This window comes from Vipera ursinii (assembly GCF_947247035.1).
Source record: "Vipera ursinii genome assembly, chromosome: Z".
Taxonomy (NCBI): Eukaryota; Metazoa; Chordata; class Lepidosauria; order Squamata; family Viperidae; genus Vipera; species Vipera ursinii.
In genome coordinates, this window is record NC_139517.1 from 57785565 (window position 1) to 57929743 (window position 144179).

The 144179-nt window shown below is 43.0% G+C and overlaps 1 protein-coding gene across 2 annotated transcripts; it reads left to right on the plus strand.

Annotated features, from left to right (window-relative positions):
- The first annotated feature begins 36186 nt into the window (after nucleotides 1-36186).
- ZPBP (zona pellucida binding protein) lies at nucleotides 36187-120462 on the plus strand. 2 transcript variants are annotated; one of them, XM_083377144.1, is made up of 9 exons: nucleotides 36187-36360; nucleotides 54320-54382; nucleotides 63483-63608; nucleotides 90447-90596; nucleotides 95302-95520; nucleotides 101308-101384; nucleotides 116566-116743; nucleotides 118282-118418; nucleotides 120309-120462. In XM_083377144.1, the coding sequence occupies exons 1-9, from the start codon at nucleotides 36255-36257 to the stop codon at nucleotides 120414-120416; spliced, it is 1164 nt and encodes a 387-aa protein (XP_083233270.1). In that variant the 5' UTR covers nucleotides 36187-36254; the 3' UTR covers nucleotides 120417-120462. The 2 variants fall into 2 exon arrangements, with proteins under 2 accessions (XP_083233270.1, XP_083233271.1); XM_083377145.1 differs by lacking the exon at nucleotides 118282-118418.
- Nucleotides 120463-144179: the final 23717 nt, after the last annotated feature.

Below are 144179 nucleotides of genomic sequence, written 5' to 3' on the forward strand. Positions count from 1 at the left end.
GAGAAAAACATAGATATGCCCAATTGAATGCAGAATTCCAGAGAATAGCTAGAAGAGATAAGAATGCCTTCTTAAATGAACAGTGCAAAGAAATAGAAGAAAACAATAGAATAGGGAGGACCAGAGATCTTTTCAAGAAAATTGGAGAGATGAAGGGAACATTCCATGCAAAAATGGGTATGATAAAGGACCAAAATGGCAGGGACCTAACAGAGGCAGAAGAGATTAAGAAGAGGTGGCAAAAGTACACAGAAGAACTATACAAGAATGAGCTTAACGTCCCAGATAATCACAATGAGGTGGTCACTGACCTCGAGCCAGACATCCTAGAATGTGAAGTGAAGTGGGCCTTAGAAAAGCTGAGCAACAACAAAGCTAGTGGACAGTATTCCAGCTGAGCTATTCAAAATCTTAAAAGACGATGCAGTAAAAATGCTATACTCAATTTGCCAGCAAATTTGGAAAAGTCAACAGTGGCCACAGGATTGGAAAAGATCAGTTTACATTCCAATTCCAAAGAAAGGCAGTGCCAAAGAATGTTCAAACTATTGCACCATTGCTCTCATTTCTCATGCTAGTAAAATTATGCTTAAAATCCTACAAGCTAGACTCCAGCAGTATGTGGATCGAGAACTACCAGAAGTACAGGCAGGATTTCGAAGAGGCAGAGGAACTAGAGATCAAATTGCCAACATACGCTGGATGATGGAGAAAGCTAGAGAGTTCCAGAAAAACATCTACTTCTGCTTCATTGACTATGCTAAAGCCTTTGATTGTGTGGATCATAACAAACTGTGGCAAGTCCTTAAAGAGATGGGAGTACCAGACCATCTTATTTGTCTCTTGAGAAACCTATATGCGGGCCAAGAAGCAACAGTGAGAACTGGACACAGAACCACTGATTGGTTCAAAATTGGGAAAGGAGTCCGGCAAGGCTGTATACTGTCGCCTTCCCTATTTAACTTATATGCAGAGCACATCATGAGAAAGGCAGGGCTAGATGAACCAAAAGTTGGAATTAAGATTGCTGGGAGAAATATCAACAACCTAAGATATGCAGATGATACCACTCTAATGGCAGAAAGTGAAGAGGAACTGAAGAGTCTCTTGTTGCGAGTGAAGAAGGAGAGTTCAAAAATTGGGTTGAAACTTAACATTAAGAAAACTGTTCTGAACCAGCCCTCTTCTCGCACCCCTAATCAAAGGAAGAGTCTGGAAAGCGTCCAAGATCAAAAGGCTTCTGCCAAGTTTTAATTACACTGTTACAAAAATACAAGAGCTTGACTTCTCAAAGAAAAAGATGCTTTCAGCAACTAGCCCCTCCCCAAACACTTCTTTTATAGAGAGCTCAGGGCGTGGTCTCCCTGTGCCTCCTCCCGAGGAGTCCCATAGCCTTCCTTTGTTTGTCCCTGCTCGTCTGCCTCCTGCGTCGGGCGTCCTTGAACAGGGCCAGCTGTGGGTCATCATCCTCCGCACTCTCGGGCTCACACAGCTGAGAAGAGGTTCCCGGCTGAGGACTCTGCAAAGTCTCCAAATCATCATCAGCCGGTTCGTTTCCCTCCTCCCCCACATCTGAGTCCTCCGATACATCGGACCCGGCTGTCGGGCCCACAGGCTGGCCCTGAGTCACAACACTATCCCGCACCGCAGGGCCCTTCCCCCGGGTCTGCCGATCCGGATGCGGTCGGGATGGGAACTGTTCGTGAAAAGCAGTCACCAACGCAGGGGCATGAACGGCGGTCGCGTCTTCCCATGTGAAGTCCTCCGGCCCGTACCCTTTCCACTCGATCAGGTACTGGAAGCGACCTTTCAGCCAGCGGGAATCCCTGATGCTGGCGACCTCGTACTCGGGGGTGCTGTCGCCATCACGAGGTCCTGATGGGGGAGGTTCCGCTTGGCGAAGTGGACAAGCCGGTTGTTCGGGGACCAACAAGGACCGATGGAAGACGGGGTGCACGCGCAGGGAACGTGGCAGAGTTAAACGATAGGCGACCGGGTTGATGACGGCCTCGACTGGGAACGGTCCAAGGTAACGGTGGTCCAGCTTCCTCGCCGGCCGAGTGGATGGTAGGTTCCTGGTGGACAGCCAGACCCGATCCCCCACCGATAATGGAGGCGTATCCCTTCTCGACCGATCGGCGAACCTCTTGTAGTCGGCCTTGGCCTTCTCCAGCTGCCGTCGCACCAACCGATGGATCGCCTGTAACTCCGCCATGAATTCGTTCGCTGCCGGCTCCGGTGAGTCCACGGGAGAAAGGGGGAAAAACCGAGGGTGATAACCCACATTGGCCAAGAACGGTGTCATCTGCGTGGAGGTGTGCTGCGAGTTGTTAAAGGCAAACTCGGCTATGGCCAAATAGTCCACCCAATTGTCCTGCTGCAGGTTAACGTAGCAGCGCAGATACTGCTCCAAAATGCCGATGACCTTCTCGGTACCCCCGTCGGTCTGAGGATGATGCGCGGACGAGAGGCAAACCTTAATGTCCAACGCCCGCATCAACTCCTGCCAGAAGCGGGCTGTAAACTGGGCCCCCCTATCGGAGACGACTCTATCGGGAAGGCCGTGCAGCCGGAACACCTGTTGGATGAACATGCGACTAGTGGCGCGAGCTGACGGTAAGCCGCGACAGGGGATGAAGTGCGCCATCTTGGTCAACATGTCCACCACCACAAACACTGTCGTGAAGCCGGAGGATGGGGGTAGATCCGTCAGAAAGTCCATGGACACAGCCCCCCAGGGTCTCTTGGGCGTTGGCAAAGGCTGCAGTAAACCAGGCGGGGCCCCTGTCGCTGACTTGGCCTGCCTGCATGGGACGCAGGAGGTGACATAAGACTGGACATCGTGTCGGACTCGGGGCCACCAGAATGTACGGGAGACCAGGTTCAGAGTCTTGAACAGGCCAAAATGCCCCGCAGCCGGGTTATCATGACATTGGCTGAGGACGAGTCCCCTGAGTGGCCCTCCTGGAACATAGAGCCGGTCACGATAATACAGGAGTCCATCCGTGACCGACCAAGGCGAATCTGGCCCCACCTCTTCCTTCCGCTGAGCCACCCACGCCTCCTGCTGCTGCGCCTCCCGGATCCGAGCCCGTATATCCACCGGCTCCCGCACCGCAGCAAAAGACTCGACGGGGATCACGGTCCTGGGCGGAAGCTTGTCTTCCACTCGGGTGTACTCGGGCTTCCTGGACAGAGCATCCGCTCTCTGGTTGTGCCCGCTTGGTATGTACCGCACCCGGAAGTCAAACCTCGCAAAGAAGAGGGACCACCGGATCTGGCGTTGGTTCAAATTCCGAGCGGTCTGCAGGCTTTCCAGATTCTTGTGGTCCGTCCGGACCTCGATTTGATGCCGCGCCCCCTCCAGATGATGCCTCCAAGCCTCGAACGCCGCCTTGATGGCCAGCAGCTCCTTCTCCCAGATGGTATAGTTGCGCTCCGAGGGATTCAATTTCCGTGAGTGATACGCGCAAGGGAAAAGGGTACCGTTGGGCGTCGCTGCCTGAAGTAACACGGCCCCAATGGCAATGTCGGAGGCGTCCGCCTCCACGACAAATGGCCGTTGCGGGTCAGGATGCTTCAAGATGGGCTCCTTCATGAAGGCGTCCTTCAGAGCTTGGAACGCCTGTTGTTCGGGGGCGTTCCACTGGAACCGAGTCTTCTTCTGCAGGAGCCGGGTGAGGGGGGCTGTCAAGGCAGCAAAGCCAGGGATGAATGTCCGATAGTAGTTGGCAAATCCAAGAAGTCGCTGAATATCCTTCACGCGACGCGGGGGTTGCCAACTCTGCAATGACTCAACTTTACTCGGTTCCATGGCGATGCCCTCAGGAGAAATGCGGTGACCCAAGAAATCAATGGTCACCTGGTAGAACTGGCACTTCTCCAACTTGGCAAACAGCCGATGATTCCGGAGGCGCTGCAGGACCTGACGGAGATGCTGATGATGCGCTTCACGCGACGGGGAGTAAATCAGGATGTCGTCCAGGTAAATCACAACAAACTGGTCCAACAGATCCCGAAAGACGTCATTCATAAAATGCTGAAACACAGCGGGGGCGTTGGTCAGGCCAAACGGCATCACCGTGTACTCGAAATGTCCATAGCGAGTACCAAACGCCGTCTTCCACTCATCACCCGGCCGAACCCTGACGAGGTTGTAAGCTCCACGCAGGTCCAGTTTCGTGAAGATCTTAGCCTCCCGGAGTCGGTCCAAGAGCTCGGGGATGAGGGGCAGCGGGTAGCGGTTACGCACCGTGATAGCGTTGAGTTTCCGGTAGTCACAGCAAAGCCGTAACTCGCCCGACTTCTTTTTGACGAAGAGCACGGGCGCAGACACTGGCGAGGACGAGGGCCGGATGAAACCACGAGCCAAGTTCTTCGTCAGGAAGTCCCGCAATGCAGCCAACTCGGGCTCCGACATGGAGTACAAACGCCCCACTGGGAGAGGCGCATCAGGGACTAGGTCAATGGAGCAGTCGTAGGGCCTGTGCGGGGGTAATTGGTCCGCCTCTGACTCGCTGAACACGTCAGCAAAGTCGGACAGTTCGGGAGGCAAGGAAACCCCTGAGGAACCCTCCACCTGGCCGGCACAGATATGGCGGGTGTGGTCCACGCACTGCAAACTTGGGAAGGTGACCAAGTTCTGAGACCAATAGATCTGTGGATCATGCGCCCGGAGCCACGCCAGTCCCAAGACCACGGGGAAGTGCAGATCCGAAGTGACGTAGAACTGAATGGCCTCCACATGGGTACTGATGGCCATACACACGGGTTGCGTGGCGGCCGTGATAGGCCCGGACAGGAGCACTCGACCATCGATGGTCTCCACAAGCATGGGCGGATCCACTGGACACTGGGGAACAGCCCATTTGGCCACAAAGGCCGAATCCATAAAGTTAGTGGTAGCCCCAGAGTCAATTAAGGCATGGACTGGAATCCCCTCTGACTTGCCAGGGAGGATCAGACGTGCCTCCAAAATCAAATGCCGTGGAGGTTCACAGGCACCGTCGGAACGGCGTCGCTCGGTGTGGATGTTGTGGGTCGCCCGATCTTTCACACCGTCTAGATCGGGCTCGGGCCGTTTCCCGATAACAAAGCAGGGGACTTTCTCAGGGCAGGCTTGGTCACTGACGCCCGCTGACGCTTCTTCGGGCAAGAAGCAGCCAAATGTCCAGGGTCCCCACAGTAAAAACACAACCCCTCCGATCGTCGTCTGTCCATTTCCGTCACCGATAGACGGGACCTGGCGGCACCCAGCTCCATTGGCTCCTCCCTCTGGACCGGGGGCTCACGCACAACAGGGGCGGCAGGGGTCTGTGGGGTGGCACGGCGACTCTTACGCTGCTGCAGCCGGGCATCGATCCGCAGACAAAGATGGATCAGCCCATTCAGGTCTGAGGGAATGTCCACGCGGGCCAGCTCATCCAACATCTCCTCTGACAAGCCATCCTGAAAGGCATCCACGAGCGCAGCCTCATTCCAGGCGGAATCCTGGCTAAGCAGCCGGAAATCGCTGATATAGGCCTGTAGAGGGCGCTGACCCTGCCTCAAAGCTTTCAGGCGTCGGGTGGCCGTCTGTGCCTTAATTGGGTCCTCGTACATGAGGCGCATATGGTCACAAAACCCCCCAAAGTTATCCAACAAAGGGCTAGGCTGTGCCAACAGAGGCGTGCCCCAACGAGCTGCATCTCCCGACAGAAGGCTCAACACGAATCCCACCTTATCTCGGTCAGTGGGGAAATCAGCTGCTCTCACGCTGATATAAAGCTGGCATTGTCCCAAGAAGGCAGGAAACAGTTCTGGATTACCAGCGAATTTATCCGGCATAGCTATCTGACATTTCCTCCTGGGTGGGGGGGCAGCATGTACCTGAGCCTGCAGTTGTGCCACCTGAGTGGCCAGCAAGGTGAGTTGCTGGTTGAGCTGGACATTCTCGGCAAGAAGCTGCTCCATCGTAGTATTAAGGGGTGGGTGGCTGAAAGCAAACTGTTCTGAACCAGCCCTCTTCTCGCACCCCTAATCAAAGGAAGAGTCTGGAAAGCGTCCAAGATCAAAAGGCTTCTGCCAAGTTTTAATTACACTGTTACAAAAATACAAGAGCTTGACTTCTCAAAGAAAAAGATGCTTTCAGCAACTAGCCCCTCCCCAAACACTTCTTTTATAGAGAGCTCAGGGCGTGGTCTCCCTGTGCCTCCTCCCGAGGAGTCCCATAGCCTTCCTTTGTTTGTCCCTGCTCGTCTGCCTCCTGCGTCGGGCGTCCTTGAACAGGGCCAGCTGTGGGTCATCATCCTCCGCACTCTCGGGCTCACACAGCTGAGAAGAGGTTCCCGGCTGAGGACTCTGCAAAGTCTCCAAATCATCATCAGCCGGTTCGTTTCCCTCCTCCCCCACATCTGAGTCCTCCGATACATCGGACCCGGCTGTCGGGCCCACAGGCTGGCCCTGAGTCACAACAAAAACCAAGATCATGGCATCTGGCCCTCTCAATTCCTGGCAAATAGATGGGGAAGAAATGGAGGTAGTGACAGATTTTGTTTTCCTGGGCTCCAGGATCACTGCAGATGGGGACTGTAGCCAAGAAATTAAAAGACGCTTGCTCCTGGGAAGGAAAGCCATGGCAAATCTAGACAGCACATTAAAAAGCAGAGACATCACCCTGTCAACAAAAGTGCGTATAGTCAAGGCTATGGTCTTCCCAGTTGCAATGTATGGCAGTGAAAGTTGGACCATAAGAAAGGCTGAGCGCCAAAGAATTGAGGCCTTTGAACTATGGTGCTGGAGAAGACTCGTGCGAGTCCCTTGGACTGCATGGCGATCAAACCAGTCAGTCCTAGAGGAGATCAATCCTGACTGCTCTTTAGAAGGCCAGATCCTGAAGCTAAAACTCAAATACTTTGGCCACCTAATGAGAAGGAAGGACTCACTGGAGAAGAGCCTAATGCTGGGAAAGATCGAGGGCAATAGAAGAAGGGGACGACAGAGAATGAGGTGGCTGGATGGAGTCACTGAAGCAGTAGGCATGAGCTTAAATGGACTCCAGAAGATGGTAGAAGACAGGAAGGCCTGGAGGAATGTTGTCCATAGGGTTGCGATGAGTCGGACACGACTTCGCAGCTAACAACAATACATAGAATGAAGGCTATTGCTAAGCACATTGTGCTTTAGATTGTAAGCTGCCCTGAGTCTTCGGAGAAGAGCGGGATATAAATGGGATAAAAAAAGGCATGCTACTGTTTATCCCTACCTTTTTTCTTTCCTTCCTTTCTTCCTTCCCGTCCTCCCTAAGTCTAAGGCTTGGGGGGGAGGGGCTGGTGAGGAGAGAGTGGAGAGAATCCACTGGACTCTGCCTCCAGCTGCAGCTTCTCCTCCAATTGGTCCCACTTTCCCTGCACAGACCAAACGGGAGATCCACTCCAGGTTTTCAAGCGAGGCACCTTTGCTTGCCAGCCCACCCGCCCGCCTGGTTCCTGAGTCAGATGCGTCCTTAGGGCTAAGGCAGGGATAAGCAACCTTGGCTCTTTTATGACTCATAGACTTCAACTCCCAGAATTCCTGAGCCAGGATAGCTGCTTAGGGGATACTCCAGCTGCTGCAATTGGACTGAGAGTTCTGACAAAACGTGATCCACTGGAGAAGGAAATGGCAACCCACTCCAGTATCTTTGCCATGAAAAACCTATGGACAGTACCAAAAGGCAAAACGATATGATGCTGGAAGATGAGCCCCTCAGGTCGGAAGGCGTCCAATATGCTACTGGGGAAGAGCAGAGGGCTAGTACTAGTAGCGCCAGAAAGAATGAAGCGACTGGGCCAAAGCCGAAAGGACGCTCAGCTGTGGATGTGTCTGGTGGTGAAAGGAAAGTCCGATGCTGTAAAGATTTTTTCTCCATAGGAACCTGGAACGTAAGATCCATGAATCAAGGAAAGCTGGACGTGGTCAAAAAAGAGATGACAAGACTGAACATCGACATCTTAGGTATCAGCGAACTAAAATGGACAGGAATGGGTGAATTTAATTCAGATGACCATCAGGTATACTACTGCCGGCAAGAATCCCTCAGAAGAAATGGAGTAGCCTTCATAGTCAATAAAAGAGTAGGAAAATCAATACAGGGATACAATCCTCAAAATGACAGAATGATCTCAGTTCGAATCCAAGGGAAACCATTCAATATCACAGTAGTCCAAGTCTATGCCCCAACCACCAGTGCTGAGGAGGATGAAATTGACCAGTTCTATGAAGCCCTACAGCACCTTATAGAAGTAACAACAAAAAATGATGTCCTTATCATCATGGGGGATTGGAATGCTAAAGTAGGAAGCCAAAAGATAACTGGAATAACAGGCAATTTTGGCCTTGGAGTACAAAATGAAGCAGGGCACAGGCTGATAGAATTTTATCAAGAGAATACGATGGTCATAGCAAACACTCTTTTCCAACAACCCAAGAGACGGCTCTACACATGGACATCACCAGACGGTCAACACAGAAATCAGATTGACTATATGCTCTGCAGCCAAAGATGGAGAAGCTCTATACAGTCGGTAAAAACAAGACCAGGAGCTGACTGTGGCTCAGACCATGAGCTTCTCCTTGCAAACTTTAGGCTTAAACTGAAGAAAGTAGGGAAAAGCACTAGGCCACTCAGGTATGAATTAAATCATATCCCTGTTGAATATACAGTAGAGGTGACAAATAGATTTAAGGAATTAGATCTGATAGACAGAGTGCCTGAAGAACTATGGACAGAGGTTCGCGACATTGTACAACAGGTAGCAACCAAAACCATCCCAAAGAAAAAGAAATGCAAGAAAGCAAAATGTCTGTCTGAGGAAGCTTTGCAAATAGCTGAGGAAAGGAGGGAAGCGAAAGGCAAGGGAGAAAAACATAGATATGCCCAATTGAATGCAGAATTCCAGAGAATAGCTAGAAGAGATAAGAATGCCTTCTTAAATGAACAGTGCAAAGAAATAGAAGAAAACAATAGAATAGGGAGGACCAGAGATCTTTTCAAGAAAATTGGAGAGATGAAGGGAACATTCCATGCAAAAATGGGTATGATAAAGGACCAAAATGGCAGGGACCTAACAGAGGCAGAAGAGATTAAGAAGAGGTGGCAAAAGTACACAGAAGAACTATACAAGAATGAGCTTAACGTCCCAGATAATCACAATGAGGTGGTCACTGACCTCGAGCCAGACATCCTAGAATGTGAAGTGAAGTGGGCCTTAGAAAAGCTGAGCAACAACAAAGCTAGTGGACAGTATTCCAGCTGAGCTATTCAAAATCTTAAAAGACGATGCAGTAAAAATGCTATACTCAATTTGCCAGCAAATTTGGAAAAGTCAACAGTGGCCACAGGATTGGAAAAGATCAGTTTACATTCCAATTCCAAAGAAAGGCAGTGCCAAAGAATGTTCAAACTATTGCACCATTGCTCTCATTTCTCATGCTAGTAAAGTTATGCTTAAAATCCTACAAGCTAGACTCCAGCAGTATGTGGATCGAGAACTACCAGAAGTACAGGCAGGATTTCGAAGAGGCAGAGGAACTAGAGATCAAATTGCCAACATACGCTGGATGATGGAGAAAGCTAGAGAGTTCCAGAAAAACATCTACTTCTGCTTCATTGACTATGCTAAAGCCTTTGATTGTGTGGATCATAACAAACTGTGGCAAGTCCTTAAAGAGATGGGAGTACCAGACCATCTTATTTGTCTCTTGAGAAACCTATATGCGGGCCAAGAAGCAACAGTGAGAACTGGACACAGAACCACTGATTGGTTCAAAATTGGGAAAGGAGTCCGGCAAGGCTGTATACTGTCGCCTTCCCTATTTAACTTATATGCAGAGCACATCATGAGAAAGGCAGGGCTAGATGAACCAAAAGTTGGAATTAAGATTGCTGGGAGAAATATCAACAACCTAAGATATGCAGATGATACCACTCTAATGGCAGAAAGTGAAGAGGAACTGAAGAGTCTCTTGTTGCGAGTGAAGAAGGAGAGTTCAAAAATTGGGTTGAAACTTAACATTAAGAAAACCAAGATCATGGCATCTGGCCCTCTCAATTCCTGGCAAATAGATGGGGAAGAAATGGAGGTAGTGACAGATTTTGTTTTCCTGGGCTCCAGGATCACTGCAGATGGGGACTGTAGCCAAGAAATTAAAAGACGCTTGCTCCTGGGAAGGAAAGCCATGGCAAATCTAGACAGCACATTAAAAAGCAGAGACATCACCCTGTCAACAAAAGTGCGTATAGTCAAGGCTATGGTCTTCCCAGTTGCAATGTATGGCAGTGAAAGTTGGACCATAAGAAAGGCTGAGCGCCAAAGAATTGAGGCCTTTGAACTATGGTGCTGGAGAAGACTCGTGCGAGTCCCTTGGACTGCATGGCGATCAAACCAGTCAGTCCTAGAGGAGATCAATCCTGACTGCTCTTTAGAAGGCCAGATCCTGAAGCTAAAACTCAAATACTTTGGCCACCTAATGAGAAGGAAGGACTCACTGGAGAAGAGCCTAATGCTGGGAAAGATCGAGGGCAATAGAAGAAGGGGACGACAGAGAATGAGGTGGCTGGATGGAGTCACTGAAGCAGTAGGCATGAGCTTAAATGGACTCCAGAAGATGGTAGAAGACAGGAAGGCCTGGAGGAATGTTGTCCATAGGGTTGCGATGAGTCGGACACGACTTCGCAGCTAACAACAATACATAGAATGAAGGCTATTGCTAAGCACATTGTGCTTTAGATTGTAAGCTGCCCTGAGTCTTCGGAGAAGAGCGGGATATAAATGGGATAAAAAAAGGCATGCTACTGTTTATCCCTACCTTTTTTCTTTCCTTCCTTTCTTCCTTCCCGTCCTCCCTAAGTCTAAGGCTTGGGGGGGAGGGGCTGGTGAGGAGAGAGTGGAGAGAATCCACTGGACTCTGCCTCCAGCTGCAGCTTCTCCTCCAATTGGTCCCACTTTCCCTGCACAGACCAAACGGGAGATCCACTCCAGGTTTTCAAGCGAGGCACCTTTGCTTGCCAGCCCACCCGCCCGCCTGGTTCCTGAGTCAGATGCGTCCTTAGGGCTAAGGCAGGGATAAGCAACCTTGGCTCTTTTATGACTCATAGACTTCAACTCCCAGAATTCCTGAGCCAGGATAGCTGCTCAGGGGATACTCCAGCTGCTGCAATTGGACAGCCCAAGCAGCAGAGAAAAGCCAGCAAGTGAAGGCAAGCATAGTCAGGGCGCTTCCCACAGCTGTGGGAAAAGACACCTCGGGGGAGGGGTGGGACAGCTTCCTTCCCCAGGAGGAACCGGCAGGCCAGGCGGTGGCTGCAGCAGGCATGGAGAGCTTTGTCTTTCCGGAGCTGGAAAGAAGGAAGCTGAGCTTGTTCCTGATCCTTGTGAGCCACAGTGGGGCAGTTCCACACAGGGCCAGCTCCTCCTTCCCGTGGCTCCCAGCATGTGCCTGGAGGATGCTGCATGCTCGCTCAGCCTTATCTATGCCCAGACAAGGACACAGGGAGAAGCGGAGAGAGAGGAGGAGAAGGGAAGGAAGGAGAGGAGGGTGCCAAAGCCACTCCTCCCTTGCCCGCCCGCCACCACAGCAGCCTCTGCCAGCTGGAAGCAGCACTGTACAGGAGCCTCCGCATCACAACCAGGTGGGAAGGCTGGCTTCCAGCCAGGTGACCGGGTAGGCGAAGAAGGACAGAGGAGCAACGTGCAGCCAGGTCCCTGGCTTGGAGACGTCTTGGCCAATCAGGCTTTTAGATCCCCCATTCCAGCCACCCGCTTTCAAGGGCAGCTACGGGTTCTTAATTAAAAAACATGGGGAACAGTAGCAAGCCACGGCAGCAGGCGCTGGGTCACATCTCCCGCTCAGCGAAGACAAAACACCTCAGCAGGTCTTAAGTGGAGCTACCAAATCTGGGCTGCTGATATCCAACAGGTGAGAGAAGTCCTCGTAAACAGGACAGCCACATATGGCAGAGGTGCTGCTCGGAGCTGGAGGGGAGGCCGGGCAGATTACAGGCACTGGTGGCAGTGCTGGCACGGAGGGTGCTCGCGCGTGTGATCACCCTCCAGCCCCAAGCAGCACCTCTGCCATGTGAATCTGTCCCATTTGTGTGTGTGTTCGCCCTCTGCGCCAGTGCCCACAATCTGCCAGGCCTCCCCTCCAGCCTCGAGCAGCGCCTCTGCCATGTGTGGCTGTCCTGTTCATGTGTGTGATCGCCCTCCAGCCCCAAGCAGCACCTCTACCGTGTGATCACCCTCTGGCCCCAAGCAGTGCCTCTACCATGCAATCACCCTCCATCCCAAGCAGTGCTTCTACCGTGCAATCACCCTCTGTCCCAAGCAGCACCTCTATTGTGCAATCGCCCTCCAGCTCCAAGCAGCACCTCTACCATGTGATCACCCTCCGCCCCAAGGAGCACCCACAATCTATCTGGCCTCCCCTCTGCCTGCTTTACACAACTCCTCCTGGGCCCACCACACCCGTTAACCCTCCTGCCACCATGCAGGGTAAGGTGACTGCCCCTGACCCCACCCAGATGCCCTCGCCTCCCCCAAGCATTTTTTTAATAACCTGTTTTCAGCTGCATTCTGTTTCTCCATTCCCTTCTCAGTCTTCCCTACATGTTTGTCTTCAGAATAGGTGCTTCATCACTGGAGGTTTTAACAAAAGACTGGACAATTAGCTGTCGGTAAAAGAGAAAAAAAGTTCCATGAGACTTTCTAACTTCTCGCGAGATCTCGTGAGAAGTTAGAAAGTCTCATGGAACTTTTTCTTTGTCCCACAAACACTAAAAGCTGAGAAGCAAATGGAGAAACAGAATGCAGCTGAAAGCAGGTTAGTAAAAAAATGCTTTTTTAGGACTTACAGGTGGCAAGGTGTCGCCGAAGACAGCCATTTCCAGGCTGTCCGCTCTGCGGCTTTGTAGAATCGCTGAAAACAGCGCCGTTCAGCTGTTTCGGCGGTTCGGAAGCCCCCTCCTTGGGAGAAGAGGAGGGGGTGAGTACCCAGGTAGGGGTAGAGCTCTCCAGGGCCGCCAGAATGTAAAGTTTTGGCGGCTGAAGGATTGAGCCCCCCCGAAGCCTGGGTTTGCTCCGGGCTGCGCGGCATTTCTGCTCCGTGCTTTTAGGAGCAGAACAAGGCGTTCGCAACCATCCCCGCCAGCAGGAAAGGATTTTGGAGAACGAGGATGCAGGCAGAGCGATACAGGAGATTAAGGTGAAAGTGGACTTTTGATCTTTAGCTCAATGGACTTTGCAGACTTTGAAAGTGAAAGTGCGTAGCAAGCTATAGTGGGGGGAAATGACGGCTAAATCTTCCAAAGTTCTTAGAAGTGCGGGGGCTTCCCCGGTGCAGCAGTCTTCATTGCAAGCTTTATTGCCCCCTGCACCTGCACCTACACCAGCCCTGACAGTTAAAGATTTGCAGAATGTGATGCAAGAAGCTTTGGAAAAGCAATTGCAGCAAATAGCTGAGATTATAGATGAAAAGCTGGATGAGAAGCTAACAGAAAAACTAGCTGAAGTTATGGATGAAAAGCTGGATGAGAAGTTAACAGAAATAAGGGCGGACATTTTGCTTGCATTTCAAGGCATGGCTATATGTATCGAGCGCTTGGATGAAAGAGTGGAAGATCTCAGCCAAAATAATATCAAATTAGATGCAAAAGTGTTAGAGACTGAGAATGTGGTGGATAAAATTGACAGTGACTTGACCTTGGTGCAGTATCACGAGATGGAGTTTGCTGTTAGAATCAGCAGAGAGAGAATCCTAAAGAAAATCTGAAGGAAATAGTCTCTGAGGCTCTGGAAGGGGTGCTGGGATGGCCAGCAGATGGAATTGTGGGAGATATAGATAAAATTTTTCGTGTCAATTCGTGGATTGCAAGACAAAGGAAATTACCCAGAGATGTGGTGGTTTATTTTACAAAGAGAGCAATCAGGAATGAAGTAATTCAAGCTTCTTACAATACTAAGCTTGTAATTGCTGAGCAAGAAGTCCTGGTTTTAAAAGAGATCCCTCCAAGAATTTTAAGGAGAAGAAAGGAGTTTGCTTTTTTAGCACAAAAGCTCAGGCGACGTGATATCAAGTTTAGATGTGAGATACCAGTGGGTATGGTGGTGATGCATGAAGGCACGAGACATCGTCTTATTACAGTGATGCAGGCACATGATTTTTATAGTAATGTTTTAAAAGCAACCCCCATACCACTTTTGGAATCTACAAAGAAGAATGGCGAGGGAGAGCCTCAAGGTGCTGAAGGAACAAAGCAGACAGATGAGAAAGCTACAGGAGTGGATCAAATTTCAGTATCATCGGAAGAAGCTAGAGACCAGAGGATGACGCGTGCTGCTTTGAGACGAATGAGACGAGAGCAATAACAAGACCAGCAGAAAGTTATGGAACCTCCAAAGTGTACCTATAGCGAAGCTGTGGGAGGGGCGCGACCTAAGAATGTAAAGGGGATTCTGGAAGAAGCGCTCCAAAAGCTTTGGGTCGCTAAGGATGGCGACTAAGTTTCTAACTTGGAATGTTAATGGCTTAAATTCACCACAGAAGAGAAAAAAATATTTCAATATTTAAAACAATTTAAGACTGATGTTATTTGCTTACAAGAAACACATATTAGAGTTACGGACCAAAAGTACTTATTAAATTCGAGACTGGGTACACAATTTATTGCTTCTGCAATGAATAAGAAGAATGGAGTGGTTGTTTATATCAAGAATACTATGACAGCGGAGTTAATTGAAGCAGATAAACAAGGAAGATATGTTATAATAGATTTGTTAATAGAAGGCAAAAAATGCTTTTGGTTGGATTATATGCTCCTAATCAACAACAAGCAGACTTTTATAGTTTATTACACAGCAAGATCACTCAGTTGGATTACAAATCTTTTATTTTTATGGGAAACTGGAATGGTGTCTTGGATGTACAAATGGACAAGAGTGGTTCTTTTAGAAGTACTCCAAGTCATGCTAAATTGCCTAAATCCTTTTTTGAGATGAAGGATGATTTGGAGCTGCGAGATATTTGGAGAGAAAGAAATTTACAAGAAAAGGATTATACTTTTTTTCTGATAGACATCAATCTTTTTCTCGGATTGACTTTATATTAATCACTAATTATTTCTTTTCTAGGATTAAGAAGATAAAGATTTGTCCATAGTCCAGTCTGGCTAGAGATTGATAAGGATAACAGAGACAGGCGTTACTGGCATCTAAATGAGAACCTGTTTAGAAATCAGGAAAATGTGGAAGAATGTAAAAAACAGATGAAGGATTTTTTTGAAACTAATATGAATAAGGGTACTTCTATGGAAATGGTTTGGGATGCTAGTAAGGCTTATATGACAGGTGTGTTAATATATATGAATAATAAATACAGACATAATTTGGAATTTAGGAGGAAAGAATTAGAGAATGAAATTAGGGAAAAAGAAAAGGCTTTAATTTTGAATCCATTGGATGTGAAGATTAAAGAGGTCATTAATTTATTAAGGGGACAGTTTGATAAGTTAATGGCTGATCAGGTGGCAACTAATCTACGGTTTGCTAGACATAATACTTTTTGTAATGCCAATAAACCAGGTAGATGGTTAGCTTATATGTTAAGGAAGAAGCAAAGGGCTTCTAATATAGACAAAATAGAACACAAGGGTAAGGTAGTGTATCAACAGAACCTTATTAAGGAAACTTTTGTTGATTTTTATTCTAAATTATATGCTAGAGATAAGATTAATGAAGCAGATATTGATGTATATTTGAGGAATGCTAGTATTCTGGTTCTTACACAAGAACAAAAGGAAGAGATGAATCAATTGATAACTGAGGAAGAAATTCTTTTAGCAATTAAACAATTGAAAGTGGGTAAAGTGCCAGGCACAGATGGATTGACTGCTGTGTATTATAAAAATTTACAGTCTGAGATGATAAAGCCATTAAGGGAATTGTTTCAGACAATTCAAATGGGAGGAGGGGTGCCTCCGTCTTGGAAAACTGCTTTCATTTCTTTGATTCCGAAGGAAGATCAGGATGTCACTCAAGCAAGAACTATAGACCAATATCACTTTTGAATACGGACTACAAGATATTTCCTAAGGTTTTAGCTAACAGATTAATGAGGGTACTGCAACAGGTAATTCATGGTGAGCAAACTGGGTTTATAAGTGGCAGACAAATGAAAAATAACGTGAGGCATATAGTTGATTTGTTGGAATTTCTGGAAAGAAACAACCAGATCCCTGCTGTGCTGATCTTTTTGGATGCTGAAAAAGCCTTTGATCAATTGGATTGGCAATTCTTGTTGAAAGTATTAGATAAAATGAATTTTGGGGATAAATTTCTACAACCAATCAGGGCATTATATCAAAAGCAAACAGCCCGCATAATAGTAAATAACAGTTTGACCGAAGCATGTAATATTGAAAAGGGCACAAGGCAGGGGTGTCCGTTATCACCTCTATTATTTGTTTTAACATTGGAGATATTATTGATTAAAATACAGGATTCGGAAAAAATTAAGGGAATTCAAATAAGAGATCAGGATTACAGATTGAGGGCGTTTGCAGATGATCTGGTTGTTACGGTGACCCAGCCAGAAAAGTCTGTTGTAGGACTGTTGGAGATAATAATGCAATATGGGAAAGTTTCTGGATTCAAGGTTAATATACAAAAAACTAAAATGCTGTCTAAGAATATGACAGTATCACAAAAGGCTGTTTTAGAAGGGTTAACTGGATTTAAAATTGTCAAAAGGGTTAAATATTTGGGGGTATATTTGTCACCCTCAAATGCAAAGTTATATAAAAATAATTATGAAAAGCTATGGGGAAAAGTTCAAAAAGAATTGGATAGCTGGAAAAAATTACAATTGTCTTTATTGGGAAGAATTGCAGCAGTGAAAATGAATGTCTTGCCGAAATTTCTATTTTTATTTCAAATGATACCTATTCTTAAAAAGGATTCAAACTTGGAGGAATGGCAAAAGGGTATTAATAAATTTGTTTGGGCAGGGAAAAGGCCACAAGTTAAATTTAAGATTATGCAGGACACGCGTGAAAGAGGTGGTCTCAAAATGCCCAACTTTAAATTATACTATGAAGCTGCTGCTTTGTCAGCAATAAGTGATTGGATTAATTTAACACAAGGAAGATTATTAAATCTTGAAGGTCATGATTTGTTATTTGGCTGGCATGCATATTTATTGTATAATAAGAAGGTGGATAATGTGTTTAAGATGCATATTATAAGACATGCTCTGTTGCGAGTTTGGAAAAAGTATAGACACAAGTTAAACTATAAGATACCTTTATGGGCAATACCGAAACACGCAATAGAAAACATAAATGTTGGGTTTAAACATGATGTGACTACATATAAGGAAATTTTAAGTTTGGAAAGGAATGTATGGCATTTGAAGCCGTATAACTTTTTACGAGGATAAAAGATTGTTCAAACCTGGTTTCAGTATGGGCAACTACAGGCCAGGTGGAAAGAAGATCAGAAAATTGGTTTTTCAATGACTGATGAAAATTTGGTAAAGCAAATTAGAAATCAGGGTCAAGCACATATCAAAAGGATATATCTTGCATTGATAGAAATTGATTCAGAGACAGAACTTGTTAAAGATTGCATGATAAAGTGGGCTCAGAATATTCAAGAAGTTATTACAATGGATACTTGGGAAAAGATTTGGGTGAGAAATGTAAAATTTACGCAAGCCCAAAATTTAAGAGAGAATTTTTATAAAATGTTTTATAGATGGCATTTAGATCCCAAAAAATTAGCAAGTATGTATCCGAACTACCAGCCTAAATGTTGGAGGTGTGGTGGTGAAGATGCAACGTATTTTCATATATGGTGGACCTGTAAAAAGGTTAAAGCTTTTTGGATTAAAATTTGGTGGAATATGCAAAAGATATTTAAGAGAAGGATAAAGTTTTCTCTGCAATTGTTCTTACTGGGTATTATTACTGATACTACTGTTGTGGACATTAAATTGATGTTGAATTTAATTACGGCAGCAAGACTTTTAGTAGGGCAATATTGGAAGAAGGAAGAACTGCCGACTATAGAAGAATTGACTTTAAAATTTTCCAACCTGGCGGAAATGGCAAAGATTTCGGCATATTTGAAGGACCATTCGCAATAGAGATATATTGTGGAGTGGAAAAAATGGATTGATTATATCCAGAATAAATATGGGACTAAAAAGTTTCATTTAGCATTTGAATAAGTATTGATGTGATATTTATATTGCTTGTAGTCATTTTATAAGAGCTAAAGTGCGGTAGACTTAATAGTTCATTGTTGTTAGCATATGGTAGTTTATGATTGTTTTTACTTTTATACCTTGTATTTAGCTCTGGGAAGTCGGGGAGGGGGGAATGGGAGGGTGGGGAGGGTTGGGTTGGGTTGGGAAGGGGTGGGTGGGTGGGGAGGGGTTGTTTTGTTAAAGATAAAATGTATTGAAAAACTTTTCAATAAAAAAAATGCTTTTTTAAACTTTTTTTCACAATTTTTTTTACGGTGCTGTTCAACTGGTCCTTTGCGTACCATCAGCCATGTGCTTGCGTTCCACTAGTGGCATGCGTACCACCAGTTGAAAACCCCTGCCCTATACTATTTCAAACAGCTAATTGTCCAGTCTTTTGTTAAAACCTCCAGTGATGAAGCACCTATTCTGAAGGCAAAGTGTTCCACTGGTTGTTCTCACTGTTAAGAAGTTTCTCCTTAATTCCAGGTTACTTCTCTCCTTGGTTAATTTCCATCCATTGTTTCTTGTGTTGCCTTCTGGTGTTTTGGAAAATAAGTTGACCCCCTTTTCTTTGTGGCAGCCCCTCAAATACTGGAATACTGCTATGAGATCACCCTTAGTGTTCCTTTTCTCTAGACTAGCTATACTCAATTCCTGCAACCATACAATGTTTTTGTCTCCAGACATTCAATCATTTTAGTTGCTCTCCTCTGCACTTATTCCAGTCTCAACATCTTGTTATGTGATGACTAAAACTGGCTGCAGTATTCCAGATATGATCTTACTAAGGATTTATAAAGCGGTACTAATACTTTACCCCTTCATGGATTACTGCCTTGTCGTGGCGAAGGGGCTTGTGTAATACAATGAAGCTATGAGCTATGCCGTGCAGGGCCACCCAAGACAGAAAGGTCATAGCAGAGAGTTCTGACAAAATGTGATCCACTGGAGAAGGAAATGGCAACCCACTCCAGTATCTTTGCCATGAAAACCCTATGGACAGTACCAAAATGAAAACCAAGATCATGGCATCCAGCCCTCTCAATTCCTGGCAAATAGATGGGGAAGAAATGGAGGTAGTGACAGATTTTATTTTCCTGGGCTCCAAGATCACTGCAGATGGGGACTGTAGCCAAGAAATTAAAAGATGCTTGCTCCTGGGGAGGAAAGCCATGGCAAATCTAGACAGCACACTAAAAAGCAGAGACATCACCCTGTCAACAAAAGTGCGTATAGTCCAGGCTATGGTCTTCCCGGTTGCAATGTATGGCAGTGAAAGTTGGACCATAAAAAAAGCTGAGCGCCAAAGAATTGAGGCTTTTGAACTCTGGTGCTGGAGAAGACTCCTGCGAGTCCCTTCGACTGCAAGGCGATCAAATCGGTCAGTCCTAGAGGAGATCAATCCTGACTGCTCTTTAGAAGGCCAGATCCTGAAGCTAAAACTCAAATACTTTGGCCACCTAATGAGAAGGAAGGACTCACTGGAGAAGAGCCTAATGCTGGGAAAGATTGAGGGCAATAGAAGAAGGGGACGACAGAGAATGAGGTGGCTGGATGGAGTCACTGAAGCAGTAGTCGTGAGCTTAAATGGAGTCCAGAAGATGGTAGAGGACAGGAAGGCCTGGAGGAACGTTGTCCATTGGGTCGCGATGGGTCGGACATGACTTCGCAACTAACAACACCACTAATACTTTAAATGATTTTGATCCTATCTCTCTGTTTATACAACCAAGGATTGTATTCATTTTTTGGGTGCTGTTGCACACTGCTGGCTCCTATTTCAGTGATTATCCATTAGAACTACAAGGTCCCTCTCACAATTACTGCTATTAAGCCAAGTTTCACCTAGTCTGTATCTGTACATTTAGTTTTTCTTGCCTAAATACAAAAGCTTGCTTTTCTCTACACTGAATTTCATTTTGCTAGATAGGGGCCAGTATCCCAGTCTATTGAGATCTTTCTGGATCTTGAATCTATCTTCTGGGGTGTTCACTATTCCTGCCAGCCTGGTGCCGTTGGGAAATTTAAAGTGTTCCCCTTCTATTCCCTCGCTTATGGAGATGTTGAAGAGTACTGGGCCTAAAACAGAACCTTGGGTTACCTGCTGCTTACGTCTTTCCATGCAAATTGAGGATTATACTTTGAGTGCGGTTTATCAGCCAGTAATAAATCCATATGGTGGTATGATGCTCTCTATCCAATATTTTTCTAGCTTATCAAAATGTAGGTTGTGGTCTACTTTGTCAAATGTTGTACTAAAATCCAAGTATACTATGAACACAACATTTCACTGGTCCATTAATTTAGTTACTTTGTCAAAGAATGAAACACGATTTGTTTGGCATGATCCGTTTTTGACAAACCCATGTTGGCTTCTGCTTGCTTGCTTGCTGCTAGATTTTTTGCAGATTTGTTACCTATCTTTTCCAGGATCTTCTCAGGAATTGAAACCAGGCTGATTAATCTAGTTTCCTGGATCTATCCCCCCCTCTTTTTTTTTTAAAGAATGGAATCATATCCTCTGGCAGTTCCTTCGTTCTCCTAGATCTTTGACAGATATGGTCCAATGGTTCTGAGCAGGGCTTTTTTCTCATAGAACGTTCAGAATAGCGTTCCGGCACCGTTTTTTTTGCAAAAAAAAAAAAATCAGCTCCGTTATTGGCTTTCCTAAGCCTATTGTAGGGCTAGGCAATCTTGGCTCTTTTTTATGACTCATGAACTTCAACTCCCAGAAATCCTGAGCCAGCCATGCTGAGGGGAAAAGGAGAGGTTTCCAAGCTGAGCCATGCTGGCTCAGGACTTCTGGGAGTTGAAGTCCACAAGTCATAAAAGAGCCAAGGTTGCCTACCCTGCACTAAAGGAGGACATTAAAATTATTTACAGGAACTAAACTTTAGAATCTAAAACAGCTAATTCAAAAAAGCCAACAGGAAAGAACCTCACATTTTTCATCTGCTTCTGTCTTTTGGAAGGTAAAATTAGATAACAAAATAATCTATTTCTTATGTTAACATCTTTGCAATGAAATCAAAGGTAACAGGAAAGAAATGAGAAACATTTTTCTCAGTGTAAAATGTCTAATTTAGCTGATTCTAGAAAAAAAAGTATCTTTCTTACACTCTTGAAAACTATTTTGAATCTATAACCATCTATTACAACTAAATCACTTTAAATTAAACAATTCTTAAGAATGAAATATTCTTAAATTGGACTTTACGTTTACTGTTTGGACTGTTGTGTGTTTTGAAAAATAGATTATTTAGAATCAAGTTATGTTGCACTTCAGTCTTTAAATAATTAACTTAGTATATACATAACAATATATAATGTTTTCCCTGGTGAGCTTGACATCAATAACAACATTTATTTAAAAAGCTAAAATAATTTCTGGTGGTATTATCTGTATAGTAAAATTTTGGACAAGCAGTGATCATGAATCCTAGCAAAAGATGTTACATATGTGCATAAGCGTAGTGAGTAGCATATGCCTTTTTAAAAATATCAAACATGCAAAGAAACAAAAACAAGTCCAAAATATCTGTATTACATCCAGAAATGCCAACTTTGCAACCAATATTTCTCAATCATAACTATGGCACCCTAAGGATACCTGCATACATGCAAATGCTTCTCTGGGATCAGTAACGCAGTAACGCAGCAGGGATTCCTTTTTCCTTCCAGTAACATATATCTAAAACCAGTTTATTGCATTTGGCAATTGTACTAAAAAAATATCTCATTGTCAACCAATATAATTCATTTAATTTGAAATCAAGTGAAAAATTGATTTAAATTATTTTATTAAAAGAAATTAATGGCAATTCTTTTATAAGAAGTTGCCTCAAACAAAATGAGTTTGACATGCGTGCTCTAGATAGTTGAATGCTCCAAAATAAATTCTAGACCAGGCCTGTACGTGCAGCCTACCAAGCACCCTTCGACAGAGCACAGACTTTTTTTTAAAAAAAGTAATAAAATCACCACCACTGCCCTGAAAGTCATGTTGCCTAGTGCCTCCATGGCTTACCATGACCACGAACTCCAATACTGTAGATGCTCCTCTAGTCACCAAATCATTGATTAGCCCACCAGCATTCCTTTGCAGACCACAAAGATTTTTAATTTATCAGTGGGGGCCTTTCACTTCTACAAGTTGCACAGATCTCTTCTAGATTTTCCTCTTGCCTTTCCGAGTTAACTCCTTGGTCTGTCATTGAGCAAGAATTGACTTTATAGGGAAGCATATTATCATTTGATGTATATTTAACATATGTTCCACCTTTATTTACCAATTATATAATATTTGTATGCAATCTACATGGTAAGGTTTGGGGCAACTTACAATAGAAAAAAATATATTTTTAAAATCATAAGATTAAAACACAAAAACAGGGCCTTTTTTCCTCATAGAACGCTCAGAATGGTGTTCTGGCACCCTTTTTTGCACACACAAAAAAGCTTTTGCACAAGCTATGCTACTCCCTCTATTGGCTTTCGAAAGCCAATGGGAATTGCTGCTGAGCATGCCAAAAGACTTGGCTGGCAAACGTTGCACCGGCAAGTTGTTTGCAGTGAAAGCGAGTAGGCAGGAACTTTGCATCCCTCCCTGCTGCCCAACTACACCATCTCAACTAGGTAAGTAAGAGAGGACAAGGAGTGGGAGGAGGGTTCTGCAGAGTCCATGTGCACTCCTTCTTTGTGCTCACCTGTGTCAGCCAGGCTGGTGGCCTACCTGGTGCTGGACCTGCACCACCGTCATCTCGCCCTGTGTGCCTAAGCTTCAACTGTGCATGCCTAAGATGGTTGCTCGCTGGCTTTTGAGTTTCTAATGTGGAGCGGTTTTCAGCTCTGCTGGGTGCCCATGGGGCTTTTTGTTATCGTTTTGGCCCCCATTCAGTTGGTGGAACTGCTGGCGGAGTGTTAGCACCCTCCCCCATCGGGATATGTCTCAGAATGGCTGAGGACGGGGGAGGAGAAGCTGGAGAAGCCGACTTACTGGTGAGAGGATGCTGGCGGCTGGGCGGGGCCAACTCGACTGTTTCCCTGCTCATCTAAGCCAAGCGGAGCTGTGACAAGTGATCTTTGTTGGAATTTTGGGCTCTGTTTGTGCCTGTTTGTTTTTACCGAGACCAGGGTTGTGGCAGGAGGAAGGGAGCCTCGATGTTGTTTCCCCCCTCCCCCTCTGCCACTCGGCGAGTTCGGTTCCGTGAGTGCAGTGGACCTGGTCCTGCTGGTGCTGTGGCTGCGGCTGTGGGGTCTGCTGTTGTTGTTGCTTTTCCTGCCGCTGCAGAGGCCGCTGCTGCCCTTGTTGCTCTGCTTGAATCTTGTTGTTTTGGGTCCGTCGCCATTGTCATCAGGCCGCCTCCCCCTTTTTTAGACTTGTCATCATCACCTGTTATGGCTCTTGCTGCTGCCGCCCTAGACTACTCCACTCTTACCACGATTATAGCTCTGAGACCTGCCACATGTCGACTGAATTTTCCATTGACTCCATCTGCTGGCACCCTTCATTGTCCGATGCTACTGCCTTCCTTTGTATGCCAGCGTATACTTTTAGAGAACTTTACTCGCTGTGAGATTCCCCCCTCTCGTAGGAACGCCCATCTGTCCTACAGAAGAACTTTCTTGATGATGGGTTGTGGGACCCTGTGACATGGCATGCTTCAAACAGGGGGCTGAGGGGATTTTTATTTTTTTTATATAAAATTTTAAGGGGACCCAGGAGTGGGGAGGCCTCGGGGATCCGGAATGAACTTGGGGAGTTCAACCCGGACAGCAGTCCAGACCATCGGACAGTCGCCGGGGGGGGGGAAATAGGGGTTTGGGGGCAGACTCAGCTCTGAGTGCAGAGGGTCTCCCTATCTTGACGGTGATTGGGAGGGGCAGAGAGTATGGGAGCAGAGGGCTTTATCGTTATTGTGGAACGGGCCACCGCTGTCTTCAAGCGGTTTCCTGTTCCCACCCTTGTTGCTCGTCTCACTTCCCCAGGGGCATAGAATTGCAGAACCCTGGGCTCAGGTTGGTTTATTTCAATGCCAGGTCTGTGGTGAACAAGGCTCCCCTCATACATGATCTTGTTAAGGAGGAGAACGTGCACCTGACTTGCATCACAGAGACCTGGCTGGGCCAAGAAGGAAGTGTCCCCCTCTCAGAATTATGCTCACCAGGCTTTCAGGTGCTTCACCAGCCATGGGCCCAGGGCAGGGATGGGGGGTGGCGGTTATTATTAGGGAGAGTCTTTGTCCGTGAGTGGCCACTGTCCCTCAGATAGGCAGGTGTGAATCTCTACTGTTGAAGTTGGGTCCTGGTGTTCAGTTGGGCCTATTGATTACGTACCTGTCTCCCAGCTGCATATCATCAGCCCTGCCCAAGCTTCTCAACGTCTTGCCCAGGTTGGCGATTGAGTTCCCCAGGCTTATAGTTCTGGGGGATTTCAATTTGCCTTCCGTGGGTGAGGCATCTGAGTTGGCTCGGGAGTTCATGGCTTCCATGACGGCCATGGACCTGACTCAAATAATTCAGGACCTGACTCATAATGGAGGTCACACACTTGACCTGGTTTTTATCTCTGGCCAGTGGATTAATGATCTGGGTAGGGGTGATTTAACCATCCATCCCCTGTCATGGTCTGATCATTTTCTTCTCCAACTAGGCTTTTAGTATGCCACCCCCCACTGCTGGGAGGCAAAACCTACCAGGTGGTTCCGCCCCAGGCACCTGATGGACCCTGAGAGGTTCCGGATGGAGCTTGGGACATTCCCTAGTGGCAGCCTGGGAGAGGGCAGCTGCTGGGGCCTTGGATTGAGTTGTGCCTTTGCGGCCTCTGACCCAGTGTGGATCCCAAGTGGCCCCCTGGTTTACCGAGGGACTCTGAGAGATGAAGCGCCGGAAAAGATGCCTAGAGAGTCATTGGAGGTCCAGCAGATCCGAATCTGACTGAACACAGTTGAGAACTTATCTTAAGTCTTACCTAGTGGTGATGGAAGCGGCAAAGCATGTTTACTTTTCCGCTCTCATCGTGTCCTCAGATAACCGCCCAGCCGCTCTGTTTAGAGTGACCCGCTCACTGCTTAATCAGCAACCGAGGGATGACCCCTTGCAGGGTAGGGCTGAGGAATTTGTACAGTATCTGCAGGACAAAATCGCTCAGATCCGGTCTGGTTTGGACTCCGACTGGGTGGAATCTGGCAGAATGGAAGAGGCAGGTCTTGGTTATACCATCTGGGATGAGTTTGACCCTGTATCTTTGGATGATGTGGACAGGATTATGCGCAGACTGAGTGCTACAACCTGTTTACTGGACCCATGTCCCTCTTGGCTAGTTTCGGCCCCCAGGGAGGTGACAGAAGACTGGCTCCAAGCAGTTGTCAACGCTTCCATTGACAGAGGGTGTCTTCCCCTCCAGGCAGTGGTGAGGCCCCTCCTCAAGAAGCCTGATTTGGACCTGGCCTCATTGAATAACTATCGTCCTGTCTCCAACCTTCGCTTTGTAGTGAAGGTTGTTGAGAGTGTTGTGGCGCGTCAGCTTCCGCAATTCCTGGATGAAGCGGACTATCTGAACCTGTACCAGTCCGGTTTCAGACCCGGTTACAGCACAGAAACGGCATTGGTTGCACTGGTAGATGATCTCTGGTGGGCCCAGGACAGGGGCTGTTCCTCTGTCCTGGTCCTACTTGACCTCTCAGCAGCTTTTGATACCATCGACCATGGTATCTTGCTGCGACGGCTCAAGGGTTTGGGAGTGGGAGGCACTGTTTTACGGTGGTTCTCCTCCTACATCTCGGGCCATTCGCAGTTTGTATTGGCAGGGGGGGCAGAGATCCACCCCAAGGCCTCTTTTTTGTGGGGTGCCTCAGGGGTTGGTTCTCTCCCCCCTCCTGTTTAACATCTATATGAAGCTGCTGGGTGAGATCATTCGTGGTTTTGGGGTGAGGTTTCACCAATATGCGGGTGATACCCAGTTGTTCATCTCCACCCGAAACCAACCCAGTGATGCCCTTCACGTGGTGTCCTGGTGCCTGGAGGCGGTACGGGTCTAGATGGGAAGGAACAGGTTCAGGCTCAACCCCTCCAAGACCGAGTGGCTGTGGATACCGGCATCTCGTATTGTCCAACATGTTCCATCTCTTTTGATGGGGGGAGGTATTGCCCCCCTCTGAAAGGGCTCGCAACCTGGGTGTCCTCCTGGATTCACGGCTTAATTTGGAAGAACATTTAACTGCTGTGACCAGGGGGGCCTTTGCACAGGTTCGCCTGGTTCCCCAGTTGTGCCCCTTTTTGGACCGAGATGCCATATGCACAGTCACCCATGCCCTTGTCACTTCTCGACTGGATTACTGTAACGGTCTCTACATGGGGTTGCCCTTGAAGTATACCCGGAGGCTTCAGCTGGTGCAAAATGCGGCCACACGGGTACTTATGGGAGTTCCTCGATACTCCCATGGTACTACACTCTTGCGTGAGCTTCATTGGCTTCCAGTTGTCCTCCGGGTGAGATTCAAGGTGCTGGTAATTACCTTTAAAGCCCTACATGGCTTAGGCCCGGGGTATTTGCGAGACCACCTGCTGCCATTGTCAACCTCCCATCACCCAGTTCGCTCCCACAGGGTCGGCCTACTCAGAGTTTCGTCAGTTAAGAAATACCGGCTGGCGACCCCTAGGGGTAGAGCCTTCTCTGTGGGCATGCCGACCTTCTGGAATGAGCTGCCTCTGGAGCTGCGGATGGCCCCTGACCTTAGGTCCTTTCGCCGTGACCTGAAGACGTGGATGTTTCAACAATCGGGCCTGGACTGACTATGGTTTTAAATTTGGTTTTATGGGGTTAAATTACTATGTATTGAACATATCTACTGTTTAATTCTTTTTTAAATTTCGTATTTTCATGTTCTTTTTCAGTTTTTATTGTTGTGAGCCCCCCTGAGTCCTTAGGGAGAAGGGCAGCATATAAATATAGTAAATCAAATCAAATCAAATCAAGTGGCTGCCCTGCATCACCTGGCACGCACCGCCTCCGCTGCCCACCCCGCACAGCCCCGCCATATAGAGTGGGTCCTGCTGCTCCCACAGCACCAGCCGTGCTGGCTCCGGCCCAGGGGGGGAGCCCGCCACCAACACCCCTCACACCCATGACTGCAGCAGCACCATTCCCCCCATCTCTTGCACCCACCAAGATGCGAGTTGAATGAATGAACCTTTATTGTCAAAGTACATCCATGTATACATTGAGATTAGCTGAGCCTCCCTTCGTGCTCCAACCCCCCCAACTCACAGTGACAACAAATCTCCATCTTATTGCACTAATTGCATCACACACTGGCCTCCCAAGTCAATTCTGCATAAAGTTTATAAAAATTATTTCATGTTCAAAAGCCTAACAGCCCATGGATAAAAGCTGTTTTTCAGCCTGTTGGTGCAGCTGGCTATACTCCTATATCTCCTACCAGATGGTAGGAGAGTAAAGAGATACCGTCTAGGGTGTGAGTCATCCCTGAGAATTTTCCTCAATCTTCCAAGGCAACGAACCCTGGAGATGTCATCCAGTGGCGTCAGGGGACAGCCCACAATGTCTTGTGCTGTACTCACCACCCTCTGTAATACTTTCCTATCCACGGTTGTCAGACCAGCATACCAAACCACAATACCATATGAGAGGACGCTCTCTATAGTAGACCGGTAAAAGAGGGTCATTAGCCGTTGTTCTACCCTGTTCTTCTGCAAGACCGTGAGAAAGTGAAGCCTCTGTTGGGCCTTTCTAGCCACCTGGGTTGTATTAACTTTCCAGGTCAGATCTTCACAGAGGTAGACTCCCAGAAATTTAAAGGAGGTGTCAGGACCCACTCCAAACCACATCTTAGGAAGACAAAACTCTTGGAGCCAAATCTAGTCCAAATCTATGACATGCTTGGTTGTAGGAATACAAGACAGGACTTAATATTGTTCCACGAACTAAACCCTTATAAAGAGTTCCCGGTTTAACCCCTCCCTTAACCCCATTTGGTCAGTCCCCCATCATTTACCTCGTATCATCCCTCTCGTGGGAAAAAGGAACATACGACCTTTTATGTTTATTGCTCTCTTCCGTGACACAAGCCAGATGCTAGCCCCCCCTTTTGTTTTCCCAGTTCAAAAGGCTTCTCTTTTCCTTTGAAATGCCTAATACCAGCTCAATACACATCCTTTCTCTCCTCTTCGGGAGAGGGCAGAATCCATGGAATAATGTTTTAAACATACATTTATGAATATGATACAAATGGATTCTGACAGTCCGCTCTCCTTAGAAAACAGATATGTCCATCTGTAGGGGAAGAAAAGAAAAGAAAAAGAGAAAAAAACATATATAAATGTTTACTCGGTTTGTTTGGATATTCTGTATGAAATCTCTTAAGCAGCTTTGGTGGTTTAACGTGGCATTTGCTGACCCATTTGTTTTCTGAGGAGGGGAGATGTTTCCAAGCCACTAAATATTGGGTCGTTCCATGATATTTCCTGGAATCCAGAATTTCTTTCACCTCAAAATGTTGTTCCCCTTCCACCATGATGGGAGGTGGTGGTGGTGGAATTTTTGTTCATAGGGGAGATTGTTGTTCTCTCTTTATTAGACTGCAGTGAAAGATTGGGTGTATTCATCTAAGATTTTTAGGTAGTCCTAATTCAACTGTAGGGACGTGGTGGCTCAGTGGATTTGGATGCTGAGTTTGTCGATCAGAAGGTCGGCAGTTTGGCGGGTTGAATCCCAAGTGCCACGTAGCAGAGTGAGCGCCTGTTACTCATCCCAGCTTCTGCCAATCTAGCAGTTCGAAAGCACGTAAAAAATGCAAGTAGAAAAATAGGGACCACTACGGTGGGAAGGTAACAGCATTCCGTGCGCCTTTGGCGTCTACAATCATGCCGGCCACAAGACCACGGAGACATCCTCGGACAAGCGCTGGCTCTTCGGCTTTGAAATGGAGATGAGCACCGGCCCCTAGAGTCGGAAACGACTAGCACATATGTGCGGGGGAACCTTTACCTTTAATTCAACTGTTACTGGGTTTATGATTCTTTTAATTGGAAAAGGTCCAATGTATTTTGGTCCTAGTTTTTTACAGGGTTGGAGAGACTTAAGGTATTTTTTAGACAGATATACCATCTCTCCCACCTTGATCGGTGTGAGATCAGCTCTTTTCCTGTCTGCCTGTGTCTTGTGTGCTAATCTAGCTGTTGTGATTCAGGGTCAGCCTGTGGGTTCAGCAGTTGGGTCGGACGATTCAGAGGAGGAGGAGGGGGGTGTTGGAGAGGTTGCTGAGGGTGTTGGAGAGCTTGCTGATGAGAGCACTCAGCCAAGCCCCTCCCACCTGGTTACAACGCAGACCCAGCTGTGTGAGCCTGACAGCGTGGATGAAGATGACCCACAGCTGGCCCTGTTCAAGGACGCCCGACGCAGGAGGCAGTCAATCAGGAGTAAACAGAGGAAGGCAATGGGGCACCTCGGAAGGAGGCAGAGAGAAGCCACGCCCTGAACTGTTTAAAAGGGGAATGCATGGGAGGGCTGGTTTGCTGAAGGCAACCGTTTCAATAGCTCCTGTTTCATGGTTCGTGTCTTGTTTTTGCTCTGTTTGCTTTTTTGTCCATAAATTTGGCAGGCTTAGTTCCAGCCTCTTGCCTTCTTGTAAAGGGGTTGTCCCTGCCTTATCTGCAGGGCCAGTAGTAGGCTGGTACAGAACACTAGCCTCTGTTAACGCTTTTCTGACAATAGGCCAGGTGTATTGTAACTGAGCAATCCATTCCTTTAGTTCTGGAATTACTGGTTGTTTTGGGGCTAGATCAGATATGGGGTTGAAGCTCTGGCCTGTAGCTACTTGAAAAGGAGTATAACCTGGGCTGGAGTGAACTGCATTGTTATATGCCACTTCTGTGAAAGGCAGTAGGTCCGCCCAGTCCGTCTGTTGGAAACTTATATAACATCTTAAATATTGCTCAAGTACTGCATTAGACCGTTCAGATTGCCCATTCCCTTGACTAGATGTCAGTCCTTGGGTAGTTCCTAACAGGGATAAAAATTCCTTCCAAAATGCTGAGGTAAATTGCACCCCCCTGTCAGATATAATGCGTTGTGGTGCCCCATGCAATCTGTAAATATGCTGTACAAAAAGCTTTGCTAATGCTTTTGCAGTTGGATTTTTTTGGCAAGGTATGAAATGGACTTGCTTAGAGAACAGATCAGTGACAGTCCAGACAATGGTGTTTCCGTTGCTTTCTGGTAGTTCTACGATAAAGTCCATGACTATTTCTTTCCATGGGACTGAGGGATTCACCACCGGTTGTAACAATCCTGGCAATTTCCCTTGTAACCTCTTGGCCATTGCACAAATTTGACAACTGCTCACATAGCTTTCTATGTCTTTTTTCATAGATGGCCACCAAAATTGCCTTTTAGTTAAGTGTAATGTTTTACAAACCGGAAATGTCCTGCTGATTTTGTATCATGGCACAGTTGCATGAAATTGGTCCTCTGGGTAGCAGGTATGTATAACTTCTCACCCACCCAAGGTAACCCATCTTTAATAGTGCACACATGCCTATTTTTCTGGAACCATTCGTCCCCTTCCAAGGACTTTCGGAATTCTATTCCGGTTTGGCTATCCACTTTTGGCTTCATTTTTACTTGTGCCCTGGTGGTGACTGGTGCTGCCAGTTGTTGTTCTGGTACGAGTGGTTTAAAGTCAGTTACCCGTGTGCTGTTATATTGGGGCATGCGAGATAATGCGTCTGCCAGGAAGTTCTTCCCCCCCTGGCAAGTGTTTGAGAGTGAAATTGAATCAGTGAAAGTGTTGGGACCAGCGGGCTTGCTTAGGAGTGAGTTTCCTGGGCATTTTTAGTGCGTCTAAATTTTTGTGGTCAGTCCAGACCTGGAAAGGTATTTTATTTCCTTCCAAAAATTGGTGCCATGTTAATAACGACCACCTTAATGAGAATGCTTCCTTCTCCCATATTGGCCATCGTTGTTCAGTTTCTGTAAGTTTCCTGGATGTATATGTGCAAGGTTGCAACGCCCCATCATTTTCCTGTAGTAATACGGCTCCGACTGCTACGTCGCTCGCATCTGCCTGTATTAGAAAAGGTTTGTTGGGATCTGGGTGTTTAAGTACAGGTTCAGCAGAAAAGAGTCTCTTTAGCCTCTCAAATGCTGCTTGACATTCCATTGACCATTTTGGAGGCTGGCTGGGTTTCTCGCGGGACCCTCCCTTCATTTTCAACAAATTTGTGAGGGGCATGGCTATTTGGCCAAATGCGGGGATGAATTGGCGGTAGAAATTTGCAAACCCCAGGAAACTTTGCAATTGCTTCCGTGTGTGTGTGGGGGGGGTGCCCACTCTAATACTGCCCTGACCTTCTCAGGGTCCATTTCGATGCCCTCTGGAGATATGCGATATCCTAGGTAGTCGATTTTTTCCTGATGGAATTCACACTTCGATAATTTAGCATATAAATGGGCAGCTCACAACTTTTTCAGGACTGCTCTGACTAGTTTGATATGTTCCTCTTTGGTTTCTGTGAAGATAAGAATGTCATCGAGGTAAACCAGGACCCCCTTATATAGGTGCTTTCTTAGCACATCATTAATTAATTGCATAAAGACTGTGGGGGCCCCTTGCAGTCCGAATGGCAATACTTTGAATTGGTAGCACCCCATTGGGCAGTTGAATGCAGTCTTCCATTCGTCTCCTTCCTTAATCCTAATATGGTAGTATGCTTCCCTCAGGTCTAGTTTGGTAAAAAATCCTTCCTTTCTATAGGTGGGATAGCATATCCTTCATTAGGGGAAGGGGGTACTGATTACATTCACTAATTGTATTCAGATTACGGTAATCCACACACAAGCGGAAAGAACAATCTTTCTTCTCCCTGAACAGAACCAGGGTGGCCACTTTGGGTTTGGCAGGCTCAATAAATCCTCTTTCTAAGTTTTTCTTTATGAATCTTTCCATTTCTGCCATTTCCCTTGGGCTCATGGCATACATCCTGGGTTTTGGGAGTTTTGCTCCGGGTTTGAATTCTATGGTGCAGTCTGTGGGGCGGTGGGGGGGAAATTCATCTGCCCTCTACTCACTGAAAACCTCAGCCAGGTCCCTGTATTCCTCTGATATCTCTGGTAACCCCTTCTCTTTCCCCACTGCTGCTGTCTCCTCCCTTTGGGTTGCGGGGGTGTTTGGGGGTTTTACTTTTTTCTGCTCCCCTTTTGGGAAGTTGAGTTCTGCTGTCCTCCAGTTTATCCCGGGGTTCCATTTCTTCAGCCATTCCAGTCCTAAAATCATTGGGCATTCCATGCCTGGGGCCACTATAAACATTATGTCTTCCTCATGAGACCCCAGGGACATGTGGATTGATAAAGTGGCTAGGGTAGCTGGTCCCCCCCTGCTATAGATCCATCTAATTGACTGAAGGAGATTGGTTGTTTTAGCCTCCTCACTGGGATGCTCAGTTTCTCCACCAGTGTTGGGCTGATGAGGCAGCGGATGCAGCCAGAGTCTATCAGAGCCTTTATTTCGATAGCTTTAGGTATAGAGGAAGCTAATATAGTCACTGTCTTAAGTATGGTTGGAAGAGGTCCACTTACCAATGATTCTCCCTCTGAGCTGTCTTTCGAGGTATCCACTGCTCCTGCGGTGTAGGCCAGAGTCCAATCCCAGGTTTTGGCAGGAATTGTGGACTCTACAGCCTCTGTCCCCTTCATGGAAGATTCTTTTGGGTTGCCTTGAGACTTCCCCAGCTTTTTGGAAGATGATGCCTCTGTTTTGTGTGGAGGAGCTTTCAAACGACATTCTGCAGCACGGTGGCCCTCTCTCCTGCAATTGAAACATCCCTTTGATTTTTTAGCCGTGGCCGGTGGGTTTTCCCCCTCACGTGTTTGCTTGAGTGGCAGGCCGCCCCATGGCTTTCCTCTGCGTTGTCTCTTCAATAGGTCTATTTCCACTTCCTCTGCCAGGACATACCAGTCATTGAGATGGTAGGGGTCTCCTCGAGGCAGGCAAGCCTCATACAGGTCGTAGTTTAGACCATCTTTGAAATGGCTGAGGAGGATGTCTTTTGGCCAGTTCAGCCTGCTGGCGATGGCTCGGAATTATTGGGTATATTCGTCCACTGTTCACCTGCCCTGCCTCACCGTTTTGATTCTCTCCCGGGCCTTCTGGTCAGCCAAAGGATCCTCGAATCGTCACCTCAAGGATGACATAAATCGGTTGAAGTCGTTGAGTTCTGGGGCATTGAAGTCATGCAGGTTCACCACCCAGTCTGCAGCCGTCCCGTCCAGGGCAGATTGCAGAATTCGGATGCGTGTTTTGTCACTGGGGATGTCCCGTCCGTACTCTTCCATGTAGCTGAGGTCTTGGGTTAGGAAAAATCCCAGTCGTGATGGCTCCCCCTTGAACTTTGCTTCCAGGGGCGGGAATCTTTGACTGGAGCATTGTTTGCGCTGCGGAGGGTATCGCTCCTCATCTCAATCCCCATCTGGGGGGGAGGTACCGCTGAGTCAGTGACTCTTGTTCCATTGGACGGCCCTGGGGTTTCAGGTGTTGGATCCCTTCCGTTACCCCTCCAGTTGCGACCCCAGGTGTTGCGTTGGTTGCGGTTTCCAGCTCTCTCCTCCCTTAGTGAGCTCAGGGTTGCTTTCATCAAGTCAATGGTTTTTTCCAGAATCCGCTCTTCCTCAATGGTGTTCAGGGAGTTCTCCATCTCTAGTTTCCATTCTGGTTGGTGGTCGCTCCGTCTCAGGGTCACTTCTCCCAAAGCTTTTTCCCACTCACTTTTCCTTCCAACGCCCATCGACCATCGGGGTTTCCATTCATGCTGCTCCGTTTCCTCCCAGGAGGAATATGACACTTCAGCTTCCCAATGTTTCTGGGAATTCAGCTGGGAGGAAGACTCCTTCTCCGTGGGGCTTCCCTCCTCTCTTGCTTCATTATCAGACATCATATTTATTTGCAAAGTCCCCCGGTAAGGTTTCTCCTTCCAGGTTGACTTCCAGTGCAAGTCCTGTCTAATGTCAGGACCCACCCCAAACCACGTCTTAGGAAGACAAAACTCTTGGAGCCAAATCTAGTCCAAAAAGAATCTTTACTATGATATGCTTGGTTGTAGGAATACAAGACAGGACTTAATATTGTTCCACGAACTAAACCTTTATAAAGAGTTCCAGGTTTAACCCCCCCCCCTTAACCCCATTTGGTCAGTCCCCCATCATTTACCTCATATCATCCCTCTCGTGGGAAAAAGGAACTTAGGACCTTTTATGTTTATTGCTCTCTTCCGTGACACAAGCCAGATGCTAGCCCCCCCTTTTGTTTCCCCAGTTCAAAAGGCTTCTCTTTTCCTTTGAAATGCCTAATACCAGCTCAATACACATCCGTTCTCTCCTCTTCGGGAGATGGCAGAATCCATGGAATAATGTTTTAAACATACATTTATGAATATGATATAAATGGATTCTGACAGTAGGAAACTCTCTTCACACAGTCTTCCCCGATGTAAAGTGGGGCAGGTTCCGGCACCTTTTTTTTTTTTTTTTTAGAAAAAAAGCACTGGTTCTGAGATCATAGCTACCAGCTCCTTCAGAACTCTGGGATGTAATCTATCATGACTTGGTGATTTGAATTTGTCTACAGTAGACAGGTGTTCTCTTACCATTTTATTCCCTAATTTAATTAGCATTCCTAGTCTTTTACAATTCTGTTTCTGGTAGGTTGGCTATTTTTTCTTCTTGGATGAAAACAGATGCAAAGAAAGAATTAACCAGCTCTTTCTCTTTGTTGTGAGTCACTTCCTTACCATTGTCGCCCATTAGTGTGGAACACTTGTTTCCTTGACTTTTTTCTTGTTTTTTAATATGTTAAAAGAAACTTTATTATTTTTGACATTTGCAAGTTCATTTGAGCTTTAACTTTCTGCACTTTATCTTTGCAAATTTGGGCTATATGCTGATATTCTCCCTGACTAATGTGTCCCTCTTTCCATTTTTTATCCTTTTTGTCTTTCAGTTTATCAGAGAGTTACCATACTGGTTTCTTTTTCAATGATATTAGCTGGACTGGGCTTTTATAATCATGTTGTTTAGAGTGGGTTTTCACCCATGGAATCCTTCCCAAACTCTGTTTATTGAAATCAGTTATTTTAAAGTCTAAGACACTGGTTTGATTATGTTCCATTTCTTGTGTCTACATTATATTGAATGACATGGTCATTCTCCCTTAAAGTTCCTGCAACTTCAACCCCCTCTATCATTTCTTCTGTTAGGAAGAATTAGGTCCAGTATAGCTGTCCCCTCTACCTTTCAGATAACAAAGTTGTCAGCAACTTTGTTTGTAAGGAACCATCCATCACTTGATGAAGGGTTTGTCTCCCAGTTGATTTCAAAGTCCCTCATGACTACGTGGTGTTTTCTACATATATTTGTTAACCAGCAAAAAGTTCACCTATCCATTCCAGACGTCTTCTTCAATTCATTTAAAGACACGGTACATTCTCCCACCCCCTCACCCCACCCCCACGATCTGCGCTATTGTGTCCTTTCTTGCTGAAAGTGACACTGATTCGTAGCTAAATTACAATTAGCAGAGGCAGAACTTCTTAACCTACACAAATGAATTGGGTAAGACATAGAGAACGTTCTAAGAGTGCAGAAAAAGGCAAAATCCTATTAAGTCATGTACTGCTCAAAGTACACGGAGAAATCATGGCCAATAAGTCAACTAGGCTTTTAGGTCACCGATACGATGATATAGCCAATAGTTTGTAATTGCGTAAGAGTCGCAGCCGAGCGCTCCACGCCACGCGAAGACGCCAGCCGAACACTTCTGGGCCGAGCTTCATTGTACTTCCTCCGCCCCTCCCCCTTTCCGTTGTGACGAGAGGCATTCGACGCCAGCGACTAAAGAATTTGTTGACGTCTGCGTGCGAAAAAGTGGAGCGGAGAGCGGGAACTTATCCAGTCCCGCAGGATTTGTTGGCATGCGGGGATGCGGCGCCAAGGATTGCGGAGAAGACGTGACTTCTCTGCATACTGGAGTTTCTGTGTTCCTTGGGTCGCTCTGGCATTGTCCCTATTGCAGGGATTTCCCTTAGGTAAAAGAGCGCGTACTTCAATATTTAGGAGGAAGGGTACAGGAGGCTTCCCAGCTCCACCCCCTTGAGTCCATAATGTGCCTTCTGTCTTCCTCCTGGTATATTGGTAGCGTAATTCGCGAGGAAAGTTCCCGATAATACTGCATGTTTGATTGGTTTAATCGTCTATGGTTGCTGGACGGAGGAGTATAACTAGCAAGCAAACCCATAGTGATGATTCGCATAGAAAAGCCTACAAACCAGTGTTTGTAGTTGGGCAGTTGGCATTCTGTCTTCCAATCCATGTTTCCTGGGCTAGTAATGTATGGTCTCCGTATGAATAACCCAGTTTTTGCAAAAAAAAATTGACTGGAGAATGTTGTGTTTGATTCCCATATAGATTTTACCTTTCAATCTTCTGAAAGCCTTCTGAAGTAATTTTTGGGGAACTAGGTGGGATGCTTCCTATGTAAATTGCCCTCACCCAGTTGAATATATAAAGTGCTAAATCCCAGGTGCTTCACCAATAGACGTCTTGAGTCTGACAATTCTGTTATTTCATGTTTAAAAAATAATAATCATGTGGATTAATGATCATGAAGAAACTTAAAAATCTTTTTGGGACATGTCGCACAGTTCTTCACAGTGATTATTGATTTTGAATTATTTTAAACCTTCAAAACTTTTAAACCAAAGATTTATGCAATGTGTTGAGAAACTGATGGAGTAGACTCGGGACTGGAGGAATGCTGGTGGCCTGCTCACTGATGAATCCTTATTTGTTCTGGCACCTATTTTGGGATTGGCAAAATAACCTTTTGGGAAACTGATTGATCTACTTCTATAATGTACTTATCATAGTATTGTAATACATACATTCATGATAGAAGTATGTAACAATGGATTTATTTGCCTGTCAAAAATATCGCCAATTATTTCTACTAACTGGAAAGGTATAGTACTTTCTTCTCTGGCAAACATTGGATAATATTGATGAATTCTCATTGTTATATTAAATTTTCCCAATGTCTATTAGGTTTCACATAATTGAAGGGAATGATTTCAATGTTACATATCTATTCTCCCTTCCTCCCACCAAAAATTAATGTGTCAGGAAAAGGTACAAAATATCTTAAAATAAATTTCAGTCCCGGAATTCATTTGGGTACTAGATATAAGCATATAGACTTTTTATCGCTTCCTAGTTTTCTGTTCAACTTTCCTTTGTTTCAACAAACCAGTTTTGGGCGTGGGTGTTGTCGCAGTTGTTCAGTGATAAATCACAGATCTGCTATTCGTTATGGAAATTTCTATCTGCTTCCACCATGATGAACTTGCAAACTATTTTCTAGTAGTTTTGTTTTGTAATTTTCTAAAAGGATATGAAAGCAAAATGAAACTAAAAAATAAAGTTATTTTGAATAATAATTATTTTTTATTAGACAAATAAAAGTAACATTTATTTCAAGATTCAAGACCTTTCAAACAAAGGATCCTAAAATGCATTTGAGCAAATATACTAATAGTTGAGAGAACAAAATAAATGGATTTCATTTTTATCTGAGAAAGAATATTGTATTAAAATGTATTTTTTTTCCAGATTTTATAATTGAAAACAGTTGTAGAAAAATTGTAAATGTTTAGAATTACTGTAATTTATTATATTTTCCTTATTTACATATATATGGTTGTATGACTCCATCTTGTGGCTCTGCATTGTAGTTATTTTCTTATCAGAAAAGTGTACTATAGTTTAAAACGTAGAAATAAGCACATGGGAAGAAATTTGCCTTCAATTGAACAGCAAAATACATATCATGAAAACAGGTTAGTTAGTTAGTTGTATAAAATTTTATTTCTGGCTTGGTGTTCAAACTAAAATCCAAAAATGGTAGGCTTTTGTTTTGTTAATCTAATAAAAGGGATGCATGGTTCATAGGCAAACTGAAACAAAAGACCAGAAAGCAGAAATTATACTAACCCTTTTTGAGCTTCAGATTGAAATAATGCTAGCTTTAGAAATGTATAAGAAAGACCGAGTACATTATAGTTAAGCCTTGCTTAGTGAAAAGCATAGATAAAATACTTGCTATGCTACTTGCTATGCTGATAACACAAAAATAATAATCGGAGTTTTCTGGTTGCTCTCCATGTCAGCTAGCATCTAATGGCTAATCAAAAGGAAGTTTTTATTTAATTTTGGTTTGGTTTTAGGCTTATGGTCATCTCAGCAATAGAATATTTAGTTCACCGAACTAGGAAACAGATATTCTCTGGATTAGACCACATGTACCTCTTCTCTGAGCCTGAAAATTGCTTAGGTAGTCAACCTTAGGATAATATATATCAGGGGTGTCAAACTCAATTTTATTGAGGGCCACATCAGCATTGCGGTTGCCCTCAGGGGGCCGGGCAGATATGGCCAGGGTGGGCGTGGCCTACTGGGTGGGCGTGGCTAGAGTGCGTATGGCGTACTGGGTGGGCATGGCCAGCTCTACATCATTCGCATCAAGGGTGCCTATGGGGGCCAGGGCAGGAGTGGGACAGATCTGAGGGTCTCTGGCAGAAGGAGGGTCTCTGGGCCAGGGTCAAGGCAGAGGGGGCCATTCCCTCACTGTTTCCAGGATGGCTTCGCGGGCCACATGAAACCACTTCACAGGCCGGATCCGGCCCCCGGGCCTTATGTTTGACATGTCTGATATATATAATCAAGGTTTGGATGATGCACAAATTTGTGAATCATTAGAAATCTATGTTGAACCATAGATAAAACTTTTATAATATTGCTTCCCTTAACTGAGGGTTAGGCAACCTTGCCTCTTTTATGACTTGTGGACTTCAACTCCCAGAATTTCTGAGTCAGCATAGCTGGTCCACAAGTCATAAAAGAGCCAAAGTTGCCTACCCCTGCCATAATTCAAGCTGTATTATGTATTTGTATATCCCAGGGGTCAGCAACCTGAAACAGTGAAAGAGCCACACGGAACCGGTTCCCTCACAAAAGAAAAAACTGGGAGCCGCAAAAAATGTGTGCGCATGCGCATACATGCGTGCATGCTCAGAACAGGGTTTGACTGAAGAGTGGAGCCAAGGCGAGATATGCACCTACCCTGCATATTTGAATTGATTGGTTGAACTTTTTGAGTCCCACTTTTTTTTGGGGGGGGACTGCACATGGTAGAGGACTGGGAGCCGCAGGAGCCGCGGGTTGCAGACCTGTGGTATATCCCATTTTATATGTGACTTAGCACATGTTAACTATGTATTGATTGGACTAAAATTTTAAAATAAAAAGTTATGTGATAATCTTATATTTGAAAAAAATGAGTTCTGAATAAGAATTTATAGGACTGTACAAAGTATAATTTATACTTTTCTAGAGTATAATTGTTTCATTTGTTTTAAGTTCATGCTTGTGATAGCCAGTTTGTCGTCTTTTGGTCATTTTTTACTATTTTCAAAATCAAAAGCATCAAGGTCTCCTCTGATTATTCTTGACTATGTAAAATCTTACAATGTTCATATAATGTTCAAATGTTTAAGCTTTAGATTATTACATAACTGCAAACCATTTGCATTATTCTCATGTTGGTGACCTAAATTAGATAATCTAATAATCTAAACCTTAAATATTTGAACATTATATGAACATTATAAGATTTTATGAAGTCAAGAATAATCAGAGGAGACCCTGATGCTTGAAGATCCTGAAGATAATAAAAAAATAGTCAAAAGATGACAAATTGTTTATCACAAGCATGAACTCACAACAACTGAAATAATTACATTCTAGAAAATAACACTTTGTACAGTCCTTAGAAAAGAAAAGCTGATGCCTTTGAATTGGGGTGCTGGAAAAACCACACCTGTGGCTACAAGAATAATTAATAAGTAAAAACAGACTGCTCCTTAGAAGTAGTTTGATTTTACTTTACTTAGTAATTAATTATTCCTGTAGCCAGAGATGTGGTTTTTCCAGTACCCCAGTTTCAAAGGTATCAGCTTTTCTTTGTTCTTTCTGATGATCTATCTTTTATAGAAAACTTATAGCTTTGACAATGCATAACTTTACTATTAGTATGAACTTTAATATTTTATCTATATTTGTCATTGTAGTTCTCCCATTATTAGATGAGTAGTTTCTTTTTACTCCACTGAGCATTGCCATTTTATCCATACCTGGCTTGCAAACTGTATATAATTTTATCTGACTTTAATTGCTACTGCTAAGCTTGTAAGCCACCCTGAGTCTTCGGAGAAGGGCGGGATATACGGTAAATGGAATTAAAATACATAAATAAATAAATGGCATCACCTTATAAGATTATAAGTAGTCTTTCCCCTATTTTCCTAACTCTTCCAAGTTTATTGTTAGCTGTGTTTTCTAGAATCCCCTTACTTTCAGTTTGCAGAATGTCTGGCTCTAATTTGGTGACCAAACTTTCAAACTTAACTGGCCCAGCTTATTTGAAGGACTTTAAATATGGAATGGAAAGAAGATCAATCTTTAGGATGTAATCCCAAGCATAAACCTGAAGACAACCAATTATATAGTGCGAAAGAAGGGGAACTCAGACATAAAACATGATACATAGAAGGCAAATTCAGGGACAGTCAAAAAGAATGTAAAACATAGAATAACAGAATTATAAGGGACCTTAGAGGTCTTCTACTCCAATACTTTTCAATATTTTCACAGATTGTACCACTTCTAGGACATAACAATGTTTAGCAAGGTGTCAAAAACTTGATGACCAAAAAAAAAGAAAAAGTACCAGTTTTAATTTCTTTCATGGCGTTTCCTTTGTTGAACCACTTTTGCTTTGCACTGACAGACATATGAATTTATGCATATTTATTAATATGCACCACTACTTTGGTGGTCAGGTGGCTGGCCAGCCTTTTTTCCTATCTGTGCTATTTCTCTCTCGCACACACAGCCTACTCCATTGGTCTCTCTCCTTCTCTCATAGAAGCCTCTCCTCCTCTTCTCTCTTTCTTCTTACTGCTTCTCTCACAGAAGCCTCTACTTCTCCCACAGAAGCCTTTCCTCTCCTTCTCTTCTCACTGCTTCTCTCACAGAAGCTTCTCTACTCTTTTCACTGCTTCTCACGGAAACCTTTCCTTTTCTCCCTCTCTCTTTCTGTTTCCTATTGTCTTTTTTTCCTCTCCCTCTCCCACCAAACCCTCCTTTTATATCCTCTCCTCTCTCCAGCCTCCTCCTTTTCTTTTCCAGATGTGCCACTCTCTGGGGCTCAGGGAGAGCTCCAGCATTGGTTGCCACCACTCCCACACGTAGTAACCCATTCCCCAGCTGGCTGCTGCACACAGCTCGATCAGGTAGAGCTACACATGCCGATCCTAGGCCCTTGGCAGTTCCAGCTGACTCTCTTACCCCAAGGCCTGTCTGTTGGTCCCAATGATAGCAGAGACTGTCGGAAGTGCCCTCAGCAGAGCCCCAGCAACACTGCAGCTCCAGCTGACTCTTCCCCCAGGTCTCTCTGGTGCTTTTGCCACTTCAGCTGACACCCTCCCCCTGCCTGCTACACATGTCTAGGTCGCATACCATCTGCCAGGTACCAAAGTACCACCAGTGGTCAGTATACCACAGGTTGAAAAGCCCCTGCTCAAGCAGGAGACGCTGTACCATTTCAGACAAGTGGCTATCCATTCTCTTCTTAAAATCTTCCAGCTTTCGGGCACCCATAACTTCTGAAGACAAGGCATTTCACTGGTTAATTGTTCTCACTGTTAATTGTTCTCCTTAGTTCTAGATTGCTTCTCTTCATGATTGGTTTCTATCCGTTGTTTCTTTTTCTTGCCTTACCTACTGGTGCTTTGGAAAATAGGTTGACCCATTCTTTTTAGTGCTACTCCTCAAATATTGGAACACTGTTATCATGTCTTCCCTAGTCCTAGTTCACTAGACTAGACATAGCCAGTTCCTGCAAATGTTCTTCATAAGTTTTAGCATCCAGCCTCCTAATCACCCCTTGTTGTTCTTCTCTGCATTCTTTCCAGTGTTCTAATATCTTTTTTATAGTTTGATGACTAAAATTGGATGCAACATTCTAAGTTTGGTCTTATTAAGGCTTTGTAAAGCAATACTAATACTACATGTGATCTTGATCATATCCCTCTAATGAAGCCAAGGATTGCATTGACTTTTTTGGCTGCTGCCATACACTTTTGGTTTATAGTAAAGTAATTGCCACTAGGATTCCAAGATCCCTCTCATGTTACTGGTACAGAGCCAGGCTTCACCTTGTCTCGTGGTGGCGAGCCTATGGCACGTGTGCCAGACTGGGCACACAGAGCCCTTTCTGTTGACATGTGTGCCAGAGGGACGCTTACCTCCCCCTCTCCATGAGCACTTGACTAGTGGGAACTGGAGAGGGCAGGGAAACCAAATCTAGCAGTGCTCTCTCTAGCAGTGTGAGAGCTGAGCAGGGATAGGGGAATCTATAAAAGGAGCAGGTTTTGGCGGGAAGGCAGTGAGTGAGTGAGCAGACGGCCTTTGGAAGCGATGGTGGTCATGAGTTTGGAGAAGACAAGTACGATGTGGCGTCCGTTTGTGCTTTGCAGAAGGATAGTGGAAGGAGGACACATGAGTTTGGATTTTGGAGAAAGGGGGAGAGGGAGGGAGGGAGAAGGAAGGCAGGAAGGAAGGTGGGCCTGTCAGCTGTTGTGCAGATGCGCAGTAAAGCCTGCCCAGGTGACACCGAAGCCAGCCAGCCCTTTTGCAGGAAAGGTGGGGGGAGAGCAGCTACCCCTGAGCACCATGCCTGCCTCCCTTCAGGCTCACTTGGCTTCTCCGCCCCCCTCTAGGCTGGGACTGGTCAGATTCCCCCCATGGGAAGTTCTGTGCCCACCACCAGCCCATCCCTGTCCAGCCCTCCTCCATCCTCTTCCTTCTGCGGGCGGACCGCGGCTTACCGAGCCGGATGGTGCCTCGCCCCGCACACATCCTCAGATGGAGGAATTGGGCAGCCTTGGCTCTTGCTCCCTTCCAGCCTCCATCCGCCCAAGGCGCGAGCTCGGCGTGCCCAGCTGGCCAGTGACGGGCTGGAGAGCGCCAGACGGCAGCAGCTGCCCCAGGATGAGCGGTAAGTGGGATGGGCACTCCCAATGTCTGCGGAGCTGTGGCATCTGTGGCAGAAGAGTGCAGGCAGGCAGCGGAGGGCATGAGGAACCCTGATCCCAGCACAGCCCTTCCCCTCCTCCTCCCCTCAGAAGAGCTGTGGGGCTGAGGAGCCTCCCCGCGCCTCCCCACCCCCCTGGTCCCCAGAGCATGCTGACCCCCTTTCTCCCCAAAGGAAGGAGATGAGCCACCTTGGCAGTAGCTGCTGGGCATTGGAGGATCATTTTTCTAATCCAGTTCCCCCCCCACACACACAGTGACAAGGGTGAGACAGACCGTGCCAATCTCTGTTGGTGCTGCTGAGCTGGCACCCCTGACTCGAGATGGGACCCCCCTGCCCAATGTTCTGTGATTAAGAGGCTCTGGCAAGTGCTGGGGGGGGGAGTCAGAGGGGCAGTGAGTCCACCCATATGGCCTCCAAGGACTGTATCATTGAAAGCTCTGTTTTTGTGTTTTTGGGAGGTGGAGTGAGTGGGGAATCTTTATTTTTTGCCTTGTTTTGCTCTTTTAAAGAGAATGTGTGCCCAACGCCCCCTGCTTAGCCAGAAGCCTTGCACCATCACCGTTCACCTGCTGTGCTCCCCCAGCCCCTCTCTTTCCCTTCCTTTGAAACAAACAACCCCCCCCCAATCCTCCCCTTCTTGCCTTCTGAATTAAAATGAGAGAAAGCCAAGTTTTTTTCTTTTGTGGTCTTTACTTATTTAAACTACAGCTAGAAGGAAGTGGGAAAGAAAATCATTGCAAGACACTCTTCTGTTGTAACTTTTTTTCCTTGTCACTTTTTGGAGTTTTCATTCTTTCGTGAGAGGGCAGTGTTTGGGAGGGGGTATAGCTGTCCCTTCCCCCCAAGCCATCAGCTGAGCAAGACGCCCTCCTGCCTACTGCCCTACTTACCAGAGACCCCCTGGATCTCCCCCAACCCTGCTTGGCCCCCACAGGCATCCCTCCCCAGGAGCAACATCAAGTTGGCCATGCCCACCCATTGGGCCCTGCCCACCCCACAATACATAAATGGGTTTTGGGTTGCAGTTTGGGCACTTGGTCTCTAAAAGATTTGCCATCACTGATGAACGTGTACAAACGTTTATTCTTACCTAGGTGTAAAATTGTACTTTTATTCACTTTGAATTTCATTTTATTATATAGGCACAGTGTTCTAATTTGTTGAGATCCTTCTGGATCTTGAACCTTTCTTCTGGGATGTTGGCTATTCCTACTAGCTTAGTGTCATCTGCAGATTTGATGAATTCCCCTTCTGTTCCCACATTTACGCAGATATTGAACAATACTGGGCCTAAAATGGAACCCTGGCATACCCCATTGCCCACCTCCCTCCATGTGCATCATGTGGAGTATGGTTTTTCAGCCACTGTCAGGACCCACCCCAAACCACGTCTTAGGAAGACAAAACTCTTGGAGCCAAATCTTAGTCCAAAAGGAATCTTTACTATGACATGCTGGTTGTAGGAGGCGAGACAGGACTTAATATTTCCACGAAGTAAACCCTTATAAAGAGTTCCCGGTTTAACCCCCCTTAATCCCCATTTGGTCAGTCCCCCATCCTTCCTCTCGTATCATCCATCTCGTGGGAAAAAGGAAGTTAGGACCCTTTTGTTTATTGCTGTCTTCCGTGACAAAAACCAGATGCTAGCCCCCCCTTTTGTTTCCCCAGTTCAAAAGGCTTCTCCTTTCCTTTGAAATGCCTATTGCCGGTTCAATACACATCTATCCTCTTCTCTTCGGGAGATGGCAGAATCCATGGGATATGTTTGAAACATTCCATTTATGAATATGATATAAATGGATTCTGACAGCCACTTACAAATCCAACTGATGATGGTACTCTCTATCCCGCATTTTTCTAGCTGTCCATGAAGTAGGTTGTGATCTATTTTGTCAAATGCCTTGCTAAAATTTAAGTATATTATGTCCACAGCATTCCACTGGTCCATTTAGTCACTTGATCAAAGAATAAAATAAGGCTTGTTTGGCTTGATCTGGTTTTGACAAATTTGTGTCCACTTTTGGTTATAACTTTGCTTCCTTCTAAGTGTTCGCAGATTTGTTGCTTGATTATCTTTTCCAAGACTTTTTGATTAGTTTGTAGTTTCCTAGATACATTTTTTCCTTGGAAGATGGGAATCACATCAGTTATTTTCCAGTCCTAAAATAGTTCCTGGGTGCTCTAAGAACTTTGATAGATATAGGTCAGTGGTTCAGAGATCATATCTGCCAGTTCTCTCAGTTCTCTGGGTTGTAATCCATCAGGACCCAATGATTTGAGTTTATCTAGAGCTGACAGGTGTTCTCTTACCTTATTTTGGCTTATTTTAATTTGCATTCCTAGCCTGTGATTTATGGTTCTATTTTTGGTAAGTTGGGTTGTATTATCTTTTTGCATGAACACAAATGCAAAGTATGAATTAAGCAGTTTTGCTTTCTCTCTCCTGGTAGTTACTTGCCATTATCTCCCATTAGCGCAGGGCTTTTCAACTTTTTCACCCATTGTACCACTTTTAGGATACGGCAACATCCGAGTACCACCAGTCACCTAACTAGGCGTCAAAAACTAGATGACCAAAAAAAAAAGAAAGGAAAAAGTGATGAAGTACAGGTAGTCCTCGACTTACAACAGTTCACTTAGTGACTGTTTGAAGTTACAATGGCACTGGAAAAAGTGCCCCCCAAGCCACAGCTGAGCAAGACACCTGACTGCCTGCCTGGTGGCGCTTTTCCTCCTGTCCAAGGTTTTCATTGTTGTGAGCATTTCTGTTCAGGATTGGCAGCAGGTGGGGTGGGCATTTGGTTTTTATTTCCCCTGTCTGCTGGGTGGTTGCAGCAGGTTTTGGTCACTTGACATGACCCTGGGACACTGTGACCGTCATAAATATGAATCATTTGCCAAGCATCTCAATGTATATCACAAGACCTTGGGGATGCTGCAACATTCCAGCTGAGCTTCTTGGCTCAACAGAAGCGCCGGGATCAGCACTGAGCTCCAGCTGGAGCCTGGCGCTGATACTGGCACTTCCGCTCAGCCCTGCAGCTCCAGCCATCTCTCGCTCAGGCTTGTGTGGTGCTGCCACCAGTTCGCTCATTCCCCGCCCCCGCTACCATTTTTCTAGGATGGTCGTGTACCACCTGCCAGGTGCCAATGTACCACAGGTGGTACCCGTACCACTGGTTGAAAAGCTCTGCATTAGTGGACCAATTGTTTCTTTGACTTTTTTCTTGTTTTTATATGTTGAAAGAAACTTTTTAAATTATTTTTAACACGTTGCAAGTCTTCATTTTGAGCCTTAGCTTTCCTAACTTCATATTTGCAGGTTTGGGCTATTTGTTGGTATTCTGCCTTAGTTATGTGGCCCTCTTTCCATTTTTTCTCTTTTTTTTTCACTTTGTCCAAAAATATATAAGGGTAGCTATGACATTGTTGCCATTACTGAAATGTGGTGGGGTAAAACCCATGACTGGAATGTATGATTGTTATTGTTGTTGTTAGTTGCGAAGTCGTGTCCGACCCATCGCGACCCTATGGACAATGTTCCTCCAGGCCTTCCTGTCCTCTACCATCTTCTGGAGTCCATTTAAGCTCACGCCTACTGCTTCAGTGACTCCATCCAGCCACCTCATTCTCTGTCGTCCCCTTCTTCTATTGCCCTCAATCTTTCCCAGCATTAGGCTCTTCTTCAGTGAGTCCTTCCTTCTCATTAGATGGCCAAAGTATTTGAGTTTTAGCTTTAGGATCTGGCCTTCTAAAGAGCAGTCAGGGTTGATCTCCTCTAGGACTGACCGGTTTGATCGCCTTGCAGTCCAAGGGACTCACAGGAGTCTTCTCCAGCACCATAGTTCAAAGGCTTCAATTCTTTGGCGCTCAGCCTTTCTTATGGTGCAACTTTCACTGCCATACATTGCAACTGGGAAGACCATAGCCTTGACTATACGCACTTTTGTTGACAGGGTGATGTCTCTGCTTTTTAGTGTGCTGTCTAGATTTGCCATGGCTTTCCTCCCCAGGAGCAAGCGTCTTTTAATTTCTTGGCTACAGTCCCCATCTGCAGTGATCTTGGACCCCAGGAAAATAAAATCTGTCACTACCTCCATTTCTTCCCCATCTATTTGCCAGGAATTGAGAGGGGCGGATGCCATGATCTTGGTTTTCTTAATGTTAAGTTTCAACCCAACTTTTGCACTCTCCTTCTTCACCCGCAACAAGAGGCTCTTTAGTTCTTCATTTTCTGCCATTAGAGTGGTATCATCTGCATATCTTAGGTTGTTGATATTTCTTCCGGCAATCTTAATTCCAACTTTTGATTCCTCTAACCCTGCCTTTCTCATGATGTGCTCTGCATATAAGTTAAATAGGCAGGGTGACAGTATACAGCCTTGCCGGACTCCTTTCCCAATTTTGAACCAATCAGTGGTTCCGTGTCCCGTTCTCACTGTTGCTTCTTGGCCCACATATAGGTTTCTCAAGAGACAAATAAGATGGTCTGGTATGCCCATCTCTTTAAGAACTTGCCACTGTTTGTTATGATCCACACAATCAAATGCTTTAGCATAGTCAATGAAACAGAAGTAGATGTTTTTCTGGAACTCCCTAGCTTTCTCCATGGTCCAGCGTATGTTGGCAATTTGATCTCTGCCTCTTCGAAATCCTGCCTGTACTTCTGGTAGCTCTCGGTCCATATACTGCTGGAGTCTAGCTTGTAGGATTTTAAGTATAACTTTACTAGCATGAGAAATGAGTGCAATGGTGCGGTAGTTTGAACATTCTTTGGCACTGCCTCTCTTTGGAATTGGAATGTAAACTGATCTTTTCCAATCCTGTGGCCACTGTTGAGTTTTCCAAATTTTCTGGCAAATTGAGGGTAGCACTTTTACTGCATCGTCTTTTAAGATTTTGAATAGCTCAGCTGGAATACTGTCACCTCCACTAGCTTTGTTGTTGCTCAGCTTTTCTAAGGCCCACTTCACTTCACATTCTAGGATGTCTGGCTCGAGGTCAGTGACCATGTCATTGTGATTATCAGGGATGTTAATAATATAATAATAATAAACCTTTATTGTCAAAGTACAACATGTGTACATTGAGATTAGCTGAGCCCCCCCATGCTCTCTCCCCCAAACACACAGTGACAACAAACCCTCCATCCTACCACACCATGTGAACCAACTACACCACACACCGGCCTCCCAAGTCAATTCTGCATAAGATTATGTCCCATTTAAAAGCCTAACAGCCCACGGATAAAAGCTATTTTTCAGCCTGTTGGTACGGCTGGCTATATTCCTATATCTCCTACCCGATGGTAGGAGAGTAAAGAGGTACCGTCCAGGGTGTGAGTCATCCCTGAGAATCTTCCTCATTCTTCCAAGGCAACGAGCCCTGGCGATGTCATCCAGTGGTGTCAGGGAACAGCCCACAATGTCTTGTGCTGTGCTCACTACCCTCTGTAATACTTTCCTGTCTGTGGCTGTCAGACCAGCATACCAAACCACAATACAATACGAGAGGACGCTCTCTATAGTAGACCGGTAAAAGAGGGTCATTAGCTGTTGTTCTACCCTGTTCTTCCACAAGACCCTAAGGAAGTGAAGCCTCTGTTGGGCCTTTCTAGCCACCTGGGTTGTGTTAACTTTCCAGGTCAGATCTTCACAGAGGTAGACTCCCAGAAATTTAAAGGAGGAAACTCTCTCTACACAGTCCTCCCCGATGTAAAGTGGGGCAGGTTCCTCCTTTTTTCTCCGGAAGTCTAACACCATCTCTTTCGTCTTGCCGATGTTTAGGTGCAAGTTGTTGTTACTACACCATATGGATAGTTTTTGTACCTCCGCCCTATATGCTCTCTCATCCCCACCTGTAATAAGGCCCACCACAGTTGTATCATCTGCGAACTTGATTATCGCAGTGGATGGGTCAAATGATACACAATCATAAGTGTATAAAGAGTACAGGTAGGGGCTAAGCACACAGCCATGTGGCGTGCCGGTGCAAAGCTTCAGGGGGGTGGACAAAGCAGACCCGACCCTCACTGTTTGTAACCGATCCCTAAGAAAGTTTTGAATCCAATCGCAGATGGCGGGGGAGAATTTCAAGTCAGTCAGCTTCTCGATGAGAATGCTCGGCAAAATGGTGTTGAAAGCCGAGCTGTAGTCAACAAAAAGCATCCTGACGTAACTTCCAGGTTTCTCGAGATGACTTGCTACAGAGTGTAAAGCAGTAGCTATGGCATTGTCTGTTGACCTATTTCCCCTGTAGGCAAATTGATGTTTATCAAAGTCCAGTGGGAGGCATGTCCTAAGATGTTGGAGAACCAAACTTTCGAAGCATTTCATGAGTACAGACGTTAATGCAATAGGTGTGTAGTCATTCAGGCACTCAACTGCAGTTTTCTTGGGGACTGGGACAATGGTAGCTGCTTTCAAGCACGATGGTAAACATGCCGTTTTCAAGGAGATGTTAAAAATCCTTGTCAGGACCCCTGCTAATTGATCGGCACAATTCCTGACCACTATCCCCAGCACCCCACCTGGGCCTGTGGCTTTGCTGGGATTCACAGCCTTCAATACAGCTCTCAGTTGGTGTTCACACAGGGTGAGTGGCTGAGAGTTAGAAGGCCGGCCAGCAAAGGCTACAGGGTCTGGTCTTTTAACCTCATAGCGGGTGAAGAAGATATTCAGCTCCTCAGCCAACGAGGCATCGGTGTTCGCCATGCTCCTCATGCTGCCTTTATAGTTGGTTAAGTGCTGCAGTCCCTGCCATACTTGCCTCGGATCGTTGTTCGCTAAATGGTTCTCCACCTTTTGTTTGTATTGTTGTTTTGCCATCCTAATGCCTCTTCTGAGATTTGCCCTGGCCTCTCTGTATATGTCCCTGTCCCCTGCCTTAAAGGCAGAATCCCGGGCTCTCAGGAGTGTTTGTATCTCTGCAGTCATCCAGGGTTTAAAGTTCTCGTAAACTCTAATGCACTTATCCGTTGTTACACTATCAGTGCATGTTCTAATATAAGAGAGTACGGCATCTGTATATGAATTTAGATCTTGTTCTTCAAATACACTCCAGTCAGTGGTTTCAAAGCAGTCCTGCAACTGACTGTGAGCACCCACTGGCCAGGTTCTGACTCTTTTTGTGACTGCCTGAGTCCTTTTCCTGAAAGGAACATACTTTGGGCACAACAGGAGTGAAAGATGGTCAGATGTACCCAGGTGGGGAAGAGGGAAAGCTCTGTATGCCTGTTTCAGATTGGAATACACATGGTCCAAAGTGTTCTTCCCTCTGGTGGAAACTTGCACATACTGTACAAACTTAGGGAGAACTGTCTTCAGACAAGCTTGATTGAAGTCCCCAGCCACGACAAGAGCGCCCTCTGGGTGAGTTTGCTGCTGCCTGGTGATGACGTCATACAGCTGGGAAAGTGCCATGTTGACATTGGCATCAGGTGGAACATAAACAGCTATAATAATTACCACAGTAATTTCTCTAGGCAGATAGAAAGGCCTTCATATAACAGTCATCTTGTATAAGCTCATTCTTGTATAGTTCTTCTGTGTAATTTTGCCACCTCTTCTTAATCTCTTCTCTCTCTTCTTGTTAGGTCCCTGCCATTTTGGTCCTTTATCTTGCCCATTTTTGCATTGAACGTTCCCTTCATCTCTCCAATTTTCTTGAAAAGATCTCTGGTCCTCCCTATTCTATTGTTTTCTTCTATTTCTTTGCACTGTTCATTTAAGAAGGCATTCTTATCTCTTCTAGCTATTCTCTGGAATTCTGCATTTAATTGGGCATATCTTTCTTTTTCTCCCTTGCCTTTCGCTTCCCTCCTTTCCTCAGCTATTTGCAAAGCTTCCTCAGACAGCCATTTTGCTTTCTTGCATTTCTTTTTCTTTGGGATGGTTTTGGTTGCTACCTGTTGTACAATGTTGCGAACCTCTGTCCATAGTTCTTCAGGCACTCTGTCTATCAGATCTAATTCCTTAAATCTATTTGTCACCTCTACTGTATATTCAACAGGGATATGATTTAATTCATACCTGAGTGGCCTAGTGCTTTTCCCTACTTTCTTCAGTTTAAGCCTAAAGTTTGCAATGAGAAGCTCATGGTCTGAGCCACAGTCAGCTCCTGGTCTTGTTTTTACTGACTGTATAGAGCTCCTCCATCTTTGGCTGCAGAGCATATAATCAATCTGATTTCTGTGTTGACCGTCTGGTGATGTCCATGTGTAGAGCCGTCTCTTGGGTTGTTGGAAAAGAGTGTTTGCTATGACCATCGTATTCTCTTGACAAAATTCTATCAGCCTGTGCCCTGCTTCATTTTGTACTCCAAGGCCAAACTTGCCTGTTATTCCGGTTATCTTTTGGCTTCCTACTTTAGCATTCCAATCCCCCATGATGATAAGGACATCATTTTTTGGTGTTAGTTCTATAAGGTGCTGTAGGGCTTCATAGAACTGGTCAATTTCATCCTCTTCAGCACTTGTGATTGGGGCATAGACTTGGACTACTGTGATATTGAATGTTTGCCTTGGATTCGAACTGAGATCATTCTGTCATTTTGAGGATTGTATCCCAGTATTGCTTTTCCTACTCTTTTATTGACTATGAAGGCTACTTCATTTCTTCTGAGGGATTCTTGCCCGCAGTAGTATACCTGATGTTCATCTGAATTAAATTCACCCATTCCTGTCCATTTTAGTTCACTGATACCTAAGATGTCGATGTTCAGTCTTGTCATCTCTTTTTTGACCATGTCCAGCTTTCCTTGATTCATGGATCTTACATTCCAGGTTACTATGGAGAAAAAAATCTTTACAGCATCGGACTTTCCTTTCACCACCAGACACATCCACAGCTGAGCGTCCTTTCGGCTTTGGCCCAGTTGCTTCATTCTTTCCGGCGCTACTAGTACTAGCCCTCTGCTCTTCCCCAGTAGCATATTGGACACCTTCCTACCTGAGGGGCTCATCTTCCAGTGTCATATCGTATTGCCTTTTGGTACTGTCCATAGGTTTTTCATGGCAAAGATACTGGAGTGGGTTGCCATTTCGTTCTCCAGTGGATTACATTTTGTCAGAACTCTCTGCTATGTCCTTTCCGTCTTGGGTGGCCCTGCACGGCATAGCTCATAGCTTCATTGAATTACGCAAGCCCCTTTGCCACGACAAGGCAGTAATCCATGAAGGGGATTTCATTAATATTACTATGCTAATAATTTGTTTATATAATTGTCTGAAGTTGTATAGTTCATGAACTTACATGTTACCATTTTCATCATATTCATTCTGTTATACCTGGAATGAATGCCCATAGGTTGCATATAGCCCAATAATGCTTTAGTTAACAGTTTAGATATCAAAGATGCCCATCAATTGGCATAGCATTTGAATATATATCTGCAGTTTCCATATATTCACCTAGGACAATTACCAAATATAGGTAGTCACTTATTTAGTGACTGTTCAGTGTTACAAACACACTGGAAGAAGTGATTTATGACTCTTTTTCAGTTATAACCTTTGCAGCATCCCCATATTCAAATGATCAAAATTTAGATGCCTGGCAACTGGTTCATATTTATGACCGTTGCTCTGTCCCAAAGTCATGTGATCATCTTTTGCGTCCTGACAATCTCAGTGGGAAAGCCAGATTCACTTAACTGGGTTACTAACTTATCAGTTGCAGTGATTCACTTAACAACTCTTGTAAGGAAGGTCATAAAATGAGGCAAAACTAACTTAACAAATGTGTCACTTAACAACAGAAATGTTGGACTCAATTGTGGTTGTAAGTCAAGGACTACCTGTAATGCTTTGGGTATGCCTTAGATTGCTTCTAAAATTTAGTGGTGGCTTGTCACCAAAATGTGGCAGCAGAGCAGCTGATTGGCACTTTTTATACCAAACATATTTTTTGTTCCCTGTATCACTCAATTGTTACTTAGCTTTTCCTTTACTTATGATTCCATTTTTCCTGCAGAATGACATTTGGAAACCATGACTGTCAGTAGCAGATACTTTGATATTTAGAGGCAAAGTGCTTTCTGAAGCCATCAAACAGAATTAGATGTTCTTAATGGTCTTAAAAATCAGTAGTATTAATGTTTGCAAGTAATTTATAAGTGCAGTAAATAACATGAATTGATTAAAAATTGATCAAAACTGAATAGGAAATTAAAATATAATTTAAATGAATATTGTGTTTCTGAAATTAATGCGAGGAATGTGCTAAGAAATCAATTGTCAAATTAATGTATCAGTCTTATATTTTTCATAGGGATTAATATATAAATAAATAAATGTTTTGCAAATTAATAAATAAAGACTGATAAGGATTTTGAAAATTTGGATATGTTCTGCTCTGGCCCTATCTCTTTTTTGAGATTGTTCATAAGATCATGCATTGAATTTTGATTGAAATCTTCCAATTCATTTGAGTTATGAAAATTTTGGCTTTTTCAAAAGAGTAACGATAATAAACATAGGTAAATTATTCAGGATATTATCACTTTGATACCTAATATTAAACCAGCATTTTCTGATTTGAGTATAGAATGAAATATTTATCCTGTGCAAGTCTGGTTTTTAACACCAAATCTAGCATGATGGGAACAGCAAAGAAGAATGTAATATTTCAGCATTTATCCAAGGCATCTTGAAATAATTTTAAAATGTTTGGATTATTGTTTGAATATAGCCATTTCATTCTGTATTCTTGCAATTGTGTGTGAAGTGACTGTGGTTGCTTAGATCTTTTATTGTTCTCTGATTAGTCAACAGTCATTTGTGTCTAGTTATTTTTCTAAGATTTGAAATTATGCTATTTTTTCCCTTTTTTTGACAGTTCATTCTTCTACCAGAATAGATCCTCGTGCACTGAAAGTTGTAGGATCAACAAATTTACCAGGTATATAGTAAACAAATTTGAAATTTTAGAGATGTTTTCAGCATTGGCTATATTCACATGTTCGTATTTTGTCTTTAAATGAAATACACAGTTCATGCCTCATGAATGTTAATGCCATTTCTTTACTCTCTTTCATTACTTTCTATGAGAAGTGAAACAAATAAAAAAACAAAGTTCCTATTAACTAGAATTAACAAAAACTGTGGTTAAGGGTTAAACTAAAGGTGTCACCATATAAAATCCTGATTTATAGTTGGTTTCTTTTCCTGGTTTTTTGAAACCTATTTACCATAATTAATATAGTTAATAGTTCATTGATCTCCATGTACAGGTAATCCTCAATTTACAACCACAATTAAGCCCAAGATTTCTGTTGCTGTTAAGTGAATTTTGACCAATTTTATGACCTTTCTGATCACAGTTGTTAAGTGAATCACTTGTTATTAAATTAGTAACATGGTTTTTAAGTGTCTCTGGCTTCCCCATTGACTTTGCTTATCACAAGGTTGCAAAAGGTGATCACAAGACCCCAGGACATTGCAACTGTCATAAATATGAACCAGTTGCCAAGCATCTGCATTTTGATCAGATGACCATGGGGATGCTTCAATAATTGTAAGTGTGAAAATGGACATGTCACATTTTCCAGTGTTGTTGTAACTTTGAATTGTCACTAAATGGTTGTAGGTTGAGGACTAGAAATGGTTGTAGGTTGAGAAACAGACTCCAAAAAAGAGAGAGGAGCAGTTGCACTGTATTTAAGAAATCACCAGACTTCTACAGATATACATAGTACCAAGGAGAAAAGACTTCTTGAATGCATTTGATGAATATTAGAAGAAAAAGAAATGACATTGTTAGGTACATACTAAACAGGCCATCCAACCAAGCAGAGGAAATAGAAAAATGTTTGGTTAATCAGTTAGCTAGGAGTGCAGGAAATACACCACTATAGTAGTGAAGGACATTAATTGGGAGACAAATTCTGCAGCAAGTGGGAAATCAGACAGGTTCCTGATGAGCCTAGCTAACAACTTTATCACCCAAATGTTAGAGGAAGAAATTAGAAGGTCAGTTAATTCTTACTAATATGGATGAAATGATGAACGGGGTAGAAGTTGTAGGAATTTTAGGAGCAGAGTGACCATGTCATACTAAAATTCAATATAATGCACACACAGTAGTTGAAAAATGTCAGAGAGGTGTTTTAGATTTCAAGAGAGCTGACTTCAACAAACTAAGAAATTAGGAAGGATTCCATTGATGGAAATTCTAAGGGAAAAATAATTCAATATTGGGAAACATTGAAAAATGAGATTAAAAAAGCCCAATCAAAATACCACAGAGAAAGAAAAATGAGAGACCAGATAAAATCAGTGTAGTTCAGCAAGGAGCTCTCTGACAAACTGAGATACAAAAAGAAGTATAAAAATGGAAAGAGGAGCTCATACTAAGAACAGAATACCAACAGATAGCCTGAATGTGCAAGGGTGGAGTCAGGAAATGCAAGGCTCAGAGAATGAAGTAAGACTTGCAACAAATGCCAAAAATAACAAAAAAGTTTCTTTTAATATGTAAGAAATATATATATTTATATATTTATATTTATTAAATTTTTATACCGCCCTTCTCCCAAAGGACTCGGCGGTGTACAGGGCAATAAATATCAAAATATACATACAAAAGTAAAAAAGAATTAAATAATTATGCCCAATATAAAACAATGATTAAAAAATGTTAAAACCAAATCCAAACCCCAACCCCATCAGACCAGGTCGGATTGTTCAAATAAATAATTTTTTAGATCGTGTCGGAAGGAGCGAAGGTTGGGGGCCGTCCGGAGCTCAACCGGCAAGCGGTTCCATAGGTCTGGCGCACCCACAAAGAACGCCCTCCCCCTGGGGGCCACCAATCGACATTCTCTGATCGGAGGCACCCTGAGGAGGCCCTCTCTGTGGGAGTGCACTGGGCGGAGGGAAGTTGACGCCGGCAGCAGGTGCTGCCATAGGTAATCCGGACCCATGCCATGTAGGGCTTTATAGGTCATCACCAGCAGCTTGAATCTCACCCGGAGGGCAACTGGCAGCCAATGCAGCTCGCGGAGCAGAGGTGTAACATGGGAGTATCGGGAGACCCCCAACACTACTCGCGCGGCTACATTCTGCACCAGCTAAAGCCTCCGAGTGGTCCTCAAGGGCAGCCCCATGTAGAGAGCGTTGCAGTAGTCCAAACGAGAGGTCACGAGCGCATGAGTGACTGTACGCAAGGCATCCCGGTCTAGATAGGGCCGCAACTGGCGCACCAGGCGAACCTGGGCGAAGGCCCCCCTAGTCACAGCTCCTATATGGTCTTCTAAGGAGAGCTGTGAATCTAGGAGGACCCCCAAGTTGCGAGCCCGATCTACGGGGGGTAATAACTCACCCCCCATAATAAGAGATGGAATAATCTGCATTTCCCGAGATGCCGGCACGTACAGCCACTCAGTCTTGTCAGGGTTGAGCTGAAGCCTGTTCCTCCCCATCCAGACCCGGACCGCCTCCAGGCAACGGGACATCACGTCGAGGGCATCACTGGGGTGGTTTTGGGTTGAAATAAAAAGTTGGGTATCATCAGCTTACTGATGATAACCAACTCCAAAACCACGAATGATCTCACCCAGAGGCTTCATGTAGATGCTGAACAGGAGAGGCAAGAGGACCGATCCCTGAGGAACTCCACAAACGAGAGGCCTCAGGGTCGACCTCTGCCCCCCTGCCAACACCGACTGTGAACGCCCCAGAAGGTAGGAGGAGAACCACTGGAGAACTGTGCCTCCCACTCCTAACCCCCTGAGACGCCGCAGTAAGATACCATGGTCGATGGTATCAAAAGCCGCTGAGAGGTCTAACAGGACTAGGACAGAGGAATAACCCCTGTCCCGAGCCCGCCAGAGATCATTCACCAGCGTGACCAATGCTTTCTCCGTGCTGTACCCGGGCCTGAAACCCGATTGGTACGGGTCCAGATAGTCAGCTTCCTCCAAGAACAAAGGGAGCTGATGCACCACCACGCTCTCAACAACCTTCGCGAGAAAGCGAAGGTTGGAGACCGGACGAAAGTTATTTAATACAGCTGGGTCCAGGGCAGGCTTCTTGAGGAGGGGTCTCACCACCGCCTCCTTCAAGGCGGCGGGAAAACTACCCTCACCCAAAGAAGCAGTTATGACTGCCTGGAGCCAGCCTCGTGTCCCATCCCGGGCTGCATAGACCAGCCAGGAGGGGCACGGGTCCAATAAACATGTGGTGGAGCTCAGCTTCCCCATGATCCTGTCCACATCTTCAGGAGTCACAGGATCAAACTCCTCCCAGATAATATCGACAAGGCTGCCCTCGTCCTCATCGTCAGACTGCCCAGTCGGAGTCCAAACCGGTCCGAATCTGAGCGATTTTGTCCGACAGATGTTGACTAAACTCCTCAGCACGACCCTGCAAGGGCTCCTCCCTCACCTCCTGATTAAGGAGGGAGCGGGTCACCCTAAACAGGGCAGCCAAGCGATTATCTGCGGCCGCGATGAGGGAGGCAAAGTGATTAGACCTTGCCGTCATCGCCGCGAGATAAGATCTCGTAAAAGACCTTAGTCGCAACCGGTCGGATTCAGATCGGCTTGATCTCCAACAGCTCTCTAGGCCCCGTCTCTGACGCTTCATCTCCCAGAGCTCCATGGAAAACCATGGAGCCCATTGGGATCTGCGCCGGGTCAAGGGCCGCATGGGTACAACTCGGTCAAGTGCCTCCGTGGCTGCCCTTTCCCAGGCTTCCACTAGGGCATCGGCCGAGCTGTGAGCAGAGGAGGCAGGTGGGGACCCCAGCGCTGCCTGGAACCTATCAGGGTCCATTAAGCGCCTGGGGCGGTACCATCTAATTGGCTCCACACACCCACGGCGGGGAGTGGCAAAACGGAAGACCAACCGCAGGAGGTGATGATCGGTCCATGACAGGGGCATGACAATTGGGGAACCCCCACCCAGATCATCTAACCACCGTCCAGATAGAAAAACCAAATCGAGCATGTGACCCCCTCCCTTGAGTTGGACCCTGAATAACTTGCGACAGGTCCATGGCCGTCATGGAAGCCCCAGGGATAATCCCCCCAGGGATGGTAGATTAAAATCACCCAAAACCATAAGTTTGGGGAACTCAATCACCATCCCTGAGAGGATGTCGAGAAGCTCAGGCAGGGCTGCTGCTGCGCGATTAGGCGAAAGGTACACCAGCAGCAAGCCCAACTGAGCTCTAGGGCCGCATCTCAAGAGGAGGGACTCACACCCGACTATCTGGACAACGGTGGCCTCCCGCGGACATAAGGTCTCCCTCACAACTACCGCCACTCCTCCGCCCCTACCCTGAGCCCGAGGCTGGTGCAGCACCCGGAAACCCGATGGACAAAGATCAACCAGAGGTACACCGCACTCTGGGCCCAACCAGGTCTCCATAATGCAAGCCAGGTCTGCATGCTCCTCCTCGATCAAATCACGTATAAGAGGAGCCTTGTTAGCTACGGACCTAGCATTGAAATACACGAGCCTGAGCTCAGGTGGCTGCTCATCCTCGCTCCCGGAACCATGGGCTGAAACCAGAGGGTCAGAGCGCATCACCACTTGGAAACAGCGGGGACGCACTCCCAAATATTGATACGAGCCTCTGTTCGCACGCCTGCTGCCATTCCCAACCACCGTGAGAATAAACAAACCCACACCCCGCTCCGGGGCCCTGGAGGCACCCAACCCAAGCCTCGTCAAGGCGCGATCAATCCCAGGCCTAACGGTTGGTGGAACCCCCCCCAGTTCCTGACCAAACCTCATAAGCAGAAAGTCAAGGAAATGATCAATCGACTAGTGGAAGAAGATGGCAAGATGGTGACAGACAGTAGGGAGAAAGTAGACCTTCTTAATTCCTTCTCTGCATCAGTTTTCATGCAAAAAGAAAAAAACTTAGCCCAGCCTATCAAAAGCAGCACCATCGGAGACAGAACAGGAATGCAGATCAAAATAAGGAAAAATTTACTAAGTGTATACCTATCTATTTTAGATGAGTTTAAATTGCTGGGACTAGATGATTTACATCCCAGGATTCTGAAGAAGCCAACTGATTTGACAAATCAGCTTGACATCAGTATCTTGGGAAATCCTGGAAAGGAAAATCAAGCAATGGATCTGCAAATAGATCCAGCAGTGGCAGATTTGTAAGCACCTACAAATGAAAAGGGTGATTACCAGAAACCAGCCTGGGTTTGTTTAAAACAGATTTTGCTTTATTGTCTTCTTTGATAAAATGACTAAATTAATAGATCAAGGAAATGGTGCGAATATAGTATACTTAGACTTCAAAGAGTGGATAATAATCGATGATTTTTTTAAAAAAATTGGTTTTTTAATTTAAATCAGCTTTTTTATTTTTATCAAATATATTGAAATAAAATGCTTTTGGGAGTAAAAAATTTAAATATAGTTTTCTATTTAAGATATATTAATAATTTAGTTATTCAGCATGAAATGGAGTTTAGTTATGTAGCATGAGGCTGTATATTCTGCAATATTTACATTTCAGGAATATTCTTTTATCCCATTGTTTTGCAAATCTATGTACACTACAAACTGATTGTTCGAAGAAAAATGCATCTCTACTAGGCTCTGAGTGTTTTAAATAAAAGAATTTGAATAGTTCTCCAACTATCGTGTTTCCCTGAAAGAAAGACCCAGCCTTATATTATTTTTGCCTCCAAAAGAGGCATTAGGTCTTATTTTGGGGGGATGTCTTATATTTTTTGTGACACTTGCCTCGTCTCGCGGTGGTGGCACCAACAGCCCCTTCCAACAGTCCACAGTCCACTTCTGCTGTGGCTGCTTGAGGAAGGAGACCGCATGGCACATCTCACCACTGCCGCCACAACGAGGTAAGGCAGGGCGGGGGAGGGGATGGAGCTGCTGCAGCCACCCTGCACCCATTTACTTCAGGGCCCCACCAGCCAGACCATTCCTTGCTGGGTGACCTTCCCTTTCATTCTCCTCCCGAGCTGAACTGCCATGCTCCAGAGGATGGACGGGGTAGGCCTGGTCCCTCCACTGTTTCGGAGCCAGGGGGGAGAGATGGCAAAAAGCTTTGATGCCGCTGTGTGCCACTGGAGGGGCTTTCTTCACTCTGCCCCACAGATCATCTGCCTGGTGGCAGCCGCCACCTTTCCAACTCTCCTGTGGCTTGTGCCATGACCAGGCAGTGCAAGCCTCCCCTGCCGCCTCCCTCTGCCAGGCCTCCGTCACCACCACTGGAGAGAACAGAACAGGGAGGGGGGGTGTCTATGTGCAATGATGCAGAGAAGAGTACTTGCTTGCAGCCCTGTGTTGCACTGCGTCTCCCTTCTCCATTCTGGAAATGGCAGCCCCGTTTCCTGCCACTTCTCCCAGTGCTGCTGCAGTGTTTGGCGCACCACCACCCAGCTCCTCTCTCTTCCCAAAGGCATTTCTTCACTAACCTGCTTCCCAGCTCTGGTACATTTCTCTCCTTCTGCAGGGAAACACAGTTTGTGGGACTAAAAAAAGTTCAGCCAGACCTTCCAACTTCTCGTGGAAAAAAAAAGAGAAGTTGGAAGGTCTGACTGAACTGTTTTTAGTCCCACAAACTCCATTTCCCTGCAAAGGGCGATGCAGGGCAGCAAGCAAGTACTCTTCTCTGCTCTGCATCGTTCTCTGTTCTCTCCAGTAGTGGCGACGGAGGGAGATGGCAGGAGAGGCTTGCACTGCCTAGTCACGGCACCACAGAATATTTGGTGGAGTAGGAGGAGGTTGCTGATACCAGGCAGATGATCTGGGGGTGAAACATGAAGAAAGCTCCTCCAGCAGTGCACAGCAGCAGCAGAGCCTTTTGCTGCCACTCCTCCCCTGGTTCCAAAACGGCGGAGGGGGACCAGGCCTATCCTGTCCATTCTCCATAGCATGGTAGTCTGGCTTGGGAGGGGAGTGAAAGGGAAGGTCGCCGAGCAAGGAATGGCCTGGCTGGGAGGCCCCTGAAGCTCCCCCCTCCCCCATTTGCCTTGCCTTGTTGTGGCGGCAGCAGTGTGAGGTGGGACAGAGCGGACAGGGTCCTAACTAGGGCTTATTTTTGCAGTAAGGCTTATATTAGGCCCACCCTCAAAAATCAGGGTAGGTCTTATTTTCAGGGAAACGGTATGTGTGATTAACCTAAAATTGGTTCTGATATTGCTGTTTTACTAACCTGACAGCTTATTATTCTAAATAGGAAACCTTCATTTTGTTTGAAAATAATATTAAAGATTTTAACTACTGGCAAGAATGAGTCCTTATGTTTAAAGAGCACCTGTCATTTCAGATCCATCATGGCAGCTCCTGTTAGCGGGCATCCACTCACCTGCCTGCCACATCCCTCACCTTGTTGTGTCACTGCCGCATCACCAGTCATCCCATTAAAGTGAATGGGATTGTCAGTGAGTCAGCAGTGGGTCAGAGGAGGAGCTGCTGCGGGACTGAGATGACAGTTGTTCTTTAAAAAACATGATTTAAATCGAGTTGATTTAAAGCAAGCCTTTAAATTTAAATTATGATTTAAATCATGATTTAAATTGACTTGATTTAAATCAAATCCACCCTGAGACTTCAATAATGCATTTGACAAAGAAGAGTACAGCTTACTTCTTGATAGGATAAAAACAATGTGAATAGATCATTGCCTACCTCTTGGTAAGATAGAACAATGTGGGGTAGACAATACTATCGCCCGATGGATTTATGGTTGACCAACTTCATTCAGCATGTAGTCTTCAGTGGAACTTCATTTACTGTATATGGAGAGATGTATGCAGTGGGATACCTCAGATTCTATTTTGGGGCCAGTATTCTTCAACATCTTAATAAATGATCTAGAAGTGAGGATAAAAGGGTAGCTCATTAAATTTGCAGATGAAACCAAAGTGGAGGGAATTGCTACCACCATGAAAGAGAGACTCGCAGTTTTGAAGGATCTTGACAGACCTGACCATTTGGTCCTGTCCTAAATAGGATGCAGTTCTGTGATGATAAAAGTAAGGTCTTGCACTTAAGCAGGAAAAATCAAAAGCAGGTACAGAATAGATGGTTCTTGGCTCAATAGCAGTAACTGTGAGAGGGCTCTAGATGTCTTCATGAACAATCATCTAAGTGTGAGCCAGCAGTGTGCTGCAGCTGCCAAAATTAAAGCAATCTTAGGCTATATCAACAGAAGGACAACATTGAAATCATAGTGATGCTCTGCACTGTAGTAGTAAAGCCATTCTTGGAATGCTGCATCCAGAGATTTGGAGGCTAAACCATACAATGGAACAGTGGAGGAAACTAGATATGGCTGGTCTAATGAAGAGAAGGATTAGGGGTGACATGATAGCTATCTTCCAATACTTGATGGACAGTCATAGAGAAGAGGGAGCTGACATTCTCCAAAGCATCTGATAGCAGGATAAGAAATAATGGGTGAAAGTTAATTAAAGAGAGATTTAATTTGGAACAAAGAAATTTACTGCCAGAACAATTAATGGAACAGCTTGCCTCCTGGAGTTGTGGGTGCTTCATTAATGGAGGCTTTCAAGAAAGGATTGGACAACCATTTTTTGGGATGGTATAAGGAGTCCTGCCCTGGGCAGGGGGTTGGGCTAAAAGATCCCCAAGGTGCCTTCCAACTCTATGTTTCTAAGAAATCTATTGCTAAAAATGTGAATCCCGGCTTGTCTATCAGTCTCATAGAAGAATGGAATGTGAGCAAAGGATATAATCTTTATTTTTTAATGTAACATTTAATTATTGAGATAGCATAACTAAAGATATAACTTTGCTAGTTATAACAGACATCCTATATCTGAAAGTCTGAACACATGTATTCTTTGTGTATGCTAATTAAATTATTTCATGCAATCCTGAATTACTTACAAACAAATTTCCTTGAAATTAATTGTATTACCTTCTAAGTAAATGTATAAATGTTGAAAGTAGCATAGATTTACTTGGATAATTGTTATTTGAAATGAATTTTATTTTTATGTACTTTCTTTTAACAAATATTAATTAAATTATATTTTCAGTCAAAGTGTACGTCAGGCAGCATCATAACAGTCCACATATTCTATGTTTAACAAATCATCTGAGAAATTCAGAATTGATCGACCCAATATTTGAATGGCATGGACCAAGTGGTGATTTGGTTACAGGTATTTTCCTCTAATATTACATAATAACGTTTTCCTGTTTTTCATCAAAAACAAAAACAGAATGTCAATTTACATGTACGCTCTTGTATATTAACTAAATCTAAAGGGTTTAATTTAATTTTAGTTATAATTAAACACATAAACCAAGCTAATTGTTTTTAACAATTATTTATTTATTTATTTATTTATTTAAATTTTTATACCGCCCTATTCCCGAAGGACTCAGGGCGGTTTACAGGGCAACATAAAATACAATATAAAAATAGTATAAAATTAAAATAGATTAAATTAATTAAGCCCAACAATTAAAACAATATTAAAAGCTAAAACCCCTTCAGTCCAGGCCTGATAGATCAAAAAACCAGGTTTTCAGGTCCCTGCAAAATGAACGCAGATCGGGGGCGGTCCGAAGTTCCACCGGTAAATCATTCCAAAGGGCAGGCGTGCCCACAGAGAATGCCCTCCCCCTGGGGATCACCCGCTGGCACTCCTTAACCGCCGGCACCCTGAGAAGGCCCTCCCTGTGTGATCGCACAGGACGATGGGAAGTTGATGCCGGCAGCAGGTGTTCCCTTAGATAATCCGGACCCAATTATGGCTAGTTCTTGACTTACAAGCATTCATTTAGTGACCATTCAAAGTAATGACAGTGCTAAATGAATGGTGGTTACAACCGATTCTTGGAATTCTAGCCATCTAGGCATCCTCATGGTCTTGGGATCATGATCTGGGTGCTTGGAAATCGATTTTTACAGTCTTAGTTGTAGCTCCCTCAATCATTTGATCGCCATTTGCAACCTTCCTTGTCAGCTTCCCCAGGAAGTCTTCCCCACATGTATGCTCTTCTCCACTTTCTTAAGATCATAGCTTTGCATCTCCCTTATACTCTTGAGTACCCCCATACATTTACCCTTATGCACTCAAAGCTTGTCTCTCTGTCACCCTCATATAGCTGTCTTTACCCTTCCCTACCTGCTGCTTGTCCCTTACCAGTTTGCTGACTTCCTTGCAAGCTGCTTGGGATTTGAAACTTAAGCTGGCTTCTCTACTGACTTGTGGGAAGCCAGCAGGAAATTGCCTCACCAAACTACTGTAGCTTTTGGTTAATAATGGCAACCAGGACTGCAGACATTGCCGTTGCTAAATTATGTGGATGTAACTTTATGACCAAATCATTTAGCAGTGGAAATTCAGCCCTAGTTGCCATTGTACGTCAGGTTTTGAAGTTCAAACCCCCAAATTTACTCAAATAGAGGTATTCCTTAGACCAAAAAAGTTGTGTTCTTCTGTTTAAATGCAAGAGAAATTATAGATATAGATATAATTTAACTTTGGTTATATTGTCTTGCTCCCTTACATTTGTGCTTCTACAGTTTGTATTCTACCCTCACCCACAGAACTCACTGGGTAACTGGGCCAGTCATTCTCAGCCAGTTACCTCAGAGCGTTATTGTTGTGGGTCAAAAATAGGAGGGAGTATTATGTATGGAGATTTATTACAGGTAGTTCTCGAGTTATGACCGTAATGGACCTTGTACATTTAAGTGGAATGTTAGGACAATATTAAACAATTTGCCTCAAGTAATGACTAGCTATCCCTGCTCTCCCCAGTGCATTTATGAAACAAAGGCATGGATTGTTAAATGGAGCTTGGGGGTTGGGGATATCCTGGAGACCTAGTTTAGGCACAAGCCCACCTGCCTCACACCTCCCAAGGCCTCTACCACCCTGAGATACCCATGTTCCACTTCCCACTCTCTGACTTACCACACAGCTAACTATTTTGCCAGAGAGAAAAACTGGTGAAGGAAAATGCTGGGTAGATCTGCTTTCCTAATTTTGCTTCTGCCTTTCCTACTGCCAAGATTCCCTTCCTTTCTGGGAGAAAAAAAGGACCAGTTCCCTAGCCTTCCAGAGTTTTCACATCCTGGACATAAACTATTTCAACTTCTCCCCTCAGATTGCCTCTATAGGGCACTTCATATCAAAACAAGGAGACACAAAGATAGTTTTCTCCCCCTAAATTATATTTATATTTATATTCTATATTTATTAAATTTTTATACCGTCCTTCTCCCGAAGGACTCAGGGCGGTGTAAAGGGCAATAAATATAAAAACGATGTACAAAAGTTAAAAAACAATTAAATATTATGCCCAAATATAAACAATAATTAAAAACCATGTTAAAACCCCAACCCTTACCCCATCAAACCAGGCCGGATTGCTCGAATAAATAAGTTTTTAGATCCCGCCGGAAGGAGTGAAGGTCGGGGGCCATCCGGAGCTCAACTGGCAAGTGGTTCCACAGGTCTGGCACGCCCACAGAGAACGCCCTCCCCCTAGGGGCCACCAATCGACATTCTTTGATAGGAGGCACCCTGCGGAGGCCCTCTCTGTGGGAGCGCACTGGACGGAGGGAAGTTGACGCCAGCCGCAGGTGTTGCCGTAGGTAATCCGGACCCATGTTTACTCTGTTAAACAACATTATCTTAAGCCTAAAGATATTTACCTATCTTGCTATTATCCTTCTTATCTTTCTAATTTTCTTCTCTTTCCTACTACCTTCTCAAACTAGTATCTTATGATTTATTATTCGTTAGTATCTTATGAATTATGATGGTTTCTTATGATTTTTGATCTATAACTTATTACTTTGTTGTTTGTATGCACACTGAGAGCTTATGTACCAGAGACAAATTCCTTGTGTGTCCAATCACACTAGGCCAATAAATAGAAAAGAAGAGAATAGAAATAGAAATAGAGCTGGAAGGGACCTTGGAGGTCTTCTAGCCCAGCGCTCTGCTCACACAGTCTCAGACAGGTGAATATCTAGTCTCTTCTTGAAAATCTCCAGTGATGGAGCACCCACGATTTCTGGGGGTAAGCTGTTCCACTAGTTGATTTTCCTCACTGTCAGGAAGTTTTTCCTTAATTCCAGGTTGCTTCTCTCTTTGATCAGTTTCCAACCATTGTTTCTCATCCTTCCCTCTGGTGCTTTGGTGAACAACCTGGCTCCCTCTGCCTTGTGGCAGCCCCTCAGATACTGGAACACTGCTATCATGTCTCCCCTATTTCTTCTTTTCTTTAGACTAGGCAAACCCAAGTCCTGTAGCCATTCTTTGTATGTTTTAGTGTCCAGGCCTTTGATCATCTTAGTAGCTCTTTTCTCAATTTTTTCCAAACTCTCAACATCTTTTTTGTGATATGGTGACCAAAATTGTCTGCAGTATTCCAGGTGTGGTCTTACTAGGGTTTTATAAAGTACTAATACTTCATGTGGTCTTGATTTTATGCCTCTGTTTATACAACCCAGGATGGTATTAGCTTTTTTGGTTGCTGCTACACACTGCTGGCTTATAGTCAAGTGATCGTCCACTAGGACGTCAAGGTCCCCCACTGTGTGTAAGCCAGGTCTTGCCCAATCTGTATTTATACATATAATAATAAAACCTTTATTGTCAAAGTACAACATGTGTACATTGAGATTAACTGAGCCTCCCCCCGTGCTCTCTCCCCCCAACACACAGTGACAACAAACCCTCCATGTGAACCAACTACACCACACACCGGTCTCCTTTGGTTTTTCATGCCTAAACGTAAGACTTTGCTTTTCTCCACATTGAAACTCATTCTGTTGGATAGGACCTATTGTTCAAGTTTGTTAAGATCTTTTTGGATCCTGAGTTTGCCTTCTGGGGCGTTGTCTACTCCTGTCAGTTTGGTGTCATCTGCAAATTTGAAGTTCCCCTTCAATTCCCTCATCTAAGTCATTTATGAAGATATTGAAGAATACTGGGCCAAAGACGGAACCTTGTGGTACCCCACTGCTTACTTCTCTCCATGTGGATGTAGTGCCAGTGAGGACTTCTCAGTGTTCCGGTATTTCAATTCTATCAGCTGGCCACTGATCTCCTGGCTGGAGAGAGGCTACAAGTCTCTCCTGGTTCTTGCAGGGTTTTAGGAAGCCAACCCCTGTGTGCAGAACAGCAGCTTCAGGACAAGCTTTCCCTTGCTTTAATCTCCTCCCTCCTCCAGAAAGCTTCCCAAACCTTTCCCTTGCTTTAACCCCCTCCCTGCCCTAGAAAGCCACACTTCTTCAATAAAAAAACAAAAAAACTTGAGAGGGATGGACTTGTTAATCTCTCCCTCCCCCCAATTATGTATAAAAACTAAAATCCTGCTGTCCAATATCTATCCCTTTTAAAATGCTTAACTTGGCTTCAGGCTGAAGAATAGAGAGATAGAAGCAAGGAAGCAGAGAAAATCTTTCTGCTGCCTTTTGCTTGAGGAGCTGCAGAAAAAATTCAGCTCCAAAAGCTTAGCCGGCTATAACATATGTGCAACAAAATGGGAAATGTTGGGTCCTTGAAAAGTTGTTTTGCTGTTTGTGTGACTACCTGAAGAATCCAGGTAGGACTTAAAAGTGAATTCTAGCTGGGTTTTAAAGGCAGTCAGATGAACAGTTTCTCTCCTGTTTTGCTGCATAAACAACAAAATAAAGTTTTTAAGGAACTGGCTTCTTCTCCTGTTTCGGTTTTGCTGCATAAACTTGCAGGGCTGAATTTTTTCTGCAGCTCCTCAAGACAGAAAGCTGCAGAAGGATTTTCTTTGTTTGTTCCTCTACTATTCAACCTGAAGTCAAGATAAGGTTTATAAAAGGGATAGAGATTGGAGAGCAGAAATGGAGAGTAATTTTTGTACCTAATTGGGGAAGGAAAGGGAAAAAGATTTTTTTCTTTATTGAAGAACTGTGGATTTCTGGGGGAGGGAGGAGGTTAAAGCAAGGGAAAGGTTTTGAGAAGCTTGTCCTAAAGCTGGTCCAATGAAACAATGTACAAAAGAGACGGTTTGCATCCATCAAAGAAAGGGACTGTGTTACTTGGCAATAAACTCAAAGATTTTCTGGAGGAATATTTAAACTAAACAACGGGGACACTGAGTTAATTGATACAGAACATCCCTGTCCCCGGCAATCAAAAAAATTACAGGGTTAGCAGTGCATGTAACATAGATGTGTGTGTGGACAAGAATATCAACCTTGCTATCAAGCAAAATCAAGCTTTTAATAGCGAGTGCTACACAAAGTTCACTAACCAAACATGATAAGAAAATAGGGGAACTCTGGCACCACACAGGTTATATAGAAAGTAAACATAGGGTCAGTCATAAAGGACACAAATGTCTATGCGCAGAGTATGAACAGTAAGCAGGGTGAACTAGAAATTCAGGTAAATGAGGGCAGATATGATATTGTCATTGTGGAAACTTGGTGGGATGAAACCCACAAATGGAACACTCAGCTAGAGGGATTTAAATTATTTAAAAGAAACAGACCAAATAAAAGAGGAGGTGGACTTGCTCTCTATATAGGAAATAACTACATCTCTATAGAAATAGAACACAACAATGATGAAAACTGTCTTGAATGCATTTGAGTCAATATAAAAGGGGGGGAAATGACATCGTCATAGGTGTATACTATAGGCCACCCAACCAAACACAGGAAATAGATGAACTTGTTGCTAGTCAACTAAGGTATGTAGGAAGCACATCACAATAGTAATGGGGGACATGTAAAAAAACAAGAAAAAAAGTTAAGGAAATGATTGCTCCATTAGTGGGGGAAAGTGGCAAGAAGGTGACAAGCAACAGGGAGAAAGCAGAATTATTTAACTCATTTTTTTCTTTTTGCATCTGTCTTTACACAAACAAAGGGAAAAAAACAGTCTAACCTATCAAAAACAGTACCATAAAAATAGATTAGAAACACAAATTAAGATAGGCAAGAAAATGTAACAGAGCACCTATCCAGCCTAGACGAGTTCAAATCCCACGACCAAATGGATTACACTCCAAGGTTCCTTGAGAACCTTGGAGTGTAATCCATTTTCTTCATTGATGGATTGGTAGAAACTTTTCCGATTGGATTGAAATTAGAGGTTCTGCCTATAATTTGCAATTCGAGCTTCATGTCTACTGATTTTCCTGGCTATAGCTGTCATTTGCTGTTTTATTATTTCCATTGCTTCCTTGATCTTCCTTGTTTCTAAGTGGTATTTCTTGATTAGGTATTCTTTGGTCTTCTTGTTCTTCAGCTTCTTTTCTTTCATCTGCTTTTATGTGATCTTAACTTGCTGATCTTATTTTGTAGTCTAACCTTCCATTTTTGTGGTGCACTGTTTGTTTGTTTTTCTTCTTTGTTGATTTTGCATCCCAGGTATTCAGTTATAACTGCAGCTGTGCTGTGCATTAGTTGGTTTGTTTCTTGCAGTGAATTGGTGCTTATACTTGATATTGCAGTATTTGCATCTTTTAATGCTTGTGCTAGCTGTTTCTTTGGAAAAAGCTTCAAGGCAGGCAGCCTTATTCTGTTGTTTTTGTGCTGTTTTAGATGCTCAGTTATTCTTTGTATCAATTCTTTTATTTCTTTAGTTAGAGGGCTTTGTTCTTCCTGAGGAAGAGGTGCCTGGTTTCCAAATGAGAACAGTTGTATATCTTGCTGGATTCCTTCACTGCCAACTCCCCCTGGCTTGCCTCTACATTCTGAATTACTTCTGGCAAGGCTTTGATTTCTTTACCCTGGCTAAACCTTTGCAGTTCATCCAATTCTGTTTCTGTGAATACTTTATTGCGTATTATAAATCGGCATTGATCAGCTAGTCTCTGTTCTGTTATTTCTGATTCTGGATTGTTGTTGTTGTTGTTGTTGTTGTTATTATTATTAAATGCAAGAGTGAAACCTTTCCAGCAGATGAACTTAAAATATTCCCTCCTGCTAACTTTGGGCTGTTCTTAAGAGTACAGAGAGAGAAAGTGGAAAAGAAAAGAAAACAAAAAACACATTTCTCTTTACTTTGTTTGTTGGCCAGACAAAAGTGAAGGTATTTCCTTTTTGTGGCTTAATTAAGCAGAATTTCTAGCAGAATTTTAAAATTCTTTTTCTTTTTTTGTATATGTTTTATTGGTATTTTTAACATAACATTAATCATTCAGTAATTTGTAAACAGTATGTTGTCTGGGTAACATTTATAAGACAATCTTTTAACAATTAGTTTCTATAATCTATATTCCATATGTTAATTTCATTTGATTTCCTTTTTCCCCAAAGTATCTTTCTTTGCAAAATATTAGATTAAGACAATTCTCATTATTTTGATTAACAATTCAGTATATAGTTTTTCCAATAATCCTATTTGTCATTTTAATTGCCTTATCGTAAATCCTGTTACCATGCTTATTTCAGCTTATTTCTCCCCCCAAATTCTAAATATTCTTACTAGTGACAATTTTTTAAACAATTAATTACATTTACATTGGTGGATTTAATTCTATTTTTTCCATATAAGCCCTCTCATATTTTTATATTTCTTACTAAGTAAAAAAGTAGAAAGAGAAAAGAAAAGAGAAGAGAGACAAAAAAGAGGGGGGGGAGAAGAAGAAAAAAAGAAAAAAAAGACAAATGCACTGATATAAGAAAAATAACATACAACTTAAAATATGTATCCCTCCTAATTTAATATATATTTATTTCCTCAATTTCTTATTCTTTTTGACCATAGCTAAGAATGTATTTAATCTATTTAAACTTTAAACATTCCATTCAGTAGATCTAATCATCTAATCCTTTAACTCCCATTCAAAACACATTTTTTATGTTTTTCTTATCGTCACATTTAAATAACTAAAACGTTTGCTTTGTTTAAATCATTTCAACTTTTTTTTCTCTTACAGAAAGGAAAAATAAAAAATATTGTATTAATTAAAAAAAAGTTCATTCCTCTTTAGCCATATTCAAACAAATGTTTCTTGTTGTATTTGTTAACAAAAAACTCATCTCTAAGAGTAATAGATTACAAAGTTTTTCCATTTTTAGCCATTTTCAAACAAATGTTTCTTTTTAAGTATTCTCTCTGATAGGTCCCATCATCTATTTTCTTGATTTCCATTTTAATCTTTTTTTCTCTGGCCATTGCCTTTCTTAATCAGTATGTTTTGCTGCATCATTTGTTTCCTGTAAAGTATTTTTTTCTCATTCTTTTCCTTATCTTCAAAGTTGCTTGGACATGTTGAAATATTTCCCATTTGAATTAAATCATGATTTTTTATTTTATACGGTTCCATCTTTAAGTCTCTATCCTCAGAATTATGTTCAGTCATCTCTACTGTATTTTCCTGGGAAATTTCTTGGAGTGAAATTAAGTTGGAGATAAGTTGACTCATACTCTCAAGGTTGTTCTGTATTTCTTTGTAGTTTAAAATCATTGTCCTTTTAAATTGTTGCTGCTTATCTTATGTTTCCTTTTGTAAAGTATTTATTGCTTCAGATTTGTTACTCTCACTTTGTTTACACAGCTGCATTTTCTAAGAACGTTGAGGGTCAGAGAAAAAAATCCTCACCCACCAGCGTTTGCTCATTTTTCAGATCTTTCTAGTCTTTTTTCTCTCTCTAAAGGGTAAGTTTCGCCGCTTCCAGTAACCAAAAGGAGGGAGTAAAATCCCCCTCCTTTTTTGGAGATCTCTTATTTTGGGGACTTTCTTCTTCAGGAAAATAGGTAGGATAGAGAAAATCAATATTCTTATCCAGATTCAAGCATGCTGTTTAAAATCCGCTTAGTTTAAAAGCTTATGGCTTCCGTTGTCTCCAACTATGGCTGGACATGGAGTTAGCCAGCCCTTTTTTCTGTTGGTTTCTGGGAGATTTCTCCTGGACTGTTCGGGGAGACCGCCATCTCTCCTAAGTCCCTGGGATTTCCTTCATTCATTCCACCCCTTCGAGGCGGGTTCTGACCCCTTAGGGTCCCCAACAAAAAGAAATTTCAGGGTTCGGCATTCCAAATCTTCAGACTGCTCACTGGAAAACAGGAACTGGAAGCCTGAATTTTAAAATTTTAAAATTCTTTTCTCTTTGGATTAGAAACAGTTAACAGTCACATTTAGCTCATACACAAAGACTTTGACACACATATACACACAAAGACAAAAGAACAGAAATGGAAACAGAAGTCTTAGTTTTATACATCCTAGTCATTCCCATCATAAATCTCAGTTAACTCAAATTAGGGAAGGCACAAATCTTAAACATACCACATGATTGCAGAGTGAGAGAGAGAGAATCACTATTTCTTATTTTCCCTTGAAGTACCTTTATTTAGCCAAATTGGGTTCCCAGCAAAGCCCTAAGCAAAGTCCATTTTTATATACCTATCTACCTATCTCTTTTTCATAACTGCTTGAACGGGTAGCTGATTCCCATCCCAGGCTCAAGCAAGCATTACACAGGAGTCTATCTTGACCCTTGAACTAGAACATCCCATGATTCCCATATTCCTGATGCAGGGTTTCACTTTGGTTCTATTGGGTCTGGTGCACTGAAGCCTCTTGAGGATGTATTTTAAGTGCCCTATGTGACAGTTTCTTCCCCTAAGCATGGGGAACATTTTGTTGTTCTAGCATCTCAGATTGCAATTTATTATTGTAATATTGGATGAATAAATAGGTTAAATCACGGGTTGGCAACCCGTGGCTCCGGAGCCGCATGCGGCTCTTTGAGCCGTCTCTTCGAATGGTGCGCGCGCACCTCCGCCCAAACGGGCAGTGGCGCCGCTCATTGGGAAAGCAGCTGCGGCCCGTTTGCAGAGCTGCCGCCTTCAGAGAAAGGCGGCAGCCTGCAAACGGGCCGCGGCAGCTTTCCCGACAGACGGCGCCACTGCCCATTCCAAGAGGTGCGCGCGCAACTCTCCGAGCGGGCGGAGGTGCGCGTGCAACTCTCCTTGCAGGCGCCGCTCATTGGGAAAGCTGCTGCGGCCCGTTTGCAGAGCTGACGCCTTCAGAGGAAGGCGGTAGCTCTGCAAACGGGCCGCGGCAGCAGGTCTGTAAACGGGTGGCGCCGCGCGTACACCTCTCCGAACGGGTGGAGGTGCGCGTGCACCTCTCCGAATGGAAAGTTGCCGTGGCCCGTTACTAAACTCTACATATTGCAGACCACACATAACTGGCCAGTTTCTAAGGAAACTGACCGGGGCCTGCGCACGCCGGTATCCCTCGCATACCTTGTCTATACCTGCGGGGGCGCGCGTGCGCAGGGTGGTGGTAGTGGTGATGGTGAGCGCCCTACGCTTTGAAGCGCTGTTGTTCAGCTTGCAACTATTTCTTGGAAAGCCTTGAATGTGGTGTCTGTGGCACCATCCACGCGCCCGGTGACAAGTCCAAACGGCGCAGATTTGCAAGGGAAATGCTAAAAGCCATGATTAAGGCATTGATTGCGGCCCTCTGCCGGGGGCTTAAAAGAAGCCAGTCAGGCTTGTCGCGGTCTGATGTTGATGACAAAGAAGCTTACATTTCCTTTAAAATAAAATAAAATGGATTCCCCTTCCCCTCCTTCCACCCCCCCACCTTGCCCCCCGAAAGGAACACAGTATAACACGACTAGGCATTTTATGTGAGGGGAAACGTCTCTTGTCTTCGCCCATCTTTGCCGCCGATGCTGTTTCCCGAGGCGCTCGGCTGAGGAACCTTTTTTTTTGAGCGTGGCTGGGACGGAGGACTTGTCCTGCGCATCCACAGGCAACAAGGGCAAAACCCCTTGCGACCTGGTTGTGAGATGGGGAGAATGAACACCCCTCCACACACACACACACTCGGCCTCCCTGTCGCCTGGATTCTCACTTCCTCTTCAGGCATGCTCTGAGACTCAGGCACGCGGTGCTTTTCGTTTGCGGAGCTGGGGGGAAAATGTTGCCTTTCCCCGAAGTGCCGCGACTCCCTTGAAGCGACTCGTAGCGGGCCTCGTTTCCCCCCCCACACCTCCGCACAACTTCTGGCTATCCCCCATTTGCCAGGTCTGCAACTAGAGGTGAGCGCCTCGCCTTCAGCCGAAGGGCAAAAGCCCGATCTCGTCCTGCTCCCGTTTTCTCAGAGTGCCGCTTGACGGGCTCTCCGCGCGGGTTGAATGGTTGTCTCTGTCCATTCCCACCCCCCGCCCAACCTCGCCATCGATTCTGTAAGTACCGCAAACGACACCCCCCCCCGGGGCAATTGAAGAAAATAGGATGATGAAGGACTGCAAACTAATACGTTACACGTCTCCATTGATTAGCCATCGATTAACCATTATTTCCCTGAATGACAAGCAAGCCGGTGGTCAAGTAAGTGAGGCTGATGATTTATTTACACGTGAGACAGGGAGAGACGATTTCTTTATTCCGCTGGCGAGCTCAGCGCCCGGCAACCTTTGGCGAGTCAAGAGCGCGGCTCTGGGAAGCGCGCCGGCCTTTCCTGCCTGGGTTTTATGAGGGACGAAGTGAGTTGGGCTGGAAAGCTGCGAAACGACTGCGCTTCTCCGTTCCGCCTGGGAGGATAAGGACGAATACCTGCAGTATAACTACAGTTAAGGAGAAGATCGTTTTATGGATTCAATATTTACACGAATATTGATCGGTGTTTATTGAACTTTTAATTTAATTCTCTGGTTCACACAGTGTCTTATTGGCAGTTAAGCACAAGTGTATAAAAGGAAGAATTAGAGAGGCTCCAGGTACTTTGAATATTTTGGCCCGAAGCCACTAGGCTTCGGTGACCGAGGCCGCGATCGCGGTGGGTAAGGAAAAGGGAATCGGGCTTCTTTCAAGGGTTTGTCGTATCTCTGCCACCCCCCTCCACCCAGTCTCGCCCCTTGTGGTCTTTCTGCTGCGTGGGAGGCAGAAATACTGGGGCAGCCAGCGCTGCCTGAGGGCTGATCGTGCTAAATTTCTGCCTTTCTCGTAGTTACTAAAGCATCGAATGGCACCAAGAAGGGGTGGGGTTCTGCCATTTTGTCGAAATGGGAAAACGTCGAAGTTGGGGAGCAAGTTCCTCGGAACTCTCTGGGACTTTTTAAATTAAACCAGCACAATACTAGGCTGTGTGGAGAGCTGATGCAATGGAGGAGTGCCACTTTGTAAGATTTGGGCTTCTATGTCATGGGGAAAAGAGCACTTTAACAACAGGGTCTTTTCTCGTAAAGAAAAAACAAAAAGCTCACTCTCTGTGTTGCTTTTCTTTCTCCCTGTATTTCTATGATTAAGGAAGCTTTGCCAGAAAATTTTATGCGGGTGGTTGAAAGATGGCATCACAATAAGGAGGTGACCATTTGACTGGGTGCCAGATTAATGTCGGCTCTGCAAACGGGCCGTCGCCGCCGCGCAACCGGTTCCATCACACATAAAGTGGCAACCGCGCGCGCGTGTCTGCGCACGCGCAATAAACAAAACATTTTGCGCATGCGCAAAATGTTTTTTGCACGTGCGTGGACGCACGCACGCAGCTCCCACTTTTTTTATGTGTGATGGAACCGGTTCCCAGCATAGCAAGACAATACAAACATGTTAATGTTCTTTCTTGTACTTCAGAATGTCCCTCTTAGGATTTCAGCTTGCTAGCTCCTACAATGTTTTTTTTCAAAGAGATTTTATTGTCCCAAAATGAACTGTAGCATTTTTATTGGCAGGTTTGGTTCTTGGATGTCAGTCAGGCAAATATTGCAGTGTTATTTAGAGAGAGTGAGAGAAATATTTTAGAATGCTTTATTTTCCTAGATTTTTTTTCGTTTAAGTAAATGTACCATATTTCCCGGCGTATAAGACAACTTTTTAACCCATGAAAATCTTCTCAAAAGTCGGGGGTCATCTTATAAGCTGGTATATGGCGTGCTGAAACTTTAGGGACAGGCACCCTCTAGCTGAGCCACCGTGTGCTGCATCCCGGCCAGCCGACCCCCTCTCCCTGCTCTCATGCACTGTCGAGCCCTGCAGGCTCGACACTTCGAAGGGATGCCCTGCACATATGAGGACACCCCAGCCCGTTCCCTGGCTTTCACCTTGCCGTTTCACAACGTGGCTGCGTATCCGGACAGTCCTGAGAGGATTTCCACGGCGTGGAGGACTTCTGCGGCCACGCAACAGCTGACGGCCGCGTCTGCGCAGTCGAGCCTTCCTGCAGGCCTCCGGCATGGCCTGCTGGTTCTTCAACACGACCAGAGGCCAGGCTCAATGCAAACCAGCAGGCCGAGCCGCAAAGGGACAGCAGACCACCATGGCTGGTGCTGGATGTGCCAGGACCTCTACACGCAGATGCGAGGCTCGGCGGATGGCGGTAACAGGATGGATGCCGCGATGAGTGTTGGAGGGGCCGACGGATACCGGGCCCGAGCCAGGGACGTTGGGGGGAGGGTCTCTGCTAGTCCAACCTGGGGGTGCGGGGCAGGGGCTGGCTAGGCCTGGGGGGTGGTCTCGGAGTGGGGGTCGTGTGGCCTGGGTGGTGGGGGTGCATATGATATGGGCGGGAGGACAGAGGATAGAATGCTAAGGGGCGGGCTGAGTGTTACCTGGCAGGCTTGCTTGACAATGGATGATGCTTCGCAGGGCTTGGGGCAGGCGCACATGGGAGAACTGGGTGGGGTATTTATCAGCCTACGGGCGGATGTTGGCTTGTGTTGGTGGGATGGGGTTTTTGAACGGGCGAACGATAGAGTGATGGAGCAGGATGCTGCCAACGCTGACTTTGTTCCAGTTTAGTTATTCCTGTTTGGCTGTGTGGAAATAAACATTGTCACTCGTACCTACAACTGTGGTTTTTGTCGGGGACGCACTGTGACACTCACATTGCGTACTACCGCTCGGATCGTCTTGAAGACAGGGTGGGCTGGGCAGGCAGGGAGGGAGAGCTGACCCACCCAATCCAAGCAGACTTTGTATGCAGTGTGCACAGGAAATACATGGCTTGCCGTGATTGGCTGGTTGATCTATACTGGGATTGGCGATTCTGAGGGAAGGCAGTCTATCTGGTGAGCAAATACATTTGGTGGTGAATACAGTACAGCACAGCACCAGTATCTGTACCGGTTCATACAGTACAGCACCAGTACATACAGTACAGAATACAAATGGCTAACAGTCAAGACCCCATCATGGCTCCACCAGCAAGAAGAAAGAAATATGAAGCCAGTTTCAAACTTAAAGTTGTAAACTTTGCCATAGAACATAATAACTGTGCTGCTGCAAGACAATATGGAGTAACAGAAAAGATGGCTTGGTATTGGAAAGCAAATGAAAAAGCATTTATGCCAAGGGGTAAGTGTGCCTTAAGAAGAGGCACCCCACATTGGCCAGAAGTCGAAAAACATGTAACAGACATGGTGATTGAGCATCGCCAAAGTGGTTATGTAGTGAACTGAAATAAAATACATTTGTTTGCACTTCAGTGGGCCAAATCTAACCCAGATCACAGCAACAGATTTAGGGCCACTGTATCCTGGTGTACTAGATTCTTGGAAAGGCATAATCTGGTACTGAGGCAAAAGACGAAAATTGCACAAAAATTACCTGCAGATCTTGATGCCAAAGTAAATAGTTTCTATCGATACATAATACAACAGCGCAATAAACATGGCTATGTGTTAAGTAGTATCGGAAATATGGATGAAACTCCAATGAGTTTTGATATGGTTGGAAATAAAACTGTCCATCCAAAAGGTGAAAAATCAATTTTAATTAAAACAACAACAGGACATGAGAAGTTCAGTTTTACAGTGGTACTAGCATGCACAGCTGATGACGCCAGACTGAGACCAATGATTATTTTTAAAAGAAAAACAATGCTGAAACTCATGTTCCCTCTTGGTTGTTTTGTACATGTGAATGAAAAAGGCTGGATGAATGAAGAAGGGGTAAAGCTATGGCTTGATAATGTATGGAGCAGGCAACCAGGTGGACTTATTCAAAAACGTAGTCTACTGGTGTGGGATATGTTCAGGGCTCATTTAACTCCCAGCACCAAGCAAAGGCTGGCAAGAATAAACACAGATGCAGCAGTTATTCCTGCAGGATTGACATTGTTGGTACAGCCACTGGATGTGTGCCTAAATAAGCCATTTAAAGATCGCATTCGAGAACAGTGGAATGAGTGGATGGTTAGCGGCGAAAAGTCATTCACAAAAGGAGGAAACATGCGTGCTCTACAGTTGGATGTTTTGTGCAAGTTTGTCATAAAAGCCTGGAATGATATTGATGCAGAAACAGTAATCAAGTCTTTCAAGAAGTATGGCATATCAAATTTATTAGATGGTATGGAGGACGACCACTTGTGGCAAGATGAAGAGGAAGCTGAAGCTGAGACCACACCATCTGATACGGAATTAGATCCATACGATGACTTCCTTACAAATGTATCACAAGATGTCAGTGATGTACTTATGATATCAGATGACGAACAGGAGGATTTTGAAAGCTTTTAAAGGGAAACTGTCATGCCAGCAAATCCTGTAAAAATAGCTTGGAGTTATGATGGGCATTGCTGACTCGCCAGGGACTTGCCCGGCACTTGCTCGCTCTCTATTGTTTGTTATCTTCCTCCTATCATCATCAGTTCCAGTTTGGTTGACAGCTTAGAAAACAAACAGCATGGCAGCTCCCATGGGTTTATTGTCTTATCCTTCCTTTCAGCTTTAGAGTGAATTAGGAAAAGTTTAATCCACTTGCACTGTTTTATGTTTACATGTTTGATGACAAACAGTCTTATGTTTATAAGTGACAGTTTTCCTACTAAGTACCTGCATGTCATAAGCATTTGAATTAAAATTACCATATTAAAATCAAATCTGATGTTTTTTAATTTTTATTTGGTGTGCGTTGGAAGAGGGGTAGTCTTATACGGTGAGTATAGCCCAAACCCTATAATTTAACAGGAAAAGTAGGGGGTCGTCTTATACGCCGGAAAAGACGGTATTTTACTGGATTGAAAAATAATTATTGCATAATATTTTTGATTAATCTTTTTTCTTCATCAGTATTTTTAACTTGTTTAAAAATAAACTCTTCGTTGTAAAAATCTAGCTTTTAAAGGTAAATATTCTCTGTTCAAAATTTGAGTTGCGTACAGAATTGGAGTTAGGATGTTATGCTATTGCTGTGATTTCCTGTAATCATGATTTAAAACCCTGCCCACACAATCTTCATAAAAATCTTGTTGAGAATTTTGAGTAAATAAAACTTTTACTTCGTTTATAGAAAAAGTAATGTTACTGAAATATCTTGTTACTTAATTTTAACAACTGATAGGATACTGAAAGTTGAATCATGGCAACTGGGCTTTTTTGGGGGGGGGTTGAAACATTTCACTGCTTATCCAAGTACCTTCCTCAGTGTTTTAACCCATAGGATATTAAATCCAATATTCCATATTTAATCACATGAGTGAAGAAAGCAGTAATGTTGCTGATCGTGAAACTCCTAGGAGAAACGAATTGGCTGGATCCTTTCCAGTCTAGATTCAGTTCATACCTAGATTGGCATGGAAGTACTTTGGTTTCCTAAAGAAGAATGTAGTGGGAGAGAAATGGAGAATACAACTTATTGATACTCTGGATTTCTCAGTGATATTTGATACGGCTAAGAGCAATAACTTTTTGGAGACTTAGTGCTGAACATTGGAGGTGCTACAGTGAGGGAAAAATTTAACTTGATCCCCTGCTGATTTTGTATGTTTGCCCACTGACAAAGAAATGATCACTCTATAATTTTAATAGGTTTATTTTAAGAGTGAGAGACAGAATAACAATAAAAAATCCAGAAAAATGCATTTCAAAAAAGTTATAAATTGATTTGCATTTTAATGAGTGAAATAAGTATTTGATCCCCTATCAATCAGCAAGATTTCTGGCTCCCAGGTGACTTTTATACAGGTAATATAATATAAAAATACAAATTACAAAAATTAAAAGAGAATTAAACACGAGCCCAAACTAAAAACAGTAGAAAATGTAAAAAATCCCCAATAAAAAACCCCAACGCATCCCCCATCAGGCCAGGCCGGCCTGTTCAAACAGGTAGGCCTTCAAGTCGCGTTGGAAGGAGCGAAGGTCAGGTGCCATCCAGAGCTCAACTGGCAGCTAATTCCATAAAGCCGGGGCGCCCACAGAGAAGGCCCTCCCCCTGGGGGCCACCAGCCGACATTCTCTGACCGGTGGCACCCTGAGGAGGCCCTCTCTGTGGGAACGCACAGGGCGGAGGGAAGTTGACGCCGGCAGCAGGTGGTCCCCGAGGTACTCCGGACCCATGCCATGTAGGGCTTTAAAAACCATTACCAAAACCTTGAACCTCACCCGGAAGACAACTGGCAGCCAATGCAGCTCGCGGAGCAAAGGTGTAACATGGGAGTACCGGGAGACTCCCAAGACAACTCTTGCGGCTGCATTCTGTACCAGCTGGAGCCTCCGAGTGGTCTTCAAGGGAAGCCCCATGTAGAGAGAGTTGCAGTAGTCCAGACGAGAGGTCACGAGCGCATGAGTGACTGTACACAGGGCATCCCGGTCTAGATAGGGCCGCAACTGGCGCACCAGGCGAACCTGGGCGAAAGCCCCCCTAGTCACAGCCACTATATGATCTTCCAAAGTGAGCCGTGAATCTAGGAGGACTCCCAAGTTGCGAGCCCTATCTATGGGAGGTAAAAACTCACTCCCCCATAGAAAGAAGTGGAATATTCTGAATATCCCGGGATGCTGGTATGCACAGCCACTCATTCTTGTCGGGGTTGAGTTGAAGTCTGTTCCTCCCCATCCAGACCCGAACTGCCTCCAGGCAACGGGACATCACATTGAGGGCATCACTGGGGTGGTTTGGGGTCGAAATGAAAAGCTGGGTATCATCAGCATACTGATGATACCCAACTCCAAAACCACGAATGATCTGACCCAGCGGTTTCATGTAGATGTTGAACAGGAGAGGCGAGAGGACTGACCCCTGAGGAACTCCACAAACGAGAGACCTCGGGGTCGACCTCTGCCCCCCTGCCAACACCGACTGTGAATGTCCCAGGAGATAGGAGGAGAACCACTGAAGAACTGTGCCTCCCACTCCCAATCCCCTGAGACGCCGCAGCAGGATACCATGGTCGATGGTATCGAAAGCCGCTGAGAGGTCTAATAGGACTAGGACAGAGGAATGTCCCCTGTCCCGGGCCCTCCAGAGATCATTCACCAGAGCGACCAATGCTGTCTCTGTGCTGTACCCGGGCCTGAAACCCGATTGGCACGGGTCTAGATAATCCGCTTCATCCAGGACCAGCAGGAGCTGATGCGCCACCACACTCTCAACAACCTTCGCAAGAAAGCGAAGGTCGGAGACCGGACGAAAGTTATTTAACACAGCTGGGTCCAAGGCAGGCTTCTTGAGGAGAGGTCTCACCACCGCCTCCTTCAAGATGGCAGGGAAACTACCCTCACTCAAAGAGGCAGATATGACCGCCTGGAACCAGCCTCGTGTCCCCTCCCGAGCTGCATACATTAAGATGTTAATTGGCCAATGGGTGTGTAAGTGTTCTCATGGCCATAAGAGGGAGCTAGGAACGTAGCTTCTCTCTCTGAATTCACTGCTCTCTACTATTACTGTTTTTGCTCTGTTTTGTTATACTGTTGGTTTACTACTGTCGTAAACCTGTACAACTGTGTATTGACCTCTGGACTGGTAAGAAGGCTTTGTATTTTGGATTACTCCTTGGACTGTTGCTATTGTGTATGACCTGGGCTGTTTATTTTTGACCGTGCATTTTTGTTTTACACCACCTCAAAGGTAAAGTACTTTTTGCTTTCACAACTCAGTGTACTCTTGTGGTTACTGTGTGACTCTTACTGCTCTCAGTACCCTTCCTTATCTGTGCAACTCCTTGGTAGCACAAGGAGACCACTGCACAACAATTCCTTAACAGGGGTAAAATCCAGCTTGTTTAACTAGGATTACAGATTCTACTGCTAAGGTTGTTCTGTTTAACACAAGTCTTTCTAAAGGTTTTTAGGTGACACATAGAAGAGCAATTGGCCTGTAACTTTCAAGAGCTTTAGGATCCTTCCCTGATTTCAAAATTGCAATATTTTGGTCTTGTTGAATATAGGAGACAGCCATCCTGAGTATAGTATGGAACTAAAAAAGAAGGCAAGGCAATGTTTAATTGCTGGTCCACAGTTCTTCAGTAGTTCTTTGTACATGGCATCAAATCCTGTAGCTTTTCTTTTCTTTTTTGTAAAGAATCCAGGCCCCTCTACACTTCTGGTGTAAATGAGTGTAAGTATAAAGCAGACATGTCAAACTCGCAACGTCACATGATATTGCATGATGTATTGGAACCTTTTCCCCATTGCCGGCAATGGGCTGGGTGCAATTTCCTCGTGATGTGTCCGGCCTGTGGGCTGGCAGTTTGACACTCCTGGTATAAAGCATGTAGTGGAAAGTCCTGTCTCAGTAATCTAAATTCAGATCTAATTTGTCTGGTGAATTTTGTATGTCTTGTTGTCCGTTTTTTTATTGAAAAGTTTTTCAAAACATTTTATCTTTAACAACCCCTCCCCCCCACCCCCTACCCAACCCTTCCTAACCCTCTCCCCTCCCCTTCCCCCCTCCCCATCCCCGACTTCCCAGAGCTAAATACAAGGTATAAAAGTAAAAGCAATCATAAACAACCATATGCTAACAACAATAAACTATTAAGTCTATTGCACTCTAGCTCATATAAAATGACTACAAGCAATACTATTATCACATCAAAACTTATGCAAATGCTAAATGAAACTTTTTGGTCCCATATTTGTTCTGGATGTAATCAATCCACTTTTTCCACTCCGTAATATAACGTTGTTGCGAATGGTCTTTCAAATAAGCCGATATCTTTGCCATTTCCGCCAGGTCAGAAACTTTTAAAGTCCATTCTTCTATAGTCGGCAGTTCCTCCTTCTTCCAATATTGACCTACTAAAAGTCTTGCTGCCGTAATTAAGTTCAACATCAACTTAGTGTCCACAACAGTAGTATCAGTAATTATGCCCAATAAAAACAATTGCGGACAAAACTTTATCCTTTGCTTAAATATCTTCTGCATATTCCACCAGATTTTAATCCAAAAAGCTTTAACCTTTTTACAGGTCCACCAGACATGAAAATACGTTGCATCCTCGCCACCACATCTCCAACATTTAGGTTGATAGTTCGGATACATACTTGCAAGCTTTTTAGGATCTAAATGCCACCTATAAAACATTTTATAAAAGTTCTCGCTTAAATTTTGAGCTTGCGTAAACTTTACGTTCCTCACCCAGATCTTTTCCCAAGTGTCCATTGTGATAACTTCTGTCCTTTAAGTAGAAATAATATGGTTAGCTATGGATTCCACACTGATGGTAGAATGTTTTCTGGGTGGTACAGATGATGAGTCCAATTTTCAGATGAGGGACCAGGTTTTCCTGTCAGAGGGATAAAGTTTAGATTTTCTACAATCCTGGATTATTTCTTTTTCCTAGCTCTCTCCAGAGACATTGGCAATTAGGTTGCTTTCTCCAGATTACTGTCCTGTTTAAACTCGTTGCACAAGTGACTTATCTCCTCACTCCATCCAGAGACATAATCTTTATGGTGGCCTCTGGGAATGTTTCTTTTAGCTACAGATTTAATTAAGCCAACAAACCTGTCACAGTTCTTAGGGACTGCTTTGATCCATCCAATATTAGCATCAGTTCGCTTGGCAGAAGTATTCCAATCTGTTTTTGGAAGTTCCAGCGAGATTTAGGAGTGGATCTAATTACTGGGGTCTGGAGTCCTATTCTATAGATTATAGGCCTATGCTGACTGTGAAACAGTCAAAAGATGGTGTTGGTAAATACTGCTTGAATACTGGGAAATTTTCTGCATCAGGGTTGAAAAATTTCATATTGTTTCTCTTACTTAATATGCACTTAAGGCTTTTGCAAAAGTTCATGGGGTTTGGAGCCCACTAGCACTAGTACATGGATAACATTGGCAATATTTCTGTTTCTTGCAAATTTGGATCTAGTAGAATAAACTGTAGCAACATTTGGAGAAAAGAAATTGTTTGTTATGGATTTGTTGGATTTCTGAATAGGCTTGCATCAGTCTAAGAATGGATATTCCTGGAATTAGCATTAATGTTGGACAGCCATGTAATATCTGTGGAAGAAAGCCCTTTCATTAATTTGGGTTGATACCAGGAGAGAGACCAGGGATCAGTGTCACATTATTTTTGTCATTGATTCTGTTTGATGTTATTTTCAATGGCAATTGGGAGTGTGGTCATAAACCACACTATCAGGTTTAGTGCTACCATAAGGCACAATGCCATTTAATAACTAAAAGCTTGGCATTCCCTGTCGCTGTTGTAACCCCATGCCTGCATGGATTATTAAGTGGGAAAATAAGTGGGAGGTAAAGAACATGGGAATGGGTAGGATCCTCTGAATAGGTGCTGGGGAGCAATGACAACAGGTGGGCTCTGGAGACAGTATTACAGAGTATATATCTCAGGATTTATAGGGGGAGGCTGGGAGAAAAAGAAGTGGGAATGACTTATGAGAGCGAATTGTTGCCTACCAACTTCTTCGTTGACTTTTTTTCTGGGAAGTTGCTAGGGAAGGTTGCAAACGGTTATCATGTGACTGCAACTTATTTTAGTGTAATTGTAAGCAGTGCTTTTTTTCTAAAAAAAAAAAAAGGTGCCAGAACTCTCATCTTGGCGGGTGCAGGAGGTGGGGGGGCAGTGCTGCTGCAGTCACAGGTGCGAAGGGTGTTCACGGCGGGCTCCCCTCCCCGGGGCTGGAGCCGGCGCGGCTGGTGCTGTGGGAGCAACAGAGCCCACTCTATATGGTGGGGCTGCGCGGTGCGGGCAGCTGAGGCGGTGCGGGCCAGGCGATGTTTTAATCTTACAATTTTAAAAATATTTTTTTTCTATTGTAAGTTTCCCCAAACCTCACCATGTGGATTGCATACAACTATTATATAATTGGTAAATAAAGGTAGGACATATGTTAAATATACATCAAATGATAATATGCTTCCCTACAAAGTCAATTCTTGCTCAATGACAGACCAAAGAGATAACTCGGAAAGGCAAGAGGAAAATCTAGAAGAGATCTGTGCAACTTATAGAAGGCCCACACTGATAAATTAAAAATCTTTGTGGTCTGCAAAGGAATGCTGGTGGGCTAATCAATGATTTGGTGACTAGAGGAGCATCTACAGTGTTGGAGTTCGTGGTCATGGTAAGCCATGGAGGCACTAGGCAACATGACTTTCAGGGCAGTGGTGGTGATTTTATTACTTTTTTTTTTAAAGTCTGTGCTCTGTCCAAGGGTGCTTGGTAGGCTGCACGTACAAGCCTGGTCTAGAATTTATTTTGGAGCATTCAACTATCTAGAGCATGCATGTCAAACTCATTTTGTTTGAGGCAACTTTTTATAAAAGAATTGCCATTAATTTCTTTTAATAAAATAATTTAAATCAATTTTTCACTTGATTTCAAATTAAATGAATTATATTGGTTGACAATGAGATTTTTTTAGTACAATTGCCAAATGCAATAAACTGGTTTTAGGTATAAGTTACTGGAAGGAAAAAGGAATCCCTGCTGCGTTACTGATCCCAGAGAAGCCTTTGCATGTATTCAGGTATCCTTAGGGTGCCATAGTTATGATTGAGAAATATTGGTTGCAAAGTTGGCATTTCTGGATGTAATACAGATATTTTGGACTTATTTTTGTTTCTTTGCATGTTTAATATTTTTAAAAAGGCATATGCTACTGACTACGCTTATGCACATATGTAACATGATCACTGCTTGTCCAAAATTTTACTATACAGATAATACCACCAGAAATTATTTTAGCCTTTTTAATGAATGTTGTTATTGATGTTAAGCTCACCAGGGAAAACATCATATATGTATATACTAGGTTAATTATGTAAAGACTGAAGTGCAACATAACTACCGGTAGATTCTAAATAATCTATTTTTCAAAACACACAACAGTCCAAACAGTAAAAGTCCAAATTAAGAATATTTCATTCTTAAGAATTGTTTAGATTCAAAATAGTTTTCAAGTGTGTACAAAAGATACTATTTTTTCTAGAATCAGCTAAATTAGACATATTACATTGAGAAAAATGTTTCTCATTTCTTTCCTGTTACCTTTGATTTCATTGCAGCGATGTTAACATAAGAAATAGATTATTTTGTTATCTAATTTTACCTTCCAAAAGACAGAAGCAGATGAAAAATCTGAGGTTCTTTCCTGTTGGCTTTTTTGAATTAGCTGTTTTAGATTCTAAAAGTTTAGTTCCTAAAGAAGTAATCCTGTAAATAATTTTGGTGTCCTCCTCTAGTGCAGGCTCTTTTATGACTCGTGGACTTCAACTCCCAGAATTCCTGAGCCAGCATGGCTCAGCTTGGAAACTTCTCCCTTTCCCCTCAGCATGGCTGGCTCAGGATTTCTGGGAGTCGAAGTCCTCTAGTCATAAAAAAGAGCCAAGATTTCTAGCCCTGCAATAGGCTTAGGAAAGCCAATAAGGGAGCTGGGTTTTTTTTTTGTTTTGTTTTGCAAAAAAAAGGTGCCGGAACGCTGTTCTGAGCATTCTATGAGGAAAAAAGCCCTGATTGTAAGATTGGTACCTGTATCATGATGACAAGACCCAACTACAGCAGCAGCAAATTGTAGACAAGTCACAATTTCCCCTTTTTCAGTTCTGTCAATATAGTGTTCAAATATCTCACACCTGACAGAGTTGTGGTTGAGAATATAATACACTGCTAAAGACATTTTTACTCTCTTGTGTATAGGGATAATGGAGGCAATAACCGAGCACACACACACACAAATCTTAAAGTAATTTTATTTCTATGCACTTCTGCAACTTATGAAGATCTCTTTTTAATTCTGTCTCTTATACCAGTCTGGTTATATTGAACCAATTAGTACTGTTGCAGAATCAAGAGACTCAGACCCCGAAATCAAAAGAAGTTTGTTTTATTTTGCGCAAAATGTTCAGAACAAAAAGCAATATCAATGTCTGAACACGTTTTCAGGGAAAAGCAAATGCATATACTGTATAGTCTTCAAAAGTAGCAAAACACGGAAATGTAACTTATGAGCATTGATTGGTTACTTGAATTACAGCCCCCAACTCCCCCTTGTTGCTATGCTGAATTTAGCTAAATATCTTGCAACATTTTTACTGATCGAGGTCACAGGTTCCTAACTGCTTAAGTTTCAGGCACCATGTTTGTGGTTAGCTACAAACGAGACATATGTGGTTAGATGTATCACAGCTCTGTGCTTGACTAAATAGGTGTGAGAGACAGATGAACTCGTGTTTGGCATTTTCCATTTCCTTGTTCTTTTCTAACTAATACACACATTTTCTTCATGCCTCACTTTTATGTCCTACCTCACTTTTATGACATGTAGCATTTTTATGTATTCTTTGTATCTTTCTTTATGACCTGCCTCAGTACTTCCTGGTTCTGTTGATCTTTTTAAAAATATTTCTAGGGAGTATTATAATTTGAAAAAGACACACAAATACAGGTAATCCTCAGGTACAAACATTCATTTAGTGAGTTTTTACAAAAGTGAATTTATTCAGAAGGGTTACTTACATTAGAAATTCAAAATTGCAAGCAAAAAGAGGCCTATGTAGCCATGTGACTTGGATTCAGTTATTGTTGCAGCAACCCTGTCCAGTTACAAATGCAATTTCCTGAAGCCGGAAAGGTGGTAGTGTTTTTTTCCCCTCTGGTCACGTGGCCAAACGAGCTGAACCAGCGCAGGTTTGTTTTTGCTTTTTTGGTGCTGCATGGAGAATGCAGCTGCCTGGGCTTGAGGACTGCTTCTGCAAGTGTTGTAAAATATATATATTTTTCTTACTCTATAGTAACCATTTCTAAGCACTGTACTTTGCAAACTATTATGTTTATAAATACAGTACTTTGAAAAGATAAAGTTTGTCTGCATTCTTCTTGAAACTTGTAGAAATGCTAGCCAGGATCTACACAAAGCATTCTATAACGTTGTGTTTCCTTGCTTTTATTTTGGAGAAATGTGTATATTATTGTAATTTGTAGGTTTTAAATTTAAATTGCCTCCAGAAGTTGTGGGTGCCCCATCACTGGAGGCTTTTAAGAAGAGACTGGATAGGCATTTATCAGAAATACTCTGTTGTGAGAGTAGTGGGTTAGACTAGATCAGGAGTAGGCAACCTTGGCTCTTTTATGACTCATGGACTTCAACTCCCAGAATTCCTGAGCTAGCCATGCTGCCATGCTGGCTGAGGAATTCTGGGAGTTGAAGTGCACGAATCTTAAAAGAGCCAAGGTGTCAGGACCCACCCCCATCCACATCTTAGGAAAGAAAGAACTCTTGAACCAGGAATTGCCCAAAAGGAGCTTTTACTAAAACATGATTGGTAATGGGAATACTAGACAGGATCTGAAACTGTGTTACAGTTTCGTACTTTTAAAGAGTCCCCAGTCAAAACCCCTCAAACCATCTGGTCAGTCCCGGATCAATGAAACTTCAGGTGTCAAACCCTTCCATGGGAAAGAGGGATCTTCCCATGCCTTTACGACAATTACCTCCTTCCTTTCAAATTCTAATCGGAGATGCAAACCAGATCTCTCCCCCCCACTTCCTTTGTTGTTCTCAGTTCAAAGGTTCTTCCCCTGGTCTTTGAAGACAGCCTTCCGGCAATCTGAATAAACAATCCTTGCCCCTATTAACATCTCTTTTCCTCCTTGGAAAAATGGCAGAATCCAGGGAGAGATATAAGATTTTAGAACATACAGATAAGAGTTTTATGAATGGGATTTAAATGGATTCTGACACAAGGTTGCATACCCCTGGACTACATGACCTCAAGGTACCTTCCATCTTTGCTACTGTTGCAAACAGAGTTCTGCAAATCCCTTCCCCATGTCCCTCTTTGTGCCTGGCTGGAGACTTTTAAGCTAATTAGTGGCAAGTGGGGTTTTTTTTAAAGCACTTGTTCTGGGCAGTTGAAAATGCTTGTGCTAACTAGCAGCAATTGTTTTTTTTTGAAAAAAGCAACTGCAATAGCTGCAAGCCCTACTTGGAGGCAGTTTAGTTCCTAAGTTGGTTGTATGGGAAAAAACTGATGGGTAGCAGGCAGAAAAGCCTCTCAGTTCAATTAATGTGGCAGCAATCAATTAAAAAATCAGGAATAGTAAGTCAGATCATTGTTCATTTAATAACCCATTTGATTCAGTTAATGAATTTGATTTTAAAAATTTGTAAAATTGAGTGTGATCCATTTGACAATTTTTTTTTACTTAAGAGCCTAATGGGCAGGCTCCATTAGGTTCGTACCCCAAGGACTACCTGTACATACTATATATATGGATGTTTGTATGTATGTCTCTCTCTCTTCTCTCTCTCTCTCTCTCTCTCTCTCTCTGTGTGTGTGTGTGTGTGTGTGTGTGTGTGTATAATATATCTATATCTAGATAGATAGATAGATATAGTTATAGATATATTATTATTATTATTATTATTATTATTATTATTATTATTATTATTATTATTATTATTAATTTTATTTGTATACCGCCCTTCTCCCGAAGGACTCAGGGCGGTGAACAGGGCAATGCATGTTAAAAGACAAAATACAAACATTAAAAGAGATTAAACAGAATGCCCACAACTCTTACAATAAGTTAAAACACAATAAAAAAGTTAAAACACATTAATAAAACCCAACCCCATCCCATCAGGCCAGGCCAGCTTGTTCAAAGAGGTAAGTCTTTAGATCGCGCCAGAAGGAGTGGAGGTCGGGCGCCATCCGGAGCTCAACCGGAAGATGGTTCTATATATATATATATATAAATAGAGAGAGAGAGAGAGATTGATATATACAATATCTATATTGATATGCTTTAAAATCAAGACTAAATAATTAAAATATATAGTTACTATGGTTTGAAAGTCCTTAAAAAAGTTATTTTATCTTTTCAAAACAGGAAATGAATCTGTGACAATATCCCCAACAGGAACACTTTTATTCCAACATTTCAAATCTTATATGAGTGGAATTTACACATGTTCCCTAGTGTTTAAGCCTACAACTGAGCAAGAAGAAAAAATCTATTTAATTAAATATGTTATTTACGGTAAGATGAATAACTCCTTTTTTCAGTGTTTAGTTTTTTTGTCAGAATTATATAATGAAATTCATATATAGTTAAATGTTGCTGCAATTAATCTGTAACCAGCTAACTCAGAACAATTGGTATTTAAAATATCCTTGGTATAGAACAAGGGTAGGAAACCTTGTCTCTTTTATGACTCGTGGACTTCAATTCCCAGAATTCCTGAGCCAGCATAGCTCAGCTTGGAAAACTCTCCCTTTCCCCTCAGCATGGCTGGCTCAGGATTTCTGGGAGTTGAAGTCCACGAGTCATAAAAGAGCCAAGGTTGCCTACCCCTGGTATAGAATATAGGCATATCGATTTTCTTGTAGTCTTTTTCTTCTTTTAAAAAGGTAGCAAGCTCTAAGTAAGTAGAAAAATAACATCTGATTAATAGCTTGAATATTGGGGATAAGCAGAATGTTCAGCTTAAGGTCATGTTTAAACTACTTGGAATAAAACTGAATTACAGTATTTTATCTCAAGCTTCAAAAAAAAACAACATCCTGTGATCCAGAGTTTTATCTCAAGTTTGGATCAATGTGAGGTAATTTTTTCTGTAGTTGCAATTGCTTCAGTATTCTGTGGTTGGTTTTATTAAAACATTCCTTAAAGCCATGACCTTAAAACATGCATTATTTCAGTCTTTGCTGCCACTGGCTTCGCTGCCACATATTTCATATACTGAGAAATATTTTGGAGATAAGAAAAATAATGCTGCCTCCCTGATAAAATATTTTCTAAGTAGTTTGAGTTTATTCATTGTGTTCAATTGTGTTGGTGTTGTCCTTTTGGGGGGAGGGGTAGGTTGACCAATAACTGGCACTCACGTTTGCCATATCCATTCTGGTTGTAGAATGAAAAAGGAAAGTCTAGTGTCAAGTTGCCATTATTCCATATGACAGAACACACAAAATAGTTTTTTATTAGGATTGAAACCGCTTAAAACAGTCTGACAAAACAATGTTTAATTCTTTGTTTAATATCAACTTTGAAACAAAATTTGGGTATCCTATTCAATATTACATAATAATATACTGTAAACATAATGCATTCAAAAATCAAACTACTTCTTTAAAATATTTTTCCCTTTAGAGTATTACTTAGAAAATATTTTCATTCTATACTAGAGAATTAAGAATTCACATCAAAAGTTGTTCTGCAGTTGGCTTCGGATAAATCATAATGTGAATATGTTATTTGTCTGCACATTTCCTCTTTAAGCTGCCCCTTTCCCAAAAACCTGTAGCTTATTTGAGATATATTTCAAATAGTTTCTTATTACATCAAGATAACTAAATTAGTTTAATTCCTCTTTCTAGACTTTCAGATTTTAGTTAGTAAAGGTTAACTAAATAATAGTTTATGTCAGCTTAACTTGGTTGATGAAATCCACTCCACAGGAAGTCTAAAACTACTTTTATTGAGATTGGTTAAACTGTAATAACGAAGTTGTGCAAGTCTGATTGTATGGTGCCTTCTTTCTTATACTCTAGTGCACGGGTGTCAAACTCGCCGTATCACGTGACGTGTCGCGACGTATCACAACTTTTTCTCATTGCTGGAGTTGGGAAGGGTGCGGCATTTGAATGATGCAACTGGCTCCTGGGCTGGCAGTTTGACATACCTGCTCTAGTGAATTAAGGAGGTGTCTCTGACCCACTTCTAAACATTAAATGGACATTGTGGACATAGAAAACGTTTCACCACTTGCGTTGACAACAGAGATTACATATTTCTGTTAGTGTCCTCTATCATGGTCTCTACAGTTTCTGGATTGGGATAGAAATGGAAATTGTAGCTTAAATAAACTAAGTATCAAATGGTGTATCGAAAGGCAATAAAATAGGTTGCAACAAGGCCTAAGTCTTAAAATATTGATCATGATATAATATGATTTATTTTTACTAAGCTTTTTTCTACATATGCATGGGTTGAATCGATCCAACTGATAGAACTATTTCCTTTGTTTTAAGTGAAAAGTTATTGAACCCTAATTATTTTAATTATTTTATATCAATGATTGTTAATTAACAATGCAAAAAGTATCTTAATTTCACAGAAACATTTTTATATTACGATTAGACTAATCTCAGAGGGTAATATTTGCTGTGATAGCACTTTCTTTTTTATTTTCCATATTCTATAGAACAGGCATCCCCAACCCCCGGGCCACAGCTCACTATAGGGCCTTGAGCCCTTTGGAATTGGGCTGCGGAAGTGGCAGGTGAGCGTTTCCGCGCACATGCATTTCCACTTGTGTGAGCGGCAACCAAACACATACATGCACAAATGGAGCTACACATGTATGTTTGCCTGCCTCCCACGCAGAATCCCCAGCCATACTGGTTGAGCAACTCTGCTGTACAGGCCTTCTTTGTTATGTAAAGTTGTTTCTCAAATTTGGGTCTTCTTTTGGGCAATTTGGGGAAATGCAGTAGCTCAGTGGTTAAGATGTTGGCCTTGTTTGCTGGAAAAGCAGGCAACCTAGGTTTGAAATCAGAATACCATGCGATGGGTGGAGCTCTCCTCCTAGCCACAATTCTTGCCAGTCTAGCAGTTTGAAATCTTGCAAATCTGAGTATATAAATAGCTAGCACTTCAGTGGGAAGGTAACAGCACTCCGTGATACAATGCTGGCCATATGACTGCAGAAATGTCTTCAGACAGCACTGGTTCAATGGTCTTGAAATGGAGATGAGCGCCACCCTCTATAACTGGCAACGACTAGTGGAATAAAATCAACTGGGACATGTTTAGTTTATTTTTGGTCAGTTCTTAATCTTAGAAATATTAATTGATATTATTATAGAGATTGCATTGAAATTAAGCTCTGTAGCAGAACCATTAAACAGATCTATCTCTTAGAGCATCTGTGCTCACTGAGTCATTTTCTTAGAAGGAATTTTTGAAAGTAGGAACAATTTTTAATTTCTTTGGTTCTGATAAAACATTTAAAAGAAATATCATGGATAAGCTTACATCAGGCATTATTATTTATCCTACTCTCCAGTGTCAATGAAAATATTTAAATTTGCTGTTGTAAAAATTGGATACTAGAGAAAATTAACCATTACAGTTGAAAGAGAAGAACATTGTAACATAATTACAGATTGAAGCAAAATACTGTAACATGGGACATACTGAAAGAGGTTTTTTTGAATAATGGATCCAGAAGATAATTTTTATAGTTGTCAGAAGAAAAAGAAGGAATATAAACTTGGTTTATTTGATCAAATTTGAAATAGATATATTGCTATCTACAGTAACCCTAAGTGGACTCCTGCTGAGATCAGGACTGAAATGCTTTATGGATTCGTTTATAGAAAAGAAATGAGATCTGGGAAGAGGAGATTATTTGTTGCATTATAAGAGAAAGTGATAGGTTACTAAAATTGTTTATACTTGTTATGAGGAATGTTGGAAATAATTTATTTATATGTTTCTATTTATATTGTAGTCTTATTTTTCTTTTGTATTTCTCTATTTTATCCATCTACTCTATTTTTTCAGCATGTAGTAGTTTTTGCTGTTGAAATTATACTCTTTAATAAAATGTTATGTATGCAATATTTGAATTGTGTGAATATGCTGTTTCTAGTTATTTATATTTGCTTCTTTTCTCTATTTTAATTTGAAAATAATAGTCTTGTTTTAATGGGGTATGCTACTATTAATGCATACTAATGTGGCAGTCCTCTTCCCCTAAGCCCTTTTTAAATCATATGAATCTTTTCCTATGAAACAATAGTCGCTTATTGACTTGTGACCTTATCAATAAAATAAAAGTCTAATTCCAGAATAAAGTAGATAGGAAATACAATGATAAAATACATATGTAGTTATAATCAGTAGTAATCAGATGAATTTCCCTTGCAGAGAAATTTGTTTAGTGTACCAGGTTTTTGGGACCACTGCCTTAGTTATAAACTTAGCAGTTTTCCGTAAATATATACAGTACATCTGATCCCAGGAAGAAACATGTCACTGTATGGTTCAGGTCCCAATGGGCTGTTCTTTCCAATAAGCCTAGTGGGGGCGTAGTTGAATAAACTATGAGAAATATTTTCAATGGCTAGGGTACTGCATATACAGGTTCTCTCATAATATGAGAAGTGGTGGAAACACCCATGTTTGGCCATGGAATCCAGCAAGTCAAATTTTGCTCTGAGATAGGCCATTCTTAAAATTTTTGTCAGTTTCACTGACAGGTATTTTTCAGGTTGAAAAGTACTTTTATTTTTAGTCAGCCAACTTACTTCCATTACTAAATGCATTTTTTTCAGTTTTAATCTGCCTACTTTTAAGCCAGTAATTTTAATAATATACAATCCATGATAATAAAAAAATAAAGAAAATTAAATATCTAGATCTCAACTTCAAAAATGCATGAGTTATTTTTAATCATGAAATCTTTACTCTTGTGATTTTGAACAATGAACAGTATTTTAACAGTGGTTGGATAAAATTTTATCTGCTGTTCAAAAGAAAAAGATCCCACAGGAGAATTCCAACTACGTGATTATACCTAAAGTTAAGCAGCTTAGTTCCCAAGTATAGTATTCTAGGGGATGGTATTTTTTTTCCTTTGGTGCAATTAATTCTTGTTTAAAAATAAATTCAGTAATTTTAAATCTTAATCTTGGTATCTTGGTTTTGTTTGAATCTAAACTTTTTTTTCCTGCAGCTTATTCTGATCCTAACTTTTACTATGAGTTAACAGCACGATATCATTCAGCTCCCTGCAATAGTATCTATAATACTAATTTTGAAAAGAAGCTGCTTCAGATACTGGCCAAGCTTGTTGTGGAGCTAGCTTGTGAGGTTTCATTACAAAAATCTGAATGTCATCATGTAAAAATGCAAAGAGCTGGAATGCAAAATGAACTATTCTTCACTTTTAAAGGTAAGACTAGTTTGAAGAGTTGTTCATGGATGCATGTTTTTCGTGATAAGTTGAAAGCTATTTTTGTCCCATACATTAAAGGTGTATCTGACAGAAATTATGTAAAAGTAATTGAGATGTTAATTGATAATGTACAATGAAATAATTTGACAGCTTGCTGATTTAGTAAATGACCAGATCATTTTAATTATATATTAAGAAAATATATTATGATTGAAATAATGATTTCAGCAGAGTCCTGTTTTCCTTGATTTTAGAGATATTTGCAATAATAAAACATAATTCAGTATTACAGGTAATCCCTGAGTTGCAAGCGTTCCCTTACTGAACATTCAAAGTTACGTGATAAGCGCCCCCTAGTGCTTATGAGACAGTCCCAAAATTACGAATGTTGCTGCACCACGGCAGTCGTTCACCCTTACGAACAACCGCAGTAGCACTGTAACATTCACCCTGGTTATTCCCTCCCTCCCACCACCCCGGGTCTCCCTAGGCAATAGGTCTTGTGAAGATTGAGATCTTTTGCTTTCTTTTTCCCCCCCCAAGATGGCGGTGCATTCACATGCAGTGGCCCTGAACTCCCGGTTCTGGTGTGTGTGATTGGAATAATGTATTGCGGTGCATTCACATGCAGTGGCCCTGAACTCCCGGTACTGGTGTGTGTGATTGGAATAATGTATGTATTGATGAGTGTGCACAATGTAGTGCGAGGGGCTAAATTAGCCTACACATGCATAGAGCTGCTAAACATCGGGCTCGCAAGGCAATCTGGAATTACCAGCAATTTTCACCAGTCCCATAACATACCGAACTGCGTAGCGAGGCCAGATCACCGTGGATTGTCATCAGGCCGGGGAGGACGTAAGTGAAAGAGAAAAGAGCAAAAACAAAAACATGGCTGCAGAGCCAGGCTGCTGGCTCGGCTCAGGAAGCAGCCTTATAGACCAGCGCTGCCAAGTGTTTTCTTGAGTAATGCCAGATCCCTCGTCCATAAAATTGACAAATTACAGCTGCAGATGGCAGCAAGCAGGCTTCTCCATGAATGTGTGATGGTTGTCACAGAGACCTGGCTACATTCAGCTGTGCCAAATGCAGCAGTAGAACTGACAAGCCAAGTCATTCACTGCTCTAACAGAAATGGAGGTTCCGGTAAGAGCAAGGGAGAAGGACTCTGTGTCTATATACATTGTGACTAGTGTGCCAACAGTAGATTATTGCTCCCCAGACGTGGAACTGATGACTGTCACATGTAGGCCATTTTTTCTGCCTAGAGAAATTACTGTGGTAATTATTTTAGCTGTTTACATTCCACCTGATGCCAGTGTCAGCCCGGCACTTTCCAAGCTAGATGATGTCATCTCCAGGCAGCAGCAAACTCACCCAGAGGGCCCTCTTGTCGTGGCTGGGGACTTCAATCAAGCCTGTCTAAAGATAGTTCTCCCCAAGTTCTCCCCAAGTGCAATTTTCCACCAGAGGGAAGAATAGTAGACCATGTGTACTCTAACGTGAAACAGGCATACCGAGCATTCCCCCTCCCCCACCTGGGTACATCTGACCATCTCTCACTCCTGTTGTGCCTGAAGTATGTTCCTCTCAGGAAAAGAACTCAGTCACGAAAAGGATTAAAATCTGGCCAGCAGGTGCCCTCAAGTCAATTGCAGGATTGCTTTGAAACCACTGACTGGAGTGTATTCGAAGATCAAGACCTGAATGTATATACGGATGCCGTACTCTCTGATATCAAAGCGTGCACTGATAGCGTGACAACAGAAAAGTGCATTAGAGTTTCCGGGAATTGCAAACCCTGGATGACTGCAGAGGTATGAATACTCCTGAGAGCCCAGGATTCTGCCTTAAAGGCAGGGGACAGGGACACATACAGAGAGGCCAGGGTAAATCTCAGAAGAGGCATTAGGATGGCAAAACAACAATATAAACAAGGTGGAGAACCACCTAGCATATAACAATCTGAAGCAAGTGTGACAGGGACTGCAAGCACCTAACCAACCACAAGGGCAATACAAGAAACATGGTTAATACTGATGCCTCGTTGGCAGAGGAGCTGAATATCTTCTTCGCTCGCTACGAGGTGGAAAGACCAGACCCCGTAGCCTCTGCTGGCCAGCCTTCTGATTCTCAGCCACTCACCCTGTGTGAACATCAAGTGAAAGCTGTACTGAAGGCTGTGAATCCCAGCAAAGCTGCAGGCCCAGATCGGGTGCTGGGGTTAGTGGTTAAGAACCGTGTTGATCAATTAGCAGGGGTCCTGATAAGGATCTTTTAACATCTCCTTGCAAACAGCCTTTCAACCTTCATGCTTGAAAGCAGCTACCATTGTCCCAGTCCCAAAGAAAACAGCAGTTGAGGGCCTGAATGACTACAGACCTGTTGCATTAACGTCTGTAGTGATGAAATGCTTCGAAAGACTGATTCTCCAACATCTTAGAACATGCCTCCCACCGGACTTCAACAAACATTCATTTTCCTACAGGGGGAACAGGTCGACAGACGATGCCATAGCTACTGCTCTACACTCTGTAGTAAGCCATCTAGAGAAACCTGGAAGCTATGTCAAGAAGCTTTTCATTGATTACAGCTTGGCTTTCAACACCATTCTGCCAAGCATCCTTTTTGAAAAGCTAACTGACTTGAATTTTCCCCTTCCATCTGCAATTGGATTAAAGACTTTCTAAGGGACCGGCTACAAACAGTGAGGGTCGGGTCTGTTTTATCCATCCCCCTGAAGCTTTGCACAGGCTTGCCACAGTGCTGCATGTTTAGCCCCAACCTGTACTCATTGTACACATACGATTGTGTATCGTCCAACCCATCTACTGCGATAATTAAGTTTGCAGATGATATCACCATAGTGGGTCTTATTACAGGTGGAGATGAAACAGCGTACGGGGGGAGGTACAAAAAATATCCATATGGTGTTTGGAGAACAACTTGCACCTGAACATCGGCAAGACAAAGGAGATGGTGCTAGACTTCCGGAGGAAAAGAGAGGAACCTGCCCCACTTTACATTGTGTGTGTGTGTGTGTGCGCGCGTGCGTAGAGAGTTTCCTCCAGAGTCTACCTCTGTGAAAATCTTACCTGGAAAGTCAATACAACCCAGGTGGCCAGAAAGGCCCAACAGAGACTCCACTTCCTCAGGGTCTTGTGGAAGAACAGGGTAGAACAAGGGCTAATGACCTTATTTTACTGGTCTATTATAGAGAGTGTCCTCTTGCACAGTATTGTGGTTTGGTATGCTGGCCTGACAGTTGCGGATAGGAAAGTATTACAGAGGGTGGTGAGCACAACACAAGACATTGTGGGGTGTCCCCTGACACCACTGGATGACATCGCCAGGGCTCGCTGCCTTGGAAGAGTGAGAAAAATTCTCTGGGACAACTCACACCCTGGTCAGTACCTCTTTACTCTCCTACCATCGGGTAGGAGATACAGGAGAATAGCCAGCCGTACCAACAGGCTGAATAACAGCTTTTATCCATGGGCTGTCAGGATCTTGACTGGGAAATCACTTTATGTATGATTGACTTATGAAGCTGGTGTGTTGTGCAATTAGCTCACATGGTGTAACAAGATGGTGGGTTTGTTGTCACTGTGAGTTGTGGTGGTTGGGGCATGAAGGAAGGCTCAGCCAATCTCAACGTATACATGGTTGTACTTTAACAATAAAGGTTCATTCATTCTTGGCTGCTCCAGTCCATCAGTGTGTTCGCAGACAGTGGAGGCCTAAAGTAATGCAAGATCACACGAGATCAGTAGTGCGAGATCTCACGCTACTGATGTCACGTGATCTCATGGTACTTTAAGCCTCTGTTCTCTGCAATAGATAACGGAACTGAAGTTGGGCGATGCTTCTGCGTGCCTCCGAAGGCCCAATCTGGGCATTGGAGGGCTTTTCCAGGTTGTTGCCGCTGCAGATGAGACTGGGAGACGCTTCCCTGTGCCTCTGAAGCCTGATCCAGGCATTGGAGGGCTTTCCCAAGCTGCTGCTGCCCAGAAATGAGGCCAGGGGATGCTTCAGCATGCGTCCAGAAGCCCAGTCCAGGCCTCTGAGGCCTCCTCCAGGCCTCTGAGGCCCAGAACAGACTTCTGGAAGTGGCATCCATGCACTTGTGCAGGTCCATTCTGGGCCTAGCAGGCCTCCTATGCACCTCCCAGATCCAGAACGGAGTGAGGGGATGGCTTTTAGATGCCTCTGCAGGTCTGTTCTGGGCTTGGGAGGCCTCCCAGGCCCAGAACGGACTTCCACACACTTCTGCAGGGCTGTTCTGGGCCCTTCCAGGCCCAGAACAGAGGCCGTGGGTGGCGGCCACGTGCTTCTGGAGGTCTGTTCTGGGCTTCAGAGGCTTCCCTCTGCTCTTGCTGGGAACAGAGAAAGAAACAGAGAGGCTGCAGATCCTCACAAGGTAAGTGACCCAGCATGGCAGGATTGGGTGGGGGAGCAATTATGGGGACCCCAAGGGAGGGAGCATAAGGGAGGAGCTTGGGTGGTCTGAAGCAGGTGGCCTGTTTCATCAACAGCCCCCCCCCCCCCGGCCTTTCCCACCCTGAGATACCTCATGTTCACTTAATGAGCCGCGCATTTGCCCATGCATTCGATTAGTGAAAGCTGGGAGTGAATCACATACAAGTTATGAGATTCACTCCTACGAATCCTCGAGTTACGAATGGAATGGGCAGGCTCCATTATATTCATAACTCGAGGACTACCTGTACTTAATAATGGAACACTAAAATAGTGGTGTATTTAGTAGACAATGAATAGTTATATGCACAGATTTATTACTGAACATATTGTAAGCCATTAACATATTTGTTGTGGCATAAACCTCTGTGGATTAGAATCCATCATCAAATCTGTGAAATTTGAAGGTTGCACAGAGTTAAGTTGGTAAATACACATTTCAAAAAGTATAGGCTTTGACAGCCTGGAGTTGAAATACAAGTGATCCTCATTATTGGCCGGGGTTCTATTTAGATCTAATAACAGCAGATAAAAACTTGAAAAAATATACTTGACCCACCCAGGAAATCGTATTTTGTGGAATAATAAAATTGTGACAGTGATGACAAATATGATTATTCATATAAGCAGTAAATATATTTTGTGGTCTTTATATAACTACATATTCTCTTGTTCTTTTAGTCTCAATCTTAGCTCCTTTGTACCACGTCAAGTCATATCTTTGATCTGTTTAGTCCAATAGTGTGTGTTGAACAATAGGATTTTCTTCTTTAAAAAGAGGTCTTAATATTCAGTTTAAAAACTAACTTCTAATTTATGTATTCTATGCCAGAGTTCTAAATATACCACATACTTCTAAAAGATTGTTCATTGCATCACTTACATATACAGAGTATAAAAGTAAAATTTGATGGTGGCAGCGTACTTTTCAATTATATGTGCAAGAGGATTAAATTCCTTAATTATTTAAAAATATACTATTAAATAGATGCCATAGTGGCTGAGAACACCTTAGTGACCTCAGCAGATCTCAGAAATTTAAGCGGCATGGACCAAATTAGTGCTTAGGTGGGGGAACTTCCAGAAAATCTAGCATTGCAGAGTAAAGTGAGATGTTGAAAAGTACTTTGGAAGATTGCATTGACATATTACTTACCAAATGTTGCCAAGAAATTGATATAGTTATCTAGTCAGGAGGAGTTGAAGTTGACTCAAAGCAGTCTTTTATCCTTTAAATTCAATTTCCTTTAGAAAACAAGACTATGTGTACTGTATTGTTTCTCATATAGCTGAATATTTTTATAGTTTCTTCTCTAGAAGCAGTAAAAGGCAAAAGTGTGTGTCAGAAAAGTGTATGTGATGTATCAAGAAGATTACGAAAGGTAATATAAATACTTCAGAAAAGAAATGAAGTTCACAAGAATGTAACATTGTTTATCTTTCAAAAAGTAAATAGCTTTAATATTTTTGTGTAAGTTGTAAAAGATTGAGTTAAAAAGAATGATAATATAGTTTATTATCAAAGAATATGGGATGAAATAAGAGAGAGGTTCATGCAGGAAGTTAGTTTTTGTCAAATTAACAATATTAAAGAATTAAACCTCATTCCATACAAAATATTAAATTTTGTTCCAACTTGGTGATGGTTATGCATACATACTGTTGGTTTGTTCTGTAAAAATTGTGGACATCCATTTATAAAAGAATATAAAATTCTGCTTTTAGTATATTAACAACCTCTCTCCCTGAATATTTACTTCTTTTAATAAAGTAGAAATGGATTACAATAGCAAGTGGAGAAAACTATAGAAATCGAGCCAGTGGTCACTTTACTCCCTTAGGATCTCTAGCTTTTATCAATGCTGTGTGATTTCTGACCAGTTTAGCAAGGCACCCAAGAAGGGCTATGCTGTTATTGATTCTTTGCACTTCTGGCGAGTGGGCCCTTCTCTTAAACAATCCAGATTCTTTATCTTTCATTAGCAAGGTAGGGAGAGGAATAAATATCCACCTGAGAAAACTATGGTGCAAGTTATAATTCAAGTCAATGTTTCCTTATTCATTGTAAAGCTATTATGCCTACTAAGCCATGACAATTCTTTGCTATTACTGCTATTCATGTTGGTCAGAGAAGGGAGCCCACAAAATGGAAATTTGAGATTCTAGAAGCTTGGGTGGAGTACTTCAAGGAATATTGGTATATTGTTGGCCCTAAAGAAGAAAAAATATGATAGAAAAATTGAATAGGAGCCCATAGCAGTGTAAAACAATTATCCCAGGAATTACCATAACTGAAAAAATGATACCAGTTCAGAAGACTTATTTTCTTATTTGTGAGAGTGAAAAATCTTTCCATTGTTCATATAGAATACTTATCCCTGTGAGAAGTGAAAAGGAAACAAAGAAATGTAAATACTCTTCATTTAAGCCCAAAAGAGTATTTCATTCAACTTCCCAATTACTATTGGGTTTTATTTTTTAATCTATGCTGCCCAGAATACATGGTTTGCCTTCTTTAATAAAGTGACTAAAGAAGTGGATCAAGGAAATACTGTGAATATAGTATACTTAGCATTGGGGGTCTGAGTATACTATAAGACATCTCACAAAGTAGACCACAACCTATTTCTTGGTAAGATAGAACAATGTGGGATAGTACCATCACCAGATGGATTTACAATTGGCTGACAACAGACACTCCACATCTGGTCTTCAATGGAACTACAACTATGTGGAGGGAAGAATGTAGCATGTACTTCATGGTTCTGCCTTGGGCTGTGTTCTTTAGCATCTTCATAAATGATGTAGATAACCAGATAGAAGAGGAACTTACAAAATTTACAGATGACACCAACCTGGAAGGAATTGCTAATACTTTAGAACATAGACTCAAGATTCAAAAGGATCCTAACAGATTTGAGCAATAAGTCCTATCCAATAAGATGCAATTTGGTTATGAGAAAAGGTCCTGAAAAAACAAATGCTCAGGTATAGAATAGATAGTACCTGGTTCAACAGTAATAACTGAGAGTGATTTAGATGTCCTAGAGGACTACCACTTGAACATGAGCCAACAGCTTCCAAAAAACCAATGCAGTCCTAGGCTACATCATCAGAGGGATATTATCAAGATCACAAAAAGTGATAATACTGCTCTGTATTGCACCTAGGCCACACTTGGTATGATATGTCCAGTTCTTGTCATGATAAAAAAAAGATGCTGAGATCCTAAAAAAAGTACAGAGAAGAGCAAGAAACATGATAAGAGGTCTGGAGGTACCTCTTAAATATATGATGAATGATTAAGGGAAATGAGTATGTCTAGTCTAATGAAGAGGAGGATTGGTGTCAGACCTGCCCCAAATCTAACTCTAGAAAGGAATGATCCTAGACTCCAGTTGGTTGAAGTAATAGATACTTTAACTAGAGTAGAATGGTTGCAAGGCAAGTAAGGTGGGATCTGAAGAATTCCCACAAAAAGCACCAAATTTTTCCTTCCCTCCTGGTCCACCTCCCTTGAGCAATCACCAGTGTCCAATAGCAAGTTGTTTGGATGTTTTGGGAACTCTTCGATGGTGGGCAGTGCATCTGCTCATACTCAGGCCAGTTGTCCTTGAAGTCTGGAGCAAACTGGTAAAAGCACCTGGTTATTTTCTCTTCTGTTATTTTCTCTTCTCCTGGCTCCTTTCTTACATTCTCACCCTGGCTGTAACCCACATTCCATAACCCCACTCCTTCCTGAAATTTGATGTCAGGATTCCAGCAGAAGCATGGTCTGAGGTGCTGAAGTTGGCAGACCTGACATTCGCCCTCCATGAGCAGGGATGTTAGTCCTGGAAAAGAAAAAGAGACAAGGGAAGGGAGAGAGAGAAAGAAATGTAGATGTCAGCCTGGTTTGTCTAGGTATTTGGAGTGGAATTTTTTCAGCAAGCGCAGGGCATTGACATAGTGGGCATCTACCTGTTCAGTGTCTACTGGGGGAAGATGCTTCCAAACAACAAGATACTGGATTTTCCCTCTTATGTGTGCAAGAGTCTAGAATGTCCTTAACCTCAAAATATTGTTCACCTTCGTTGAGGATAGGAATGGAAGTGTTGGTTCAGTAGGGCACAGTGGAGAGGTGCTTGCAGACTTAAGCAAGTTGCAATGAAACACCGGGTGAATGTGCCTTAGCACATTCTAAGTAATTCTAGTTGGAAAATTACTAGGTTGATGATTTTATTTATTGGGAAAAGGCTGATGTATTTTTGGAGGGCTGTCTTGATTGAAGATACTTAGTGGATAGGTAGAATAGGGCTCCTATTTTAAATTCTTAAATTTTGCGTCACCTAATGTTTATAAACCACCAGCCAGGTGTTTTGAATTTGGGTCACTCATTCTTCCAGGGTGGTTATGTAAGGTTGAGGTAACTTGGGCATGGTTACAAAGTCTTGGCCAGAAGCCACTTTGAACGATTTAAAGCTAGTGCTCCTGTGGACGGAATTGTTGTAGGCTACTTCTACAAAGGGAAGCAGATGAATCCAATTGTGTAATTGACATAGCACCTGAGATATGTGTCTAATACAGAATTTGTAAGTTGACAGGATCCATTAGTGCCCGGATGATGGGAAGAGCTAAATCCCTGGGAAGTTCCCAAGAGTTTAAGGAACTTGTTGACAGAACCAAGAGGTAAATTAAACTCCCTGATCTCTGAGATAATGCATTCAGGGAGACCATTTAAGTGGTAGATGTGCTGAATAAACAGTTTAGCCAGCATGTGCACTGGAAGGATTTTGTGACGGGTGCACTTGTTTAGAAAAGAGGTCAGTTATGAGTTTTTGCCAATGCTTTCAGGGAGTTCAACTATAAAGTCCATGGATATTTCTTTCCATTGGGGTTTAGGATTTAACTACTGGTTGGATAAGTTCTTGTTTTTTCCCCTGGCACTGTTTTGCTGAGGCACACAGTGCCTCACAGCCACCAGAATTGGCGCTTTACCATGTGTAAAATTTTTATGAACCCAAAATGACCTGCTGTTTTAGAATCATGGTTCTTTTGAAACACTGTTATTTGTTGGCTTTGGGGGATGTATGCCATAGCAAGTTCATCAAGCATTGTGCATTCCGCTTTATGGTCCCTAAACCTCGGGTCTGAGCTTAGAGCCTCTTTTAAGAAAGTGAGTAAGTCTTTTGCCAGGGAGAAGAGAGTTTCCCTGCCCGTCAGGTGATTGCTGGAGCTGCTAGTTGTTTTGAGGGAATCACCACTCGGACTATTTCTTTTCTCTATTGTACTGGGGCAGCCTGGATAGGGCATCCACCGGAAAGTTTTTTCCTGCCAGAAGGTATCGTAAGGTAAAGTTGAATCAATTAAAATATTGGCCCCACCAGACCTGTTTAGGGGTCTTTAGTGCCTCTAGATTCTTATGATAAGTTCAGACCTCAAATGGGATTTTGCTCCCTTCTAAAAATGCTTCCAACTAAGCAGCTCCCACCAGACTGCATATGCCTCTTTTTTCCCCATACTTACCACCTGCACTCGATTTCAGTAAGTTTTTTGGAGGTATAGGCACAAAGCTGAAGGATTCCTTGATCATTTTTTTCTGTAGCAGCACAGCCCCACCACCATGTCACTTACATCTGCCTGAATGATGAATGAGAAATGGGATCAGAGTGCTTTTTGCACAAGCTCAGCCGCAAACATGTGTATGAGTTTTTCAAAAGTAGCTTGACATTCCATTGACCATTTAAGAGATTGGCTGCCCTTTGGTTTCCCTCCTCTTTGGTCTTTAGCAAGTTCATCATGGGTAGGGCTTTTTGTGCGAATGCAGGGATGAATTGGCTTTAAAAGTTGGCGAAACCTAGGAAGCTCTGAAATTGCTTTCTGGTGCTTGGACTTTTGCAGGGTCCATTTTGATTTCCTTATGGATGATGTGACACCCTAGATAGTTAATTTTGCTTTGATGGAATTTACCTTTCAATAGCTTGGCATATAGTTTGGCAGCCTGCAGCTTTTTTAACACAGCTTGCATAGCTTTACTTGCTCAGCCATGGTTTCCATATAGATCAGAATGTCACCTAAGTACACTAGGACTCCCTTGAATAAACGTTCCTGCGGCACTTGGTTAATTAACTGCATAAATACAATGGCCGCATCTTGCAGTCCAAATGGAAGTACTTAGAATTGAAAACATCAGAGCGGGCAATAAAAAGCGGTTTTCCATTCATCCCTTTCTTTGATCCTGATTCAATAGTAAGCCTCCCTGAGATCCAGTTTAGTAAAAAAAAAATCCCTTGGGCCAGATGAGCTAGCATGTCCCACATAAGTGTCAAGGGGTATACTGCATTTAACCTTCGATAGTCCATACAGATGAAGGGACCCATCCTTCTTTCCTCAAAAAAGTACCACTACTCGTGGTCTAGTTGACTGTATAAAGCCTCATTTTAAGTTTTTGTCAATAAAAGCCTGGACCTCGTCAAACTCCCTTGGAGTCATTGAATATAGCTTGGGCTTAGGGTGTGTAGCCCCTGGCAGTTTTTCTATAGTCTGTGGTGGTGAGGTGATGTTCGTCTGAGCCATACTGCTTTGGGATTTGAGACTCGGCTTTGGGTCTTTCCTTCACTTCTACCCCCACTTCCTCTCTGGATTTCACCATATTTCTGTGTTTCCAATTTTGAGCATTCTTTCCCTGGGATTCCCTCAGGTTTCTGCTGCTGCATCTTTAAGAGCCAATTCTTCCAGTTCACATAGGGATTCCACTTTGGGAAGCCATGTTAACCGTACCATAACGGGCCTTTCTATGCCAGGTGCCACAATGAAACTTCAATTATCTGTCTGCTCCCCCATCTTCATTTCTATTGGTTCAATGATGAATGTGGCAAGGGCTCCACCAGCCACTGACCCATCCAGCTGGCAGAATGCCACAGGCACTTTAAGTTGCCTCAGGTGTAAGCCCATTTCTTCCACTAGACAGGACTGCCCAGGCACTTGGTGTAGCCTAAGTCCAGAAAGGTACCAACTTCCCCTGTGACCTGATGAGCGGACCATTAGCTCTACTTGTACAGTCATCGGTGTCGGGGCAACTTACCAAGGGGTCATCGTCTGCTCTCACCTGAGCTCTTTGGATCCTGGTCCGAGTTCCCATGTCCCCAGTGGGAGGAGGGGTGAACTTTGTGACCTCTATCCTTTTCAGAGCTAACTCTTGGGTTCCTGTCGCCGGTTTCCCTTGCTTCTTGGCAGGACCCATCATGAGCTGCTGGACTGACACGCAGCAGTCAGTAGCTCAGTTCCTCTCCTTTCGACACTTGAAGCAACCAGTGGAGCATTGATGGGAACTTTGCTTGCAGCTTCTAGGTCTCACTTTCGATGGTGAGGGATGTTCTCCATCCGTGGCTGGCATGGGTTCAGGATCTAGCTAAATTAATCTCTTATCTCCTCAGTGAGGACATACCATGCATGTAGCGTGCGAGGGGCTCCTCAGGAGAGGCAGGCTTTGTATACATCATCATTCAGCTGTCCTGAAAACTCTAGATTAGCATGTCCTGCAGCCAGTCAGTTAGCTTGCAGGCTGGGTGCAAAATTCTTGGGTGTAGGCAGCCACAGATATTTGCCCTTGGTTAATGGTGTTCATGCAAATTCTGGCCTGCAAGGGGGTCTTCCAATGTCTTACAAAGGGCCATCATGAACTGACTGAAGATGCGCATCTCTGGAGCGGCTCCTTCTAGGGCAAGGGTAACACACTACACTTTTGTTCCTTTGATGGGCAGGTCTTCCCCATACTCCTGCAGGTACATTTGCATCAGGAAGAAGGCCAACTGCTTTGGATCGCCACCAAATTTACCCCCAGGGCAGGGGGTTCTGCTCCTTCTCCTTGGTGCAGGAACCCACTGGGCTTGAGTCTGCTGAGCCACTGGGGCTGGGGCAATCTGTGGTTAAGATGGTGTGGCTTTGGCTGTAGCCACTGGAGGAAGTGTGGCCACGGGGGATTGCAGCTATTCCATCATCCATGTGGCAGTGACTGGCAAGGAGCCCCATCTGGGCCATGGCCTTGAAGTTGCCAAATGTTCCTCTAAGGAAATTGAGTGCCTGTTCAAATAGCACATCTTTGGGCTCAGGCTTGTCAGGTGCTATGAACTCTTCCTCATAGCAGTGGGTTCTTTGCAGCAGCTTCCACAACTTCCCCTTTATGGATCCCAGAAGTGGATCCCAGAAGGCTTCTACTCCCAATCTTTTTCCTTCCAGGTACCTAGGGACCACCTGGGCTTCGGCTGCTTGTCACAGGCTTCGAGTTCCACAAGCCACTCAGCATGATCTTCACTCTGGGATTTGGCCGCTGGTTCAGCCCAGTCTTCTCCCTCCTCCTGTTCACTGTCGTGAGTTAACATTGTGTGCACGATCTCCATGGTAAAAGGTGTTTCCAGCTTGACCAATTTTGTAGATCCTGCCTAATGTCAAAACTGTCCCAAATCTAACTCTAGGAAAGAATGACCATAGACTCCATTTGATGTTTTTTTTAATTGAAAAGTTTTACAATACATTTTTTAAATAGAGAAAAAAAACTCCCTCCCCTCCCCCCAACCCTCCTCCCTCCCCAACTTCCCAGAGCTGAATACAGGGTATAAACTTACAAACCTAAGCTAAAACATGCTAACAAGAAAAATAAAACATTAAATTCTATCGCGCTTTAATTCTCCGTAAACATAACTATATTACTAACAAATAACTAATAACTAATAATACATCGTATAAAACCACTACTTATTCAAATGCTAAATGAAACTTTTTAGTCCCGTATTTATTCTGAATATATTCAATCCATCTTCTCCATTCCACAATATATCTCTGTTGCGATTGTTCTTTCAAGTATGCTGAAATTTTTGCCATTTCTGCCAAGTTAGAAACTTTCAAAGTCCACTCTTCTATAGTAGACAGTTCCTCCTTCTTCCAATATTGGGCTACTAAAAGTCTTGCTGCTGTAATTAAATTCAACATCAATTTAGTATCTATAACAGTAAAATCTGTAATAATACCCAACAAAAACAACTGTGGAGAAAACCTTATCTTTTTCTTAAATATCTTTTGCATATTCCACCAAATTTTAATCCAAAAAGCTTTAACTGTTTTACAAGTCCACCATGTGTAATAATACGTTGCATCCTCACAACCACACCTCCAACATTTAGGCTGGTAGTTCAGATACATACTTGCTAGTTTTTTAGGGTCTAAGTGCCATCTATAAAACATTTTATAAAAATTCTCTCTTAAATTTTGGGCCTGTGTAAATTTTACGTTTCTAACCCAAATCGTTTCCCAAGTATCCATTGTTATAACCTCCTGAAAGTTCTGGGCCCACTTTATCATACAATCTTTAACAAGTTCCGTTTCTGAGTCAATTTCTATCAATATATCCTTCTTATATGTGCTTGACCTTGATCTCTAATTTGTTTTACCAAATTTCCATCAGATATCAAGATACCAACTTTCTGATCTTCTTTCCATCTTGCTTGTAACTGCCCATACTGAAACCAAGTTTGCACAATCTTTTCTTCTTTTAAAATATTATATGGCTTTAATTGCCATACATTCCTTTCTATCCTTAAAATTTCTTTATATGTAGTCTCATCATGTTTAAATCCAACATTTATATTTTCTATTGCATGTTTAGGTATTGCCCAAATTGGTATCTTGTAATTTAACTTATGTCTATATTTTTTCCAGACTCGCAACAGAGTATAGCTTAATATATGTATCTTAAATACATTATCCACCTTCTTATCATACAATAAATATGCAAGCCAACCAAATAACAGATCATAACCCTCAAGATTTAATAATCTCCCTTGTGTTAAATTAAACCAATCACTTATTTATGATAAAGCAACAGCCTCATAATATAATTTAAGATTAGGCATTTTAAGACCACCTCTTTCCCATGTATCTTGCATTATCTTAAATTTGACTTGTGGCTTTTTCCCTGCCCAAACAAATTTATTAATACCTTTCTGCCATTCCTCCAAATTTAAATCCTTTTTGAGTATAGGTATCATTTGAAACAAAAATAAAAATTTTGGCAAAACGTTCATTTTTACTGCTGCAATTCTTCCCAATAAAGATAATTGTAATTTTTTTCCAACCATCTATCTCTTTTTGTATTTTTAACCATAACAATTCATAATTATTTTTATATAATTTCACATTTGAAGCTGAGAGATAAACCCCCAAATATTTAGTCTTTTTAACTATTTCAAATCCTGTTAACTCTTCTAAAACAGCCTTTTGTTCTATAGTCATATTTTTAGACAATATTTTAGTTTTTTTGCGTATTTATATTAAATCCAGAAACTTTCCCATATAGCGTTATTATCTCCATCAACTCTACAACTGAGTAAGTCGGTTGACTTACTGTAACAACCAGGTCATCCACAAACGCTCTCAATCTATAATCTTGATCTCTTATTTGAATTCCCTTAATTTTATTTGAGTCTCGTATTTTAAGCAATAATATTTCCAATGTTAAAACAAACAGCAGAGGTGACAACGGACACCCCTGTCTTGTACCCTTTTCAATATTACATATTTCTGTCAAACTACCATTAACTATTATTTGAGCTGTTTGCTTCTGATATATTGCTCTAATAGATTGTAAAAAATGTTCCCCAAACTCCATTTTCTCCAATGCCTTAAATAAAAATTGGCAATCCAATTGATCAAAAGCTTTTTCAGCATTCAAAAAGATCAGCGCTGCAGAAAACTGGTTATTTCTATCCAAAAATTCCAATAAGTCTACAATATGTCTCACATTATTCTTCATTTGTCTACCATTTATAAATCCAGTTTGGTCACTATGAATCATTAGCTTCATTACCTTCATCTATTTGCTAAAATTTTTGCAAATATCTTGTAATCAGTATTAAAAAGCGATATTGGCCTATAGTTTTTGGCTTGGGTAGCATCTTGATCTTCCTTTGGAATCAGCGAAATAAAAGCTGTTTTCCATGATGGAGGCACTTCTCCTCCCAATTGAATTGTCCTAAATAATTATCTTAAAGGTTCCACCATTTCTGACTGTAAATCTTTATAATAGACGGCAGTCAAACCGTCTGTTCCTGGTACTTTACCCACCTTTAATTGCTTAATTGCTAGAATAATTTCTTCATCATAAATCAATTGATTCATCCCTTCCCTTTGTTCTTGTGTAAGAACAGGAATGTTAACTTCTTGCAGATATCTATCTATATCTACATCTTGAATCTTGTCTCTAACATACAACTTAGTGTAAAAATCAACAAAAGCCCTTTTAATAAAATTCTGCTGATACACCACTTTACCCTTGTGCTCTATTCTATCTATATTACGTGACCTTTGTTTCTTCCTTAACAAGTAAGCTAACCACCTACCCGGCTTATTAGCATTGCAAAAGGTATTATGTTTAGCATACCGTAAGTTGGTTGCCACTTGATCTGCCATCAACATATCAAACTGGCCTCTTAGTAAAGTAATTACCTCTTTAATTTTCCCATCAGATGGATTCAAAATTAAAGCCTTCTCTTTTCTCTTAATTTCCTCCTCTAATTCTTTTCGCCTATGTTCCAGTTTACGTCTGTATTTATTATTCAAATATATTAACACTCCTCTCATATAAGCTTTACTTGCATCCCAAACCATCTCAATAGAAGTACCCTTATGCATATTCATATTAAAAAATTCTTTCATCTGTTTTTTACACTCTTCCACATTTTCTTGATATCTAAACAAATTTTCATTTAGTCGCCAAGACCATCTATCTCCATTATCTTTTTCTATTTCCAACCATACTGGACTATGATCTGATATAGTTCTTGGACATATCTTAATCTTCTTAATCCTAGAAAAAAATCATTAGTAATTAGTACAAAATCAATCCTGGATAAAGATTGATGCCTATCGGAGAAAAAAGTAAAGTCTTTTTCTTGCAAGTGTCTTTCTCTCCAAACATCTCTCAATTCCAAGTCGTCCTTCATCTCAAAAAAAGATTTAGGCAATCTAGCATGACTTGGTGTACTTCTAAAAAGGCCTTTTTTGTCCATTTGTACATCCAAAACTCCATTCCAATCTCCCATAAAAATACAAGATTTGTAATCCCACTGGATGATCTTGCTGTGTAATAATTTATAAAATTCTCTTTGCTGTTGATTAGGAGCATATAATCCAACCAAAAGTATTTTCTTGCCTTCTAGTAATAGTTCAGTTATAACATATCTTCCTTTTTTTTATTCCATTTATATCCCGCCCTTCTCCGAAGACTCAGGGCAGTTTACAAGCTTAGCAGTAGACTTCATACTATGTATATGCCTGCTTATTAGGGCTTTCACACACACCCCAAGCGGCATTATTACAAAGTCAGCTTAATTGCCCCCAACAATCTGGGTCCTCATTTTACCTTGTTTATCTGTTTCAATAAAACTAGCTGTTAAAGTGTTCTTAACGTAAATAACAATTCCATTTTTCTTGTCAGGAGCAGAGGCAATAAACTGTGTGCCCAGCCTAAAGTTTATCAAATACTTTTGATCAACTGCTCGAATATGTGTTTCCTGTAAGCAAATAACATCATTTTTAAATTGTTTTAGGTATTGAAATACTTTCCTTCTCTTATTCGGCAAATTTAATCCGTTAACATTCCAAGTTAGAAGCTTTGTCGCCATCTTTTGCGACCTGAAGCTTTTGGAGCACCTCATCCAAAATCACCTGCACTCTCTTCAGTTTCGCTCCTCCCACTGCTTCACTATAAGTAGGTTTCTGAGATGTAATTATAGCTTTCTGTTGTTCTTGTTCTTGTCTCATTCGTCTGGTTGCAGCCCGTGTCTCTCTTTGTTCTCTAACCTCTTCCATTGGTACCGGAATCTGGTCCACTCCTGTAGTTTGCTGGGATTCTCTTTCTTTCTGCTGAATAACTCCTTCAGCTCCTTGTATGCTCTCCATTCGTGACTGACGCTCTCCTTCACCATTCCTCCTTTTAAATTCTGAAGATGGCGGAGATCCTGCCTTCAAAATATTGGTATAAAAATCTTGTGCCTGCAAAACTGTGTTAAGACGATATTTCATGCCTGCATGCATCACCACCATACCTATTGGAATCTCCCATTTAAACTGGATCTCCCGTTTCCTTAATTTTTCTGCCAAGAAAGCAAATTCTTTTCTTTTCCTTAAAATTCTTGGAGGGATCTCTTTCAGAATTAAAACTTCTTGCTCAGCTACTGTACATCTATTATTATAGAAGGCTTGAATAACCTCGTTTCTGATTGCTCTCTTTGTATAGTAAACCACCACATCTCTAGGTAACTTTCTTTGTCTTGCAATCCAAGAATTAACACGAAATATTTTATCTATATCCCCCATAATATCTTCTGCTGAACGCTCCAAAACTTGTTCAAGAGCCTGTGCCACTATTTCTTTCAAATTTTCCTTAGGATCTTCTTTCAAACCTCTGATTCTCACAGCAAATTCCATATCACGATATTGTAGCATGACTACATCATCATCAATCTTTTCCATCACATTTTCAGCATCCAGCATTTTAGCATCTAATCTCATGTTATTTTGACTAAATTCTTCCACGCAGTCATCCAGACGCTCAGTACACACTGCCAGCCCTTGAAATGCAACCAAAATGTCTGCTCTTATTTCAGTATTCTTCTCCTCAATAAGTTCAGCTATTTGTTGGGATTGTATTTTTAAAGCATCCTGCAAATCTTTTATTTTTAAAGCTGGTGCGGGTGCCGCAGGAGGAGGCATCAAAGCCTGTAATGAAGACTGTTGAACTGGCGAAGCACCAGCACTTCTAGGAACTTTACTTGGTTTGGAAGCCATTTTAACACTGTTACTTCTGTTGCGTACTTTCACTTTCCGCACCACTTGCAACTTTTTCCACAAAATACTCTGAGTTAAAGTTCAAATACTTGCTAATACTTGTGATGGGAGTTTCCCGTTACTCCCATGTAACACCTCTGCTCCGCGAGCTGCATTGGCTTCCAGTTGCCCTCCGGGTGAGATTCAAGGTGCTGGTGATGACCTATAAAGCCCTATATGGCTTGGGTCCAGGATATTTGAGGGAACACCTGCCGGCATCAAGCTCCCTTCGTCCTGTGCGCTCCCACAGGGAGGGTCTTCTCAGGGTGCCGCCGGTCAAAGAATGCCGGCGGATGACACCCAGGGGGAGGGCCTTCTCTGTGGGGCGCCTGCCCTCTGGAACCAGCTGCCTGTGGAGCTTAGGACTGCCCCCGACCTTCGATCATTCCGCCGAGACCTGAAGACGTGGCTCTTCGAGCTTTCCGGCTCAGGCTGAGTTTTAATTGGGTTTTAACTGGGGTTTTACATGTTGCAGGGACTTAGTTTAATCTTTTTTAAATTGGTCTTAATTTTTGTATTAATGTTTTAAAAATTATACCCTGTAAACCGCCCTGAGTCCTTCGGGAAAGGGCGGTATATAAATTCAATAAATTAAATTAAATTAAATTATTACAGCATTCTCCTGTACAGCTCTGCCTGCATCCAAGTAATCCACGATTGACTATCGATGGCAGGGATGGTTGCAGTGTCCTGCTCTGCTCCAAATCCTTGGAGCGAAGGCGTCCCAGAGTCCGGAGCAAACTCAGGCTTCGGGGGGGGGGCTCACACCCTTCAACCACCAGAGTTAAAACTCTGGTGATCTAGGGGAGCTCTACCCCTGCCTAAGCGCTCACCCCCTCCTCTTCTCCCGAGGAGCGGGTTTCTGAGCTGCCAAACAGCTGTTCGTCGCTGTTTTTAGCGGCTCTACGGAAAGCAGTTGGGCTGACGGCCGAAACGGCCGCCATCAATGGAGCCTTGCCACCCAGAAGCCCCATAGACTCCATTTGATTGAAGTAATAGGTACTTTTACTAGAGTACAATGATGGCAAGGCAAGTAAGGTGGGATCTGAAGAATTCCTGCAGAAAGCAATAGATTTCTCCTTTCCTCTTAGTTCACCCTCCTTGAGCCAGTGACCAATGTCCAATAGCAAGTCATTTGGATGTTTTGTGCACTGTTTTATGGTGGGCAGTTCATTCGCTCATTCTCAGGCCGGTTGTCCTTGAAGTTTGGAGCAAACTAATATAGGCACCTGATTATTCTTACCCCTGTCAATTTCCCCCTCCCTCCTATCTCCTTTCTTCCCTTCTTACGCTTGTTCTAATCCACATTTCATAGCCCTCCCTCCCTCCTGTCCTTTGATGTCAGCAGAAGTGCGGTCTGAAGTGCTGAAGCTGGCAGATCTGACAATTGGGGTGACATGATAGCTGTCTTCCAGTATTTGAAAGAAGAAGTTGATCAGTTTATTCTCCAGACCATCTGAGGGCAGGACAACAAGCAATGGGTGGCAGCTCATTAAAGAGAGAAATTTCCTGACAGTGAGAGCAATTAACCAAAGGAACAGCTTGCATCCCATAATTTTGGGTGCTCCATCATTGGATGCTTTCAAGAAAAATTGGACATCCATTCATCAAAGATGGTATAACGAATTCTGCCTTGAGTACAGTGTTGGACTGGAAGATCTCCAAACTCTTTTCCAGTCCTATGATTCTATAAATAATCTTCCACTTCTCCTTCTAGACCAGGGGTCCACAACCTTCAGTCCTGGTCATGGCACGCCAGAAATCCGGTCACACAAACAAGCGGAGCCCCATCTGGGATGCAGGCAGCTTGCAAAACCGTGCCCCCTCCAGTCAATGGAAAAAACTCTCTCCATGGAGCCTGTTTCTGGTGCTCAAAAGGTTGGGGGCCACTGCTCTAGATACTTTAGGAGATAATCTTTTTTGGAGACTATAAGGGGGGAAAAAACTAAAGCAAGAACAAAAGTATACTTTTTCCATTTAGTTCTTAGAAAAAATGTATCTACCCTCTGAAAGAAAAGAAATTGAAGGAGAAATTGGGATAGATTTGACAGCATCCTCTCATTGGAGAGATGTATTTAATTATCCTCACTTTTGCCTAAGTCTGTAGCTATTTGAATACCAGGCAAACTAAAAAACTTGATCTATCAGATTTGATAATTGGAGCTAAGATTAAGATATCTCTCAACCATCATAACTATTTACTATCTTGATACCCAGAGTCCTGTAAGAGAATCAAGAAGTTTGAATGGGCCACTAAGGCCATTTAATCCAAACAGCTAATCATTGTAAGATTTCTAATACTCTGTATTTCAAATATCCTGCAACATATTCAGTATTATACAACCTGCATTCTAGGATGAGAAAGGACAAATTTCTCTGATATCCTTTCAAGTGTTTGAAAAGTGTTTTTCTCTCTCCCCTCCACACACATTAGTCATCTTTACTCAAGGGTGAACAAACATAACTCCTTCAATCTTTTTTTTTGAAATTTAGTTTTTAGTGCTCTGAACCAGCATGTCACAAAGACATTCTCTCATGTATAAGAGTATTTATTCATTGTATATTGCAATAAATACATTAGCCAAGGATAAACACTTAATGTTATTGATACAGTTTGTATTTTTTATACAAGTAAGAAAAGAAGCAAGTAAAAAAAATGCTGATTTTTATCTTTATCAAGAAAGTAATTTCTTTTTACTTCAGGCAAAAGACCTAATAGAGAAATTCTTTAGCCAACAAGTTGAAGTTCTTGGAAAAAGAACAGCACCACTACCTGAAATATACTACATTGAAGGCACTCTGCAAATGGTGTGGATTAATCGCTGTTTTCCAGGTTATGGAATTAATTCTCTACTACATCCAGATTGCCCTAATTGTTGTGGTAGGTTGGAAACATAACAATTTTCAGAATTATAAATACAGATTACTAGATATTTTAGAGGAATTATCTAGTTAACTATTTAGCATTCACATGTCCCATGTTACACCCTCCCCCTTGTTCTACTGTTCAGTTTGGTTCACAAAAGTTGGGCTAAGGAGCAGGGGAGATTGCATGTGTGTGTTAGATGCATGTGTGCTGGGTGAGGCAGCTTTGAATCCCAAAGGCAGTGATGCAGAACCACATAGCACGATCTGCCAAGCGGATGGACAAGGCATTTTCTGCACTTGCTCAGAGGCATGGGGTTTTTGAATTTATGTAAAGAAAGCTATCCTTCTAAGCATTTAAAGCATGTGCAGAGAGCAGGTAGAAACTCTCATATAGAGCAAATGCATGAAGAGAATATTTTAAATCATTATTGCACTTCAGCTTTTTAGCTTGGCCACCAATGCCTTTTTTATTCCATCAAAGCAGCCATCCAGCTCTTCCCAAGAGCCAGCTTGGTGGTTCAGTAGTAGAATTTTCACCTGCCACTTGGAAGCCTGGGTTCAGTTCCCAGCCAACAAGAGTGCTGCTGCTGCTTTTGCTGCCTTCCTTTAGTTCTTTCCTTTCTGGCTACTTTAATTTATTCACTTGTACAATGAATATTTTTACTGTTTATTGTACATATTTCTTTTAATTAAATGGTCTCTGTGGGTCCAACTCTAGGGAGAAAAGGCAGCTAGGCAAGTAAAATCTATTTTTCTGGTTAAATATAACTTTTTTCTAGAAAACATGCAGTGATTTAATCTTTGGCTAAATATATTTTTCTAGCAAAGTGAAACCCTAGAACTACAAAAGATCTGCTGCATTGACCAGAAATCGAACGCAGTCCTGCGGCATGGCAGGCTAGAATTCTACCACTGAACCACCAATATAGTTATTGTAGATACAATGGACAATTCATTCTCTCTCTGCTGCTCCAGCCTGTTGCTAAATTTATATGATGTATTTCTCAGATTTATATAGCCACTCATCTTACAGATGCATGACTCATTTTATCCTTTTTTAAACTTAATTTTGGAAAAGGGCCTAAATTCCTTCCGCTGGTCCTTGCTTGCTCCTGGCTTCCTTGTACCTGGCTCCCCCACTATTGCAAGGCAGCAGCAAGGCAGAGGCTGAAGCCAGCAAGGAAGAGGAAGAGGAGACAAAGAAGAGTGTGTCAGCTGCAGCTTTTCAGCTGCTGCATTAGCCAAGTGGGAAGGTGCTTCCCCCGATCCCCCTCCTCTTTCAGGTAGTGACCCCTCTGCAAGGGGAAAATGTTGTGAGAGGTGATTGTGAGATTAAGTCAAAGCTGAGAATTTTACAATCTATGAAAACTTTGAAAGCAGGGGGTTATGATGATGATGATGATTAACAACATACTGGCCAAAGGTAGCTAAAGGCTTTGGACTTGAGTAAGATACTATCCTGGGTGAGAAGTAAGCTAAATTCTGAATTAATTGGTTAGAGATAGATATTTTATTTTCATTCTCTTATTTTTGTCCTCCTTACCATTTGAGGATATGACCAAAGAAATCTACAAATGGAATGCAGGGCCGAATCTGGGCAAGGGGGCCAGCTGGTGCATCCTTCCACCAGTGGCCAATGGCACATGGGGGGAGGAAGCAGCCTCCTGGTCTCCCCACACCAGTGTTTGGTGAGTTATACCATGGCTAAGTGTCCCACATGGAAGAGTGGCCAGGGAGATTTGTTCTACAGTGAATCACCCAATGCAGGGCAGCGGGGGACAGGATGAGGAGCAGGAGAAGGCCAGTGGTGAAGGGACACCCAGGGTGTGGAGCCTGTGGTGGTGCACTGGGAGCTGGGTAGCCATGGCAATGTGTTGGGGGCAGCTGGGGGGGCTGCAGTGAAGTGGCTGAGGCAATGTGGTTATAGCTAATTGTCCCATTCCAGACTGGGAAGGTTGCAAATGGTAATCTCGTGACCCAGGATGCTACAACCATAGTAAATACATTCTGGTTGCAAAGGCCCTAATTTTGATCATGTGTCTCTGGGGATGCTGTGATGGTCATAAGTGCAAGGATCAGTTGTAAGTCACTTTCCAATGCTGTTGTAACTTCAAATGGTCGCTAAATGAATGATTGTAAATTGAGGGCTATTTGGACTCAAGAAGACCCTACTCTTAGAAGCAAATGAACAGTGCAGACCCTGTCTTACTATATTTTCTAAAGTTCTTTGACATTAAATTGCAGGAGAAATCACTCAAGGACTGAGTTTCAATAGTTTTGTTCATAAGAATTGTTGGAAGCATACCTACATAACAAACTAAGCCAACCATAATGATAAATAGTAGGTACATAACATTACAAGATTTATATTTTATTTTGGTACTACTGTGTTTCCCAAAAAATAAACTTTGGCTTGATTTTTACACCTGTGCCTAATATAAGCCCTACCCCCAAAGTAAGCCTTAGTTAAGAGCCTGCACAGTTGGCCACTTGCCCACCCAGTCTGGTTGTTCGTAGTGGGAGAGGGGGTGGAGCTGCTCCATGCGCTCCATACCCAGTTACTTTGGGGGCCCTGCAGCCATCCCTACCATGCCTGACACTCGCCACATGGCGGCATCAGCCCCATCCAAGCAGGAGCCCTCATGGCCACCATCAGCTCACTTCTGTGGCCATTCATGTACATCATCCCCCCCCCCAGGCTCCATTTCACTGGCAGAAGCCTTTAGGAAATGCCTCTGCAGCCAAGAATGGAGCCCTGGGTTGATGTGTGCATCACCCTCCCAGCCTCCGTTTCAACAGCAGAGACCTTCAGGAAACCCAGGCCTCCAATCTTGGCTGCACAGGCCCTTCCTGAAGGTCTCTGATGGCGAAATGGAGCCCAGAGGCAACACACGCATTAACCTGGGGCTCCATTCTCCGCTGCAGAGGCCTTTCCTAAAGGCCTCTATTGGCAATAGTGAGGCTAGGGGTGATGTGTGCAAGCAGCAGTGAGCAGCCACAGAAAAAGTGGGCCAATGGCAGCGACGTGGGCTCCTGCTGGACATGGCTGTTGGTGCTGCCGCTGTGAGGCAAGACAGTGGAAAAAACAAGACATCTCCTGACCTAATGCTTCTTTTGGATCCAAAGAAATTATAAGACTGGGTCTTATTTTGGGGAAACACAGTAGTTGTGAAATATGTATGAGTTTTCATACAATACAAAGCCCCAAGAAAAACAATACCAGATGTTCTGTACCTGTAATTATTCACAATATAGTTGAAGATAAATCTCAGAATATGATGGGATGGAGCAGAGATGTTAGCTGTATACAATGTGTTGCAGATAACTGATGGAGTCGTCTCAAAGTTTCTTGCACCTATGATGGCTGTCTTACACATTTTACATTTACTTCTGCTTATGCTTACTGTTTCCTTATTTTTTCTTAAAACATTTTTGTGAGTGTGAACCCCAAATTTAGGAAATAAATCTTGAAGCAATTAACTGGCTTTGAATTTGAAATTTTCATTCTATTGCAAATTGCAATATATTTGATGACATGATTATTTTTGTTTGTTTTGTTTTCCTTTCTTTTGTTATAGTGGTTTGCAGTCCAGGATCATTCAATCCTCATGAAGGAACTCATTGTCTTCAATGCAACAGAAGTCTGGCATATGGAGCCAAACATTGTTACTAGACTCTTGGCATAATCCTTTCGCTATGTTTAGTGACTTTCCTGTACTTTCATCTCTATAATCCAAATAAAAGGATTTTTCAAAAAAGTAATTTATATTACGAGATTACATTTATATGAGGAATGATATTTGGCAGAAGAGAATAAGGAGAAATTTCCTGTGATTAATTAGTAGAATGGCTTGCCCTCGGTAGTTGTGGGTGCTCCACCACTGATGGTTTTAAGAAGCGATTGAACAACCATTTGTCCAAAATGGTATAAGGTTTCCTGCTTGAGCTGGGGGATGGACTAGAAGACTGTTAAAGTCCCTTCCATCTCAGTTACTCTATTTCATTCTTAAAAAATAGTTGCATTCCCCTGGCAATTTTATATTTCTGAAGATGCAATTATGTTTAAATTTCAAGTGGGGAACCTTTCAAGTATCTTTGGTTTTAGAAAATTCAACACCATAGATAGGAAACATGACAACATAATATATCATCTTCAGTTTCATAGTCTTATGGTATGCAAAGAATGTTAGATCCTGATACTTGCTGATTCAACACTTCAATCTTGTATGAGAAAAAAATGGATTTTTTCTTCGTTTAAGATGCATTTTGCTATTCAGTAAAAAATAGTAAATAACACTAAAAGCAAAAATACAATACTTAGAATTGCTCTATTAAGCAAGGTTTCCATTAATTTTGTTTACATTACAACTATAATAGATACCACCTCCCTTCCATCTGACATAAATGGAAAACTTAATTCACCATTCCATTCTTTTAAAAATGCTTTTCATGTACTTTTGGATATTTGGAGGTTCAGAGTATATCTGATAAGAAAAACCACTGAGCTCTTATTCAGTTATCAGTTAAGTTATTTAGGCAAGAAAGTTAAGGAGTTGGGATTACAAGTGGTATTTTCATGGGAAGATTAACATTCAATGAGAGAACAAAGCATTGTAGAAATAAACCAGTTTAAAATGTTTGAAAAAATAACGATCCCAATTGGAATTTTATTTCATAAAGCTTGTGGACTGAAAGATTTTTTTACTCTTTACTTTTTATTATTTATTTCTGTTGAAAATTTGTGTTTTTCCTTATAAACCTTTTCCTTATTTTTTAATTTGGTTTTTTAACTTTTGTATGGTGGATTTTTTAATTCCCTGTAAACCGCCCTGAGTCCTCAGGGAATAGGGCGGTATATAAATGTAACTAAATAAAATAAACAAGAAGAAAAACTGAAAAGATTTTAAAAAAATTCTGGGACTCAAAGGGAAACTTTAAAAGGTAGAGGCGACACCGTGTGGTCAAACTTGGTATCTCAATCTGTTATTCTTCAGGGGTTTGGCCGACACCATAGAAAACAGATAAGACATACGTTACCTTGAAAATTTTGAAACAACAGCTGTGAAAAGTTCTGCTATGCTTCATATCCCGGAAAAAAAAAACTTTCGCTTTCTTTTGGATTTCCTAATTGTAAAGCCCCTAGTCTAAAATACCAATATGGAAGAAGATCAGGAACAGAAATTCCTTATGGATAAAGATCAACAAATTCTTTTAATGATGAAAACAATCAAACTGTCATCACAGCCAATGAAAAATTAAGAGGCTACAGAAAAGAACAAAAAGACAGACCAGATATGAAAGCCCAAACTTTGACCAGAACTAAAGAACCATCTATACAAAACACAATAGAAAAAGTGGAACATTTAAATGCCATGACAGAAGAATCAATTGCTCAACAAATACTGACATTTGAAAATCCAGAAAAGACACTGATACCATGGAAAAAGAAAAAGGTTTCCTATGTAAATCAGAAGGAATTGGAGGATCCAGAAAAAGAATACTTGGAAGAGAAGACAAACAATTCAGAACAACCACATCAATACAGAAAAATAAAGAGACAATGTGCCAGATCTACTAGTCCTCTCAAAAAAATGGTGACTGGATGGTTTTGTCAACGCCAAATAACATATATGACAATATGATTGGTTTGATGATTCAAAAACAAGGAAATGGAAGATGGCTTGGCAAAGAAAAAAAAGCTAAAATTAGACTGAAGAAGAATGGAGTTTTGACCGTTTTACGAAAATTTAAAATAGAATATATTCAAATAGATAAGACATGTATGTTGAATATAAGACATTGCTATGAATTGAGATAAAAGGTTTTGGGCATTAAAAATTAGTAGCATAAATACTAATAGGTAAATTTTAATATTGAAAGAAAATGTGTGTATAAAGGTCGTGTAAAGGTGAATAAGATATATATATAAGCTAAAAACCTATTGTTGAAAGTATTAAACAGGTCTGTATGGAACATTAAAAACAAAAATTGACAGAATGAAAGATTAGAACAAGCAAATCAAAACTTAGAAGGAGCAGTCACTGCCTTGCAAGTGGAGAAAACTGTACACTATTTGAGATTCCAGAACATACCCGAAGATAAAGAACAAGATATAGCAGAAGTGATTATTACTCTATTAGCAGAGGCTCTAAAAATTGAAAGACTGGAGATGCAGCAAGAAGTGGATGAAATATTTAGAATGAATTCAAGTTATGCGAGGAAACACAAATTGCCCAGAGAAGATTTATGAAGAAAACAACAAGGAATGAGATATTAAGAAGAGTCAGAGATGACCCATTACAATATAAAGACAAAGAAATAGTAGTGCTAAAACAGATTCCCAAGAGAATAAGGGATAAAGACAATATCATTTGTTGACTACAAAGCTGATTGCAAAAGGGGTAAATTTTAGATGGCCCACCCCAGAGTCTGACTGTTTAGTAGAGTAGGCACAGTGGTCACTGAGATTTGGCTGGTTAACCTGGTCAGGGGTCCCATGTTGCACTTCTGAGCTGCCATGTTCCTCTTCTGAATCAAGTTCCACTGAGAAAGGAAAACCCTGGTGGTTCTGGTGTGAGCTGGCTTGGGCGCCAGCTTGAGGACCTCAGGAGGGACTTGTGTCATAGTCCTCACTTAGTGACCATTCTGGAAACCTTTTCCTAAGTTGGTCAATATGTCTTCTGACCAGTCGCCCTCCCTCCAACCCCACTTTATAAGATAGGGGTCCAGAGTCTTTGATCACCTGACCAGGAACCCACAAGTTTCCAGGCCCATAGTTCCTGGCCCAAACCCAATCACCTATTTGCAGCCCCCTTGGGAGTTTTGGTTTAGAGGCTTCGGATGCCAGTCTGTCTGGATGCAACCTGTCCAGTTTAGTAATTAAGCACCTTCCCCAATGCAGCTCAGCAGGACTTTTACCAGTAGCTGTGCAGGGTGTAGTGTGTTGACAGAGCAAGAAGTCTGCCAGTCTATGATGCCAGTCACCTGTGATGATGCGCTTGAGCGCCTCCTTTGTTTTTCCTCACCATGCGTTCGGCTTGTCCATTCGTAGAGGGGTGAAATGGTGCAGATGTAGCATGTCTGATGAGGTTACCTCTGAGAAAAGCCGGAAACTCAGCAGCAGTGAATTGAGCCCCATTTTCAGAAACCAAAACATCAGGCAACCCATGTGTTGCAAAAAGTTTTCTCAGCACCTGGATGGTCCTAGCAGTAGTCATATTAGGGACTGGAACTACTTCCAGCCATTTTGAGTGGCTATCCACTACTACCCATAAAAAGCTATCATTGGAAAGGCCCAGCATAGTCTATATGAATCCTGGACCAGGGGGTATGTGTTTCCTCCCACCTATGAACTGGGGCCTGAGGCATTTCAGGCAGGTATAGCAACCATGGACTTGATCCTCCACAGCCTTATCCAGGCCAGGCCACCAAAGGTAGCTTCTAGCTAAGGCTTTCATCCGTACAATGCCTGGATGGCCTTCATGTAAGGAATGTAAGACTGTCCCTCAATGATGTGGGGATAATGACTCTGTTGCCCCATAATACACAGCCCTTATGTGCAGACAATTCATGTCTTCTGACAAAATAACTTTGGAAATCGGCCTGGAGTTTCTTTCAACCAGCCCGTGTATACCCATGACAGTGCTCTGCTCAGAATTTTATCTGTAGTAGTCTCAGCAGCAATATCCCCAGCATGGAGAGGAAACTCAGGCAAGTCCTGAATGGACAATATTTTAGCAGCAGGAGCTGGATCAGGATCCATTAGTGGCAGTGGTAGTCTGCTGAGGCCATCTGCATGGCCCATTTCCTTCCCAGGTTTGTGAACTAACTTAAATTTGTATGCAGACAAAAATATAGACCATCTCAGCATTCTTGGAGATAGTACATGGGGGGTTTGCTTATCTGTTGTGAATAGGCCCAAAAGGGATTTGTGGTCAGTGAAGACAGTGAAATCCCTGCCATATAAATAATCATGAAATTTTTTGACTCCAGCCACTATGGCTAAGGCTTCTTTATCAATTTGTGCATAATTACACTCAGCAGCAGATAAGGTTCTAGAATAGAATGCAATAGGAACTTGTTTCCCATTCTTCTCTATGTGACTTAAGACTGCCCCCACCCCATAGGGAGGTGCATCACATGCAAGGCATACAGGTTTAGACTCAATGTAATGAGTTACAGTCTACTTTTCTGAAAGAAGGGCCTTGAGATCCAGGAAACTTTTTTCATGTAAGTCAGTCCACTTCCAAGGGGCTTTTTTATCAAGTAGCCTGTGAAGGGGCTCAGCTATTGTAGCCTTATGAGGTAGAAATGTGTGATAAAAGTTCAGGAGGCTCTGCTCTGCTTTGGATTTTGGCCTAGGAGCCATTTTGATGGCTTTAATTTTTGACTCAATGGGGTGAATCCCACTAGCATCGATACGGAACCCCAAGAATTCCATTGAAGAAACCCCAATACTACATTTGTTTTTCTTTAATTTGAGGACTGCATTGCAGAGCCTTTGTAACACAGTCCTGAACCTGTTGACCAATACTTCTGGGGATTCCCTGGCAATGAGAACACCATCAAAATAAGGACAGACACCCTGAATACCTTTAAGTGTGCGTTCCATAATGCCTTGGAAAATACCCGGTGCAACGCTGACTCCAAACTGCAAGCATTTGACTTTGAATGACCCTCTATGAGTTACTATTGTTTGAGGCACAGCCGTGGCCTCGTCTACCAGCAGTTGCTGATACACCTGTGCTAAATCAAGTTTAGCAAAAATGGTTCCCTCTTGCAAAGAGGCTAGAATATGGCTGACTATCGGGACCGGGTATGCATGTTGATTTAAGGCTTTATTTAATGTGTATTTGTAGTCTGCACAAATGCAAACCTTCCCGTTGGGCTTTAGTGGGGTGACAATAGGAGTTTCCTACTCCCTGCCATCAACAGGCTGTAATACACCCTGCTCTACTAACTTATCAATTTCAGAATCGATTTTGTGTTTTAAGGCAAAAGGAACTCTGTGAGGCTTGACCCTTATCGGTACAACGGTAGGAACTAATTTAAAGGAAATTGGTGACCCAGTATAAGTTCCCAGTTTTGACTCGAAAACATCTGCGAATTCCTCACAAACAGCCATGAGGTCTGCTGTCTGTGTCTGGTTAATGCCTGTTATTTGAATGCCCAAAGCCTCAAACCAATCAAGTCCTATAAGACTTGTTCTTTGGCCCCCTTACTATGACATCCAGGTGCCCCCAAAACCCTTTAAATTTCACCAATAAGGTGGTTTCACCCTTAACTTTAACCTGAGCACTCTGAAAATCTGTTAAAATAATATCTGAGGGCCTTAGTTTAGCCTACTGTTTGCTGCGTCTGCACACAAGATTGAATGTATCATGCGAGATGATTAAGACTGCCGAGCTGGAGTCCAGTTCCATTTTGCATGGAATTCCTTGTAGCTCCACCAAGAGCTTAAGTTTAGGCTTAAGGGGATGACAAGCCCCAGTGCAACAAACACTTCTCCGCCTTTTGAAGAACCCCACACTGACTGGACCCAGGGCCCCAGTACCTTTCCTAGTTGGTTCCTCCGACTGGTGCTTGGGTGGCCTGTCTCTCTGGCGAGCTCTGCACACCACCACGATGTGACAAGTCCTTCCGCAAGCTCTACACGTGGCCAAATGGAATCTGCAATTTGCGCGGGAGTGGTTGTCTTTGCATCCCTTACAACTAGGTAAGATAACTGCCTTGTAATTGTTCTCTGCTGATTGCCGTGGTTTTGCGTGCTTTGCTGTCTCTGGAGCTTGTTTATTTCTCGTTCTTCGTCTTCTGACAATTCGCCGTCACATTTGGCGACCTCGTGGTGGACGGAATCTTCTATCTTTGGAGATTTGGTGGGCTGCACTGTTTGTACTGCGCCTCCGGCTGCTTCGTCAGCCATGACCTTGTCCTGTGCTTCGGTGAATGTGAGATTTGGTCTGGCAAACAATCTCAGCTGCAGGGTTCTGTGTCTCAGGGCACAGATGAGTCGGTCTCTCAGACGCTCCTCTAAATTCGAAAACTTGCAAAGACGTGCAGCCTGCCTTAAGCCCGCAATAAACTCTGATGCTGTCTCACTGGGAAGCTGCACTTGTTGGTCGAATTTAAAATGCCATGCCATCTCTGACATTTTTGGCTGAAAATGCCCAGTCAGCTTCTTCGTAAGGTCAGCAAACGATACTGCTTCAATGGGCGTTGGCGTGAAGAGGTTTTCTGCTAGATCAAATGTCGCTGGCCCACACACGCACAGCTTTTAGGCCTTCCTCTGCAATCTGGTTAGCTCGTAGGTAATTCTCCACTTTTGAGAGGTAAGACGGCCAATCTTCTCGATGTTTGATGTCCTCAATTCCTGCGCTGTTGTTGGATCCTGCTTCTTAGGCTCAGGAACGCGTGCTCTGAGCACGGGGCCGCTAGTGTAGCTTACTAGCCGGCTAGGGGGGGGGAGATGCCTCTTCCCTCCAGCGAGTAATGCTATCCCCTTGTGACTTCAGCCCTTAGGCGGAGAAGCAGGATAATCAAATATCTGAGTTTCTTTTGTCTAGCCCAGTCCTCCTCTCAAGATGACAAGTTTGGGACTTTTTATTCATGGATACTATTATGTCGTGGGCTCTGAAGAGCAGGAACGAAGACACGCAGATGAGTACAGAAAAACTCATTACTTAAGCAGAAACTACTAAGGATTTGGAGTCACCCTGTCTCAATATATGGTCAGGCCCTCTGGAAACAACCAATTGGATTGTACCCATGTTTGCTGCCCAAAGTTGACCAATTGCAGGACTGGAGACATCCTGTCTGGGTTGCTGGAGCGTTGCTCCAGCAACGCACATGGTGATATTCCAAAAGCCCAGTACATAACAGATTGAATTCCCCATCAAAAAGAAAAAGAATTTTCAAACTACAGAAATTAAACATTGATATAATTTGTTTGCAAGAGATACACATAAAGAAAATTATAAATTTTTGGAAAATCCAAAACTTGAAAAACTTTATTATACATCAGCTCAACAACAAAAAAAGAGGAGTAGCTATATATGTTAAGGAGACAATAGATTCCAAAATGATTTATGCAGATGAAGGAAGAATACTAATGGTAGAAATTTTTTAAAATCAAAAACAGATACTTTTGATAGCAATATATGCACCAAATAACAAAGGTTTTACCAAAACCTTCACAGAAAAATAGTAGAAATGAAATATCAAAATATATGCTTAATTGGGAATTTCAAAGCAATAGTAGATGGGACATTAGATTATAAAAGCAGTAAATCAGGGAAACAAGAAAGAAAAAGATTACCCAAGATTTTTTTTTTTAACATGATAGAGGAAATTGGTGTACAAGATATTTGGAGAGAAACAAACCCAGAAAAATCACAATATACATTTTATTCTAATAGTCATAAATCTTGGTCTAGAATTGATATGATTTGGATGATGCCTGAATTAAGGTTTAATAGGCAGGAAATTGAAATAAAATTAGGTACTTGGGCAGATCATAATCCTTTAAAAATGGTGTGGAAAGGAATGCAGCAAAAATTAAGATGGACTTTGAATCAATCCATATTAAAAGAGAAACAATTTATAGAATTAGCAACAAAGGAAATGGAATTTTTCTTCAAAGAAAAAAGAAGATACATTACAAAATGTATGGAATACAGCCAAAGCATATTTTCGAGGCGTAACGATAACATACATGGAGAAAAGACAAATGGAAATAATAAAACATAAATTAAATTTAATAGAATCAGAAACACTGGGACAGAGAAAAAGAATCACACAAAACCCCAAACTCCTCTTCAGCTTCACCTGGTCTCTCCTCGACAACAACCACCACCAGTCTTCCCTTTCTCCTTCCCCTTTTGTTTCCTTCTGCCTGATCCACACCCGCCATGCCCAAACCGGCAGCAGCTTCCTGAGCTTCCTACTTCCCTCTCTCTGGCCAGGCTCCCGCAAAACCTTTCGGCCAGCCCTGTTACACACTCCCCCAACCAAAGAGGTTTCTTTGGTCCCCCAAAGAATAGCAAATTTACTGCTAAGCATCTATATTATCTGACAGTGAATCAAACTTCATTTCACAGTAGGCATCACTCTCTCTATGCTATGACCCAGGGCATCATACGTTAATCTCTTCACTGGATGCATAGGCCTTGGCCTCTATACTTTAGGCTCAGCAATATCGCGGGTGCCATCCTCTCATAACTCTCCACTCCTGGAGGCACCTGAGACTGACCGCTCCTCCTCCAATTCTGGTAATTGTGGGATGTATGAAGTGACCAGATCCATCTTTAATGGCTCCTCTAACTGTGATCTCCGGGGTGAATGACCCCTCCTGTCCCAACAGTACCCCAGATTGATTCACTACCTCAAGTACTTGAGGGGTCCTCTCCCATTTGCAAACTTTAAGTATCAGTTCAGAAATATCAGGCCCAGACTGTTCTGAGTCCACCTCAATACCCACAGTGGAGGGTGTCATCCCAGTATCCCCCGATGACCACAACCAACCTATACAACTCTCTTCTTCTTCAGAATCTTCCAGTTCTCTTCCTGCAGACAGATCGGGTTTTGCCCTAGTTTCTAACTTTCTTACTGAGCAGGGCTCAGTTGTGATGGCTGGCTGGGTGACTTGTATTGCCTTATTTAAGGGCAATAAATGGTTTTGATGCCACACCTTCAAACATCCTGAACTTCCCTCTGGTCATATCTGATACACTGGTAATCCCGGCAGCTTCTCATTAACAACATACAACTGGGAGCCCCACCAATCTGTCAGGCTGTGCTTCCCAGAGGGGCCTAAATTCCTTAATAGCACCTGATCGTCAGACTGCAAATCCTGAACTCTCACTTTCAAATCATAGTTCCTCTTATTCCACCATTCTTGAACCCCTGTGGCCACTGAGGCCTTTTCATAAGGCCCCTTCAGATTTTTCTTCAATCTATCTACATAATTACGATGTGACCTAAGTGAGGTCTCATCCAATGAGGTGCCAATGTCTACAGGCAGGCGGGCTTCCCTACCAAACATGAAGCGATACGGGGAATACCCAGTGGTGTCATTCCTCATGCTATTATACGCATGCACGGTGGTAGAAATATATTGTGTCCAGACTTCCGGTTTACCGACGCTGGGGGACCCTGGAAAGGGTCAAAAGTCACCCGGTAGGGGTGACTAGCAAGGAGGGGATCCATGCTTGATCACAGGAGGGCAGTAGCCCATCCGCCCAATCCAAACCGGCAGACAAAAGACCAGCCATAAAAAAATGGCTCGTCACAGCCGGTCAAACTTACCACCAGGCACCTACAAAGCAGTGCGGATGAGACTGGGTGAGATCTGAACCTCTCTTCAATCCTATTTTTTCCACCTGTATAAACTGCCCAAGGTATTTTCCCCCCTGTAGAGAGAGAAGGGAAATTCTATCCCACCCTCTAGAAACAGTAGTGACTGGCTATCCAGGGGAGTTTAAAACATTGAAACAATAGCCTGATTTTAATTGATTTTTATTTTTCTAAAACTTGAGGATTTCCTATTCTTATTGAAGATTTGGGTTCTTACTTACAAAAAAGAAGTAAAATTGAAAAAAGGACTATAAAACTCTTGGATTTAAAAAAGAAAATCCTAAATGGTATGGGCGACATCTTGTGGCTAAACCTGATATTACAACCTGTTATTGTCTAAAAGAGACTTGGCTTGAAGACCAGACTATAGATAAGACTTTTGTAACCTTGGCTATCAGCTGTGAGAAGCCCAGCTGTGCTCTATAAGTGATAAAATTATTTTTACTTTCTGATTGTAAAGCTTTTAATTCACACCACTAAGAGAACAGATTTTATTTATGTTGAAAGCAATTCATGAAACTATTCTTAAAGCCACTGATGAAATAAGTTTAAGTTTATTGAATTTATATACCGCCCTTTTCCTGTAGGACTCAGAGCGGTTTACAAAGTATTTAAAAACATCAATACAATACAAGAGTTAAAAACAGTTAAAATAATTAAATTTGATCCCTGAGGGGGGAAAAAAAACTCTCAGCCTGGCTACGGAAAAGAACAAGTTGTCAGCCTAGATAAACGAACCCAAACTTTGATCATAACCAAAGAATTAACTACACAGAATAAAATAGAAGAAGTGGAGCAATTAAATACTATGATAGAAGATTCAACTGATCAACAAACACAGTTAACGGAAAACCCAGAAAAGGGATTGACAACTTTGAAAATGGAAAAGACTTTCTATATAACCCAGAAGAAACCTGAGGTTCAGGAAGAACAGACAGTTGACTTAGCAAGGTGGCCATATTTGCAAATTGAAACAAGATATAGAAAAGATGCAAAGACAATGGGATTTTATAAAGAACAGGCAGAATTTGATCAAATATTATTAAAAACAGACAAAAACCTGATTAAGAAACTTTACAGATTTCTGCTAAACTTGAAGATGGAAAAAGAACAAGTACAAGATACAATGATAACATGGGCAAAAAACTGGATATTCTATAGATTTGGAGGACTGGCAAAAATTATGGGATAGAAATATTAAATTGACTAAAGCAGTTTCATATAAAGAACATTTGTATAACATGTTTTACAGATGGCATATGACACCAGTAAGATTAGCTAAAATGTTTAAAAATACTTCAAATAATTGCTGGAAATGTAAACAAAGACCAAGTACCTATTACCATATCTGGTGGGTATGCCCTAAAGCAAAAAGGTTCTGGCTTAAGATACATACATGGTTGGAAAAGATGACTAAAATACAGGTTGAATTTAAACCAGAACTGTTTTTGTTAGGAATATTAGGAGCTAAGTATGAGAAAGAGAATGAGTATCCAATATTGCATGTATTGACAGCAGTGAGAATAGCATTTGCCCAATACTGGAAAAATGAAAACCTACCAACTGAGGAGATTTTAATCAAGAAAATTTTAGAATGTGCGGAAATGGACAGATTAACTTTAGAGATTAAAGAGAAAGAGGATTCAATTTATTTTAAAACATGGGATAAATTTTACCAATGGTTAGGAAAACGAACTAGCGATATGTTATTTTGAATATATATTAGTATATATGAATATATATTAGTAAAGAGAATGATATATATTGACTAATTGATACTGTATATGATTATCATTTAGCATATATATTATAGCTATTTACTGTTATATTAATTAGTGTTAATTAAACATATGTACCCGGACAATAGTCTGTTTGCTAAAGTTTGAAAATGTTATTGAAGGGTAACCCCAATGTTGTTCCCAACCCCATTCCTACCCCTATCCTGATCCTAACCCCATCCCAAATCCTGATTCTTACCCTGGTTATATCTTCTTCCTAACCCTATAAAATGCAATAAAACTCTTATAAAGAAGAACAACAGACAGAAGGGAAGATAAACATTTTAAGACAACTACGCCGAGAGAGAGAAATAGAGAGATGATTTATTAGCCCCTTAAAAAAAATGGTGACTGGATGGCCTTTCTTACTTCAAACAATATATATAATAACAGGGAGATCTATACGATGATTTAAAAGCATGGATATGGAAGGCGAATTGGCAAAGAAAGAAAGCTAGAATAAGGCTGAAGAAAATTGGGGCTTTGATTTATTAGTAAGGATTAAAATAAAATATACTCGATTTAACAAAATATGTACTTTGAATACTAGATTTTGTTATGAACTGAGATAAAGAAAACTGGTTATTTTAAAATTTGGAAGTAAATACTAAAATTAAATTTGAATATTGATTTGTTTATAAAAGTTGAATATAAAGCTATTTAAGATATATAAGCTAAAAATATATTGATAAATGTAATAAACATGTTTTTACTTAGCTGATATAATAAAAACTACTAGCTTAAATATGCAATAATAGACATTATGAGAAAAAGAAAGGAAGTATTCGTTCAAATGAGAAAATTTGGTTATTAAATTTAAGATGTTTGGAAATTAATAGAAAATAAGAATGTTATACTGTATTATCAATTGTTGATGTAAGATAGTGAGAAATAGAATATATCTAAATAGATAAGATGTATATTCTGAATATTAGACTTTGTGATGAATTATGAAAATGGGAACTTTGATTATTTAAAACTTGGAAATTATAAATATTAAATGTTAAAGTTGAATATTAATGGGAAATTAAAAATTGGGGAAAACTAATTAGGACATTGATTGTCTATAAGGACTGACTGTTAAAATAACAAGGATATGTATAAGCCAAAAATTATTGATGAATGTAAGAATGTCATTTTTATTTAATTGATTTAATAAGAACTGTATTAGTTTAAACAGGAGACAGTAAATGCTAAGGGGAAAAGAGAGGAAAAATGTAATGTAGTAGCTTGAGACCTGTACTAAGCATACTTGTATGTTATTGTATTATCAATTAACCCAGCCGCCATGTTGCTTTTTAAATACCTAAATGTAAAACTAGAAAATCAACAAAACTTTTTTTTTTTAAAAAAAATGTTGCATCCAGTGTTGTTTCTGTTCTTCAGTGAGTGTCCCCAAAAGAGTATGATTAAATCTCTCGGGCTGCAGATCTTCTTGTGGATGATAAGGGGTGGTACATGACTTCCGAATACCCAGTAACCCCAATAGTTGCTTAACAAGTCTACTTCCAAAGTCTTTCCCTTGGTCAGAGTGTATGACCTGAAGTAGCCCATAATGTACAAAGAACTGCTCCACCAATATTTTGGCTACCATAACAGCGCACTGATCTTTTGTCGGGATAGCCTGGGCATAATGGATAAAATGATCAGTCATACATCCACTTACATCCAGTTCCAGGCAAAGAAAGTCAATGCAAACCAAATCCAAGCGCCCATAACTTTGCAAATGGCCCATCGGTACAGTCCTCGAAGGTAGGGTTTTCCTCTGAACACAACGCAGACAGGATCTACAAAAATCCCTAACTTTTGTCTTCATACAGGCCAATAGAATCGATCCATTACTAACTTAAAAATCTTTTCTGGCCCCATCTGCCATGCTCATCATGTAGCGCAATCAACACTGCTTCTCTGAGTTTCTCTGGAAGCAAGAGTTGCCACCTTTCTTCAGGCCCATCTGAAGGCCCCCTCCAATAAACCACTCCATCGTGAAGCTGTAAGCAATCCCACTCCTTGTACAACACTTGGGCTCCTTGCAATGAATTGGCAAGTAAAACATCCTGCTGGCCACTTCTCAGAGCAATTTCAACCAGGCCACAGAAGGGATCTTCCACCTGGTCCCTCCTTAGATCTTTCTTAGTCAGAACAACCTACCCTACCCTCTGACCTGAATGGGATTACAATATAATTTGGGAACACTTGCAATAGTAATCCCCACCAATTCAGCCCCAATTGCTCCCTAAGCTCATGCTCAACCCTTCGGTACAGCCATCAGGGATCAATTGTATCCACTCTCCAACATATGCCCCTGAATCATGGGGTCTCCTTGACAAAGCATCTGCATCCATGTTCCTCACACCCAGGCAATATTTCAAACTGAACCTAAATCCAGAAAGGATGGCCAACCATCAATGCCCCATAGCAGTGATGGCAAACCTTTTAGAGACCGAGTGCCCAAATTGCAACCCAAAAGCCACTTATTTATTGCAAAGTGCCAACACGGCAATTTAATCTAAATACTGAGGTTTTAGTTTAGAAAACAACAACTCATACATTAACATCTTTTTTCTTAAAAGAAAAACACAATAACAAAGCTTTCAATGATACCAACAACTTTTTACTGAAAGGTAAAAGTTTGCATTTGGCATGTTTTTGAACAATTCATGTGATTTTTGCTGTTGTATGCTTGCTGATAATTTGTCTAACCTTGGCATATACTTTGTAAGTTTGAGAGCAACACATGCAGCACTCAGATCTTATATTAGTCTGCTTCTGGTGTCAGATTTGATATAACTCAAAGCTGAAAACTGCACTCCCTCTGGAGGCTTGATTTGGCTAGGAAGGGGCTTGAGAAATGGCTTTTTCCTATGAAAACATAGCCAAAGAGTGAGGCATGCATGCCCACAGAGAGAGCTCTGAGTACCCCCCCCCCAGCATGTGTGCAATAGGTTGGTCATCACTGCCCCATAGCATCAAGTTTACTGGTTATGACCAAATACGTGAGTGGATTATTATCTGTCTTAACCTCAGACTCCGCCCCATACAGATAATCCTTCAATTTATCCACAACTGCCCACTTGAGTGCCAAAAATTCCAACTTATGAGTGGGATAATTCTTTTCCACTGGAGTTAAACCCCTGCTGATGTATGCAATGGGCTTCAGCTGTTGATCACATTCCAGATATAACACACCTCCAAGGCCATCCCGACTATCATCCACATATAACTCATATGGTCGATTAGGGTCTGCATAAGCCAGGAGTGGGGTTCTCGTAAGCCTCCACTTCAACTGGTCAAAAGCTTGCTCATGCCATTCAGTCCATTCTCCCTGAATAGACCCCCAAGACTTCCTGGGTCCCTTAGTTTGATGGACTGGATTTAAACAACCCACCACTTCCTCTACTTCATTCTTTAACAACTCATTGAGCAAGCAAGCTATCGTTGCAAATCCTTCCACAAACGTCTGATAATATGAACAAAATCCCAAAAACTATTGCAATTCAGCTACATTTTGGGACTTGGCCCAAGAAACTACTGCCTCAAGCTTGGCAGGGTCCGTTGCCACCCCCTTGGCCGAGACAACATGACCTAAATAAGTGACAAATGGTTCATAAAATTGGCATTTCTCCAGTGTCAATTTCAGCCCTTCCTCATGAAGCCTTGTCAATACCTTCTCCAAATGCTCCTCATGCTGTTCAAGGGTCTCACCAAAGACAATAATATCATATCAATAATATCATCTAAGTAAACCAACACCTCTAGCAGGTTCATATCCCCCACTGTCCATTCCATGAGCCTTTGAAAAGTCGCCAGAGCCCCTGACAGCCCTTGAGGCATTCAATTAAACTCGTAAAACCCCAATGGGCACATAAAAGCAGTTTTATCCCTATCCTCTGGGTGCATGGGGATCTGGTGGTAAATCCAGTACACTAAACCACTTTGCCCCTGACAAACACTGCAGAGCATCCTCTATCTGAGGAGCTGTATACTGATCTCCTTAAGAGTGCGGTAATCTATACACATTCTCAGGGACCCATTCTTCTTCTAGATCACCACTATAGGGGAAGCATAAGGGCTTTGGGATTCCCTAATGACTCCAGTCTTTTTCAGCTCTGCTAGATGCTCTCTAAGGTCATCTAGGTCACTTAAGGGAATCCACCAAGATCTTTCCCTGAAGGGCTTATCCTCCTTCAGTCAGATTACATGCACTCCTAGCATAGTCAACATCAAAATCAATTCTCAGAAATAGGTGTTTCCACTTGCAAAACTGATCTCTCACCCTCTCCCACCACTTAGGATAAAGCTGTTTATTCTTGGGATAGAACTGATCCATCGAAACCTCCCCCTCAGTCTTTCCCCTATCATTCAGAGACCCAATCAGGATAGTTGGGCTCACTTGCCCCAACAACATCCGATTCCTCAGCCGTACAGGGAGGGTCGTGATATTCCAGACCCCAATCAAGATCCGCCCTTTTGCTTGCCGTAATACTCACATGGAGACTACCTCTTTAATTAATTCCACTTCACTGCTCCATCCCTTCAGTTACACTCAGCAGCCGTGCTCTCAAGGTGTTGATAGAATGTCCTTTTTAGTGGGAACTCATGTGGAGTGAAGGGGTGGCAGTTTCACATCATCAAAGAACAAAAATGACCAACCCCTAGCCATGGCAGACAGTGTTTATCAACCCTCTAGCAGTTGTGACAATAATAGTCAATGGCTTGTAGCAGCTGCTTGGGAAAATGGGGGGAGATCCTCCGGCTCTGGGCAGCAATGGAAAGCATCAGCAAAGATAGTCAGCGCTCTGCAGCAACAGCTTGCCCCAAGAGGGCAGCTCCCCACAATGTCTACAGCTCGCACAGGTAATAATGATCAAAGTTTGGATGTCCACTGGTCTCTAAAGCAGTAGTGACCAGCCTCTCCTTCTCTTCTGTAGGCACTCGTAGTCCCAGGTCTCTCTATGCCAAATCCCCCCCTTCTTTCTAGTTAAAACCTGAATTTAAAACCCCACCAAGCTTTCCCTCTTCTCACTCTCACTCTTCCCTTCATTCTCCCCCTGCGAAAGAAAGCAATAAAACTCTGCTTTCTCTCTCTCTCTCTCTCTCCTTCCCTTTATTTCAGAGGAAAAGAATCACAAAAACCCCAACTCCTCTTCGGCTTCACTTGGTCTCTCCCCGCCCACCACCACCACCACTCTTCCCTTTCTCCTTCCCCTTTTCTTTCCTTCTGCCAGATCCATGCCCACCACGCCCAAACCGGCAGCAGCTGTCTGAGCTGCTTCCCCCTCTCTGGCCAAGCTACCACAAAGCCTTTTGGCCAGCCCCGCTACATATACAAAAAATACAAAAATTTATATTCAATTCATTCATGATTATTTAGTTAAGAAATACTGTAATCCTTATAAATATGCAGAGAAAAAAGAAAAAGAGAAAAAACAGATCTGTACCTAATTCATTGGGGTGGGGGGAGAACACGTGCAAATAGATCTAATTCATTTTGCTGTTGTCTGTGTAATTATGCACTATTAATGGTAAAAGAATTATTCTACAAATATTGAAGAAAAATAGTACTGTCTATATAGAGAAACTACCACCAAGCTAAGATGCTATGCTTGACCGTTCAGCAGAAACAGAGGAAGCTGTAGACCAGAACTCACCAGGGCTCACCAGAATAAACTTTGCATCCAAATAAATGTTTTAATTCCAAGTTTTCTTTTCTCTCTCAGTGCCATCTTTTCCTCCATTCACTTTTTCCCACCTGTGGATGCAATTCTATGCATGTTTAGGGTTTTTAAAAAGATTTTAAATACGTTATTCAGGAGAGCCCTGTTTCTGCATGCCTGCCAGCAGACAATAAATTTAATTGCTATTGCTATCTATTACTATTCAAAAATCATGCACATCATTCCACCAAATATGGAAATAACATTGAATTTACAAGTAATTTAGAACAGACCTGTGAACATTGCTGCTTATAAGTGTAGTTATCCCAGACTCCAAAAGACCCTTTTAATTTCTATATTAAAAGTTATACAGTTTTGCATTCTTGAGTTGTAGTGATAAATCTCTTTACACTTGTATGTAACAAGACTTGTTTTTTATAATTGTCCTTGCTTCAACATAATACCTCTGCCTTTCCCCAATTATAATTATGAAGTCTGCATTCCTGTGATAAACCTTTGTCCCCTGCTTCATTTATAACAAGACTTGTCTTTTATAATTGTCTATGTTTCAAGTTATGTTTCAAGTCATGCCTTTCAAGTCATGCCTTTCAAGTTAAGATATGCCTTCTTGACTGATGACAACCCTTGTATTCTCTGTTAGCATTTGTAATATGATAAGCTATGCTTTATTGTTTCCTGTGATGATCTTTGCTCTCTTCATTAGCAGATGTATGCAATGAGTTATGTTTTCCCTTTGACCTTTCATGAGTGTGTTTTCCCCTCCCAAATGAAACAGCATAATAAAAGGAGGGTGTGCGGAGCTGTTCGGGGGCAAAACATCTACCCCGGGCACTCTGTGCTCTCTCACCTTGAACCAACTTGTATTGGTGCCTCAGTTTGTCCTAGGACTCTGCCTCTGAACCATCGCAGTTCCCAAGTGTGACCGTTGGAACGTCCGGCACACTGGGTCGGTGGCAAAGGGCAAGATCCTTCCATATTCAAGGTGTTCACCCTTGCGAGGGTCCCTCTAAATTCTCACCCCTGTTACGGGGCTCTAAGAGTTGAGGCTAGAACCCTGATCAACCGCTCAGCGCAACATATAAGGTTGAATGGAAATAAATTTAGTCCTGGCCAACCACAATTGGGAGTAAAAACTCAGTTGCTAAGTGGTGCGTTGTTTAATTAGGTGAACATCATGTGAACATGTTAGGTTATGATCAGTTCTGTAGTGTCCGGTCTGGTCGGCGAGTGACCACGCAGAGGCGAGCTGGTCTTAACTGTTTATTCAGGTACATGTGGCCGAACTGGCCTTACCTGCCCCGTCGCCTGTATATGTATGCCAGGCGTTCCTGGTGCTGGCCAACCCGCAGGCTCCAATCTCCCGCGCTTGCCCTGGCCACCCAACCCAGTGTCCAGGGATTCCCGCCGCGCAGTTGGGCCAATCAGGTGGCCGGACAGGTGTATACCTAACACTCCTTTCCCCCCAATTGGATCCGCTATTGTCTTATGTAGTCTTTATATGCTGGGGGCCTGTGTGCCCTGGTAGGGTATCTCCCCGTGGACCTGGCTGGTTCAGCCCCCCTCTCCTGAGTCTGATTCCTCCCCTGATCCTGCCCTGCTGGTGGTAAGGACCCTGCGTGTTCCCCTTGCCCATTGTCTGTGTTTGGCTCTGGTGTCCCTGGCTCGCTTGTGATGTCCCTGGGTCCCTCCATCTCAGGTGCCTTGGTCGTAACCCTGGTGTTGGCCTGTTGTGGGGCGATTGGGAGTGTGAATGTTTCTGTGTGTGTTGTTTGGTGGCTGCTGGGACTGGTTATGTGTGGTGATTTCTGGGGCCCTCTTCCTCAGTTGGTCAATGTGTCTCCTGACCTGGCGTTCCCCTTCCCCCTCAATGATGTATGAGAGTGGGCCCAGCTTGTCCGCCACCACTCCTGGTATCCACTTGTCCCCTTGGCTATAGTTCCTGGCCCACACTAAGTCCCCAACATTCAGAGTCCTGGCTGTGCACTCTTGTTCTATTTCTGCTGTTGCCTTGTCCTTGTGGAGTCTGTCCAGTTTGGTCGTGAGCTTCTTGCCCCACCTCATTTCTGCTGGACTTTTCCCTGTTAGGCCTGTGAGATGATCTCATGAGGTCAATGGATCGTTAAGGTGCTTCCAAGTAAAAGGCATCACGCAGAGATGCAATCATATTAAGTTTATTCAATGATAGATTAAAGAGAAAGAAATACTTGGCATGAAGGCATTCATGCCTGCATGTGAGAGAGAACAAAAGAAAGAAAGAAAGAAAGCTAGCATAGCATAACTGGAACAGAAGAAGAACTAGAAGCTAGGATCTGAGGACAAAGAGCAGCCCCTCGTGCAGAGGTATTTATGGGGGGTCTTGGTCCCTCCCTGACCATAAAACTCTCTCGCCAATGGGGCTGTAGGGGTCTGAGACCCTTGGCTCATCAGTGGAAGCAAAGAAGCCTCTTTGCCTCCATCTGATGACCCTTTTGGGGAACTGCCACGGCTGGCACTAAACATTTAACAGGGCCAGCAGGAACTGTGCCAGTCTATGAGGCCAATCACCGGTGATGATCCGTCGTAGTGCGTCTTTTGTGGTCCTTACGTTCCTTTCAGCCAAGCCGTTGCTGGAGGGGTGGAAGGGGGCTGACGTTGCGTGTCTAATCCAGTTGGCCTTGAGGAAGTCCTGAAATTCATTAGACATGAATTGGGGCCCGTTGTCAGACACAATCACGTCAGGTAACCCATGGGTGGCAAAGAGTCCCCTCAGGACCTGTATGGTCTTGGCTGACATGTTCTTGACAGGCACTACCTCTAACCACCGGGAATAGCTGTCAACCACTATTAGGAATGTTTTGCCTTGAAATGGCCCCGTGTAATCGATGTGTATGTGTGACCATGGGTTATGCGTGGCCTCCCACCTGTGGACTGGTGCATGGGCCTGCTCTGGCCTAGACCTCTGGCAGAGGTAACACCCCGCTACCCTTTCTTCGATGGCCTTGTCTAGTCCTGGCCACCATAGGTAAGCCTGGAATTGTGGTTCCTGGATCCCTCGATTCCACCCCCTAGGGCCCATGTTGCCACTCTGCTTAGCACTGGGTCCTTGCTGGTGGCATTGGCGATGTCTTTGGCAGTTATTGGGCATTCTGGGAGTTCATCTATTGTTAGGATTTGGCTCGCTGGGGCTGGGTCAGTGTCTGTGTCTGGGAGGGGTAGTCTGCTTAGTGCATCTGCATGACCCATGTCCTTGCCAGGTCTGTACTGGATGGAGAATGTGACAGGAATATGGACCACCTCAACATCCTTGGTGACATTATTTGTGGGGTCTGTTTGTCAGTGATGAATAATCCTAGTAGCGGTTTGTGGTCAGTGAGTATTGTGAATTCCCTCCCGTATAAATAATCATGGAATTTCCTTACACCTGCCACTATTGCTAATGCCTCCCGGTCAATTTGGGCGTAGTTGCGCTCCGCCTTGGTTAGGGTCCTGGAATAATACGCTATGGGTCTTTGCTCCCCATTACTATCCCAATGACTGATCATTGTCCCTACCCCGTATGGCGAAGCATCGCATGCCAGGCAGATTGGCTTCCCTTCACAGTGGGTTACTGTGGGCTTACTGGATAGTATGTCTTTAAGTGTTTGGAAACTTTTCTTGTGTTGCTCCTGCCAGTGCCAGGGTGTTTTGCTGTCCAATAGCCTGTGCAGTGGTTCAGCTATGGCAGCCTTGAGTGGGATGAATGCGTGATAGACGTTTATTAGGCCTAGGAATGCTTGGAGTTCAGCCTTATTCTTGGGATCTGGGACAGCCCTGATGGCCCTTATCTTCCCCTCTGTAGGGTGGATGCCCTGTGCATCAATCCTGTATCCCAAGAACTCTGTGGATGTTACCCCTATGGAGCACTTTCCCTTTTTTAACTTGAGCCCAGCCTTCCTAAATCTTTCTAATACCCTTTCCAGCCTTTCTGCTAATGCCCCTTCATTTTTTCCTGCAATTAACACGTCGTCAAAATAGGGGCACACCCCAGGTATACCTTTCAATGTCTTCTCCATCACTTCTTGGAAAATACCTGGGGCTGTAGCTATTCCAAATTGCAGTCTGTTGACTCAGAACACCCCCTTGAGAGTAACTATCGTCTGAGCATCAGCCACTTCCCTGGTGACTGTAAGTTGCAAATACGCCTGCGCCAAATCGAGTTTAGCGAGGATGGCGCTGTCCTGGATGGTCGCGAGGACCTGCTTCATCGTCGGGACTGGGTAAGCATGCTGCTTTAATCCGCAGTTCAGCATGGCTTTATAGTCCGCGCAAATTCTCACGTCCCCGTTAGGTTTAAGTGGGGTAACGATAGGCGTTTCCCAGGGCCCCCCGTCTACTGGTTCTAGCACTCCCTGGCCTACTAGTTTGTCCAGCTCATTTTCTATTTTTTGTTTGAGGGCGAATGGCACTCTCCTCGCCTTTAGTCGTATGGGCTGTACGGAGGGGTCTAGTTTAAAACTGATCGGCGGCCCTTTGTATTTTCCTAAGGTGCCATCGAATACGTCCGCGTATTTGTCGCAGACGGACTGCAGGTTATGGGTTTGGATTGAATTAATTCCCCCGACCCATATGCCTAGCGGTTCGAACCAGTTGAGGCTGATCAGGCTAGTCCTCCGGCCCTCGGTGACTAACAGCTCGAGGGGTCCTTTGAGCCCCTTGAAGCTGACCTCTATTGTGACTGTCCCTTGTACTTTTATGGGTGACTTCTGGAAATTGGCTAACTGTATGTGTGTGTTTTTTATGGGGACCCGGCGACTGCTTTTGGCCTCGATGCGAGCCAGTGTCTCTCTGGAGATTATGGACACTGCCGCTCCTGAGTCTACCTCCATCTTGCATGGGGTGCCCTGTAGTCGGACCTCGATTTGGAGTTTGGGCCTGAGTATTTGGTTAACGGCCTCGACCACCCCTCGGTTACGGGTTCGTGCCTAAGGGACCCTTTGCCACCATTCCGGGGGGTTACCTTACCTGTGGCTCTGAATGTGCCCGGTCTTCCCGCAGTTCCTGCACTTTGCGTTCCTGAACCGGCAACTCGCATGGGGGTGATTGCCTCCACAGCTACCGCATTTCGGGTCCACGTCCCGGTGTCTGTTCGGGCCTTCCCTTGGTGGTCTTGCTTGCTGGGGGGGTGGCTGCCTGCTCCGATCGGTGTCGTCTGCTTTCACTGTGGTCTTTCCGAACCGTCGGGTGACTTCGTTGATGTCTGGCTCCCATGAGTAGTCCTCCACCCCACCGTCCACAAGGCACTCTTGGTGGATGGAACCAGTCGCGCCGTTGCTATTGTGGGGGGGGGTCGCATTGCCCGGTGACTTTGTATGTGAGCAGTTCATCAAGGACTTCTTGCAGATTCCCTGTGGGCTTAGCTATGATTCTGTTCTGTAGCTGTTCATCGCGTAAGCCCAGGACCACTCAATCTCAAATGCGCACCTCCAGGTTATCGTACTTACAGCGGAGTGCGGCTTCTCGCACGGCTGCCACGAACTCCGTTATCGATTCCCCAGGTCGCTGGTTACGCTTTTCGAAAATCCTCCTCCAGAATAGTTCGGATCTCTTTGGGGTGAAGTGTTCACGAAGTTTCCCTAGGAGTTTGGCGTATGAGACGCTGGCGACCGCTGCTGACTGGCATAGTCCCACGGCGACCCGATAGACTGGTGTCCCGCTGATCGTCAGCAACGCGGCGGCTTTTTTCCAGTGGTCCGTGATGCTGTTCACCAGCATGTATCCCTCGACCTGGCCCACGTATTCCTCCCAATCCTCTGGGTGTCTGGGGTCGAATTCGCGGATTGAGCCGACTTGCGCCGACTTGCGCCATTCTTTCTTGCTTGTTTCAGATTGTCGCTGTTGACGGCTCTTTGAATTTCCCGCTTCGCGTCTGCTCGTCTCGCACTTCTCTCTGCCACTGCCAATCCCACCTTCGTCGCCACTGTAGTGTCCGGTCTGGTTGGTGAGTGACCACGCAGAGGCGAGCTGGTCTTAACTGTTTATTCAGGTATACGTGGCCGAACTGGCCTTACCTGCCCCGTCGCCTGTATATGCATGCCAGGCGTTCCTGGTGCTGGCCAACCCGCAGGCTCCAATCTCCCGCGCTCGCCCCGGCCACCCAACCCAGTGTCCAGGGATTCTCGCCGCGCGGTTGGGCCAATCAGGTGGCCGGACAGGTGTATACCTAACAAGTTCTGATTAGTCATTAAACAAATCACTGTGGGCCATTAAGCACAATGTTACATGACTGAATAGTGACTTCCTGCCTAATTCCCCATTGACTTTTCTTATCAAAGGCTGTCTGTTAAATGATAATCATGTGATTCTAGGAATGTTGCAATGGATGCAACTTTGAAAACTGGTTGTAAGTTTCCTTTTTTAGTACCATTGTAACTTTGAATGGTCACTGAAGAAGTGGTCAGTAAATGAGGATTGCTGTATATATCTATTTACTTACTACAAATTTAAGCTTGTTTTATTTATTTATTTTAAATCCATTAAGTTTGCTTTAATCTTAAAATGTGGTTAATACATCAATTTTCCTCATACAATAGATTTTAGCTTCATGAACCTGGGTATAATTATTATACTGTTACAGAAGTAATCCAGAAATTGAAGCAACAACTCTTGAGGATGTTTTTTCCCTCTT

Coding starts and splice junctions, on each gene's coding strand:
- ZPBP (XM_083377144.1), top strand. CDS start 36,255: ATGCGGCGCCAAGGATTGCGGAGAAGACGTGACTTCTCTGCATACTGG. Junction 54,383..63,482: donor AGGATCAACAAATTTACCAG/GTATATAGTAAA, acceptor TTATATTTTCAG/TCAAAGTGTACGTCAGGCAG. Junction 101,385..116,565: donor TATCAAGAAGATTACGAAAG/GTAATATAAATA, acceptor TTTTTACTTCAG/GCAAAAGACCTAATAGAGAA.